Source organism: Thalassophryne amazonica, chromosome 10 (genome assembly GCF_902500255.1).
Source record: "Thalassophryne amazonica chromosome 10, fThaAma1.1, whole genome shotgun sequence".
Taxonomy (NCBI): Eukaryota; Metazoa; Chordata; class Actinopteri; order Batrachoidiformes; family Batrachoididae; genus Thalassophryne; species Thalassophryne amazonica.
In genome coordinates this window covers 36315525-36459703 of record NC_047112.1, presented here as the reverse complement: position 1 = coordinate 36459703, position 144179 = coordinate 36315525, and the positions used below count along the sequence as shown (strand labels likewise).

General features: G+C 42.6%; 4 protein-coding genes and 1 pseudogene across 4 annotated transcripts in view; 3 read left to right on the top strand and 2 right to left on the bottom strand.

Annotated features, from left to right (window-relative positions):
• Window positions 1–6257, top strand: part of odf3l2b (outer dense fiber of sperm tails 3-like 2b) — a 7690-nt gene extending 1433 nt beyond the window's left edge. The window contains exons 2-4 of the mRNA XM_034179149.1: window positions 4976–5083; window positions 5367–5480; window positions 5731–6257. Coding sequence (XP_034035040.1) covers window positions 4976–5083; window positions 5367–5480; window positions 5731–6257 — 749 coding nt within the window. The remainder of the gene's footprint in view (window positions 1–4975; window positions 5084–5366; window positions 5481–5730) is intronic.
• A 238-nt stretch (window positions 6258–6495) lies between these two features.
• Window positions 6496–13141, bottom strand: cks2 (CDC28 protein kinase regulatory subunit 2). Its single transcript, XM_034180820.1, has 3 exons — window positions 12986–13141; window positions 10591–10718; window positions 6496–6738 (listed from the first exon to the last, which is right to left on the bottom strand). The coding sequence occupies exons 1-3, from the start codon at window positions 13042–13044 to the stop codon at window positions 6695–6697; spliced, it is 231 nt and encodes a 76-aa protein (XP_034036711.1). The 5' UTR covers window positions 13045–13141; the 3' UTR covers window positions 6496–6694.
• Window positions 13142–25127: 11986 nt separating this feature from the next.
• On the top strand, window positions 25128–70132 carry shc2 (SHC (Src homology 2 domain containing) transforming protein 2). Its single transcript, XM_034179798.1, has 13 exons — window positions 25128–26171; window positions 43139–43209; window positions 46726–46786; window positions 46965–47084; window positions 48758–48811; window positions 48964–49015; window positions 52990–53116; window positions 53659–53839; window positions 59241–59334; window positions 63016–63195; window positions 64788–65143; window positions 65491–65642; window positions 69358–70132. The coding sequence occupies exons 1-12, from the start codon at window positions 25410–25412 to the stop codon at window positions 65617–65619; spliced, it is 2187 nt and encodes a 728-aa protein (XP_034035689.1). The 5' UTR covers window positions 25128–25409; the 3' UTR covers window positions 65620–65642; window positions 69358–70132.
• A 4451-nt stretch (window positions 70133–74583) lies between these two features.
• On the bottom strand, window positions 74584–125488 carry ankrd24 (ankyrin repeat domain 24). The gene is made up of 22 exons (XM_034179797.1): window positions 125413–125488; window positions 125192–125263; window positions 113247–113377; window positions 110627–110715; window positions 110455–110519; window positions 110275–110332; window positions 109219–109289; window positions 108956–109062; window positions 107617–107789; window positions 103408–103430; window positions 103090–103182; window positions 97108–97227; window positions 96758–96887; window positions 96370–96542; window positions 92321–92484; window positions 84164–84954; window positions 83703–84019; window positions 81591–81824; window positions 79245–79421; window positions 78990–79145; window positions 78779–78844; window positions 74584–75383 (listed from the first exon to the last, which is right to left on the bottom strand). The coding sequence occupies exons 2-22, from the start codon at window positions 125231–125233 to the stop codon at window positions 75315–75317; spliced, it is 3249 nt and encodes a 1082-aa protein (XP_034035688.1). The 5' UTR covers window positions 125234–125263; window positions 125413–125488; the 3' UTR covers window positions 74584–75314.
• An 18538-nt stretch (window positions 125489–144026) lies between these two features.
• Window positions 144027–144179, top strand: part of LOC117518086 — a 6301-nt pseudogene continuing 6148 nt past the window's right edge.

Genomic DNA, 144179 nt, shown 5'->3' with positions numbered 1-144179 from the left:
GCTATGAACCTGAGAGCTGTGTTGTCTGGAGCCTTTGTGCTCTTGGTAGGGTCTCCCGTGGCAAATTGGTCTCAGGCGAGAGGCCAGGCTAAGAATGGTTCACAAGACACAATGACAAAACGAGGCAGAGGAAATGTGACCCGGGCCGGAGGAAGCCTGGGGCCCCCATCTGGAGCCAGGCCTGGATGTAGGGCCCATCAGCGAGCGTCTGTTGGCTGTGCTTGCCACGGAGCCCAGTTGGGCACAGCCCGAAAAGGCAACATGGACCTTCCATCTCCACCCTATGGGCTCACCACTTGCAGGGGGAACCGCTGGTGTCAGGTGTGCTGTCCCATGGGTGGCGGTGAAGGTCGAGGGCCTCGGCGGACCAGACCCGGGTGGCAGGAGCTAGCTCTGGGGGTGTGAAACGTCACCTCGCTATGGAGGAAGGAGCCGGAGCTTGTGTGGGAGGTGGAGCGATACCAGTTAGATGTGGTGGGCCTCACCTCCACGCACAGCCTCAGTTCTGGAACCACCCTCCTTGATAGGGGTTGTTTTTTTTTTGTTTGTTTTGTTTTTGCAAATTTATTAAAATAAATTAAGAAATCACATGCACATAAATATTCGCACCCTTTGCTCAACACTTTGTTGATGCACCTTTGGCAGCAATTGCAGTCTCAAGTCTTCTTGAATATGATGCCACAAGCTTGGGGCACCTATCTTTGGGCAGTTTTGTCCATTCCTTTTTGCAGCACCTCTCAAGCTCCATCAGGTTGGATGAGGAGCATCAGTGCACAGCTATTTTCATATCTTTCCAGATATGTTCAATCAGATTCAGGTCTGGGCTCTGGCTGGGCCACTCAAGGACATTCACAGAGCTGTCCTGAAGCTACTGCTTTGATATCTTGGCTGTGTGCTTAGGGTCATTGTCCTGCTGAAAGATGAACCGTTGCCCCAGTCTGAGGTCAAGAGTGCTCTGGAGCAAGTTTTCATCCAGAATGTCTCTGCCATCTCTAGGAAGAGTCCAGGGGCCTCATGTCCAAAGCGTGCGTACACACTAAAACATGGTGTACATCTGTCTCCACGCCAACATTCAGATGTATCAAAAGTGAAATGACCGTGGAAATGTGCGGTGAGTTACGCAAAAATACTGACTGGCGTACACACATTTCTACAGCTATTGTTCCACTGTGGGCTTCCTGGAAACAGGGACATTCCAGCATGAGCTGGCCGATCACTCAGGAGTGTGCCAGTCAACCTTGAGCCGAACCATGCCAGCTTTGTGGAACACAATCAACTGAATGTCATCCAGGTACAGTAGTGTTCAGAATAATAGTAGTGCTATGTGACTAAAAAGATTAATCCAGGTTTTGAGTATATTTCTTATTGTTACATGGGAAACAAGGTACCAGGAGATTCAGTAGATTCTCACTGCGGCCACATATGGGCATTCAAATATGTTTATTATTATTATTAATGTGTTTTTTTTTTATTATTTTTGCTTGATGGTGAGAGCTGCAGAACTTAACAGGCTTTGTGTGTTCTGTATTTGTCAATAAATGTGTGTGTAAGTTATAAATGTCACACTGTCAGTGGAGGTGCTCCTCACCTTTTTGACATCAGAGTGTGTGTTCTGTTCTGCATGTTGGCCTCACACACACTCCGTAGCTGCCACATTTTCCAGTTTCATGATTAATCCGTTTAACAGCGTACCGAATAAACTGTCTCTGCGTGTCTCCACGTAATTTCCAGTCACCTGTAGTGTAATTTATTTTCTGTGTTCATGTTGTCTGATGTGACGGTGTGGGGAATCCCTGCTCAAAGGACCGATTAACATGAAATTGCATATTTAAATAGGGCGTGGCCAGGAAGGAGTTTGGTTCCATGTTCAGTGGGATGTACAAATGGAATGTGCGTTGATCCATGCCTATGCACACTTTGATACATCTGAATATGTTTGTGCTTATGCCAGTTCCTGGGTTTTGGCGTAAGCCATTTTCAACCCAGTCTCACGGATTGTCAGGATTCAGCAGCACAAAATATACAATAACCTATTGGTTCATCTTATTGTCACAAAAAGTGCAAACTTTTCGCCATGGGGGCACAAATTCATTGTATTTCATTCCGTGATGGCGGCACGTAATTAAAAGTGCAGTGGGGAGTCAGGGTGGTAATGGTTAGGGTTGGGGGTAGGAGTAGGGTTAGTAATAGTGAGTTAAAAAAAAACCCCTATCACAAAAATTTTAATCATTTTGTGACGAGAGGGCAAAAAACAAACAAATAAACAAACAAACAAAAAAACCTGTGAGACTGGGCTGGCCATTTTTTAGTAGGAAATTCACGCAAGTCTGTGTATATGAGGCCAATCTGAACTTCTTTCATTTGCGGATTATGGAGGCCATTGTACTTATTGGGACCTTCAAAGCAGCAGAAATGTTTCTGTACCCTTCCCCAGATTTGTGCCTCAAGACAATCCTGTCTCGGAGGTCTACAGACAATTCCTTTGACTTCGTGCTTGGTTTGTACTCTGACATGCACTGTCAACTGTGGGACCTTATATGTAGACAGGTGTGTGCCTTTCCATATCATGTCCAATCAACTGAATTTACCGCAGGTGGACTCCAGTTAAGCTGCAGAAACATCTCAAGGATGATCAGTGGACACATGATGAACCTGAGCTCAATTTCGAGCTTCATGAGAAAGGCGCTTGAATCCTTATGTACATGTGATTTCTTATTTTTTTATTTTTAATACTTTTGCAAAAATCTAAAATTAAGAAAAACTTTTTCACATTGTCATTATGGGGTATTGTGTGTAGAACTTTGAGGGAAAAAAATAATTTAATCCATTTTTGAATAGGACTGTAACATAAAAAAATGTAGAAAAAGTGAAGTGCTGTGAATCCATTCCAGATGCATTGTAATTCACTATGTAAAAAAGGGAACTTGACCAAACTAAGGTGTTTTGTCAGTCAACAGACATGCCAGGAGTCATTCTATTGTTTTTTTTAAACCAACCATTACCTCTGAACACTCGTATACAGAAAAACTTTGTCCATGTGGTGATTTGATATTTTTTGCAGCCTACAGCACCATCTTACCTACAGCAAACCCTACTTATAGGAGGTCATGGCAACACACTTGTCAACACAAAAATGGCTCCATACAAATGCACTAATATCAATCGATTTAAATCTGTGGATTGCTGCAGATTTAATTATATATGTTAAATTATTTCCAAAAAATTAATTGGATTCTTTGATTAGGGGATGTGATAGTCTAGTGGTTAAGCGTTGGGCTTGAGACCAGAGGATCCTTGGTTCAAATCCCAGCCTGACCAGAAAATCACTAAGCGCCCTTGGGCAAGGTCCTTATTCCCCAAGTTGCTTCCAGTGTGTAGTTGGCGCCTTGTATGGCATCAGCCTGACATCGGGGTGAATGTGAGGCATTGATGTGTAAAGAGCTTTGAGCATCTGATGCAGATGGAAAAATGCTATATAAATACAGTCCATTTACCATTTTGATTTATATATGTGTAAACTCTTGAACACATAATTTAAATTGCTGCGATCTTCCTATTTTTGGGGTCGGATGGCTAATATGTGAGATGAGTGTGTGATTTCGTCTTTCCTGGTCAGCTTCTATTCTATCTCACCAAATTAAAAAGCAGCATATAATGAGGATGATCTGATTAGTACATAGTGAACTTTGACGCACCAAATCAGCAAAAAAAAGTAACTTTGTTTTGCCTCTGTATTATATCTCAGACATGTCTGCCACCTGCTGGATGGATTGTGGAAAATCACAAACAGCTGTCGAAGTTATAGTTTGGTTGCCACCAAGTCATCATGGTTTAACTTGTTGCTCGTTGGTGCACACCACCCACTGGTTCCCAACTAATGTCAGTGTCAGCTAACAGTTTAACCGAGAGGTCAAACTTGATGCTCACTACATGAGCAAATAGGGATGAAATAAAACCACAATTAAAGAACAGAATGTGTGGCTGGGGACTGTGCCAAATCTTTTCATCTGCACTGAAAATGATTGAATCACTGTTGTGGAGCATTTTGAAGCCTCTTTTTAGAGTTTTTTGGAGTCTGTATCAAAAAGAAGACATGCTCAACACTGCCACCTGCTTTACAGTTCACAAATCTGCAGCCACATCAAATTTTCATTTTAAAAAGGTGGTCAGTGCAGGATCTTTACGTACGTAGTCTATAGCACATGATACTTGTATGTATGTAAGGATAGTCAAATATAGGCCTGGTTTTGAAAAGAGATGTGTTCCTTGTGCTGATTATAGTCAGTGACCCACTCATTTATATTTTGGCTCTCTGAGCCCTACACTGTCAACAGTACAGGGACTGGTTTTTCTAAACTTCCAAATGTTTACTTCCCCCACCCTGCCCTCAATGGTTGTTTTATGAGATCATAAAGCTGTGTAATCTCCACTACTCCACATTTTTTTTTTTTTTTGTGATTATCTGCCTGCAATAAGTCCTTGTGTAACATGATGAGAAACCAAAAAGTCAAAATTTTAACTGTTTTGCAGTTTGATCACCTGGTGAATTCAGAATAAAGATTTTTTTTTTTTCCCCATAAAATCATTACATGATGTTAGAGAATTATACTTGGCACCTTTGGCCACAGTAGCTAAAGTGGACATTGGCCATGATTATTACCCCCCACCCCCCCAAAATCCAGCCATATAAAGTGTAAACAGGGACATAGTCAAACTCAGTCTAAAACAACTATTTGCTATTATCTCCAAAACCCCTTGGGCCAAAACTAACCAAACCTTTCACTCCAGAAGTCCAGCAGAGAAACAATAACCATAGCAACGGTGAGCTGATTAGCACGTGAATGCAGAACCATATTTTGACTATTACTTGCACTAGAATTTCATTCTGTGTTCCAGATTTATGGCTGATTTTTCGCTTGGTGGAGCTCTTTCCTCTGATTTGTTCCTTTGTAAGTGTTCTGTCCTCTGTATCTAGGGCCTGGACCAGGGCGCTACGGACTTCCTCCCACGATTGGATTTATTGGCCACGATTTCACCAAGCCAACAAGTCCTGCCTACTCTTTCCATGGTGCAACAAAAAACAGTGAGCCCCCCCTTTTTTTTTTTTTGGTCTGTGATGGTTTACGGTCACCATGCTGGTGCTTCCTCCACCATGATGGTACCAGTAGTCCATCCCTGTGTACTGAATCATTTATCTGACATGTGGGTATGTTCTTGACATCAAGTCTCTGCTGGATCATACTCACATGGTCATATTATACTGGAAACCTTTTGGATTTGTATGTAACCATATGGCACACATATATAAAAACTTCAGTCACTGAAACTTTTATTTTCATTGAAACTGAGGATTATGTTACCTGCAGTATATGCTGTTGACTCCAGTCCAGGACCTCAGTACAGTGTTGACGCAAAAATCACACGATTTGGAAAGGAAGGAACACCCGCATACTCAATATTTGGTAAAATCAAAGAACGCAGTAAGTATGACCAAATAAAATTTTGCAGATTTGTAAATTAATAGTTTTACTGATGTTGCATTCAAAAAATTAATCTGTTTAACATTAAGTGATGTGTTTGAGCAAAAGAGCAAGACAACCTGCATGTCAAATGATTATTTTTACCCCAGTAGCCTGTTTGTATTCATGTAGAAAACAAGTTTTTGACTCTGCAACTGAAAATCTAAACCAGTGTATTTGTTATATGGTGCTAGTCTGTTCTTTTCACTAGAGGGAGTATTCAACACACCTGGACCAGGCACGTACAGTCCAGAGAAAACCCCACCCTGTAGCCTCCAGTCCAGGGCCCCGTCCTACACAATGGGCTCTCGCACCAACTACCGGCCTGTTGACGCTGTACCCCCACCAAACATGTACACTCTCCCTCCACTCCTGGGCTCTAAAGTCCCAAACAAGACATCCAGTGCGAGTTACACAATTTCAGGAGTTCGCAGCAGGGGACAAGCTCAAGATATTTCCAAGACTCCAGGCCCATGTGGGTACAACAGTACAGACCCAAATGTGTATTTAACCAAACAACCAGCCTTCTCCATGCTGGGTCGCCATTCCTTAGACAGGGATAACAAGGGACCCGGTCCTGCAACTTACCACCCTGAGAAAGTGACTGTCCACAAGAGCAGGACCCCGGCCTTCTCCATGGGAATCAGACACTCGGAATACATTGCTCCACTAATTGTGGATGTTGCTGATTGCACACCAACTACTCGCACAAGCAATTACAGAAGCACAATTTCTTAATTGGGAAATAAGCACAATGTGAAAAACTTAATTTTTATTTTCTTCTTTACAGCAACAAAGAACAGAACTCACTGTCAAGTATAATACAGAGTACAAATAACTATGTACATTAAATACAAAGTTGAAAGAAGAATCACTTGTCAGGAAAATGTGCTTGAGAACAATAAATTCAAATCTTGCCAAATAAACCACTCAAAATGACACCAAGCAACATTTAAGTGTATTTAAGGTTGTTTACAAGCTTAATATTTTCAGCAGATGTAACAATAGCTGTTGGACTCATTACTTAGAAATAACAGAATCACACAAAAAGATGTTTTAATTTACAGTTTTCTACACTACATGTTAAGAGAAAGTAGACAGGCACATTAGAAATGTATGAACAACAGCAACATCATCAGCACGGAGGATCACAGGTATTTTTCAGATGTTCCCATTTAATTCTTTGGGAGGGGTCTTCTGAAAAGCAGAATGTGTGGCTCTGGAGAGTGAAGCACAAAAAAAGCGCCAGCTTTTAGTACAACTTATGGAATTTTAGTCATCAGATATCTATCCAGCCATCTATTTTCTCATCCTGCTTATGACTGCTGGAGCTTAATGTAACAATTATGGGCATTCAAAACTGTTACATAGTTTGACTCCAAATCATTATCCAGTATGAAAGAAATGTCATCCACAGTCAGTGTGCATTCTGCTTTGCTGTCTTTTACATTATAAATGTTCTAAAACAAGATACAAAACCCCAGAAATCCCATGTGAAAACTGACAGTTGATCGTTTTTAAAACCTGAATTTTAGCTTTTCTTAAATCATATGAAAATTGTTAAAGAATGATGCTTTTCCTTCTCCCAGGCTGGCGGTTTAGATTGTCTCATTTTGAGAACTGATCTTGGAGCTGCCAGCAGCTTATTTTTCACAAGTCGTAAGGTAAGATGAGCTCAGATGAAGCCCACCCAGGAAAAGAAAAAGCTCCAGCTCCTTGAGTCTGGTTTCAAATCTGGTTTCTCCCCTCTGTGATAACTGCAAGAGGGTGAATTGTTATTTTTTAACTTAGTTAAAGATGTTTAAAGCATAAATTTATGCATAATTAAAGATATGTGTTGCTGTGAGTGACAGCTGCTGAGCCATGCGCCTCCAACTCAGTCAGAGGGGCCACTAACTGTCATGGAGGACTGTGCATGTCATTTTGTGCATTTTATTACAAACAGATGGAACAGAAATGGCTTGCTGTGTGGTGAAATGTCACAACATCTAAGATGTCCTCACTGCAGTATTTGCAGCAACTGAAATTCTCATTTTATTTCATGTTGGATGCTAAGGGAATTAGCATTCTTAGCAGATATCAGTAGCTTCATCCATTAGATCCTACTAATGTACGATGCCGATTAAGAAAATAAGCAGCTCATAACTTTTAAAGCCCACACCAATGTAAACACATGAGAACCACCATGCAGTCCCAAAAAATGTTTCAATAAATACCCAAAGTGATATTAACCTATTAGCTTCACCGGTTCATACTTGAAGATTAGGTTATGTTCAGGCTTCTTTAGTCTAGGCCTGTCATGATGATAAATGTTGCGATATTACTGCTGACATAAGACCATTTATGCCACTGTTGTAGCATAATAATGCATGTCTATCATTTGAAATGCTGATTTTTCAGCTATGTTGAACGGCACGCAAGACACCTCGAGATCATCTATCTATTCACTCACTAGATGGAGGACAGTGGCAATCCACTCATTCACTGGCTGTTGCCAGAGCGCCACCATCTTGGTTAGCATCTGACAACCAGGCATAAATATAAATCAATGGGGGCATGATCAATGTTTAAGAGAGTTTCACCATAAATCTGCATTTTCCGTGCTATTACATTTATTCACACTCAATCCCATATTTGCACAGCCACTATTTGTCAAAAACAAATAGAGGATCAAACTATTTATATAATTGAATGAATTTTAGCCCCAGTCCAGATAGAAAATACCAAACACACTATGTCTGCCACAACACGAGATACTAGTCTAATTAATTTCATCATGAAGTTAAACATGGGAAATAATCAGGTGTGAAAGTAAGAGCTTCACACACTCACATATTAAAGACTGCTCTTAACCCACCTGCGGCGCCGCTTTTACGCGGCGCTTCTCCACAAAAATATCAAATAAAATAAATAAAATGAAACAGCCACCCCAACCAGGGTGAAAGTTGAAAGAAATCTGAAAATACTACACAGGAATATGGAGTATATCAGAGAAATTAATCTCCTTAGTGGAATATACATCAAAGCGACTGTCATGTGACCCACCAAATTGAAAGAAAAAGTATTTCTATTCTATGATTTTGCTCTTACAGAATATCTCAGGATGGAAAATCTGATGTGAAGAAAAAACCTGAGGCTAATTAAAAAGGGAATGAAAGTGAGACTTCTAATTTAATCACTAAATGAATGGTGAGATTCATCACAACAAAGCATCCAGGCAGTAAAACCTGAAAACATGTCTAGAAATGCTGTGTAGATTCTTCTAAGTGGTGAAACTGCATACAGCTCACAGCTTATGGGCAGCACGGTGGATTAGTGGTTAGCACTGTTGGCTCACAGCAAGAAGGGCATGGGATCGATTCCCACCTGTGGCCTTTCTGTGTGGAGTTTGCATGTTCTCCCCGTGTGTGCGTGGGTTTCCTCTGGGTGCTCCAGTTTCCTCCCACATTTAAAGACAAAAGAGATCTTGATCCCAATTGCACTAACCTGGTTAAATAAAGGTTGCATTAAATATAAATTAGTTTTCACTGCAGAGAACCTTCTTACTGAATTTACCCATACTTATAACATTTTGTATATGCAAAATTCTTGGATAACTGATTAATTGATGAGCCAATATATTAATTTAAATGATGATCATACACTCAACAAAAACATAAACGTAACACTTTTGGTTTTGCTCCCATTTTGTATGAGATGAACTCAAAGATCTAAAACTTTTTCCACATATACAATATCACCATTTCTCTCAAATATTGTTCACAAACCAGTCTAAATCTGTGATAGTGAGCACTTCTTTGCTGAGATAATCCATCCCACCTCACAGGTGTGCCATATCAAGATGCTGATTAGACACCATGATTAGTGCACAGGTGTGCCTTAGACTGCCCACAATAAAAGGCCACTCTGAAAGGTGCAGTTTTATCACACAGCACAATGCCACAGACGTCGCAAGATTTGAAGGAGCGTGCAATTGGCATGCTGACAGCAGAGCTGTTGCTCGTGTATTGAATGTTCATTCCTCTACCAAGCCATCTCCAAAGTCGTTTCAGAGAATTTGGCGGTACATCCAACCAGCCTCACAACCGCAGAGCACATGTAACCACACCAGCCCAGGACCTCCACATCCAGCATGTTCACCTCCAAGATCGTCTGAGACCAGCCACTCGGACAGCTGCTGGAACAATCGGTTTGCATAACCAAAGAATTTCTGCACAAACTGTCAGAAACTGTCTCAGGGAAGCTCATCTGCATGCTCGTCGTCCTCATCGGGGTCTCGACCTGACTCCAGTTCGTCGTCGTAACCGATTTGAGTGGGCAAATGCTCACATTCGCTGCCGTTTGGCACGTTGGAAAGGTGTTCTCTTCACGGATGATGCGAAGGAGATGTGTTGCACTGCATGAGGCAAATGGTGGTCACACCAGATACTGACTGGTATCCCCCCCAATAAAACAAAACTGCACCTTTCAGAGTGGCCTTTTATTGTGGCCAGTCTAAGGCACACCTGTGCACTAATCATGGTGTCTAATCAGCATCTTGGTATGGCACACCTGTGAGGTGGGATGGATTATCTCAGCAAAGGAGAAGTGCTCACTATCACAGATTTAGAGTGGTTTGTGCACAGTATTTGAGGGAAATGGTGATATTGTGTATGTGGAAAAAGTTTTAGATCTATGAGTTAATCTCATACAAAATGAGAGCAAAACCAAAAGTGTTGCGTTTATATTTTTGTTGAGTATATAATGGCATTAATTTGATATATGGATCAGTTTCAATAAACTGAGGCTTGTTGATGTTTTTCTGATCCATACATTTTATCAAGTCAGGTAACTTCCACATCACATACAAATCCAAGTCAACCTCCTCAACTGGTTTAGTAGATATAAACAGTTGTCATCAATGCATAACAGAAAAAAAATGGTTATCTGGTTATCACAAATCTAATATAAGCTGCACAAAATGACAGGGTAATTAGCATCACCTTATATTGTCTCACAGCTGTGGACATTTATAACTTTCAGCACCCACTGATGACATGTGCTGGTTGTTATGAGGTCCATAATGGCTCACCTGGTTTATGAATCATGTAGTGAATCCAGCCCTGGCTCTGCTGCACACCAAGTCCTCGCCATTCATCTTCTGACATCAGGTGGGAGGATGGTACCAGTTTGGACAGCTGCTTTGGAAGCACTACATGCCTGTGGAAAGATGAAAAAAAAAAAGCTCCCATAGGTCCAAACCTGTGTGCAGTTTTTTTTTTTTTTTTTAATGTACTAAGATGTAGCACAGTGAAGACCGGCCATCTTCAAACTAAAGGAATGAATGTTTTCCTGACTTCTAAATGTTAATTAAAAACATCTGCCAAATGCATAAATGTAATCATTTGTTCTGTTTGAATTGTGACATTTAACACCCTACGCATGTGCAACTCTAGTGCCAGGATAATGTACCATATCTGTTCCATGCAGTGTGCAAATCATAAATAGTCCAGAAATAGACAGATCAAACTATAATACATGCACTAATGCTCAACACTTCTGGAAGTGCGCAACATGTGGTCCAGAAGCACAATATTCAAATTTCCAAATGTTTTAGTAATTTTAGAACAATTACACCTAATTTTAATCTATTTAAAGTGTAGGTGACGCAAGAAAAAAAAAAAAAAAAACACACTAAAAATGATGAAATGTTGATATTTTAAAAAAATCCTGAACAATAAAAGTCAATAAGTGCGCAGGTGAAGGATAAGCAACATCTGTCTGAAGCTTGCGCTCTATTTCAACCCTCAGCCGCAACCATAGCCTACTGTTGCTACATCATAACCAGAATAGGAACTGCTGATTCAAGTCCAAATCGACTATAAACACAGTAGAGGTTGAGCTGTTTCCATGATTTTTTTTTTAATTATTTTTTTATAGTCCAGTCTAAAGGTTTTTCTGAAGCAGCTGTGGAGGACACAACCTTATGGTTTTGAACCTTTAGACCACAATGAAGGAGATGAAATGGAGGAAAACCTTCAGTCTGACAACAGTGCTATATTTATTGGCAGAGTTCAGAACACAGAATGATGATTATAAAATACATAAATGCAGGTGATTTTGGCATGCAACAGATGATAAATTTTTCCCAGCTCTGTGGTCATAATCGACTGATTATAAAAAAAAAAGTTTTACTGTCCTTCACATCAGAAAAATGTGACGAGGAAGTGTGGATTTTTCTCTTTTCACAGGAGTTTGGTGCCAGGTTACAGTACCAGCTGTAATCCGTTATTGCAACTGATGGATCAGTCTTTGCTTTGAACGAGCCACTTTGTGCTGCAAGTTAAGACTCCCACAGTTCCTCATCTGCTCATAATGTCTCACGTGCTGAAATTATGCCATGATCCACAGAATAATAAAACAAACAAAAAAATCTGAAAATACTCAGTTTTGCCTCCGTGTGGAGTGGAGAAGCCGCGAACACCGTGCAAGTGCGCACTCAATATAAGTGTTTCCACGTGCCAATCAAAAGGATTCTGCCGGCGAGAATAACCGTTCTCACACCAAAAACACAGTGCAGCTCCGACCCGAACCACTCAGTGGAAACAGGGCTGTCAGTAGCCTGTAAAAATGCATAAATTAATCCATAGATTAATGGGCTATTAAAACAATGGTTCTTGTTCTCATATAACTTCCTCCTTCTCCAATGTTGTGACTGGGTCAGAAGTTCCTGGTTTTTAGTGGCATGCAGTTTAAACGCTGAATCACTTCAGTAAACGCGCACCAGAAAAGGATAAATTTCAAACTGTTTAATTTTAGTCTCCAAATATTCAATAAAACATGGAATAACGTGTCACCTACACTTTAAGATCAAGCAATTTGCAAGGTTGCTCAGCAGCTGAGAGTTTTTGAGCCTTGTTCCAAAACCAGACATGTTCAGTGCCTGTCCAGTGTCCATAAATTGCAGATTCAGGAGTGTTAAAAAACCCTCCGGAAAAACCAATAAATAAATAAAAAAAAAAGAGACAAAAATCCAGTTTGTCCCAGTTCACGTACTGGACAAAACACATTCAGGTTCAGATCTACAGAAACATTCCATTCAATTTACAAAACATAAAACTAAGAAATTTGTAAATTTGACATGCTGTAACTATACGTTGTTTTTTATTAATAAATTACTTGAAATGATTAAACTTGATCATCATCAATTGTTGCTTTTCAACTTATTAAACAATTACGTCTAAGTGCAGCAGCTGTCAGACCAAACTGTGTTGCGTTTTATGACTTTAATGTATTAATACTTAGAGGCTCAGTGTTGTTCAAAAACAGACTTGCGGAAGAAAAAAAATAGTTAAGGTACATGACTATATACAAGAAAAACAGGTTGCGATATGAACTGTTAGCTAGAAAACGGTTATCAGCAGAGTATGACGTCTCGTCGACTAGCATAACAAAGTAAACGTTACTTCAAGCAAAAACACCTGTACCTGTACTCGAAGTCGTCATCGTTGTACTTGTCAGAGTAGTAAATCTGTTTTTTCGACATTTTCGCTGCAACGTTGGTAGCAATCAGCAGGCTGTTTTATGTCTGGTAGATAATTAGCACCGACTGCAGCAACACGCAATGAATGAATCTGCCGCTGTTTTCAGGAACAATTCAAACCTCAACGGTTGCTCCACGCCGATTGGTCTAAACAGTTCCACGCGCACAAAACAGGAGACCGCCCCTCTTAGGAGATCGTCTGTGTTTGACAGATGAATCACTCTACCAGTGACACACGTGACGTGGGTCCGACAGCCACTTTTCAAAGGCATTAATCTGAGTCAAGTGGCTGAATTAGATGTTTTGAATAAAAAGACTCGAGACATATGTATTACAATGCGTAGTATGATTATGGTCAATGTGTGACACCCTGCTCAGCGTTTTAGCTTGCCATAAGCTAAGCGAGTGACGCTCGTGAGTGTGAATGTGTCATTCTTTAAGAACAGACTTTTTCTTTGTGAGGTAAACTAGGGGCTGCCCCCTAGCGGTTGAATACAAGTGTGCACAAGTGTATCGATTAGTTCCATCAAATGAATGAATGAATGAATGAATAATAATTCATTATTATATAATTATATAAAAATAATAATTATTATTGTTATTATTATTAGTATTGTTGCTGTTATAATACTACTAATACAAATACTACTACTAAATATTCTTATATATATATATATATATATATATATATATGTATATATATATATATAAAACACGGCTAACACGGTTTTACAAAGGAATAGTTTGGACCATGTATCATCCTTACTTATCACGTTAGTAGTAACATATGTCACATGTCATAGAATCCAATAGACGTAGACCTTGTTTGACCTTTACTTTGGAGACCAAGCGTTCAACACTGTCAGCACTATTTCATTTATTAATCCTATTAGCTCAACCAATAATTTGCATCACTTTTTACCAAAATTGGAGCAACTTTAACTTTTGACCCCTGTACAAAATGACACTGACCTTTGTCACCATTCTTGCTGTTTTATCCTGTAATTTCATAAAATTCAGTCACAGATAGTCCAAACTATACCTTTTTGGAATCTTTATGATCAGGCAAATAATGTGGAATAGTTTTCAATATGATTGGAGCATCTTTTAATTTTGACCTCTATGTAATTCTTCAATTGACCCCTACCTGACCACCGATTGAAAAGTCAAGTGGCCAATTGATTTTTTTTCAAAAGAGGTGCGTCTAAGGAGTATTTCTGCCGATTCTGATGCTTTTATCACCATTTGCACGATTGTTTCACTTATCTGCCGCACTAACTGGAAAAGCACTGGAATTCCTTCCCCAGGTTGTTCTTTGGAGTGCAGTTGGCCATCTTGCATGGCAGCACGCTGACATTAATGTATGAATGGGTGAACGCAGCGAGGCATTAAGTGCCTTGAGTATCTGCCTCAGATGGAAAAGTCCATTTACTTTTCCACTGACTAGTGGAACAGAATTTCCTTCATGAAATTTTGGTGTTTGCTATAAAAGGCCAAATGGACTGTGAAATGTGTGCTTACACCTAAAATGTGGAGTTTTCTGAGTATTTTTTGAATATGCTGTGAATGAACATTTACATTTCAACCAACCAATTTGGGGTGCAGTTTGTGTGCTGTAACTGTTGTTCTTATATGTAATCACTGCTGTCACGGCTCAGGCTGCTAATGAGCACTGGTGCATTCACAGCAGGATTTGTTCCATGTGTACATGCAAAGTACCAAAGTGAGGAGGTAAATGTGTTAAACACTCACTCAGAGAAGCACATTATGTTTGAGTGTTTGATATATTGCATCATCATCACATAGAATTTATGAAATGTCAAAATGTGACACACACATAATGATGATTGATTTTGATTATACACAATATATTTTGCAGAGCAAGATAAACTCTGCCAGAACTACATTTGGTCCCACTCCAAACAGAGTTAAACTGTATCACAGTGTTAAATCAACTCTATTATGCTGTGAATATCTCTTATTGCAGCTGAAAAACTTGAGTTGACAAGATGATGGAGCTGATTTGACACTATAATAGAGTTTATTAAACTCTTGTTGGTGTGGGATCCATTGTAGTCCCTGTAGAGGGAATTTTACTCTGCAAAATTTGATGTGTACTATAGTCAATGTTTCATATTTTACAGATACATCTATAAAAAAAAATAAAACAAGACTATCGTTCATTTTGATTTTGATTATAACTGGCAGCTAAAAAAAAGAAGGAAAAGGATGTTAAAATATTAGAATATTTTAATTTCAAGTTTGAGTAACTCACTGTTAATGCAGTATAAATACCATAAATCTCACACTAGCTCAGTGCACACAACCATAATCATGGGGAAGCTTGCTTACTTGACAGTTGTCCAGAAGACACTCAGACACCCTCCATGGAGGTTAAGCCACAGAAGGTCATTGCTGGTAGGGCTGGCTGTTCACAGAGTGCTGTTCAAAGCATGTGCATGGAAAGTTGACTGGAAGGGAAAAGTGGTCAGAAAACATGCACCACAGCCTTGAGAAGATTGTCAACCAAAGCCGATTCAAGAACTTGGGGGAGCTTTACAAGGGGTGGACTCAAGCTGGAGTCAGTGCATGCAGAGCCACCATGCACAGATGTGCCCAGGAAATGGGCGACAAGTGTTGTATTCTTACTGCCAATTCTAATATTGTGAGATATGCATTTTTTTTCTTCTTCTTTTTCTTCTTTCAGCTGCTTCCATTAGGGGTCACCACAGTAGATCAATCGTTTCCATCTTACCCTGTCCTCTGTAACTTCCTCTGCCACACCAACCACCTGCATGTCCTCCCTCACCACATCCATAAACCTCCTCTTTGGCCTTCCTCTTCTCGTCCTGCCTGGTGGCTCCATACTCAGCATCTTTCTCCCTATATACCCTGGGTCCCTCCTCTGCACATGTCCAAACCTTCTCAATCTCGCCTCCCTGACTTTGTCTCCAAACCAACCCACCTGTGCTGTCCCTCTGCTATGTTCATTCCTAATTTTGTCCATCTCGTCACTCCCAATCTCAACATCTCCAGCTCTGCCTCCTGTCTTTTTGTCAGTGCCAACATCTTTAAGCCGTACAACATAGCTGGTCTCACTACTGTTTTGTAAACTTTCCCCTTCACTCTTGCAGATATTCTTCCATCACAAATCACTCCTGCCACCTTTCTCCACCCACTCCACCCTGCCTGCACTCTCTTCTTCACTTCTCTACCACACTCCCCTTTACTTTGGACAGATGACCCCAAATATTTAAACTCATCTACTTTCACTACTTCTACTCCTTGTAACTCCACTGTCCCGCTGGGATCCCTCTGATTCACACTCGTACTCAGTCTTGCGCCTACTGACTTTCATTCCCCTGCTCTCCAGAGCATACCTTTCCAGGCTAGACTCAACCTGCTCTCTACTCTCATTACAGATCACAATGTCATGTGCAAACATCATAGTCCATGGAGACTCCATCAACCTGTCCATCACCATTGCGAACAAGAAAGGACTCAGGGCTGATCCTTGGTGTAATCCCACCTCCACCTTGAATGAGTCTGTCATTCCTACTGTGCGTCTCACCGCTGTCACACTGTCCTTGTACCTGTCTGGCACTACCCTCATATACTTCTCTGCCACTCCAGACTTCCTCATACAAATCCACAACTCTTTGCTTGGCATCCTGTCATAAGCTTTCTCTAAATCCACAAACATGCAATGTAACTCCTTCTAGCCTTCTCTATGCTTCTCCATCAATACTCTCAGAGCAAACATTGCATCTGTAGTGCTCTTTCTCGGCATGAAAACATATTGCTGCTCACACATCTTCACCTGTTTTCTAAGACTAGTTTCTACTCCTCTTTACCATAACATCATGCTGTGGCTGATCAACTTTATGCCTCTGACGTTACTACAGCTCTGCACAGCACCTTTGTTCTTAAAATTAGGAGTCAGCACACTTCAGCTCCACTCCTCAGACATTCACTTTCCAAGATTTTATTCAACAATTTGGTTAGAAACTCCACTGCTATCTCTCCTAGACATATCCAATGCACTGGAATGTCATCTGGACCAACTGCCTTTCTATTCTTCATCCTCTTCATAGCTGCTCTCACTTCATCCTTACTAATCTCTTGCATTTCCTGATTTACTCTCTCCACATCATCCAGCCTTTTCTCTCTCTCATTTTCTTCATTCATCAGCTCCTCAAAATATTTCCTGCACCTTCTCAACACACTCTCCTCACTTGTCAGCACATTACCCTCTGCATCTTTTAGCACCCTAACCTGCTGCACATCCTTTCCAGCTCTGTCCCTCTGTCTGGCCAAGTCCTTTTCTTATTCCTTACTATTCAACTTCTTGTACAGCCTGCTATATGCATTTTCCTTAGCTTTTGCCACTTCTCTTTTTTGCCTTGCACCATATCTCCTTGTACTCCTGTCTACTTTCTTCATCTCTCTGACTATCCCAGTTCTTTTTCGCCAACCTCTTTCTCCTGATGCTTTCCTGGACATCATTGGTCCACTACCTTATCTTGCTTCCACTGTCCAGATATCACACCCAGTACTTTCCTAGCTGTCTCCCTCTCCACATCTGCAGTACTTTTCCAGTTGTCCAAAATTGCTTCCCCTCCTTTCAGTGCCTCTCTCACCTGCTCACTGAATTGCACACAACAGTCTTCCTCCTTCAGCTTCCACCCTCTGATCCTTTGTTGAGCTCTCACTCTCTTCTTCTTCTTCTTCTTCTTCACCTTCTTCTTCACCTCGAAAGTAATCCTTACAGTATCCAATTTCTTTTAGCTTACATTTCCTACAAAGAATGTAGTCCACCTGTATGCACCTTCACGCTTATGTCACCCTGTGTATCTCCCTTTTCTTAAAGTAGATATTCACCACAGCCATTTCCATCCTTTTTGCAAAATCAACTACCATCTGCCCTTCCACATTCCCGCCCTTGATTGCATATCTACCCATTGCTTCCTCATCACCTCTGTTCTCTTCACCAGCATCCCTATCGATGTACGCTTCTATCACCACTCTTTCATGCTTGGGCAACACTCTCCACCACCTCATCTAACTCATTCCAGAAATCATCTTTCTCCTTTGTCTCACAACCTAAAATATGTGGGGCGTATGCATTGATGATATTCATCATTACCCCTTCAATTTCCAACTTCACACTCATCACCCTGTCAGACACTTGCTTAACCTCCGACACACTCTTAACATACTCTTCCTTTTAAAATGACTCCAACACAATTTCTCTTTCTATCCACACCATGATACAACAACTTCAACCCACTGCCTATGCTCCTGGCCTTACGTCCCTTCCCCTTTGTTTCTTGCACACACAATGTGTCTACCTTTTTCTTCTCCATCACATTAGCCAGCTCTCTCCCTGTACCAGTCACACTGCCAACATTCAAAGTCCCAACTCTCACTTCCACCCTTCTAGTTTTTCTCTTTTCCCACTCTCTGTGGACACATTCTCCTTCTCTTCTTCTTTTTCACCCAGCAGTAGCCCAATTTCCACCCGCACCCTGTTGGGCAATGGTACCACTGGTGGTCATTGTTAACCTGGGACTTGACTGATCCGGGAAGGGAAATTTGATTTGTACTCTGCATCTTTATTTCCTGATCCAACCCTACTCATTTATCTGGGCTTGGGACCAGCACTCAGAGTGCACTGATTGAGATTTGAAACATTAAGGTTAATGCCCCTGTAGGCCATAATTGTCCAGTTTAAAATAGGAAAAAAATTCTTGAAACATTTCAGTTTTTAAAGTCCAGAATACAGTATATAAAATTTTAATTTTTGGAAATGTATGAAGTTTTTCATGATAATTAATTTTTTTGAGATGCACCTGTACATGCTGTTTTGTATTCTTCCAAATAAAAAAAAAAACAAAGAAAAAAATAAAAGAAAAATGCAGCAAGGAAGGCCAGTTATTTGTGTATTTGTCAGTATCCATCGATTACATGTGGTTTATGAGTAACTGTTCTGCACTGCTGCGAACAAACAAGAAGCAATTGGTTGCACTAAGGTGGTGTGGCAGAGCTCATGCACTCCTGATGGTTGGACCACAGTGTAACACGGATTGCCTTTTACAAACATTTAAAAAAAATTTGTTTGCATCCATAGATTTAATTCTTATTGTTTTTTTTTTTTGTTTTTTTTTCTTGGAGTCTGAGATATCGGTAAGTTCACTTTTGGAATACCGTGCACATCTTGTTTTAGTACTTTGCATTTTTAAGGTGATTGTTTTTTTTACAAACTTTGCCTTCAACATCCATCCACTTAGGTTCATAAGTATTTGGACAATAACACAATTTTTGTAATTTTACCTCTGTACACCACCACAATGGAGCTCAAATTATACAATCAAGATGTAGTGTATAAAATATAAAATTAATTTGTATACATTTGTCAGAGCCAATAGGTTCAGTTCAACAATGACTCTGAGTCCTTTGACAATGAATGCTGCACGAATGGACAGTCATGCAACTCGAGCTGGATTTGCATTCCTCGTACAGCATTTGTGTGGCACTGTGTTGTGTGTTGGGGGGGTGTGGCTGGACATTTTGGTGTTCTTTTCTTTTCTTTGCTCTCCAGGTGGCATGAAAACTGATTTGTCTGTGGAGAAGGTGCTGGCTGAAGAGTCCTTCACCCTCATCAACATCATGTGCAGCACCTGTGAATGGTGCTCACGTGCAGCCTTAAAGACTTTCAGCTGAAGCAGATAATTGGATGGCGTTCTGCATTTAAGTCATGTGTGATTCAAGCAGAATTACCGGGAACTCGACCTTGTGATGTTCGTTTGTGAGACGCTGAGGACCGCGCCTGGGTTTGACACATCGAGCCTGTGAAGCAGGAAGGGTGAGGGACACATGCTGTCAGCACACATCAGAGGTGATTAATTGTTTGACTACTTGTTGATAGTAACTTGGTATTTTGTTACGCAGTATATTTGAATTGTGATGAGAATTGTGCAGCTTGCTTCTCACTGCTGTGGCGTGCGGACAAGTGATCCTCCACCTGTTGTGAGAAGCTGCTCATTTGCATAAAGCTTAAAATACAGACCTGAATGTGTTGCTGATAGTGTGTGTCTTTTAAAGGATATTAGTTGTAACTGCTGACTTACCTCACCTCTTCTATCCTTCGCAGAGAGTCGGTTTGTCGTGTCCACCTGGGGGGTGTTTGGCGGTAATAGTGAGTCCAGAAGCGCCGGGCTTCGATCCTTTTGGGCGCTGGAGAGCGTGCCAGCCTTCACTGCACCAGAATGACGCTGTTTAGTTTTTACACTTTATTATGCACCAGAGGGTGAAACAATAAATTGTTTTTGTTATTGGAACCGCTTTCTGGTTATTTTAGCGCTGGGTTCCGTCAGACGCAGGTTCGCTCCTCAACCCGCGTCGACACATAACAGCACTGAACAAAATGTGCCATATTCACACAGCCTGCATGAATGTAGAGAACGTGCACCGCTGTTGTGCTCCTTTCCAACTGAGGAATATTCGAATGGCGGTTGAAGAGCAGATTCGTGCTGCATTCGTACTGGCATCCAAATGGTATTTGAATTGCATATGAAATGGAAACCCACCAGCATTCAGAGCAGTCTGATTCCATTGGCACTTCCCAATTGTACCCCTAATGAGCCAGAACCCTCCCCTGTGCATCCTGTTGGGGATGCGCAAAGGAAATATTATAATGTACAAAGTCTGTGGCATGCAATCATTATGTGCACATAATGTGCACTAGACAATCACAGGCGTTGTTGTTGCATGTGCTGACGCGCAGTGCGGCTGTCTGGGCAGGGTCTAACAGCCATATTAACATGATATTACAGATACATCCTCTGACACATGAGGTGGACTGACAATGGATCTGTGATATCATGCACATTATGGGAGCAAGTGGCGCACCACGCAGACCCTTTGACTCGTTGTGGGGCAGGGCGCCATGCGGCTGCACGTAATGTGACAACTAAGATGATGATCATGATACACATATATAACTCATGAGAGGGCATGACCATGTATCTGTAACAACCCGGTCAGGTGAGCTGCGCAGCAAGTCAGTGCGTCTCAGCTGACCCAGCTGTCACTGTGATGCTAAGCATCACGTACAGTGTTTGTGACATAAAACAAGTTTAAAAGACAAGAAAATAAAAGATGACAGGTTGAATCTGCACCCCCGTTGAGGAAGAGGAGAGTGTGGAGGGTGAACAGGGGGCCATCTGTGCTCTGGACTCTAAAAGCGCACAGACAAATACACACAGATCAGCTGCCGGTGGAGTGGAGCACACGATTGGTGTTAACACACACTGAAGGGGAAAACCTGAATGTCTACATTACGAACACATCTTAATTGTTTCAGTTCAATTCCATTGTTGCTGTGTATAGAGGCGAAATTGTAAAAAATGTGTCACTGTCCAAGTACTTGGATACGTTTCTTCAAACTGTTTATAAGTGCAAACAAAAATGCACTTTGTTGATTGAATTTATTGGACTGACCACAGTGAACACGAACATAATGAGTTTGTTCTCGGTGGCTAGGTGACATTATTTAGGCCCTCATTTCGTACAACAGCTGACTGACAATCAGTGTGCACATTGTTCACATCCTTGTGAATCTGCAGATTTTCATTCCTTTTGAAGACGTTTGTCATGCAACACCATTTAAGGTGAAGTCTTTTGCTTTCCAAACAACCTAAAGTACTTTTTAATACCCTTCATTCGTTCAGCCTGCTTGATGCGACTTTGTGGTGCTGCCAATTTAGGTGAGGTGAAAAGAGGTGCAGTGCAAATCTCCACTTTGTGCTCCTCATTGCTAATGCACGCTTTGGGAAATCATTGTGTGAGATGGGAAAATGTAAAGAGTAAAAGCAGGACAAAAAAAGAGAGCAAAAGTGGTCTGAATGAGGATGAGGGTGTGCGTTAGGAGCTAAAAAGGAGCGTGCTCAGATTGGCTGATTGCTCCCCGGGGAGGCAACTGAGAGGAAAGTTGGAAGGAGAATGCAGGCAGATGGGATGAATGTTTTTGAGTGTTTTATGAGCATGGCTGCATTGTTTTCCTTTGATTTTCTTTCTGCTCCCTGAACAAAAATACGTGCCCACAGGGACTCACGCATTACACACTTTAACTAATTGAATGAGAACCTTGTCATTCACAAATAGGTGAGTTATGTAAATAATTTTATCATTGAGAAACGCTATTTAGTCTTTCTCTGCATGGTTGTACACAATTAATAGATCAATAAAACACAAAAGGTAAAGGTCAAAAGTATCAGTATAAATTTGGGCTCCACTATGAGGGAAATTACCTGAACCCTAACTCTCAGGACCCACAACCCAGTGTTTCCACAATCCTTCAGTGTTTGTTAACTTCTATGCATAACAGAAATATATATTAGAGTAGAGGTATGAGGATAGAGATATGAAGCAGATGTTCCTGATTGGTTGACCTTCTCCTGTGACCAAGTATAGCACTAATGGAGTCAATCAGTCAGTCACTGGGTCTGTAAAACTACTGCATATTTAGCGTGAAATTTAGTGTTCTGATTAATACGGTGCATCCAGAAAGTATTCACAGCGCTTCATGTTTTCCACACTTTGTTACAGCTTTCTTCCAAAATGGATGAAATTAATTTCCTCATAATTATACACACAATACCCCATAATGACAATGTGAAAAAGTTTTTTTTTAGATTTTTTTTTCAAATTTATTAAAAATAATAAGCTCAAAATTGAGCTCAGGTGCATCCTGCTTCCACTGATCATCCTTGAGATGTTTCTACAGCTCAGTTGGAGACCACATGGGGTAAATTCAGTTGATTGGAGATGATTTAGAAAGGCACACACCTGTCTTACATATGGTCCCACAGTTGACAGTGCATGTCAGAGCACAAACCAAACATGAAGTCAAAGGAATTGTCTATAGACCTCTGAGACAGGATTGTGAAGGCACAAATCTGGGGAAGGGTACAGAAACATTTCTGCTGCTTTGAAGGTCTCAGTGAGCACAGTGGCCTCCACCTTCCATAAATAGAAGAAGTTTGGATCCATCAGGACTCTTCCTACAGAGAAGGCTGCCCGTCTAAACTGAGTTATCGGGGAGATGGGTCTTAGACAAGGAGGTAACCAAGAACCAGATGGTCACTCTGTCAGAACTCCAGCATTCCTCTGTGGAGAGAGGACAACCTTCCAGATTAGGACATCCATCTCTGCAGCAATCCACCAATCAGGCCGGTACGGTAGAGTGGCCAGATGGAAGCGACTCCTGAGTAAAAGGCACATGGTAGTCTGCCTGGATTTTGCCAAAAGGCACCTGAAGGACTCAGACCATTAGAAACAAAATTCTCTGGTCTGATGAGACAAAGATTGAACTCTGGCATGAATGCCAGGCATCATGTTTGGAGGAAACCAGGTACCATCCCGACAGTGAACTATGGTGGTGGCAGCATCATGCTGTGGGATGTTTTTCAGTGGCAGGAACTGGGAGACTAGTCAGGATGAGGGAAAGATGAATGAAGCAATTTACAGAGACATCCTGGATGAAAACCTGCTCCAGAGCGCTCTTGACCTTAGACTGGAGTGACGGGGTTGTTTCCTGTGCCTCCGGTGTGGGGGATGCATCAGGGTTCCACCTGGGCTGTTCTCCTGGTGGTTCATCGGGCTGCTCACTGGATGCTCACTAAAAAGACAACAGACTGTTGTTGTCACTGCTTGTTTATGCGTGGTATGTTGTATTGTTGGGGTTCTGGCTCTTTGGTATCTCACATTTTTCATCACCTCAGTTATTTTTGTCACCACTTGTCTTTTGTTCTTGTCTATCTCCATGTTGTTTTGGTGGTCAGCCCTTCCTGATAGCTTTAAATAAAATGTTATAGGCTGATCGGGAAGGACAGGTGAAGGTCACACATGCACACCACATTCACTCACGTACTACATACTATCTCTCTTGCAAGAACAAATTACATATATGTGTATATATGTATATAAATAGCTCTGCCAGTTTGGCATATACCGCTCTTGACCTCAGACTGGGGCCACGGTTCATCTTTCAGCAGGACAATGACCCAAAGCACACAGCCAAGATATCAAAGGAGTGGCTTCAGGACAACTCTGTGAATGTCCTTGAGTGGCCCAACCAGAGCCCAGACCTGAATCCGAATGAACATCTCTGGAGAGAACTGAAAATGGTTGTGCACCGACGCTCACCATCCAACCTGATGGAGCTTGAGAGGTGCTGCAAAGAGGAATGGGCAAAACCGCCCAAAGATAGGTGCACCAAGCTTGTGGTATCATATTCAAGAAGACTTGAGGCTGTAATTGCTGCCAAAGGTGCATCAACAAAGTATGGAGCAAAGAGCATGAATACATATGTACGTCATTTCAGATTTTTAATAAATTTGCAAAAAAAAAACCAAAAAACCTTTTTTCACATTGTCATTATGGGGTGCTGTGAGTAGAATTTTGAGGGAACAAATTAATTTACTCCATTTTGGAATAAGGCTGTAACATAACAAACTGTCAAAAAAGTGAAGCGCTGTGAATACTTTGCGGATGCACTGTAATATTGCAAGGATCTGCAGTGATCCTGCAGACGAACACACCAACAGCTGTGCAGGTATGCTGTCGCTGCTTACAGGTGGATTCTGGGTTGGAGCTGGTTAAACCCAAAGCATTTGAACAGCAGCAGTGGAGAGAGTGAAGGTGCGGCACACAATGAAGCAGCCACAGTCCTGGCAGAAGAACAGAGCAAGCAGACACAGTTTAATAACCTGACAAACTGCAGGCGTGTGAATACACTGTTATTTATGATAATGTGGCTGCAAATATACGAAACAATACACAGAGAGGAACCGCATGCAGGGTAACCAAGTTAATTACATGTTGGCATGCATGCTGAGTTAATGGCCCTGTTACTGTATGTCACCAGAATGCAAAAGTGCAGTCAAAGTTTGATGATTACCAGATAGGGATCGATGGTTCTGCAGCGTGTGTGCGAGCGGGGAGTTTTAGGCAGATGTGTTTCAGCTAATGCTCTGAGAGCAGCTGGGCAGGGTCGGGCTAATAGATCCAATGACATCATCCAGAGGGAGTGAGAGAGGGAGACAGGGAGCACACGAGTGCGCTTGCCTGAGGCAGAGAACGGGAGCTCAGACAGAGAGGAGTGCGTCATGAGAGTGGGGCAGCATGTGTGCCTCTGTGTGAATGGGAGAAGACCACACATCTTTCGTTTGACTTTGATGAGGATATAAGGACACCATCCAGAAGATTTCCTCTTTAGTTTCTCCCCCCTTCCCCTTCCCCCTTTCCCCTCATCTTCTGGCAGTTATCCCCCCTCTCAGCTCCTGCTTCAGGCGGCTCTACCGGGCATGCTACTTAAGCCAAAGTATGGCCGCTTTCGCAACGAGTCTGTGACCTCTTCCGACGACCTGATGCAGAGCTTAGCGATGAGCGGCAAAGTTGTGGCCACGCCGATGGCCCCTTCATCTACTCCAAGTCTTCCTTTGCCTCCGTTGCCTCCTCTGGATCCAAGTTCCAGGTCCTCCTCCTCTACAGTTGGGGCTACAGCCCTGGCTGACTCCCCTTGCATGGAAGGGGAACAAGATGCCACCACGACCTTCTGCATGCTCATCCCTAAGATGCCCCAGTGGAAGTTCTCAAACTCCCTGCTCAGCCGGAGTCCGTCCAACTCCAGCTCCAGCTCCAAGGACTCTGGAAAGGCAGCAGCAGCTGCTTCCCAGGCATCCCCTTCACCAACATCATCATCATCACACAGGCCCAATGGTGCAGCCTCAGCTAGTGGTCCCGTGGCAAGTCTGGCCGCAGTTCTTAACTCCTGTGACCCTGTGTGTGTCACCCCATGTTCCCTACAGGCCATCCGAGGACAGAGGGTGGTATCAGTGGTGGGTTCTGCCAGTCCAGGGGGGCAAGGATTTGGGCCCACAGAGGTCATTGCAAGCCCGGGAGGTTTCAGCAGCTCCAGGTCAGGAATGAGCCGCAGGACACGGGTGGAAGGAATGTGGCTCGGAGGAGAGGACAATCAGAAAGGCAGCTTCATCCACAAACCCTCTCAGGGCTGGCTGCACCTTGACAAGAAGATCGCAGGACCGGGAGCCTCTTATATAGTCAGGGTAAGTGAGTGAAGACCTTCTAATCAACCTAAAAAGACAACTTTTTAGTTTCTCAGCAAAGAGCTGTAGGTGTCACAGCCTGCTCAGAGAATCAGGATATTGATGACCCCATTTAAAGGTCTCTTTAGGTGACTGAGGAACAACAGCACACTGTGTGCCAGGGAGTTTGTTATGCTGCTCATGTGGTGAGGGCTGAGGAATACATAATTTAATCCAGATAGGTGTGTTGGCTTGGCTCGTTGGGAGATTGCGTCAGGAATGAGGCGTCAGGGTGCAAAGAAATAAAGCATTAAATTATGTGCACAAACTGTTGTACAGACTATTTTTCTAGCACAGGACGTGTATGCACGATATACTGTAACATTTAGTGTCGTGCATGTAAACAGTGCTGATTGTGCGCGTGCGGCGTCGGCTTGTGGGAGTGGCGTTCTTTGTGTGGTTTCGGGATTGTTTACATTCATGTGGAGACTGGGATCAGAAGATTTTATCTATAAATTCGGATTTATAGTCCTACTGAATCAGCTTTTTATTAAGGTGAACTTTATTGCAAATGTTGGCAAATATTACAGAAAATTGTGTTTTTAAAAATACAAAACAAAATCAAGCATCATTCACATTAATTTTGGGATAATACTTAATAAAAACAAGCAATTTTGTGGTCTGAAGAGGCGTTTCTGTGTGTTTGAGTGATTATTGTTGACAAAGGTTTATCACAACAACCAGATTGCTTGACGTCAATCTTCCCTGCTCACCTCCTCCCCTTGTGTACTGCTGTTTCCTCTCCTCCTTCTCTATCCTCATAGTAATGACACGGCTGTTGATTAGTGCAGTCTGGAGCCCGGGCGGGTTTTCTAATGGCATTATACAGGCACCATTCATTCCTATATTCAATTACACTTAATCACATTCATTTGCATCATGTGATGTGGAAGAGGAGGTTTGGAGCAGCACGGTGCAGCCGGGTTAGGACCTACGGGGTCTGATTAAAATCTGGCTCCGCTATGTATCTGTCATCATCAGCATATGTTTTAAACATCTTATTCTAGTACACTGCATGGTGTGAGGTCATGCTTGAAATGTAAGGCACAGCTACTGTGCACAACTGTTTGTATGTGCACGGCGACAGTATGTGCAGGGAGGCATAGGTACCGCATGCGTTAGTGTCAATGTGACAGTAGATTTCTGCTGAGCTGTGCTGTTTTTAACCAGCAGCTACCACAGCCACAGCGGCGGCTCCAGAGGTTATTCCCCATTTTTTGGGTGGGGGGGGGGGTGGGGGGGGGGTGGTTATTTAGCATTCTAATCCAATTACATTTGTTCCACAAATCTGTTTGGTTAACCCTCTGGCGCCGACGCCGTCATATACGACAGCCAAAACCAAGCTTTATTAAATTATAAATAACTTTTGAATGATTTGAGATGAAAAGTTACTCTTTTTTTGCTGAAAAGTTAACTCCGCAGACTTTCGAGCTAGCCATCGGCCATCTTTGTACTCCTTATAGAAGCTGTGTGATGACGTGCGCAATATGAGTGTCCAATCGGAATTAGTTCACTGTCACATGGTTTTCCAAAATCCAATTGTAGGGCAGATTTACCTCACATGAAAAGCCAAAGATCATTTTCAGGAGTGATGTGTTACTAGTTGGCCCGTTTGAATAGCCTCTTGGGTGCTCCAATGAGTACGTACTATTAGTACATACTCAGTGCGCCCTGCGCCATTACGCACAGTGAAAGTGAAAGCAGATGGAACAGATGGAGAGCCTCTGATGACAATCTCACGTACTCAAACAAAGAGTGTGTAACTATCAGGATTGCTCCACCAGTTTGCATGTGAATGTTACTGGATAACTCTGTTGCTTTCTCTGTGTAAAGCACTGTTTACCATATCAATGGACAACAAAACGCATAGACCATTTTGTATATATTGTTCAAAATGTGCATGTGTGTTTATTGTTTGAACCTTTTTGTTGTACAGTCTTTCACACAAGACCTCAAATTACCTTTATAAAGTGTCAAAACAGTTGTTTATTATAGTTTGCTGTGTGTTTTGAATAAGTGTGTGGAAAATTATTTTTTGTTTTATTTCTTCCTTGCCTATTTTTGATTGTAAACCTTTATTACACTTATAAAACACAACAAAAACATATATATTCTGAAAGCACAGGTTGTCCTGAAAAAAGAGACATAAAACTTGATTGTGGGATGCAGGGAGAGCTGTTAACAGCAATAATAAAACATTTATGCCAGGCGAGTGAACTGTCCAAAAAATGCCCTCGGACCCCAGAGGGTTAATTGTGTGAGATTTCAGACCATAAAATATTGCTTTGATGGTGGCAAAATATTTAATCAGTTTCACATTTGATGTATTACTCCGCGCCCTGACCGTGTTGCTACTCAGGTGTCAATGGCGCTGTCAGCTGAGAGCGAGAGAAACTGGCGAAGCAACAACGATGCCGAAATGCGTGGATTTAAGCTACCATACGAAAGTATTGATGTGGATTCTGATCCAGAATTACTCAATGGAGCTGACGAGATGGAGAAATCTGTGGGTCTGCTCACAGAATTTTCAGTTTGGCATGACGATGCTGTTGCTACGGTAAGCTTTGACGAGCCGAACACACCCTTTCACAACAACTCGGAAAGTGGCCAGGTGGAGAGGCATCTTGTCCAGGTTGATTTACTTACAGAAAAATAAAACGGGGAAATGATGGAATTGGATTAAAATGGGAATAACCCCCTTGTGTCTAATGATTTGCGGCCTTTAATATAATACAAATATCCGTTTTAAAACTCAGTTTGTGACCATAAAGTCCAGCATTAATTTCCGCAAATCATCAGACACAACAGGGTTATTCCATAAGTGGAGCCACATAATTTGTAGTAAATATGCATATACACATTTTAAAATAAATTTCAAGTGCATAAAACATATTAGTTCACACATACAATGTGAAATAATTAACAATAGTTGTTTTCAAATCATAACAATTAGCCTTTTGACATGACACAAATGCAAATGAAGGAAATTAAGGGAAATGCACAGGCAGAACAACAGAAAAAATTGCACAGCTAACGTCAAATGGCTGTCAGGATAGAAACTGTCCACCTGTAGGTGGGGCTATTCTTCACTATTTCTCAGTGTTAGGGCCCTGTCACACCTTGATGATGTATGCAGCAATATGCAAACATATAAAAAATGAACTGAATACACTGGATACGCTGAATAAGTTATGCAGCTGTCACAACATGATGAGCGGTTCAGGTCAGTACTGCACGGTATGATATGGGTCAGAACAGATAAGTCTGGCTTAGTTTCCGTTTCCACGACCTCTCCCAACTACTTGGAGGCAAAACAGAGTAATTTAACATTTTATATTAGTTTATTTTTAGTTATGGGATTTATTTTCATTGCATGCAGACTGCTGAAAGAATTGACTGATGCCTGTGTTAAACGACGTTGACGTGAATGAATGAGACGCTGTGACTCATTCAATTTTTAAAATTAGTTAGTTTTCTTGTTGTGGCACAAAGTGCCAGTGTTCTCTGGTTCAGGCTGAGAAACGCAACAGGAGCAGACAAACAGAGGGAGTTGCTTTAAACTGCTACGTTTCTTCAGACACAACAAGGAACTAAAGTATTTTCAGATGTCGTTTTCCAAAATCCAGACGCTTTATGTGGCTAAGTTTTCATCAGGCTTTGATGATGAATCAGACTAAAATAAACAGGTAAGATTAAGACTTTATATTTACTCAGTGTGTGAATGGTTTTAATATTTGAAACAGTCTGAACTGTTAGCATGGCTGCAGCTTCAGCCAATCAAAGGACAGCATCAAAGGACAGCATCAATTGATGTATTTTGACTTATGAATAACTTGCAAGAAACATGTGTCAACAAATGCATAACGTACCTACAATGTATGGCCCGCATATGTGGGACGTATGAGACATACGCTGGCATACATCAAAAATATTGTGCATGCCCAAAATTTTGCGATGAACTCGCTGTATTACAATGCGTGCTTCAACGTGCTGTTAACTTATACAAAACTTATCCATAACTTATTAGACATACGCCAGCGTCGACATACACTGGCTAAATCGTCAAGGTGTGACAGGGATGTTACTGTCATTCTCCTGTTTGTCAATTTCAGCAGTCTGTCAAGGAAATACTGTCATTTTAATAATACTAGTGTAAATAAAACTTCTAGTGTTATATGGCTGATATTACTTCACTTCACTGATCCCAGTGCAGTGCGTAAATTATGCCTCAGAGGGGCTTTAGAAACAGGGGGCGCTATAGGACCAGCTCATTCAGGTAACATGATCTCACATGGCAAGAATCAATTTTCTGGTGGGGTTGCAATGATGCTCCTGAAGTTCTTGCCCCCCCCGGAGCCTATGCCAGCATTCATAGGTGTGTGAGGCCGGTACACTCCGTGCAGGATTCCAGTCTGTCACAGGGCCACAGACAAAGAGGCAAATATGCTCACTTATGGGGACTTTAGAGTCAACAATTTACCTAACCTGCATGTCTTTGGAAGTGGAAGTGAGTCGGAGCACCTGGAGGGAACCCACGTGAACATGAGGAGTTGATGCAAACTCCACACAGACAGAAAGGCCCAGGTGGGAAGTGACCCCAGGACCTTTTTGCTGTGAGGCAACAGTGCTAACGCCTACTCCACTGTGCCGCTTTTAAATTATGAATGAATGAATGAATGAATATATAACAAAAAACTTACACTGAAGAAAGAAAATGGATTACAATGCATCCGTGTGCCTGAAAGGGTATAGGCAGAAGCAAAGCTTATTAACACCTACCCCTTTAACCACAAATAAAATTATCTAGTCCAAAAGGAGTGGGGGGAAGTAAAAAAAAAAAACATCTATTCCCACTTCCATTTTCAACCACTTCAAACTCTTCAGCTTAAAGGACACAATCTGAATGCTACCAAACAAATTTACATTTACAAATTTACATTACTGGCAACACAAAAAACTCATCCTTCTTCAGCAGATGCATATCTTGAAAATATCATTTCTTTATATTGATTTTTAAACTGATTGATATTTGGACATCGTTTGAGTTCATCCGTCAGGTTATTCCACATTCTAGGACCACACATGGAGATACAGAAACCTTTCCAGGTCGTCCGAGCAATTTTAAAATGATACAAGCCCGGTACGTTATATTTTCCCTCTCTCTCTCTCTCAGTAAAAAAATCATGAATTCTAAAGGGCACTTGTTTATTTTTCACTTTGTACATTAATTGAACAGTCTTGAACAAAATCATATCATGAAATTTTAATATTTGAGATTTAATGAGCAATGGGTTGGCGTGGTCTCGATAACCTGTATTATGAATTGTTCTTAATGCTCTTTTTTGAAGAATGAATAATGGCTGCACTGTAGTTTTATAATTGTTGCCCCAAACGTCAGCACAGTAAGTCAGGTAGGGTGCAACCAATGAACAATACAAAGCATGTAGTGCTCTTGAAAATTATGGTATTTTGAAAATGAAAATTATGCTATTTTTCATTTATGTGACCCACTTTAATCTAGTTCAATATATACAGAAATGCTAGATCTTAGTCTCATGTTTTAAGCAAAATAGTGGTTAAAAGTGTGGGTGGGCCACAGGAGGTTTTCAGATTTCAAAGTGGACTGTAGCATTTGAGAATGGCTGGTGTATAACTTTCTGTCATTGTCTACAGAAAGCAACATACAGTATTATTTTCCTTGCATTCACTTTGGCTTCATCATCACAGCCGGTCAGGTGCTTGCGTGTGTGTGTGTGTGTGTGTGTGGCCTGCTTCTGTCATCTCTCACAGCTAGGATGCTGCAGCACCCATAAAAAGAAGCATCTGCCAAACTTTACAACCTGTTGTGATGGAAATGAAGAAGCAGGCTTCATAAAATCTGCAATCTGTGATTTACGGCTGCAAGTCGTGCAGTTTGCACAAGTCTGCAAGTGGCCTATTTAGTGAGGAAATTGTACCTTGCTAAAATGTAGTGAGCGCTGCACAAAACAACTATAGAAGGAAATTTAATGCCTTTAATGTATATTTTACTACGAGCCATCAATAGATTGATGCAAACATGGCAGGTCGTGTAGCAAACACTACAGAATAAATGCATCATCTTCTTGTTTTCTGCACAACTGCTGGAGTAATGAGCCAAAACAACAGACGCATTCCTCATAGAAAACAGACATGATGTAGTATAATAATAATGATACCAATAATGTTCTTGACTTTCTGAGAAATGGTTTCTGGAATGTCAGTCTCATGGTCATAACTGTGTGTTTTAGCCAAAATGATAAGAGTGGAGTGCAAAGAGGACATGCTGTGGTGCATCAGCGCATGAGTGTAGCATTGGCAGGAGATGGAAAGGAAAAAAGAGAAAATTTTCCTGATGGAAGACTTCCCCTGATTTCTAATCTAGTTAGAATGTTCATTAAGCTCTTTGCATCTTTGTGTGTGTGTGTGCGTGCATGTGTTGGGGAGTGGGAGGAGGGATGTTGTATCATCTCTCTGTTGTTGGTGTAAAAAAGCAAACATCATTCCGTGAAAATATGCAATATGTGACAGAGTTTGAGCCAAAGTGCTGGAGGATAGACAGAAAGTAAACCTTAATACAACAAGTTTACACACACCATTTTGCACCAGTTTACATTTTTTCAGTATAAACTTATGTTGAAATAATAGTTAAAAAATTGTTTATTTCAGTTTTGATTTACAATATTTTCAGACTTTCGAGACTTTCGTTCGATTACTGCAACAGTCTTCAGATTCACAAGGAACATTCTTGGGACATAGACCTTGGACAAGTTCAAAGATGGCTAACCTTGACATATTTTAATCGATTTACATGTTTTCCGCAAATCTGATTGGTTAATTGTGGGAGATTTCAGACTGTACAATATCAGGTATACGGTCGCAAAATATTTGACTGTTTCACATTTCATGTATTACAACCCCAATTTCAATGAAATTGGGACGTTGTGTGAAATGTAAATAAAAACAGAATACAATGATTTGCAAATCCTCTTCAACCTATATTCAAATGAATACACCAAGACAAGATATTTAATGTTCAAACTGATAAACGTTGTTGTTTTTGTGCAAATATTTGCTCATTTTGAAATGGATGCCTGCAACACATTTCAAAAAAGCTGGGACACTGGTATGTTTACCACTGTGTTACATCAGACCTTGGAATTCTTTCCCATTCTTGCTTGATGTATGACTTCAGTTGTTCAACAGTCTGGGGTCTCCGTTGTCGTATTTTGTGCTTCATAATGCACCACACATTTTCAATGGGTGACAGGTCTGGACTGCAGGCAGGCCAGTCTAGTATCCACATTCTTTTACTACGAAGCCACGCTGTTGTAACACGTGCAGAATATGGCTTGGCATTGTCTTGCTGAAATAAGCAGAGGCGTCCCTGAAAAAGACGTTGCTTGGATGGCAGCATGTGTTGCTCCAGAACCCGGATGTACCTTTCAGCATCGAAGGTGCCATCACAAATGTGTAAGTTGCCCATGCCATGGGCACTAATGGTAGAGTTTTAACTTGCACTTGTAGATGTAGCGATGAACTGTGTTAACTGACAATGGTTTTCTGAAGTGTTCCTAAGCCCACGCGGTAAGATCCTTTACACAATGATGTCTGTTTTTAATGCAGTGCCGCCTGAGTGATTGAAGGTCACGGGCATTCAATGTTGGTTTTCAGCCTTGCTGTTTACATGTAGAAAGTTCTCCAGATTCTCTGAATCTTCTGATTATATTATGGACTGTAGATGATGGAATCCCTAAATTCCTTGCAATTGAACATTGAGAAACATTGTTCTTAAACTGTTGAACTATTTTTTCACACAGTTGTTCACAAAGTGGTGATCCTCACCCCATCTTTGCTTGTGAACAGCTGAGCCTTTTGGGGATGCTCCTTTTATACCCAACCATGATACTCACCTGTTTCCAGTTAGGTGTTCTTTGAGCATTCATCAACTTTCCCAGTCTTTTGTTGCCCTGTCCCAACTTTTTTGAAATGTGTTGCAGGCATCTATTTCAAAATGAGCAAATATTTGCACAAAAACAATAAAGTTTAGTAGTTTGAACATTAAAGATCTTGTTTTTTGTGGTGTATTCAATTGAATATAGGTTAAAGAGGATTTGCAAATCATTGTATTCTGATTTTTACATTTTACACAACGTCCCAACTTAATTGGAATTGGGGTTGTAGTTAAAACTTCTGAATGACTAACTAGCAGAATTTAGGGTTAATTATGGAACCTTTGGCTACATTTCATGACTTACCTCTAGAACTAGTGCCTTATTGCTTTTACAATTTTTGGGGGGTATCCTAGATTTAAGCTTTCGTATATGGAGCAAAATTGCGGCTCTCCACAATTCAAGTTCTTCCTCGAAAAGATTTATGGCACCACATGCAACACTGAAATCTGTTATTTAAATCGTATCTCGAAGCCTGTTCCTATGACCTTCTTTTTATGAGCAGTTATATATCACACAGCCCCTAAATTGTGCATAATGCCAGCTGATAGATTCCGAATAAACGTTAGGGGAAAGAGTTTAGATGAGGACAGATGACAGAGCACTTAAAAAAAATAAATAAATAATGAAATGCTGTGTTTACTAAATGTAATTATGTCATCCAGCCCAACAAAACTTGATTGTTTAAATAGGACATGCAATCTGCAGTTAATTGTAACAATTTGTTACAATTTGATTTTTCCATTTAAACAAGAAAATTTTGTCCAACCGGTTGACCGAACTGGATTAAGTAAATATAGCATTTCTTTTCTCAGAGTGAAAGCCCACAGATAAATAAAATTGACAGATATTAAGAAAAGTACCTTTACATTTACATTACAGATTTATTGCCAAGAGCAGATATGCGTATTTGTTTTTGTTGTCGGAATTTCCCTATGACATCACTGGTGATTTCCCTAACATTTCTTCCTCTCTACACAGGGAGCAGTTGGAGCTATATTTAAAAACAGTATAATTTACAAAACAAGGTGTAGACTGAAACACTTTGTGGTCTTTCATTATTACATATGATTATTTAAATTAAGATACAATTTTCTGTCACATTGTGATGACGATAGTCCAAAATGATAAGAAGCTAGGCTCATACAGACTTTACATGATGCCCAAATTAACACCTGGAATTAATAAACCCAGAACCTCAGGATTGCAACTATGGAATGCAAAAAAAACAAAAACAAAAACAAAAGGCTGGGTAGGAATGTCTAACGGAAATCATTAGTCGACTAGTCGATAACTAATGATAAGATTAACTTAACCCTTAAATTTCAAAGGGTATCGTCTTGATTTTGCCACACCTTCGAAATTTTTTTCTTTTTAGATACTTTGATTATAACACATATGTGATGCAAATCAAAATGTTAAGAACAAGCTCAGCTTTCTGAATGTGAGATATGTGTTTGTCCAGAATGCTGTGTAAAGATATGATGTTGACCAGGACACAGAAGTGTGTCATTAGGGCGGGTTAATAAGGTCAAATCTAAACAGCAAAACTCAAAATTGACTTCAATTAAAAAACAAACAAAAGCCTGCAGATCAACAAGTAGAAAACATGATATTAACAAAGTGCACTGTTGTTGCTGTCCTTTCAGCTGCTCCCATTTGTTTGGGGTCCCCACAGCGGATACAGCCAGATCCCCATTGGTATTTGGCACAAATTTGACACCATATGCCCTTCCTAATGTAACTCCAGTTTCACATGGAGAAAGACACACAACTCTTGGTGTTCCAAAGAAGTCTCCCATCCAAGCACTAATCAGGCCCCACAGTGCTTAGTTTCTGAGTTTTGATGGGATCAGACTCAGACAGAGCAGACTGGCTGCAGTATTAACAAAGTGTATTACATGTAAAAAAAAAAAAAAATATATATATATATTTGTGGTACTACTAGATGCAAGATAGCCATTCAAAGCCCTTAAGTGAAGAGAGTGCTGGGTGCTGGTGGATGCTGGTTTGTGTTGGTTTCTGCCCAATCTCCGTCCTTGATGAAACAATGTCTACCCTATCTCTGTTTTTGAGAGCTGTGCAGGAAAATCTGAATTACCCGACTAGTTTACAAGCAAAAACAAATCGACTAGGCCTTTGTCTTGGTGATTAACTGGAAACTTTTTTCAACCATATTAGTGTCAGTTTTAGATTAATGACCTTCTCCTTGGTCATCAACCTTTTAGGTCATGGCAGTGGAATTACTCTCTTAAATGAGGATGATATCACATTTCTACCCAATGCCTCCAACTTCTTCCATTCATCCATCCATTTTCTAAAGGCACTTATTCTAATTAAGGGTCACATGGGGCTGGAGCCAATCCCAATGGTCACTTGGTAAGAGGCAGGGTACATCCTGGACAGGTCGCCAGTCTATCACAGGGCCGACACACATAGACAGACAAACTCATTGTCACTTCCACACACACCTATGGGCAATTTAGAGTCACCAGTTGACCAAACCTGCATGTCTTTGGAAGAAGGAGGATGCAACTCCTTCATTATTTCTTTATTTGAAATCCTGAGATTCTGATGGAGCTTTTGGACAAAAGTGTGTATATACCTGGGCGTTAATTTGGACGTCCTTTCTCAGTGAGTTAAAGTCTGTATTGTAACAAGATTCTTGCAATTTGTGCAATACGGTACATTGAACAGTTTCAAGATGGCTCCCAAGAAGGAACCAAAATATGGCCCCAGATGCATCACTTTAATCCTTTAGATTTTTGTCCCCTGCTCTTAAACTGCACGTTCTGAACACCCTTTTAAGTTATAAAAGGGTGTTCAGAACGTGCAGTGCCACCTCATTACAGTGTGCTTGACACAGATTCATGCAAATTCATTTTGTGTGATTCAGTTGTTGTTGTTCATTCACCACAGTGGATACAGCCAAATCTGCATTGGTAATCGGCACAAGTTTTACACCGGATGCCCTTTCTGATGCAACTCCAGTTTTACCTGGAGTTGCATCAGGAAGGGCATCTGGGGAGGTGATGGTCTAGTGGTTAAGGTGTTGGGCTTGAGTCCAGAAGATCATGGGTTCAAATCCCCGCCTGACTGGAAAATCACTAAGGGCCCTTGGACAAGACCAGCCACTCAGACAGCTGCTGAAACAATCGGTTTGCATAACCAAAGAATGTCTGCACAAACTGTCAGAAACTGTCTCAGGGAAGCTCATCTGCATGCTCGTCGTCCTCATCGGGGTCTCGACCTGACTCCAGTTCATCGTCGTAACCGACTTGAGTGGGCAAATGCTCACATTCGCTGGCGTTTGGCACGTTGGAGAGGTGTTCTCTTCACAGATGATGCGAAGGAGATGTGTTGCACTGCATGAGGCAAATGGTGATCACACCAGATACTGACTGGTATCCCCCCCCAATAAAACAAAACTGCACCTTTCAGAGTGGCCTTTTATTGTGGGCAGTCTAAGGCACACCTGTGCACTAATCATGGTGTCTAATCAGCATCTTGGTATGGCACACCTGTGAGGTGGGATGGATTATCTCAGCAAAGGAGAAGTGCTCACTATCACAGATTTCGACTGGTTTGTGAACAATATTTGAGGGAAATGGTGATATTGTGTATGTGGAAAAAGTTTGAGATCTTTGAGTTCATCTCATACAAAATGGGAGCAAAACCAAAAGTGTTGCGTTTATATTTTTGTTGAGTATATCTTCATGTTAACATTGAAATAACCACAGGTTTTGATCTTGGCCTGCGACTTTGATGTTTAACTGAATTTTTTTCAAAATTAAATCTCTTTCAAAAATTCAAAAATCACTAAGCTTGGTCCAAATCGAGTCAAAGCTCTCTCTCTCTCTCTCTCTTTCTCTCTCTCTCCTCTCTCTCTTTCTCTCTCTCTCTCTCTCTCTCTCACACATACACACATGACCAAAATGGAAACGACACACAACTCTTGGTGTTCCAAAGAGGTCTCCCATCCAAGCTATCACTGCACACAGGCATTACAGGGCACTGCAGGTGGGCCCTTAAAATACAGCAACAGGCACTCCTAAATATGCTAATTAGGCCCTCGAGAATCGTCTCTAATTACTTAAATCCATCTCTGCAATCTTTCATGCTCTTTAAAGAGGCAGTTAACTGTAAATCTTTGATTCACTGAAGATCTGGCAGTTAATAAATATTAAAATAAAAAAATACTTAAATTTTTAATTGGTTTAACACATATATTGATTACCAATGTTAAATGTGTGGAGTGCGAATGTTTTTTTAATGACCACAACAGTATATGTGCATCTGTGTCATAAATCCTTTTTTAGCAGCGATGGTCACTAGGTGCCGCATCATATCCCAGAACACACTGGGTGAGGGGCGTGGTCCAACCCTTAATAGAATCCTAACGTGCAGTAAGAACCTGCCTTTTATTGGAAGCAGGCTTTTATTACCCTTTCAGAAATGTATGTTATCATATTTAATTCAGAAGCTTCTGTGTTTCGTGCCTTGTTCCCGTTTAATTTGCATACCGCTGACACCTTCATGACTGACCTCCGTTGTCTTGATGAATTCCACATAATGTGTCATTCGGCAGTATTTTTATTGACAACAGAGTCATGTCACAGTCACCGCTCTGGATCCAAACATGTCTACTGATAGTGAAGCGGTGAGGGAGCCATATTGTTTTTAACCTGAACAGCAAGTGCTGATTGGCTGTGAGCTCCTACGATGCAAAGTGGCTCTGGATGAGAAAATGACTTTGAGCATTGATAAAGCAAGACTCCACCACCAATATGATTTAAAACAAAGCAACTTGAATACTTATTGCTTTTGTTGAAAGTTTTTTTTCCCCACAATCACTTCATCGCCGTTTCTGCAGCACCCTCTGGTGGTCATAATGACAAGCCAGGAATGAAAGAAAACTTAAACAATAATAATAATAATAATAATAATAATAATAATAATAATAATAATTTATTATTAAATTATTATTATATATAAATGAATATTTCTAGCTAGGATGTATTCTACCTTTTAAATGGGCATGCACTCCAATGAGTAGGTGTATCCATAATTATTATTTTTTTAAAGAAACATAATTAGTAGGCTGATCTTGTTCAGTCCTCTGTGAGCACAGGCTGTAAAATCACATATAAAATACTGCTATTGTTGCAAATTACCAGGTTTACTCAAATGTTGGTTAATCAGTTTTCAAGAAAGTCTGTGAAATTGTTGGATCTGGCCTGGAATAGATACGGTGCTCTTTCTCCTTTTGGCAGAGGTGTGCACCTGAATGAGTGCATGTGTAATTCAGCAGTGATGGATAATGATAATAATATGTAAACTGTTGAGCAGTAGCAGTTGTTACTTGCTACAGGTTTTTGCATCATACCATACAGTTGTGTAAGTGATCCTCACATGCATTTCTTGCACACACGTGCACATGGACACAGGGCCTCTGAGGGGCCTAGAGTGTTATAGTTTATCCATTATTTTGAGCTCTTAGTGCTGATAATCTGGTCAAACCGCCATTAGCACCCCAACCTGACATCCATTAGAAAGCCACTGCTGGCTGCTGGGCCCCGGGGGTTTAAAACCAAATGATCAACCAGATGATAGTGTGTTCCTATTACCCCCCCCCCCCCCAAAAAAAAAGATTATGGACACGTCATATTTGATAATGTTTACTGTTTGCTGTTTAATACAAATATTAAGAAGCTGCTTGAATTAAAGGTGTTTGTGTTTTTTTTTAAAGTGATACAGTGAAACAATGGACTTTGCTCTGTGCAAATGTAATATCGAGGAAACTACAAGTATCAGATCAGGATCTAGTATCTGCAGATACTCAGTGTTAAATGACTTGTTGGCAAAAAATCTGGTTGGGACACCCCTCTCAAAAATATTAATGCAAAAGTTAATATATATAAATATTAATGCAAATATTATTAATATTACTACTACTACTAATAGTAATAATTTATTAATATTCATTAAATTATCATTGGTGTTAATGCAAAGTTTTACAATGTGTATTTGTTGAATTTCTCGTTAAAACATTTGGGTGTCTAAATCCATTCCTCTCATCCATGTCATGACACCTGGATAACAGATAAAGTAGGGGATTGTCTGTTGGGTTGAAATATAGTGAGGACTTTGTCTTCCCCTTGGCCTCTGTGGTAACCATGAATGCCCAACAGGAACCCTGAAAACATGGCGGCTAATGGTGCTTTGATGAAACAAGGAGTCCTCATTGGTGGACCAGGCAGAAGAGGTGGTGGCTTGTCACCCAACAACTGTGAAGGCAGATGAAGGCTGCAGCAGGTCCTCAGTCCCCGATCATCTGGGATTTCCCAGCAATCGGACCAGGCTATGGATCTGTCAAGGACCGTGTGTTTGTCAGTGTGCAGTGACATTTCCACATTAAACAAACCCATGCACAGGTGTCTCTAGATTGATCCTGGATGTAGATATCCCGTCCGGTCAAGAGGTGATCTTCCTTGCCACCCAGGAAGTGACATGAAGAGTTAAAATATCTAGTATACTTAATATACTATATTAAAAACTGTCTTGATATAATAATAATAATAATAATAATAATAATAATAATAATAATAATAATAATAATAATAATAATAATAATAACAAGAGCAATCAGAAATTTCTGACATGCACCAATCCAGCTCCGGATCACCTCCGAAATTCAGTGGAGTCTTTGATACCCTAATATCTATCTGTTGTGAAAATTTGGTGAGAATCCATAAAGTAGTTTTGAAGTAATCCTTCAAAGCCTATATTAAAGGAAATGTTTATCCAGAGTCTGGTTCCGGATCACCTCCAAAATTTAATGGGGTCTTCTATGGCCTAAGATGTATTTGTGTTGAAAATTTTGTCAAAATCAGTGCAGTAGTTTTGATGTAATCCTGCTAACAGACAGACAAATAAATACATGCTGATGATTTTATTATGTCCTTGGCAGACGATGCAATGAGCCTCCAAAGAAGCAATAATAAAAGTAATAATAGCCAGTGGATATCAGACATTGTAGTGGACGGGCGGTTTGTTGTTTTCAGGGCAGAAAGATCCCAGTTCACTTAAAAAAGAAAATAGATGAACCAAGTTACTTTATTTGTTTCAGTTGATAACACCTAAATGAATTACGTTCTTTGTTTCAGTTGATAACACCTAAATGAATTAAGTTCTTTGAAATTACGTAAATAAATTAGATTGAATCTAATGAGTTCAATTTAATCTAACTTGTTAATTAATTTCAAAGACCTTAATTCATTTAGGTCTTACCAGTTGGAACAATTCAATTAAGTTGGTTCTTTTTTCAGTGTTGAAGCCCACTCCTACTGATTACTTCATGTAATGTGAAGTAGCATCATTTGCATCCTCCCACTTCCAAAGATGTGCAGGTTATGGGAACTGGTGACTCTAAATTGACTGTAGATAGGAGTGGGAGTGTGACTGCATTTGTCTGTTTATGTGTCGGCCCTGTGATGGACTGGCGACCTGTCCAGGATGTACCCTGCTTCTTGCCAAGTGACCACTGGGACAGGCTCCAGGCCTCAGTGACCCTTAATTGGAATAAGTGGCTTTAGGAAATTAATGAGCACTTTAATAATAATAATCACTGAACAAGGAGTGATCCATTCAGAAATACTGAAGGCTCTGGGTGTGGAGGGACTGTCTTGGATGAGATGTCTCCTCAACATTGCGTGGAGGTCTGGGACAGTGCCAAAGGAGTGTCAAACTAGGGTGGTGGTCCCCATATTTAAAAAAGGGGACCAGAAAGTTTGTACAACTACAGGGGCATCACACTACTCAGCCTCCTTCGTAAAGTCTACTCCAGGGTGCTGGACAGGAGGGTTCATCCAATCGTCGAACCTTGCATTGAAGAGGAACAATGCGGGTTCCGTCCTGGTCATGGAAGAACTGACCAGCTCTTCACTCTCACAAGGATCCTGGAGGGGGCCTAGGAGTATGCCCACCCAGTCTACATGTGTTTTGTGGACTTGGAGAAATCAGGTACACCGGGAGATGCTGTTGGTGAGGGTATTGCGCAAGTATGGGGTAAGGGGGTCCCTTCTCATGGACATCCAATCTGTGTACTCACAAAGTGAGAGCTGTGTTCAGGTCCTCGGCAGTAAGTTGGACTTGTTTCCAGTGGGGGTTGGCCTCTGCCAGGATTGCGCCTTTTCACCAATCCTGTTTGGGTGGCTCCTGAGGAAACCTCAACCAGATGACAGTGATTTTTTTTTTGGTGCAATCACCTGTAGGTCAAGGAAGAGTTAATTGTATTTTAGTGTAAATTTGGACCAGTTTAGCAATGATAGGAATCCTTTCACTCCCCTTTGTCTATCCCCCTTAGAGATAGGATGAGAAGCTCAGTCATTTGTGAGGAGCTCAGAGCAGAGTTGCTGCTCTTCGCGTTGAGGGGAGCCAGCTGAGGTGGTTTGGGCATCTGGTAAGGATGGCTCCTGGGCGCCTCCCTGGGGAGGTGTTCCAGGCATGTCCAGTTGAGAGAAGGCTTTGGGGAAGACCCAGGAGTAAGTGGAAAGATTATATCTCCACACTGGACTGGGAACGCCCCAGAATCCCCCAGTCAGAGGTGCTAAATGTGGGCCAGGAGAGGGAAGTTTGGGGTCCTCTACTGGAGCTGTTGTCCCCTCAACCCAATCTTGGATAACGGGCTGAAGATGAGTGATAAGTGACTTAACAAAGAAAATTATTGCAAGTTAAAATGGCTTGTTTTGAAATAATACATAAAAAAAAAGTTCTTGAGGGAAGCCACCAAGACACCTACATGACTCTGAATGAGTTCCATGATTCTTGGACCTGACTGTATGACTGTAATGTTGCTACTTTTGAATCATACCAATAATTATCATTAATATGCTTGATAAGTGTCCTCAACGCTTGTGATGCCAGCATGTTTTCTGTTTTGTTTCTGTGTCTGTGTAGTATATGGGCTGCATTGAAGTGCTGAAGTCAATGCGATCACTGGATTTCAACACACGTACACAGGTGACGAGGTAAGCTGGGTGGGTACCTGTAAATATCATCAAATATACCTTAAAGTCCTGCTCTCAAATACTGCATACTTTAATTCCAGCTCAAATAAGAAAAATACTTAAATGCTTAAGTAACCTGTTTTGGATGACAGTGGCACTGCTGTATACACTGCACACTGTCATGTTGTGTGCTACTTCACAAACACGTACCGTACATCTTTCAGTGATACAGCAGGTCATAATATTACTGTTATGGTATCTCATGTTTTTTTTGTGCATACATGTAATCTTAATGTTATGAAAACACGGTTCACTGCACGTGTCTCCCCTTCTGTCTCTCTGCCTCCTCTCTCACCTCTGCAATCGATTGGTGGTAATCGGAGCCCACCGTGCATCCAAGCCTTAAGTGCAGGGGGAGGGGGCAGCAGAGATGGAGTGATAGAGAGAGAGAAAGAGAGATAGAGATGTATTATTGATGATGGTCGTTAATGATAGTGGAAAGCTGCAGTGGGCCCGTGAAAGCACCCTGCTGGATAATGTTTTGCAGCTAAAACGTCTGCAGGAGGAGGAGGAGGAGGGAGAAGGCAGGTCAAAACAAAACAGTGAAGGCACAACATGTGCATTGTGTCAGCTGACCACATCAGGTTTAACAATGATAGGAATCCTTTCACTCCACCAGCTGTTTTACGCACAATGATTTACAACACAAGTGGAAGGCTTCCACCAAAGTATCTGTCTGATCATCGCCATGGATACAGATTTGGGATAACTCACATGTACTCATAAAGGTCATTAGATTAATGGAAAGTTATAGAGGGATGATTGATAAAGTAGTTGATCAATATATAGAAAATAGATTTAGAGTGCAGTGAGTGCCTTTAAGGGGATTGCTGAAGGGCCATAAACAGAAAAAATTTAAGATATATGATGTAAAATATTTATGACTAATTAAATTATTTAATTTTTAGAGGATGTAAAAAAGGATTTTAGTGTCAAATTAACTGCAGCGGTTCTCTGGACATCACATACTGCAGCATGAAGTTTTATTCAAACAGAGATTAAACTTTACGTTTGTGTTAAGGGACTTGTTGCAAATTGCAGATACTGGGTCTGCTTTAAATATTTAACGAATAGGCCAACATTGCTACATGGTGGTGACCTGGCACTGGTCAAAGGTTTTGTGTTGATGTTGATCACAGAACTGATGTAATGGCAACAACATGCATCAAAGAAATTCAGCAGGATGTAAAATTCCTTCTAGAACTTTTTTTTTTAGCATGAAAAGTTCATAAAAAGACACAGTATGAAAGGCCAATGGCGCGATTCATCATTCTGTGTGAATTTTGAGTATTATTGTAAAACTTTATGGTTGCTAGTTTGGTATTTGTCAAACATCTGTTTAAATACCTCAGACAGTTTACAGAGAGGGTGGAGGTCATGTGATCATTGCTATCTGTCTGCCTGTCTGTCCACTTATAGGCAGGAAAGATTGAATCCTAGAGGACAGATTTAAACACAAATTTTTGTGGTGCGATCACCTATAGGTCAGGGAAGAGTTAGTTATATTTTAGTGTAAATCTGGACTGGTTTAATACATTTATCATTTTGAGACAAAGTTTCCTTTGATCTCATTCTTTCATTGTGACATCACAAAGACCCAATGGGAGAAAAAGCCAGAAGTCTGAGTGATCTGTCAGTCAGTAGAATTAAAAAAATGGTTGGATATTGTTAAGCTGGACTATAATATACACTCTGAATATCCCTCTAGTGTACTTATCCATTCATTATACATTTCCACCCTTTGTTTGCTTTTATCCATACTTTAATACTTACACTATTATTTATTTGTTGACTTTTTTTCAGTTTTTAAAAGTATTAACATTTTTAAAGGATAAGAAAATGATTTAAAAGACACAAACATGCATTTGCACCTTTTAAATATTAGCTAGTATTAAGTACACCTGACTGATAACTACAGTATAGGGTGATAAAGAGGCTTAGAAATCAACAACCGCCTCCTCCTCGTTTATCAGCATGACTCACTTGGAACATTGTCGTGTTTTTCAAAAAACCCTGAGAAGACCTTTACTCGAGATGGGGCCCAGGACGCTGCTTTTTAAATATTTACAAGCCACTTGATAGGGCAGTTGTGGAGCTGCAGCTCCTGTTCTGACTGCCAGGGGACGTGGCCATCACAGGGGATGTGAAACACCCATTAGGCAGCAGATCCCAGGGGTCCCAACAGCATCACAGCAAAGGTATGACATATCGCCATAAAGAATCAAAGTATTAATGTAACAAATGCAATCCAAGATTTCTGACATCCACCAAGGGTTGACCAAGACTCAAAATTAAAGATATGTGATTCAAATCGTGACCCAGACTTTACCTGGATCAGGATTCCACAACACAATGCAATAATTGCGTACTGATCCAGAATGGTCCGACTGATTAAGATGCTTCAAACTGATATTTAATTCACAAGCTGAAACAAAATAGTGTCTTCCTGATCTTGGTTTTAAATCGTGACGTCGTATCTGTGAAGTAGTTTTGATGTAATCCTTAGAAGTCTACAAAGTGAAATCCTGATCCAGAATCTGGATCCAGAACACCTCCAAAATTTAATGGAATCTTCCAAGGCCTAACACCAATGTGTGGTGAACATCTGTTAAGTAGTTTTGATCTAATCCTCAAACTCTGACAAAGTGAAGCATACAAATTGAAATCCTGATCCAGAATCCGCATCCGGATCACCTTCAAAATTCAGTGGAGTCTTCCATGGCCTAATATCCATCTGTAGATTTGGTGAGAATCCGTGAAGTTCTTTTGACGGAATCCTTAAAAGCCTATAAAGTGAAACTTGATCCAGATCTGGATCACCTCCAAAATTTAATGGAGTCTTCCATGGCCTAATGTCTATCTGTGGTGAAATTTGGTGACAATTTTTAACGTAATCCTTCAAAGTGTATATAAAGTGAAATCTTGATCCAGAATCTAGATCCGATTCCGGGTCACCTCCCGAATTTAATGGTGTCTTCCATGGCCATATAGCTGTCTGTGGTAAAAATTTAGTCAAAATCTGTGCAGTAGTTTTGAGGTAATCCTGCTAACAGACAGACAGACAAATGAATAAACGTCAATGATTTTAATACGTCCATGGCGGACGTAATAATGAGCCTTCAAAGAAGCAATAAACTGATAACACTGACATTTCCATCCCATCCCTGTGGTTTTCAACATGGAGGCAGAAATAAGTTTGAGATTCATGTTTTTTTCTTCTGGTTTCCCTTACCAAAAAGTAGTATATGCAAGTATGTTTCAAGTATACTTCTAGTTTACTTTTTATATACTTATCAGTACTATTTTTTGGTAAGGGTTGTTTTTAATGAAGTCCATCACCATCAGTTTGTTTCAATGGATTATTTGTACATGCGAGTTCACAGTCAGTTTGAATTCAGATGTCTCCACATCAGTAATGCATGTTGTAGTCAAAACATTTTATTCTGACCTCTGACCTTTCTTCATCTCTGTAATTAGAGAAGCCATCAACAGGCTGTGTGAAGCTGTGCCAGGCGGAAAGGGGGCTTGGAGAAAAAAGGTTAGCCACAAAGTTGTATTTATGCTGTTAAAGAATTAGCAAACACGCAGCAGCAGAAATGGAAAAAAAAAATAATGCATGTTATGCACGAACTATATTAGACAACCAGCAAAATGCACAAGAGCAGCAGCTTGTGTGACATAGTTGATGATTTCCATTGTATTTTTTTGTCACACAGGCTCTGAACAAAGCGCTCCAGTCCATTATGGGGAAGAGTAACCTACGCTTCGCTGGAATGAGTATTGCAGTCAATATTTCCATAGACGGCCTTGGTCTGCTCATTCCTACGACACGACAGGTTCAGCCACAGCATCACTGCATGTGATCAACCAATAGCATTTTGTCACAATGCAAATAGGAAAAAACAAATTCAAAGTTCTTTAAAAAAAGGGGCTAATTTATTTCTACACTCAAAGATCAGCTGGTATCTCTTTGCATTATTAAAAGCAAATCTACAACATGAGTCCTCAACAAATGAATAATTGCTTACGTTTTTAATTAGCAGCAGGTGAAATAATCTCAAAAAGTAAGACTGGGTTTTAATGAAGTACATGGCCCATTGTTGCTTTAAATACTATTTAGAGGCATGTTGCTTTAAATAATACTAGGTAATAGTGCCCCTGTGTATGATGAGAATAAGGACTATGACAATCTGACCTTTGACCCCAATATCTGGCTGACCTTGCAAGGGAAGTTCTGTAATCCACCTCAGTGTGTGCCACCTTTAGTTGTAATGAGTTTGAAAATCATATTCCTTGATATTTGCCAAAATTAATTGTTTAAGGGCTATTTCAAGGTCCACCTTCATAGTCATACCAAGTTTGGTAGTACTCAACAACAGGACCTGGAGGTAGACCAACAAACAGAACAGCAGACATGAACTTGGTCCCATTGATTAGCTTTTGGTAAATTTGACCTTGCTGGGCAATTCCAGGGCCCACCTCCATATACGAGGTCTGTTAGAAAAGTATTGGACCTTTTTATTTTTTGCAAAAACCTGATGGATTTGAATCACGTGTGCTTGCATGAGCAAACCTTGAACCTTCATGCGCATGTGTGAATTTTTTCACGCCTGTCGATTGCATCATTTCCTGGTAAGCAGCCTTTGTGTGAGGACATGTGTTGTGCGCGCGGCGGATTTTCATTGCAAGGAAAAAGACGGAGCGCCTGGAGTAGCGCCGCATCAAATTTTACCAGATGAAAGCCGTCTGAATCATCCGAATGGTTTCCACCTGGCTGTCGCCCAGTTTCTGGCAAAATTTGATGCGGCGCTGCTCCAGTTGCTCCGTCTTTTTCCTTGCAATGAAAATCCGCCAAGCGCACAGCACATGTCCTCACACAAAGGCTGCTTACCAGAAAATGATGCAATCGACAGGCGTGGAAAAAGTTCACGCATGCGCACGAAGGTTCAAGGTTTGCTCATGCAAGCACACGTGATTCAAATCCATCAGGTTTTTGCAAAAAATAAAAAGGTCCGATACTTTTCTAACAGACCTCGTATGTACCAGGTGTGCTACAAACCAGAGTGAGCCAATGGTCAACATTTCTGTTTTTCAATTACCTTGACTGAAATTGTTAACATTTGCCAAATCTGACCTGGTGATTGACCTTTGATAAATTTGATCTCACATGGGCAACTGCAGAAACCAACTACACATATATTCCAAGTTTGTTGAAGATGGGAGTGAAAAACAAATATTTTAACCTTTGGCCTCATTTCTCTTAGCTTTGCCACAACAATCCCTTTAAGGGCAATACAGGGGTTGATTGTCATCCACATATCAAGTTAGATGGAAATCAACCAAAGGCCCTTGGAGAAGTAAGGGGACAAATAGATCAACAAAAGTTACACAAATCACAGTATGATCTGCTGGAAAGTGTTTTACATAATCACTATATATATATATATATATATATATATATAGATATATATATATAAGCTGTGACAAGAATTTCTCTTGTTGTTTTTAGGTGATTGCACACCATCCTATGCAGTCCATCTCATTTGCCTCTGGTGGAGACACAGTGAGTACGATTCATTTCCTTTTGAGTTGTTCTTTATGGTACAACTGATTGGACCACATTGCACTAGATTCAGATCTCATGACCAAAGGTTCAGTGAGGACGTTAATTGCGTTTCACATCTGTAATTTAATTTTTCCTTGTGTCTCCTACAGGACACGCCTGATTATGTCGCGTATGTGGCCAAAGATCCAGTGAATCAGAGAGGTAAAACTTCTCACACACAGACACACACACATATTTATGGATTATGTGTGTAGCTTATGTTTGTCAGGGTGCTACTGTTTGTTTTCCTGCCATGGACTTCCAAAATCCTTGTGTGAAGTCGAACACAGGTTTATCCTGATGTTTATATGGGACAATATTCAGATACGCCTTACATGTGCAGGTTCAGGACACCTGTACACTGTGTGAATTGAATACATAATTAAAATAAATAAAAGTAAACACTCATGGAAAAATGCAAGCTTTCATTTTACTGCTTTATCTCTGAGAGTTTTGGTGGCTGCTTTCCACTCTATGTTGTGCACTGAACTGTCAACTTGCCATAAAACCTTCCTTAGATCAAAGTGCCATGTTCAAAGTTTTATTAAAAAAGTTTATAAAAGTATGTATGTATAAACATTTGCCCTAGTTCAAAGTTAAGATCATACAGGTTTTCAGTGACTTCCTGGACCCCATTTATCTTGGCAGTGACATTCATGTTTCTGGGTTCTCTGAAATTGAGACCGAGATACGTCTGGGAAGAGCTTCTGGAGTCATGAGGTCTCTGGAGAGAGGTGTTTGGCAACACTGATACTCTATCTCAGTAGTAGGACAAACCTCCAAAATTTTTGGGTTCTGGTGCTTAGGCTAGTATCTCACTGACACACCACTGGTGGAGAATAGGTTGAGATGCAACATCGCATGAAAAACAGGCGAAAAGGTGATAACTTTCTCATGTGGAATCTCACTGAATTAGTCCTTCTGACACGTGCCACACACTTGAAAATCGAGCGGCAGTCTTTGCAGGTGCAAGGATTTGTGCATGAATACCTCACGGTGCTCACACAGATGTTCAGCGCCTCGGGTGAGGTGACCACACGTTTGTGCACACAGTGCTCAGGATGGATGAGGACTAATACGTAGTTATTTTGTGAAAGAGGCTGTGAAATTTCCCCTGACTTTAGGCACAAAAAGTACTGTAAATAATAAATAAATAAACAAATAGTTGAATAAATAAATAAAAAACAGAAGAAAAGTGTGAACAACCACTAACGGACTTACAGAAAGATGTCTACTGAGCTGCGTCTCTCAAGTTCCACTGACGTCCACAGAGCGAATTAAAATAAAACAATAAATCTGGATCCCCTTGTCCATATTCTCCACACAAGTGAAATCTGCTGTCCCGCCAGCAGCATTAGACTGTGGTCATCAGAAAAATAAATAAAAAGACCGGGCACGACGTGTAACACATGCCTGTACAGCTGGACTGTGTGTTCACAACTGGGCCACGCATAAAACTGAGTTCCATTAGATGGCACGGCTCTGCTCTGGCAGGACAGGACACACGGGCACTGTAATCCTTTGGAAGTGAAGCCAGAGTGCTGACATCGTCCGTCCAGCATGGCGTGCACAGTGGGTGTGTGCCAACCAGGAGCATTAAATTTAAATTCACTTCTGTCCTCTGAATAATTAATAAAAAAATAAATGAAAAAATAATAAATCCGGTTTCTCCAGGTCATCCATGGCCGATCAGGACATATCCAGCCCACGTGTGCACATCGCGTGTGTGCTGAGCAGGAGCATTAAACTTAAATCTACTTGTGTCCTCAGAAAAATAAATATCTAAATAAATAAACACATTGAATCCAGTCCGTGCAGCTCGTCTATGGCTGGATGGGGCACATCCATGCTCACGCATATGGACATCAGGTGCATGCCGGACAGCTGCAGAGCGGGGTGGTTGGAGGTTGCTGGAGTTTTCTGTCGCTTCCGGAAATGCTGTTCCTCTCCAATCATATACAGTAAAAAGGATAGTGTGTATCAACCCCTCACAAGTTGTTTTACGTGTTGTGCATGTTCTGAGTCACAGAGACGACATGGTGAGGGGTACGAGGTGCCGCCTGACGATTTGGCGGGGGAGTTCATTGCGGTGATTTTATTGGTTTGTTCAAAAATCAAGCAATGCGTGGGTGCCGCTCCGTGTCTGAGGTGAGGGGATGGTGAACGGCTGCGAACCTCACACCAAACTACACAAATTTCCTCGTGGATGCCGTGACATACTACCTTACTGTATTGTTCTGAGATTTGGACATGAACCAGTAACCTAAGGCAACAACTGGATGTCTTTTGTACCAGGTCTGTTTGAAGGAATTTTATGTTCCTGTTGGGATGACTTTGTGTCAAACTAAATGTTAGGGAGACTCAGATAAAGATTATCACTTGCCTTATGCATGAACATCTGCTGTGACATTTTAGCCATATGGCGTATTTGTCTGGATATGATCCAGCACACAGTGTTGAGGATCCTGGTAGCTGGAATAGGCTAAGATGACACACACGTATGACCTAGCTGTGGCAGATTGATGGTTATTTCTAAGAGGTTGTTGATGTCTGTCTGGGTGGCATTTGATCATTAGTGATTGATCTCTGCTCCCCTCCACAGCATGTCTTTTTCCTGGTTCTCTCCCTCAGCCCCAACCAGTCCCAGCAGAAGACTGCCCCTCCCTGAGCCTGGTTCTGCTGGAGGTTTCTTCCTGTTAAAAGGGAGTTTTTCCTTCCCACTGTCGCCAAGTGCTTGCTCACAGGGGGTCATTTTGACCGTTGGGGTTTTTCCGTAATTATTGTATGGCTTTGCCTTGCAATATAAAGCGCCTTGGGGCACCTGTTTGTGATTTGGCGCTATATAAATAAAACTGATTTGATTTGATACTAGAAGATATTCCTCAATCTGACGTGACCTGTTAATAAAAGGACCAGATGATGTGACTTGCTCACTTACTCTTGTTTATCGGGGTCTAAAGATTCATTCCAATATTGAGTGGAAGCTTCAAATCCTGACCTCCAAGTCTGAAAAATAAAGTCAGGATTCCATCTGGAGCAGGTTCCTTCCAAGCAAAGTGCATGGAATGGCATGACAATCAATTTGGTATCATACACAATAAATGGAAGAAAGCAGGGGTGGTGGCCAAGTGGTTAGTGTGCGTGGTTTCAGTATGGAAGGTTCCCTGTTCAAACCCCACCCCTGCCACATTTCTCCATGTAATGTTGTGTCAGGAAGGGAATCCGGTGTAAAACCTGTGCCAAATCAACATGCAGATCCACGTTGGATCTGCTGTGGTGACCTTGAGTGTAAATAAAGGAGCAGCCGAAGGGACCTACTTACAATAAACAGTAAAAACTGGTAGCTCTTTAACTAATTTATATATGGAGCTGTCTAACTAACTAACAAACTAGCGTGACTACAAGGTATCTGTGTTCTCTGACTTCACTGGCTTAAAAATGAAGGTGTGATAAATAATGTAAATCGACTTCTAGATCCCGAGTCTCGCCAATAACCGAACACGGGCCATACTAAAATACGAAATGGATGAAATGGAGCGAAATGGGGCCAAATGGGGACTGATAATCACGAAATGGGGGTAAAATGTAACAAAATGGACCAGAGTGAACCAAACTGACTCCAAATATGTACTTTTATTTAATGTTTGGCGCTTTTTTTTTTCGTGAGATGCGCTCAGTACGTGCAGTTGGGGCAGGTGCGCCATATGGCATTCAAGAGATGAAACTTCAGTCAATGGGGCAGTCTGCTCCATTTCATAACATTTACCACCATTTCGTTATCAGTCCCCATTTCGCTCCATTTCGCTTAAAAAATTAAAGTACTTAATTGATTCATATTTGGAGTCAGTCTGCTCCATTTCGCCCTAACCCTGTTTCGTTATTATCACTACCCATTTCGCTCCATTTCGCTTAAAAATAATTAAACTACTTAATTGAATCATATTTAATCATATGTGGAGTCAATCTGGGTCAGTCTGCTCCATTTTGTTACATTTTACCCCCATTTCGTGATTATCAGGCTCCATTTCGTATTTTAGTATAGCCGACCCAACACAGTATAGGCCCTTGCTGAGTGCCGTTAATGTGCTAGATGGAAAATATGGCTTCATTCCTCTGTGCTCTTGTGTGTCCCTCAGCATGTCATATTCTGGAGTGCTCAGACGGCTTAGCCCAGAGTGTCATCAGTACCATCGGCCAAGCCTTCGAGCTGCAGTTCAAACAGTACTTACACAGCCCTCCCAAAACCTTGACCTCTACGGAAAGGTACCGATCCTGCCACAGTGACCTTCGTGCATTATTTTCTAAATGTGCATCTACATACAAGAATTTCATCCAGTTGTGGCACTCTTTCTGTGTTAAACAGAGATGTGATAGGTTATCCTCACAGATCTTCTCACCCTGTCCTCAAACCTTTGGTGTCAGTGCACATGCACAATGAAATTTAGACTGTGTTGTTTTTTTTGTTTTTTTTATTATTCTGGTTTCAAATGAACGTCTTCCTGCTGCCAGCTGGAGCTGCTCTGTTCTATATAAATCTGATGCAGTTTTATATAGAACAGATAGATCATTTTCGGATGTGGGAGTGTCACCCGATCACACTGAATCCACTTGAGAACCCAAATCTCAGATTCTCATCGATATCGTTTTAATCACTGTTAAAAGTCAGATTGATATTCATGAATATTGTCATTGCAGGAGCTGGAGGAGTATATTGATGTGGCAAAGCGCAGCACCAGACATGACTTGAGTCATACTCGACCACATCTTAGGTATTTATATTTTTCTGGTTTTATGTCCATCCTCAGAAGTGTCAGGACGGAGGAGCCGCTGTGGGGTGAGGAGGAGGATTTCTCTGAGCATGATTACTACAACAGCATACCAGGGAAGGAACCTCCTGTCGGTGGGGTTGTGGACTCCCGGCTCAGGCCCGGTGCCGCCCTCCTGGGCCATAGCCACACCCAGACGCAGAGCAAAACAGCGTCACAGGTCAGCGGTGTGAGAGAAAATAAAAGTACACTCTGCACCACACTTACTGGGACTCAAGCATTAGTATTACAATGTGGCAGTTTTTCAGTCTTCTATCAATTCCAGATGTAGGTGGTTATCTGGGAATTATATATTATTAGTGTACACAGTAAAAAAAAAAAAATCTGTTGTTTTTATGGAAAAATTCTGGCAGCTGTGGTTACCAGGGGAATTCTGTTAAAATTACAGGGAATATGTAAAAGGTTTTATGTAAAATATGTCAATTTTACAGTTTAATCCTGTAATTTGCAACAACAAAAAACATTTTAAAACTGTAATTTTAATGGTCCTTTCCTGTTTCATTAGCATGGCCATGCTGTTGTTAAATTTTTTTTCTGTAATATTTACATTTACACTAGGTTCCTCCAGCTCCTCCCTTGTTTTCACTCAGGGTCGCTACAGCGAATCCAAGGTGTGTCTGCATGTTGATTTGGCACAAGTTTTATGCTGGATGCCCATCCTGACGCAACGTCACATTACATGGAGAAATGTGGCAGGGGTGGGGTTTCTGCACTGAAACCAAATGCACTAACCACTTGGCCACAACCTCTACTATCTATCATTATCTTATTGATTAATAGTTATTATTATTATAATAATTAATTCTTTATTTTTGTAATGTAATAATTACAATGCAAATATATAGAACAGATAAACTACGAGGTCTATTAGAAAAGTATCCCACCTTATTTTAAAAAAAAAAAACATATGGATTTGAATCACATGTGCTTGCGTGAGCCAACCTTGAACCTTCATGCGCATGCGTGATTTTTTTCACGCCTGTCGGTTGCGTCATTCGCCTGTGAGCAGGCTTTGAGTGAGGAGTGGTCCACCCCCTCTACGGATTTTCATTGTCAGGGAAATGGCTGAGAGACTGCTGCTTTGCTTAATCAAATTTTTTTTAGAAACTGTGAGGCACATCCATGTGGACACCATTCGAGAAATTCAGGTGGTTTTTGGTGAAAATTTTATGGGCTTCAAAGACATTAAGGGATGTTACTGTCGCTTTAAGGATGGCCCACAGCAGCTGTGGGGCGCTCCGCGCTCCAGCTGCCATCGACAGGCTGAACGACCATTTCATTTCTAAACGGATCGCTCTGTGGATCCGTGACGATTGTGTGCACTTTCTCTGGTTATCACAAGAGCTGAACATCACCCATTTTCCTTCAGATTTCACTTTTAACAAGAGATTTTGTCGTGGAAAGCCGAGCGGACGCTTCGCGCGTCATGATGGATTCGCTGCTGGACCGACACAAAACCACCTCAGTTTTGGTCTCACAGGATGGCTTTGAGATGGCGTTCAGACAGCTGTCAGTGGTTTTTCAGTCGAGTGATTATCCAAGAAATTGTGGACGAGCCTGGACATGCCAGAACATGTTCTGTGACACTTCATCACGGTGTTGCTTTGCGCGTCGGGGACATGTCCACCTCTCCACAATTTCTCTGATACTCAACTGGTAAGTACTGAAAGGCATGTCCCAGCTTGTCCTTCTGGCACTCTGAAACAGAGGTGTTCTTTGTCTCGCCTGTCGTCGTGACGCGCGAAGCGTCCGCTCCTTTCCATGACAAAAACTCCTCGTAACAGTGGAATGTGCCGTTCATTTCCAAACTGGATGCTGTGTTTTATCTGGGACGTCGTCTGGACTAGCACAGGAATTGTGAAAAGACGTGGACATCAGCACTTTTTCGGCAAATTGAGACAGACGTGCGGAGGAATTCCGCATGGTGCCGTGACGCGCAAAGCAACGCCATGATGAAGCGTCACAGAACATGTTCTGGCATTTCCAGGCTCATCCACAATTTCTTGGATAATCACTCGACTGAAAAACCGCCGACAGCTGTCTGAACGCCATCTCAAAGCCGTCCTGTGAGACCAAAACGGAGGTGGTTTTGTGTCGGTCCAGCAGCGAATCCATCATGACGCGCGAAGCATCCACTCGGCTTTCCACAACAAAATCTCTTGTTAAAAGTGAAATCTGCAGGAAAATGGGTGATGTCCAGCTCTTGTGATAACCAGAGAAAGTGCACACGATGGTCATGGATCCACAGAGCGATCCGTTTAGAAATGAAATGGCCGTTCAGCCTGTCGATGGCAGCTGGAGCGCGGAGCACCCCACAGCTGCTGTGGGCCGTCCTTAAAGCGACAGTAACATCCCTTAATGTCTTTGAAGCCCATAAAATTTTCACCAAAAACCACCTGAATTTCTCGAATGGTGTCCACATGGATGTGCCTCACAGTTTCTAAAAAAAATTTGATCAAGCAAAGCAGCAGTCTCTCAGCCATTTCCCTGACAATGAAAATCTGCCGAGGAGGGTGGACCACTCCTCACTCAAAGCCTGCTCACAGGCGAATGACGCAACCGACAGGCGTGAAAAAAATCACGCATGCGCATGAAGGTTCAAGGTTGGCTCACGCAAGCACACGTGATTCAAATCCATATGGGTTTTTTTTTAAAATAAGGTCGGATACTTTTCTAATAGACCTCGTATTAAGTGTCTATTAAGAAGATAATTTAAATAATTAATATAATAATAATTTAAATATCTTCAAAATGTAGTTTAAACAGACACATCACCTCTTTTTTTCAAACTCTTAATTTATAGTATTTTAATGTATTTGTGAAAATTATTGTCTGTAAAGTCGAAAACAATTGTAAAATTCAAATTAACAGAAAAAAAACATTTTAACAGTGTCATGTTGTAATTTTAACTGTATTGTACAGTTTTGGGTATTACAATTTTTCTGTGTTTAAACTACAGTCATTTGTAAATTCTACAATGGTACATGATTATTTTAACATATCGTCACCTTCCGTCACCTTTGAAACTCCAGCTTTTGCTGGCTTCTGTTATTCTTCTCTACAAGAGTCAAGACAGAAGTCAGACTACCAGAGCAAGAAATTTAGCTGACGAAGCTTCTGCGATTAGAAGGGAAATGTCCTCGTGTCTTGCAACCCAGTCCAGTCGAAGAGTCAAGCTTCTCTACTAATTTCACAGAATTTTTTTCACAGTGTAGGCTCATTTGTCACAATTTTCTTTTTTTTTCTTTTTTTTTTTTTTTAGTAAAAGCAAAAACTCACCTGATTCTGTTAGAATATGATTTAAACATAAAAAATAGGGTGCCATTTTTGTTTGCAATAACATGCAAATTAATTATTTCAAAATCACAAAATGTGATTTTCTGGTTTATTATTATTTTTTTATTCTGTTTTATTCTCTCGATTATTTGTAGGTGGGAAAACTTGCAAAATCGACAGTGGATAAAGTACTTTTTTGCCTCACTGCATATTAACCAACATGACAGAGTCTTCATCTAACAAGAAGTCAAAGACTGTAGATTTTGGACTTTATTTGTCAGATGAGCAGCAAACAAACAGATTATACAAACTACTAGCGTGTTGCCTATGGGGATCCACAGGCTCTACATGGGGTAGTGTTTATAACATAGGTAGCTGACATTTTTCAAGGGTGGTAATAAATTATGCAGTTTCTATAATGAGTTGGAATGGTGTGTGAGTCCAGAATGTTTTTACAACCTTAGACCTCGACAGTTTTTTGAAGAACTCACTCCTTTTATATCCTGTTAATTACGTAACGTAATTACGTAATTTGATGATTCCATTGGTTTCCTTGTGTCAGAAAAACTATTCGGTGTTTCAGCATTTCCCATAGTGCTCCTGGTGGCAACCTGTGCTTCCCAGAATGCACCACGATACCAGCAGAGTTCCTCTGTCTCACAGTGCATGTAAACAATGGCAAAGTGAGGATGTGGATGGTTTTAATTTAGAGAGTTCACAGGTGATTATGATTATACGCTCTCCCAAGTTGACAGGGTTATCTAGAGGTGTAGCACCTGTGATGGACTTCTGCTGTGCCCCAATGTTGTGTTATTGGCCATACTTCACGAGATGCGTTTACACTGCGAGTGCTGAGCTCCTGACACCGGAACTCTGCTGAAAATGACCTCTCGCGTGCGTCACGGACTGCCAGACAGCGCGAGATTCACAACTGTGAACACAGAATATTTGGATACTTTGTAATTATATCTTGTGTATTAGCAAAGATATTGCATTGGTGCTAAAGGGAGGCCATTTTGGGCGCCATCTTGGATTTCAGACCATTAGAATGTGAAGAAAAAAATGGCACCCTACTTTTTTTTAAAGCTTATGATATCCATCCATCCATCCATCCATCCATCCATCCATCCATCCATCCATCCATCCATCCATCCATCCATCCATCCATCCATCCATTTTCTTCCGCTTTATCCGGAGTCGGGTCGCGGGGGCAGCAGCTCAAGCAAAGCCGCCCAGACCTCCCGATCCACACACACCTCCCCCAGCTCCTCCGGGGGAACCCCAAGGTGTTCCCAAGCCAGCCGAGAGATGTAGTCCCTCCAGCGTGTCCTGGGTCTTCCCCGGGGCCTCCTCCCAATGGGACGTGCCCGGAACACTTCTCCAGCGAGGCGTCCAGGGGGCATCCAGAAAAGATGCCCAAGCTACCTCAACTGACTCCTTTCGATGTGGAGGAGCAGCGGCTCGACTCCGAGCTCCTCCCGAGTGACTGAGCTCCTCACCCTATCTCTAAGGGAGCGCCCAGCCACCCTGCGGAGGAAACTCATCTCAGCCGCTTGTACTCGCGATCTTGTTCTTTCGGTCATGAGCCGAAAGAACGAGATCTCCTGTGGGTTCACCACCTGCAGAGGGGCCATGGGGGTCGGGTGCAGAGAGGATTGGGTGGCGGTCGAGGGCGGGTGGCCCGGTGGCCCGGTCCATGCTCACAGCCCCTGGCTGTTGGGACGTGGAGCTTATGATATCTTCTTTCAGAATGAAGTGAGTTTTTGCTTTTACAAAAAAAAAAAAAACAAAACAAAAAAAAAAAAAACACAAAATTACAAATGATCCTGCACTATAGGTCTAATATATCATGAACATAATTAAACTTACATCTGGTCTTTATTAAAGAGTGTGTGACTACCATTTCCCCAAGAAGGAGATCCAGGCTCAGGATCTCCTCCAACGTCTCCTTCATAAACCGGAGCCTAATACACTTTCCTTCTCCGTGTTGTTTACACGTCTTTCACTGTATGAAAACAATAAGAAGCTACATAACTGTCTTTATGATGCGTCTGCACCATAATTGCCAAAGACAGTTGTGATTACATAAAGAGCCTTAGTGCTCCCTTGCACGCTGTGTGAGATAAATCATGTCCTTCAGCCTGCAGCCTGTTTGAAACGCAATGCCCTGCTCTGTAGCTAATGTTTCAACTGGCGTGCTGCTAAACAGCATTATGCTGGGACAATAGATGAAAGGGAGAGATGCAAATGAATTGAGGACATGTGATTGTGTTGTGTATTTGCAGACGGGCTCACCAGCTCGAAGGGAGCAGACGTCTTATCATCCTGGTCAACTGTGCTATGAGCTTCACTGGGACACTGAGGTCAACAACTGCTCAGGTGAGACCCCCTGTGGCAGCATGTGGCTACAGCATAGGGGGAAATGTCGGGGAGGCTTTTTGTTCGAGGGACTGCTCTGACATGAATGTGCTTTTCGTGAAGCTTATTGAAAATCTTGGGCCTATGCTGGAAAAAATGTCATTAAATGGCTGTGTGTGTGTGTGTGTGTGTGTGTGTGTGTGTGTGTGTGTGTGTGTGTGTGTGGATATTTTGTTAAATGTGCTCAAAGTCCCACAGTTCTACATCAAAATAAAGTACAGTTGTATTCAAAATAATAGCAGCGTGTTGAAAAAAGTGATAATTGCTGTTATTTTCATACACGCAAATGCATTGAGAACACATTCTATTCCAAATTAAAGCACGAATAAAAATGTGTTGAATTTGTTATTACTTTACATAAAGAGAAGAAAACGTAATATTAGTCTGTTCAAAAAATAGCAGTTTGCATTTTTCTTTACAAACTCACAAATATTCAAACTTCACAAACATTTACTGTATAAACTGAAAAATGCTTGAAGATTTATCTTCCCTGTAAATCCATCCATCCATTTTCTTCCGCTTTATCCGGAGTCGGGTCGCGGGGGCAGCAGCTCAAGCAAAGCCGCCCAGACCTCCCGATCCACACACACCTCCCCCAGCTCTTCCGGGGGAACCCCAAGGCGTTCCCAAGCCAGCTGAGAGACGTAGTCCCTCCAGCGTGTCCTGGGTCTTCCCCAGGACACGCTTGTACTCGTGATCTCGTTCTGACCATAGGTGAGGATCAGAATGTAGATCAATCGGTAAATCGAGAGCTTTGCCCCCCTACTCAGCTCTCTCTTCACCACGACGGTCCGATACAGCGACCGCATCACTGCAGACACTGCACCGATCCGTCTATCGATCTCACGCTCCATCCGTCCCTCACTCGTGAACAAGACCCCGACATACTTAAACTCCTCCACTTGAGGCAAGGACACTCCACCGACCTGAAGAGGGCAAAGCACCTTTTTCCGGTTGAAAACCATGGCCTCGGATTTGGAGGTGCTGATTTTCATCCCGGACGCTTCACACTCGGCTGCAAACCACCCCAGTGCATACTGAAGTTCCTGATTTGATGAAGCCAACAGAACCACATACTCCGCAAACAGCAGAGACGAGATTCTGTGGTTCCCAAACCAGACCCCCTCTACACCTTGGCTGCGCCTAGAAATTCTGTCCATAAAAATAATGAACAGAACCGATGACAAAGGGCAGCCCTGGCGGAGGCCAACGTGCACTGGAAACAGGTTTGACTTACTGCAATGCGAACCAAGCTCCTGCTGCGGTCGTACAGGGACCGGATAGCCCTTAGCAAAGGACCCCGGACCCCGTACTCCCGGAGCACTCCCCACAGGGTGCCCCAAGGGACACGGTCGAACGCCTTCTCCAGATCCACAAAACACATGTGGACTGGTTGGGCGAATGCCCATGAACCTTCGAGCACCCGATGGAGCGTGTAGAGCTGGTCCAGTGTGCCGCGACCAGGACAAAAACCACACTGGTCCTCCTGAATCCGAGGTTTGACCATCGGTCGAATTCTCCTCTCCAGTACTCTGGAATAGACCTTGCCGGGGAGGAGGAGGAGTGTGATCCCCGTATAGTAGGAACACACCCCGTATAGAGGGACCACCACCCCGGTCTGCCAATCCAGAGGCACTGTCCCCGATCGCCACGCGATGTTGCAGAGGCGTGTCAGCCAAGACAGTCCCACAACATCCAGAGACTTAAGGTACTCAGGACGGATTTCATCCACCCCAGGAGCCTTGCCACCGAGGAGCTTTCTAACCACCTCGGTGACTTCAGCCTGGGTAATGGATGAGTCCGCCTCTGAGTCCCCAGTCTCTGCTTCCTCTTCGGAAGACGTGACGATGGGATTGAGGAGATCCTCGAAGTACTCCTTCCACCGCCCGACAACATCCCCAGTCAGGGTCAACAGCTCCCCACCCGCACCGTAAACAGTGCTGGTGGAGAGCTGCTTCCGCCTCCTGAGGCGTCGGATGGTTTGCCAGAATCTCTTCGAGGCCGACTGATAGTCCTCCTCCATAGCCTCCCCGAACTCCTCCCAGACCCGAGTTTTTGCCTCTGCGACTGCACGGGCTGCGGCACGCTTGGCCTGCCGGTACCTGTCAGCTGCCTCTGGGGTCCCACCTACCAACAAAGATAAATAGGACTCCTTCTTCAGCTTGATGGCATCCCTTACTTCTGGTGTCCACCACCGGGTTCGGGGATTGCCGCCGAACCCTGTAAATCACTGAACTAATATTTAGTTGTATAACCACTGTTTCTGAGAACTGCTTCACATCTGTGTTTCATGGAGTTGACCAACTTTTGACACCTGTGAGCAGGTATTCCAGCTCAGGACCATTGGACTACATTCCACAGTTTCTCTGTATTTCTTGGTTTTTCCTCAGAAACAGCATTTTTGATGTCACTCCACAAGTTTTCTGTTGGATTCAGCTCCTGGGGATTGGGTTGGCCACTCCATAACATTAATCTTGTTGGTCTGAAACCAAGATGCTACTCACTTGCTGGTGTGTGTTGAGGGTCGGTGTCTTGTTGAAACACCCATTTCAAGGGACTTTCCTCTTCAGCATAAGGCTACATGACCTCTTCAAGCATTTTGATGTATTCAAACTGATCCATGATCTGTGGTATGTGATAAATAGGCCTGACACCATCCCCATATCATGATGTTTGCTCCACCAGGCTTCACTGTCTTTGTAGTGTACTGTGTACTGTGGAATTTAGTTTTTGAGGGTCATCTGGCAATCTGTCTCTGTCCAATTAAGGGCCAGAGGGGGACTGGAGCCTATCCCAGCAGTCATAGGGTGTGAGGCAGGCTACACCCCACAGGGCCACAGAGAGACAAACACATTCACACCTACGGTGAATTTAAAGCTACTAATTCACCTAACGTCCATGTTTATAGATGTGGGAGGAAGCCAGAGCACCCGGAGGGAATCCATGCAAACACGGAGACAACATGCAAACTCCACACAGAAAGGGCCCAGGTGGGAAGCGATCCCACAACCTTCTTGCTGTGAGGCAACAGTGCCAACCAGTAAGCCACTGTGCTGCTGGGGCATTTTTAATCGATACAGAATTTAAAATGATTGATGAAAAGGTTTATATGTCTCTTTTAAATTTCAGCATAAGCATGAAACTGATACTTTCAGGCCTGATCTGGAATAGAAACCAGTCAAATTTTGGGCTCGTTGGGATAAAGTTGGAAAGCAATCCATCACTTCTTCAGAGATGGAACTGAATTTCACAAAACAGGGAAAATAGTTTGGCCAACAACAACGATTAGGGAGTTGGGCCAGGGGGCGGGGCGGATCCAGGATTTTTAAAAATGTATTTATTGTGCTGCTCTTACTGGATTTTGCCAACAATCCTCCCTTAGATAGCTTTGCCATGACGTTCCATTAACTGTGCGGTGGCTGATCACAGATGTAGCTTTTAAATTTAGTTTGAGCCTCAGCATAGCTTTAAAATGTGGAACAGCTGAAATATTCATACCTCATGGTACCAGTCCGGTCAGCACTCTCAGTGGAATTTATTACCTGGATTATCATCAAATATTTCCTTTTCACAGTCATCTCGATACAAGGAGTCTTGCGTTACACATGCATCCAGAAATCACCCGTTCACTATGTTTCGCAGGTATGACGTCAGACGGCTACCTGTGTGCTGACGGACAGGTTCAGAGCAGCAGAGACTACGAGGAGCATCAGTACGTCAACACTCAGAGTCTGGACAATCTGGATTCACTGGTGCTGGGGACTGATGGACACAGAGGGGCCCGGGCCCCTGACAGTCCCAAGAAAGACCTCTTTGACATGAGTAGGTGATGACATGCGTCATACCAAAACCTGATCACAGATATAGTGCTGTGGTAAACATTTAATAAGCCTGAAACCTTTAAAGGAAATTAATGTAATGTTTATAAAAAATATTCAATAAAATAAGTTTTACACTCTGTCTGTAGAAAAACATCATTTCTTTTAGGTGGACAATATTTATTTCAAGAACTATTAGGGTGAGTTTTTGCAGTCATGTTGTTCATGATTGGTGGTCGGTGTGATATACGTATACTGAGTGGTACATCTACAAAAAAAAAAAAAAAAAATTGAGGTTTTCATCTGAATTAATTTGTTTCTTTAATTCAAAAAAGTAACTTTTTTGGAATAGGAATATGTTGATCAAAATTAAATGTTGCTTTAAACATTTGCACTGTAGCATAAATCCACAAATTTCCTTGAAAAATAAGAGTATTTATTTTATTTGCAATAACATAACACTCTAAATTAGTTCTGACAAGCTTGAATCTTACCACCCTTGGTGCACAAATACTGAAAATCTGCAATAAAATAAATTAAACAAAAACCAAACAAACAAAAGCACACCAAACAACAAAAACAAAAGCAAGCAAAAAAAACAAACAAACAAACAAACAAAAAACAACATAATAGCAATCTTTCCCCTCAGTACCGGGGAAAGAATATCTTTCCATCCATTTACTGCATGCAGCTGCCAGCTAGTTAAATTCACTGGTGAGTAACTGAATTTTAACAAAAGTTAAAATTGTTTGGGTTTTTTTTTTTTTTTGCTTGATCCTGTTGAGAAAATTGTCCATATCACACTATGGAGTTTTAATTTAACAACAATGTGACTATATTGCATCAGAAACACTATTTTACATCGTAGAATCACTTTCTGGTTTTGTGTTTGTGGAAGAAAAGAGTAATTTTACAGAGAAATATTTGAGAAATTAATCTTAAATCTGACTTATGGTGAATTCCACATATAGTTAACAAATTACAGTGATTAAACTACACTGTAAAAAATTCCCTTGCTCTTACGGAAAAATTCTGGCAGCTGTGGTTACAGGATAATTTTGTAATTAAAAAATTACAGAGAATATGGTTTCACATAAAACATGTAAATTTTATAGTGTAAACCTGTTGTAATTTTATTGTCTATTTAGAACATAAAATATCTGCAAAACAGTCACCTTGTGTTTAATTACCCTCAAAATGTAGTTTAAACAGACACATCACCTCTTTTTTCAAACCTTAAATATCAGTATTTTACTGTATTTGTGAAAATTCTCATCTGTAAAAATCTCACTGTATTGGACAGTTTTTGGTATTATGGTTTTCTGTGTTTAGCTACAGTCATTTGTAAAATATACAATGGAATATGATTATTTTAACATATTTGTACTGTTAAATTTACACTTCAGTTTGGTTTCGCATTTAACAGATTTTTTTTTTTTACAGTGTATTGCCATAATTTTCTTGAGTGTTGCTACATTTTTTTGCATCATTCTGCATGATAGAAATTTGACAACATAAATCAAAATTGATGTCAAGTAGGTGTGAACATTATTGTTAGACATATTGTTGCATTGACTGTGTGGCGATGTCCCACAGGGCCCTTTGAGGATGCTCTGAAACTCCACGAGGCCAGTGGAGGAGCTGTTGGGTCCAGCCCATCTGCTGCAGCTGGAGGTTGTGGTGCTCAGGCCAGAGGGGGAGGAGTCCGAGTCGTGGAGGACCAGTGGCCCAGCCCCCCACGCCGTAGAGCCCCTGTAGCTCCTAATGAGGAGCAGCTCCGTCGGGAGACCTGGTACCACAGCCGCATGAGCCGACGTGACGCAGAGAAACTGCTGGTTAGAGATGGAGATTTCCTGGTCCGGGAGAGCACGACCAACCCTGGACAGTATGTACTAACTGGCATGCACTGCGGCCTTCCCAAGCACCTGCTGCTCGTGGACCCTGAAGGCGTGGTGAGTCAGGCAGCAAGTCCAAATGCATTCAGCTCACATGGTAGCAAAATATCAAAGGTCAGAATAGTAATAATCAACAAGCAGAAGATATTTTTTTTATAATAATGCAGATGTCATGTGTGTGTAGCTGCATGCAAATGTACGGTGAATTAAAAGAAAAGCAATAAAAACTTTAAAAAGATGGGTTTTTTTTGGCATGCAGTCAATGGAATTTCTCATTGAGGATTCATTATTAATTTACTATCTGAAAATTAAAGCTGGTGCCCATCAGACAACGTTTATGAAGCATTTCTATATTTATGTGATGCACACAAATCACTTCCACCCTCATCTTGTTTTTCTTAAAGGTTCGAACCAAAGACATGTTATTTGAGAGCATAAGCCATCTGATCTCATACCATCTGAAGAACGAGCTGCCTATTGTCGCAGCAGAGAGCGAACTTCACCTTAAGCAGGTTGTCAGGAGGAAACAGTGAGCCGCTGAGGTCTGTGGGGAACGGTAAGCGTGCAGATTATTAATAAGTTAGCATACTTTGCATGAAAAAAGGATGGCTTCAAGGAAAAACAGCCGGTTGCTCATTTGGAGGTGTCATTCCCAGTCAGGGCTGAAACCACAGAAGGCCATTGCTTGAACCCACTGATCCATTACCCCTACCTCTAAGCCATTACCTCCTAATTCTGTGGTATGATAACCTTAAGCAAAAGTATCATGGTGTCATGTTATTGTAATTGCAGTTGTAAAATGTGTTAATTTGAAATGCCTGGGAAAACAAAACAAACACAAATGAACTTTTCCCATTGAACACAACTTTATTTTTAAACAACATACTATAGAATATTTAGAACATTAGTAAATGTGTTCAAATGAAATAAATAAATAAAAATATAGCAGTTAATTAAACTTTTACTTGATCTAGAGTTATTCTGTATATGTTATCAATCATGGCTATAATATTAATTGTTGGAGAAGTAAAAAAAAAAAAAAAAGAATTAATATTATAATTGTGGTACAAATTGTTTGACCAGTAGATGTCAGGACTACGGTATGCTGCTTGGGCAACACCAAACAGAGCAGCAAGAAGAAGATATTGGTATGACACATCAAGTCATGAACCTTTTAGGAAACCTTGGTGTCACAGCTTTGACACCAAGTGACACTTAAATGAGACACAGTTCAGTTTTGTCATATACGTGTAACTTTTTTTTTCCTTTGGCCAGCTTTCATTTTTATTACCAACCATAAAGCTGCGGCTGGTTGTTCCTGACTCTGTATCCTTCCCAGGTGCTACGAAGCCCTGATTAATGGCACAGTCTGCCTTGGTAACAAGGTTATTTATTTCACCAGTAATAGACTTGCTAACTCTGGTTACCATGAATTCGGCAGAGGAATGGGTGGTGCTCCTCACAAGCACATTTTGGCATGGTTGTCTGTGATTTTTGGGACCCCAAAAAATTCCCGTACAGCTGTCTTCATCTTTTTCGATTGGGGAGGGGGGCAGTTTGTGGGTTCATTCACCTACTACGCTGTACTTGACCTCAGGTAGCCCTGCACTTTCTGTCTTGATGAGTCATAACAAAACAACTCATATTATATGATGGACAATTTTAGTGGTTTCAAAAGCATGACCTGTTTTTTTTCTACATCATGTGTCATCTACGAGGTCTGCGATAAAAGTAACGGACCTTATTATTTTTTTCAAAAACCATATGGATTTGAATCACGTGTGATTACATCAGACATGCTTGAACCCTCGTGGGCATGCGAGAGTTTTTTCACGCCTGTCAGTTACGTCATTTGCCTGTGGGCAGTCTTTGAGTGAGGAGTGGCCCACCCTCTCGTCGTTTTTTCGTTGTTTAGGAATGGCTCAGCTTTGTTTGATCAAAATTTGTTCAAAAACTGTAAGGCACAACTGAGTGGACACCATTCGATAAATTCAGCTGGTTTTCGGTAAAAATTTTAACGGCTGATGAGAGATTTTGGTCTGTAGTGTCGCCGTAAGGACGGCCCACGGCGCCTGATGGCGACCTGCGCTTCGAGGCAGCAGCGTCTCACCGTTTCAAGTTGAAAACTTCCACATTTCAGGCTCTGTTGACCCAGTAAGTCGTCAGAGAACAGAGAATTTTCAGAAGAAGTCAGCATGAGGAGTTTATTTGGACATTCCATTGTTAATGGACATTTTGTAATGAAAGAACGTGCGGGCAGAGTCGCATGTCGGGCCGGACCTGACCGCGGGGGGTCGCGACAGGAAAAACACCTCCGTTGGAAACCTTAATGGGCAAGTTGGAACATGCCCAAGCTGTTAAACAATTTCTCAGTTACTCACTTTTTGAAAGCCATGAAAAGCCGCCTGAATTTTACAAATGGTTTTCAACACGGAAGTGTTTTTCCTGTCGCGGCGCACACAGATTTGCCGAGTCGTCACGGAAACGACTCAGCGAATTTGCGCGCACGTCTTTCATTACAAAATGTCCTTAAACAGTGGAATGTCCGCATAAAGTCCTCATGCCGGCCTCTTCTGAATCTTCTCTGTTCTCTCACGACGTCCTGGGTGAATTAAGCCTTAAATTAGGATGTTTTCAGGTCGAAACAGGCCGACGACGATGCCTGGAAGCGCTGCGCGACGTCCAGCTCCGTGGGAAGTCCTTACACCGACAGAAACACCCCATAATCTCTCATCAGCCGTTAAACTTTTCACCGAAAACCATCTTAATTTCTCGAATAGTGTCCACTCGGATATTCCTCACAGGTCCAGAAAAAAGGTTGATAAAGCAACGCGCGCCGTCCACAGCGGCTATTCAGACAAAGAGATTCCGACAGGCGGGGTGGAGCACTCCTCACTCAAGGCCTGCCCACAGGCGAATGACATCACCGACACGTGTGAAAAAACTCACGCATGCGCACGAGGGTTCAAGCATGTCTGACATAAAAACATATGAATCAAATCCATTTATTTTTTGAAAAAAATAAAAAGGACCGCTTTTTTCATCACAGACCTCGTATATAGTGTGCTTGCTTCCAAAGCAGAAGATTCCAAAGGTAGAAGACCACATGTGCCAATTCTCCATGTAGCGTTCTGTCAGGATTGGAATCTGGTGTAAAATGTGTCAAATCAACATGCAGCTCCATCTCCATATCTGATCTGCTGTGGTGATCCTGAGGGAGCCATTAATTATTTGTTAATTACAGGCATAAACAGACCTGTTGGGCTCTATGATACACAAGTTGATCACTATATTAATTTAGTATTTGAGCACAAATGATGTACGACACCGATATGTAATACATGCAAACAGCCACTCTGTCAGTCGGTAAGCTTGCTCACAGATCTGTAGTTTAATCTAACCTAACTGTTTAGATGCCCTTGACCTTTGGCCGATCTGGTCTGGAAATTCATCATCTGAAGACACTCACCCAAAGAATATACAGACCAAATTTGGTAAAAATCTGCTCACCCATTTCTGAGATATTTTGTACACAGTCACACACAAGCTATTACATTCCCCTGTGCTACCCTGCCATGCATTGCAAATAATTTTTAGATGTTGACATTTAAGGGTGATTCTTAAACTACAGGCACTTATGTCCTTTGATCATATTGTATGAAAAACAGAAAAAAGGCGAAATTTCACACTTTTATAGTTATCTTTACAATGAAAGTGTGTTAAGAAATTTGTTCTAGTAGTCTATGATGACTTTTTCACCTTTTTTCAGCATCATTATATGCAAATATTGCTGTTTTGTGCTTGTCCCACACCCAGACTTTTGATCTTCAATGATAAAAATGAATGGTAAAGAAATGTTTTTTCTAATGTTTTAAAATATCTCTGAATAAAATATCAGTAAAATAATCAAAACATAATTGGGGTATTCAATGTCATACAACTGTTGTGATTTTTTTAAACAAAATGTAGTTGTCCCACACTATTGCCGTAATTTCCACCACAACACTGTAATGTCCCTTTAAACAGTTTGTATGAAAGATTGTTTGGGTAGTTTCTATGGAGATAAACAGTGACATCAGAGCACATGTATATAGCGCCAAATCACAACAAACAGTTGCCCCAAGGTGCTTTATATTGTAAGGCAATGGTGTGGTGGAAATTACATTTACAAGGCCAATAGTGCCCGTAGTTAAAGAATCACCCATAAGTTTTTAAACACAATATATGCGTACATTGATTTCATATCTTTTTTTTTTTTTGCCAAATTTCAGAGCTGGATTCCTGAGGTGAATTCTCCTGTCTCCACGCAAATCACAGAAAGTAAAACTTTAAAACATATATAAGATGTTTATCTGGGACAAAGAATCCTACTGACACCTTCTTTCCATGGCTCTGTCTCACAAGGAGAGTGTGGTGTCAGACAGTTTGGACCTTCTCTGCCTCTTCTGCCTACCAGATAATCTCATCCTCATTTGTTAAAACTCCTCAGCATGCAGCTGTTAAGCTATAAAACCCACCAGACTCTATAGATTGACTGATGTCAGAAATTCAAGACACGACTGTTTGGAAAACATTTAATGCACAAAAACATCCTCCAATGCCTGTAACAGGGATGTGCTTCCAAACTACCACCACTCACCTGAGCAGTGACCCCCGGACCTGTGACGATCAATGAACAAATGATGGACAACACCAGAACAAAATGCTATCTGGTGAAGATAAAAGCAGGAACTCTGATTATGAATGGGGGAACTGTCCATAGAGACATGAGCAGAAACATCAAACTCACTGGGATTTGAGACTGTTGCCACCTGTTCACAGGTCTGCAATACCCGACTGAGATGGCACAACGGCTACACACTGAACAGATTCCCCTTTGATTTGATTTGAAATCATGCTTCATGGGGTTTTTATGCACATAACTTGTGGAGTTTCACTTTCTTTTCTTGGCAATACCTTAAAGTAGAAAGACCAGTGTTCACCTTTACCAAAAATATCAGTAGTTTGTGTTGTGTTTCATTAAAGCGGAACTCTGGGATTTTTCAATGTGGGCCCTGTTTTCATTTTGATTCAAGACCACCCCTGCCCATTCTCCATGTTATATTGGAGGTGTATCAGCAAGAGCATCCGGTGTATAGCGTGTGCCAAAAACCAACATCTAACTCCTTACTAGATCTGCTGTGGCAATCTCAAGGCAGAAGCCGAAACAACTTACTGTATAATACCTATAACCAGAGATGATGCTGGATTCTATGGAGAAAAATGGTTGCCGCTCTCGTAAACATGCATGTATACCTCCTTAGGGATCCTTGCCATACTACCAAAAATTTCTAATGATATTTTTGTCTCTTCAGTGGTGTCAAGAAGCATTTTGACGTTCTTGGCTTGCTTCATAGACTTACACTGTGTGCCAATTTAGCCTGTGGCAGTGTTAGCGTTCTGACTCGATACTAGGGATAGACCAATCAGCTAATTATTGACCTGGCCGATAATCACCGATGCCCGGCCGATAATTGGTCTATCCCTACAGAGCACCCAGAGGGATTATTGGCCGATTACAATCATCTACCCAACCGATTATCGGTCTATCCATACAGAGCACCCAGAGGGATTATTGGCCGATATCAATCATCTACCCAACCGATTATTGGTCTATCCCTACAGAGCACCCAGAGGGCTTATCAGTCGAAGCAGGTTATCAGCCCAGCCGATTATCGGTCTATCCCTGTAGACTTGATATTGAACAGATTATCATCTTTTTCATCTTTGCGAAAGGTTGAGCCCCAAAACATCCATAAATAGGGTGCAGGATGAAAAATCCCAGAGTTTCTCTTTAAGGAGTGGTTTGAGTAGAGGTTGTATGTTCTTTGTACTCCTGTGAAATTGTACTCAAAATACTACATCAGAACTACTCTGCATTCAAACATATAGTACTTCCATGCCTGTGTTTCCTCAGCCCTTAACGTCAGTGCCTTAACAACTACAGACAGGCATTTATGTCTGAGAAGACAAGAAACAAAGTGTATATATAATGTGCATTTACGCTCTTTGCAAAAGACTAGTTTTCTTGCCATGCCAATGAACGACAGAACAAACTTCAGGTTGATGATACTTGTCAACAGTAATGTAAGCTGCTCTGGTTTTAAGTAGAATAATGTTTAATATTGCCTTATTGTGTCATGACTGTCATTATTTGTGCATCCTGCACAACAGTCGTCATGTTGTTTAAATCCTTCATTTAATCTTTTGTCTGAGAAACAAGCCTTTGCGCACCACAATGCTAGCTGTCTTGACAGATTGGGGATATGTACAGTGGCCAATAGGGACCAAAACACTTCCAAATTAAGATAACACTAGCAAATGCTGAAAACACCAGTACAAAAAACATGCATTCATTCAACAACAAGTAACTGCATCTGAAAAACAGCACTTGTACCAATATAATTTGATAGTGTGGCTGCTGCAATTCCACACAATGCACCCAAAAAATTCCAAGACACAACAAGGGTATGAGCAACACAAAAAGAGGGTTTTGCTCAAAGGACATAATGACTTCTACATGGGCGCAATTTAGTGGGGGATAGGGGGGACATGTCCCCCACCTTTTCAACCAGGGGGGACAGAATATGGTATGTCCCCCCCACCTTCTGACATATATGTGTGTACTTGAAACATGCTATGTCAGTCTTATGTGCAAACCATGTCAGAATAGTATCTTTGTTTCTGCAAGTTTGTATTTTTAGCAGCATTGACTTGTTTACAACACCCGTTTCTTGTTTGTCACATTCTGAATTTTCTGGGACTGCATTTGCCCAGATTTGAAACCAAAAATAGTTGCCTCTAGGGACTAGTGTCTACACATAAGTATCAATGGACCATATGCTAATTTACTAAATTCTGAAAGTTAGAAAAGGAAATCAGAAGAGCTATCTGGGTCCTCAGAAAGCCCAATTATTGCTGATCTCCAAAATCAGTCTATGCAAGCAAAATTATGTTCAGTATGAGTGTTGTCATTAGTGCCACTTCGAAAATTAAATTCATAAGTAATTTATCCTAAAGTTATGATCTGTTGTTTTTTCAAACTTATGCAAAAACAAATCTTGAGAAAAAAATACAGTATGCGATAGTTAATAATTATTAAGAGTCTGATCTTTCATATTTATGAATACATTTTACCACATTGCAGTTGTTTTTTTAATGAAAACTCAACCTATCATTCTTTTTGAGTTATACACATGTGGTGATACCTTATTTACACCAGGATGTTAATAAAATCAATCCTGGCTATTCTCAGAATAAAGTACTTTTAGCCACAGTTTCAAATTGCATAAGTCAAATGGTGTCCACTTTATGGTCTTCTCAAAACATTAAAATTACTGTTCTGGATGCTCAAAATGCATCTGAGCTTATCTAGATACCGTTGGCTTCTGGGGGCTGAAAGCGGCCCCAGGCCCTCGGCCAATGGGCTTTGGCCCTGCGGACCTCGCACTTAGTCCCCCCCAGTTTCTAGTTCTAAATTGCGCCCTTGGACTTCTACTGTTCAATGCACTGCAAATAAAATTATAAAACACATAAATATAGCGATCTTAAGAGGATAATCATCAATAAAGTAATTACTACGGGGGCTGGGAAGTGCAAAAACACTTTTACAAATGGCAGAACACTTTTACAAGAAGTCCCGAAACAAATTTATCAATGGCTGATTTTGAAGGAGAATGTACCAAATGCCAACTGTGATGGAAGGGGAATGTACCAAATGCCAACTGTGATGGAAGGGGAATGTACCAAATGACTGATTCTGACAGAAAGGGAATGTACCAAATGCCCAACGTGGCGGAAGGGGAATGTACCAAATGACTGATTCTGACAGAAAGGGAATGTACCAAATGCCCAACGTGGCGGAAGGGGAATGTACCAAATGACAGATTCTGACAGAAAGGGAACGTACCAAATGCCCAACGTGACGGAAGGGGAATGTACCAAATGACAGATTCTGACAGAAAGGGAACGTACCAAATGCCAAACGTGATGGAAAGGGAATGTCTGTCATTTGGTACATTCACCTTCTGTCAGAATCTGTCATTTGTAAGTTTGTTTTGGGACTTGTACATGTGTTGTGCATTTTGTAATTTGGATTTGCGCATCCCAGCCACCGTAAATTACTCAGCTTTGCCGACCAGGTAGAGAAAAAAAGCAGAGCTCTGCAAAGCTCTTTTTGTCTTGTTAGTACTTGTGTTGTGTTGTAGACGGTGTTGCCAAAGTTACTTTTTTGGTTACTTTATGCAGTTACTTTATTAGTAGCTGCTGACAATTTGAAACTAATAAGTAATGTAACTAATAAGGTAACTAGTAATCTAACTTGGTTACCCTTAACACTGAGTAATCAGAAAAGTAACTAATCACAAAAGTAACTATTAGTTACATTTCTGAGTACTCAATCTTGAAAATAACCAAGTTAGATTACGCCTTACTTTACTAGTTATATTCAGCAGCTGCTAATGACGTAACTCTATCAAGTAACTGTAAAAAGTAAATAATAAAGTAACTTTTCAAAGTAACTGTGGCAACACTGGTTGCCGAACTTTGCAGGTTGTCTTTGTTTTTGGGTGTGTTACATGAATTTGCAGTAAACTTCTGTGCCGCATGTTATATTAGTTTGTGGTCTCTGATAGCGTGTTCTTCAATTTGCAAGATTTTTTTTGTTGTTTTTCTTTTTTTGATGGAACAACCTGCTGCTGAATTAATGCAAGGTCTTTTGTTTGTTTATTTTGTATTTGTAAGCGTTTCTGCATTTGTTAATGTGGTCTTAATTCGGAAGTGTTGTGGCCTCTATTGGCCGCTGGAGATTTGAACTTCAAATTAAATCCTTTATTGGTCCTGACTCAGGAAATACATCACTTTATTGATTTTGCTATTTCTCATCTGTCTCTGCACGTCAGCGACTTGTTGTGTTGTTGTGGTCTGTGGCTGCACTGAGTGGAACGCTACCATCTCCTTTTGGTCAAATTCAGCTCTTTTAATTTGTACTTTCAGTGAGTCCTCCTGGTTTGGATTAGTGTGATATATTAGTAACATATCTGTCGTCAGGTCTGCTGCTCTAAACCTCAACTATTATCAACACACAGACACAGTGCTGCGGTTACTGTTTTGGTAAAAACTGATCACGCAGATTTATTCAGATGTCCTCTTGCTTTCTCAGGAATATCTTTTGTTCCTTCTTTGATTAATCTTTGCTGCTTTTTGTCAATAAATCTCAATCAAATGAGGGTGCACGTCTGTTGGTATTTCTAATTTGTGCATTTTTTTATGTGGCAGCAAATGCAGCTGTCCAACATTCTGCGGGCACATGCTCCAGCCAAATTAAGACTTCAGATGTCTATGACCTAAAAATAGATGAGAAGGATTGCGTGGAAGCTGCAGCTCTGAAAACCTTATTGTGTGTTCAACCAGTTCAAGAACTGATTTATAAAGTACAGGATGAACAGTACAACAATTTGTTTGATTTCTTTTTATTATAACAATATTATATAAAACTGGTAGGACCGTCACACCACTCATGCACCACATTCTATCCTCTAATTTACCACATTGTGTTCATGTTCACTTCCTGCTCCTCACAGACTGGCATTACTTTTAAAGGCACTCTGCAGATCTCCTATGTTAATACTTTGATATTAGCCGAACTGAACGGCCACATTCTCACTCCCGTGGTTATGCATCCCAGAAGAACGGCGTCTGTAACCGTGACTATCCAGCTTGTGGAGCTCACGGTTGTCATTTGATTTCGGTTTGATGATGTTACGGGGTGGGTTTGTACCATATCATATGTGCTCTACACAAATGCAAAGAATTACCAAAGTACTGTAAATCAAAGGTCGTGATGAGTAAAAATATGTTTTGGACACTGAAAATTAAGCCATATTTAAAAGAACACCACGGCAAAATGACAATAATTTCAATACACCACAGCCACCCTCGTGGACACTTTTTCAAAGTAAGGACAAGGTCCTAATACATGACTTTCCAGGATGCACATCCATTAAAGTGACAACGGGGCTTAATCTGTTTTGAGGGTTGCATTGTACACATGCAGCTCTGGTTTCCTACGGATCCCTCATACTTGGCCTTGTTAAATCTGGACTCAGTGACACTGAATGTGCTGGAGCTACATGCTGACCTGTACGTGGACCAGAGGTGCAGATATTCAGAGTGACAGAGGCAATAAGGCTCAGTGTTCTTGCTTTGTCATTCTCAGGATCTGGAGTAACAGAGTCTGCACCTCTTCATCCATACGTCCCTGGTGGGGAACACAATGAAACAAAAGAGCCATTGCAGCACAAAAACTCAAGCATGTTTTGCCACCAGTGTGTGGGAGCAAAACAGTTTAAACAGGTCATCAGCAAAACCCTCACATCTGATCTCAAACAGGAAGAGGACAAGTGACTGGAAAAGCCCACAAGGAATCCATGTCAACCTTTGTGAAACATAGAAAGTACATTTGCTGACTTTGCACTGGCTTAATAATATCATATCGAGGAGGGAGATCATCCTATATGGTTTGAACCAGATTAGATTAGATAGAACTTTATTGATCCCTTGGGAAGACTCCCTAAGGGAAATTGAGGTTCTAGCAGCATTGTATAGCAGCACACAGAGTATCAAAAGTGAAAAAAAGAAATACAGTTTGGAAATACGTGGTCTATTAGAAAAGAAACCGACCTTTTTATTTTTTTCAAAAACTATATGGATTTGAATCATGTGCGATTACATCAGACAAGCTTGAACCCTCGTGGGCATGCGTGAGTTTTTTCACGCCTGTCGGTTGCGTCATTCGCCTGTGGGCAGGCTTTGTGTGAGGAGTGGTCCACCCCTCCCGTCTATTTTTTCATTGCTTAGGAATGGCTCAGAGACTGCCGCTTTGCTTGATCAAAATTTTTTCAGAAACTGTAAGGCACATCCGAGTGGACACCATTTGAGAAATTCAGCTGGTTTCCGGTGAAAATATTAAGGGCTGATGAGAGATTATGGAGTGTTACTGTCGCTTTAAGAACAACCCACGGAGCCGGACGGCGCGCCGCGCTCCGAGCCGCCGTCGTCAGCCTGTTTCGAGCTGAAAACTTCCAAATTTAAGCCTCTGTTGACCCAGGACGTCATGAGAGAACAGAGAAGTTTCAGAAGAGGTTGGGATCAGCAGTTTATCTGGACATTCCACTGTTAAAGTAGATTTTGTAATGAAAGATGTGCGGACGGATTGGCGCGTTGGCAGGCAGCCGCTCATGGCCCGGCGCCACAGAGAAACACCTCTGTGTTGATAACCATTCGTAAAATTCAGGCGGCTTTCGATGGTTTTCAGTCGAGCGAGTATCCGAGAAACTGTTTAACAGCTGGGCATGTTCAAACTTGTCCCGTAACGCTTTCAACGGAGGTGTTTCTCTGTGGCGCCGGGCCATGAGCGGCTGCCTGCCGACGCGCAAATCCGTCTGCACATCTTTCATTACAAAATCTCCTTTAACAGTGGAATGTCCGGATAAACTGCTGATCCCGACCTCTTCTGAAACTTCTCTGTTCTCTCACGACGTCCTGGGTCAACAGAGGCTTAAATTTGACCGTGGCTCGGAGCGCGGCGCACCCTCCGGCTCCGTGGGTTGTCCTTAAAGCGACAGTAACACTCCATAATCTCTCATCAGCCCTTAAAATTTTCACCAAAAACCAGCCGAATTTCTCGAATGGTGTCCACTCGGATGTGCCTTACAGTTTCTGAAAAAATTTTGATCAAGCAAAGCGGCAGTCTCTGACCCATTCCTAAACAATGAAAAAATAGACGGGAGGGGTGGACCACTCCTCACTCAAAGCCTGCCCACAGGCGAATGACGCAACTGACAGGTGTGAAAAAACTCTCGCATGCCCACGAGGGTTCAAGCTTGTCTGATGTAATCGCACGTGATTCAAATCCATATAGTTTTTGAAAAAAATAATAAGGTCGGATACTTTTCTAATAGACCTCGTATAAATATAAATACATTATAAATACCAGACATACAGATCAATACTGGTTTACTGCCTACTACTGTTCCTCTCATTCCCAACCTCTGTCTTCTTGTTGCTCCTCCTCCCCCTGAGTGAGGAGTTGTACAGTCTGATGGCTTGAGGGACAAAGGACTTTTTCAGTCTGTTGGTCCTGCACTTGGGAAGGAGTAGTCTGTGGCTGAAGAGGCTCCTCTGGTTGCTGATGGTGGTGTGCAGAGGATGACTGGCATCATCACGATAAGTACACACCTGGTTCCAGACTTCTCAAGGTCTGCACAGCAGAGAAGTGGGGAGATCAATCTTCAGCTCTGACATGGCTGCTTAATATGATTATCAAACAGGTCTCCCAACAACAACCACGAGTGACAATTCACCACAGGTAAGGATAAAGCAAAAATGTTATAATCAGTTCTGGATCTGACTGTTAGTGTCTGTCCTACAGTGGATCTGGATATTGCATGATTCACCTAAGTTAAGCAAATCCACAAAACCTGTAGACAGGTTGCATGTAGGGTTCTGGTTTGAGGAGGTGCACAGATCTGCAGAAGCAATGCTACTATGAATATGTACTTTTACAACACCAAAATTGGCATTTTGTTATTTTGTGCCAGGGCAGAGTGGTTATGATAACATGTAAAACAGAGCGTTATGGTAGGAAAATGGCCAAATGCACCTCTTCAAACCATAACTGTTTCCACTGCAGGGGTACCCAAGTTAGTCCTCGAGATCTACCTTCCTGACACTCTTAGTTGTCTCCCTGCTCCAACACACCTGAATCTAATGAAAGACTCGTTAGCATGCTTTTAATGAGCCTTTCATTGGATTCAGGTGTGTTGGAGCAGGGAGACAACTAAGAGTGTCAGGAAGGTAGATCTCGAGGACTAACTTGGACACCCCTGTTCTAGAGCAAAGTCACTCCTAATAAACTGGCACCTGTGGAGAGCTTATGAGGTCACTGGACAGATGTGTTTGGTGATTCTGTTAATCATTCCAGGAGAACAAAGGCTGAAGTCTTTATGGTCTTGATGCTTCTTGACTTCATGCACCGTTGTGATACTTGGATGCTAACCAGTGGCCAAACACAACGATTAGATGTCTTTGGTGCTTGGTCTCCTTGGGGGATTCTTGGGTACTGCTGCAATGACTTTATTTCCATCAAGCAGTTACTTAGTAAGACTAAGAAGAGCGTTATCAGCTTGCATTGTGGGGGAGCACCAACAATGATATTTTGGCCATCTCGCACATTTCTCTGAACATGACCCAGCATACAGATTCCCCAGTGTTGAGGCCTCCGGCATCTGGAGAAGGCTAAGAGACACCCATATTTCTTCTGGGTGTAGCATTTAGATGGTTAATTGCAAAAAGCTGAGGACAGACCAGTTGTCTGCCTGTATGGTTGCCATCCAGGACCTGTGGTGGGTCTGTGGTGTGGCCAGTGTGGCAATGTGCAAACACCAGTACATGATCCCAGACTTGACTTTCCTGGGCTATATAATCCAAAATGCCAGGAATGGGTTGAAACATGGAGTCCAATCATTACTCACAGAACATAAGAGTAGATGGCTGTTGTGCTTTAACAATAGAAACAAACCAGATAAAGTATTAATTTATGTGCATATGTATTTGTAACATAATCCCAGTTCAATGCACACGTGTTCAACTGACCTGTACAGCTGCTAGTAAATGGGAGCGGTACACTGTTACCACCTGTTTGTGCTTCCTCTCCCAATCCTGCAAAAAGTTCATATGACATGTTGCAATATTAAGATCACTTTCATATGGACCAAGATATTCACACTCAGACACATTCATCTGATTACTGTTATACTTTTCCATTGGGGTCACTCAACCCAAGTTTCAAACAAACTCTTGTTACCTGAAGCTGCTGGGTGAGTATAGCAACCCTGTTCTGCAAGGCCACTTGCTGTCCCGGGTTATGAGGAGTGGAGGATGAGGTGGTGATACCAAGAGGAGGTGAGAGAGCACCCAGGGCCTCCTTTAGCCGGAATACCTCCTTTGATAACTCGGTTATCTGTTTAAGAGCAGGACACGTCATCGAACACTTGAAGTTCCAGTCTTTCTTACTGGTGCCACAAAAGTTACATGAAGAAAAAAAATCACAATTGCTGACCTTACAGTCCTTCTCTTTGACCAATCCCTTGGATTTCTGGATGTCATTGTGAAGTTCCTGGATGTGGCTGGACTGAGCTTGTAATTCGGTGAGCTGCTGCTGCACTGTGGCCAGCTGGGACTCTGCAACCTGCCGCTCACTCTTGTTAAAGAGAGCCTCCCTCTGCACCTGGAACACCTAAACCAGTAAAACCACCTGTGGTAGCCTGTCACTACAACACCACTATCTTTGTCCGAGGGCCAGGTAGGTTGGTCACTACCTCCCAGGGTTGCAAATCCTGACAGGTAATGGCATTTTGGTCACTAGTAGGGACTTTAAAAAAGTATGATCTTCCCAGAGTGGTAAGCTGTGGCCAGGCAGGGGCCAACTGACTTTTAAAAATGCTCCATTGATATTGAGGAGTATACCACATTATTTTTGGTCTGATCATAGGGATCCCAAAATGGTGTAATTTGGACAAAAGTTAAAGTTGCTCTGATTATTGTAAAAAAAAAAAAAAGTAATATAAATTATTGCAGGTGCTCATAGCATTAATAATGGAATAGTTTTGAATAGTTGAATGCTTGGTCTCTGAAATAATGGTGAAAAACAAGGTTGATGTCCTTTGGATTCAAGATATGACATATGGCATATGTTGTAACCTCATAAGATTATAACTAAGCATGACAAACGGTGTAAACTATCAACTACCAAAACTGTAGCAACACTAAAGTTTGACCTCTACAAACAGAATCTGACCTTTCTGACTGTTTTTGTTGTTTTTAGCCCGTAAATCCATAACATTCAGTCACAGATAATCAAAATATACCTTTTTGGAATCTTTCATAGACAAATAATGTGGTATTTGTTTCCATATGATTACAGAATTTTTTAAAATGTTTAAAAGACATCCTGGCCACACAAAGCACTGTCAAGAGCATGCCAGAGAAACAGGATGTGATATAACCCGATCAGAAGTTTGGGAAAGAAAAAACAGTTTTCCTTGTCTACATGTAAACACTGAAATGGAGTTTCTGAAAATCTTTGCCTTGGAAGGAGTTTTGCAAAAGCTACACTTTTAGTGACCTAAAATGCAGTTTGTTCATGGGTGAAAGGGCCAAAACGCAAAAAAAAAATCTACGTTTTCCATGTACGTGTAGATGGGGCCTGAGTCACCTCCGTAATGGATCGTACATGGAGAAACACACCACGTGTCCAATATGTCACAGGTGATGTTCCCTCAAAATACAAGTGATACTCATCTCAGTCTACCTAAAGTGAGAAACCGCTCATTTGATACACAGGATTGGTTACTTAAGTCACTGATATTAAAGGTTTTTTTTTGAAGGACAACTGAAACTAAAACAACTTTCTATTATAAAACCTACAAAAATACATTTATTAGGAATCATCACTCACGCACTCATTTTCAACAGTTTACTCTGATTAAGGGATTAAGGGTCATGGTGGGATGGGGTGGGGTGGGGTTTGGGGGGGGTGGAGCCTATCCCAGCAGTCATAGGGCGTGACATGGGGTACATCCTGTACAGGACGCCAGTCTGTCGCAGGGCCACATACAGACAAACAAACGTAGATCTACGGACAATTTAAAGGTTCCAATCCTACTAACCTGTGTGTCTTTGGATGTGGGAGGGAGCCAGAGCACCCAGAGAGAACCTGTAAACTCCCTACAGAAATGCCACAGGTGGGCATCGATCCCATGACCTTCTTGCTGTGAGGCAACAGTGCTAACAACTAAGTCACTGTGCTGCCCTTATTAGGAATCACACATGGGATATTTTATCTAGTACAGACAGCTCTTGAAAAAATATTGCTTTATTTGCTGACATTATACTATTTTTGGACTCTCCATGGTTGGTTCAACTGTTATTTCAAATGTTATTTCAGATGATTCTCTATCACACTAAATTGAAGAGGTGCAATACTCCTAAATTTTAATCTCTGTGCGTATCAACAACAAATTCTTACATTTGGATATGGACCTCATTTTTGTGATGACATATTTCCTCATTTAGCAGAGCTCAATTTACCCACTACAGACAGAATCTCATTATAGATTACGAACAACAATATGGCCTCATAAAGGATAAATGACGAGTGGAGTGCCAGCAGGAGCCCAGAGTGCACCTACAATACGACGTCAGTGCATCAGTGAGAACACATAGCGAGGCATCAATGACAAAGAGGCACATAATGAATAGAGAACGTAATAAAAGCATAAATAATGCAGAGGCAGGAAAGAGGGCTTCGTGCAAGACAGCTGTCTTTGTTCCATGAATCTAAAACCACAACTGAATAGGAAATCAGACACATGGCACATACATTTGTCATCCCAGGCCCTCGTACCTCTGTGCAGGTCTTTTCATGTTTGCGGGTGAGATCGTTGAAGCGAGCTGTGATGGCGTTGATCTCAGCCTGCATCGACAGCCGCAGGGCCTCATGGTCCTCCTTAGAGATCAGACCCTGTTCTGCGGCCTTCTGGGACTTCAGCTCTCTCAGCTCCTGCTCCTTCTCACTCAGCGCCTCCTGAGCTGCTGCTGCACTTTTCTCACTGGCCTGCAGGGAGCGCTGCAGCTCTGCCTGAGAGGAGGAAGTACAGCGATGACCTGGTCAGTTATGTTTTCACTCCAGATACATTTCTGAAAAGGACCACAATGAATTTGTAGGAAAAACTTAAATTTGTTGAATAGGTGTTTTTAATGGTTTGATATTTGTATTCTCACGCATATATAATGTAGCAACTTAAATGCACACTTATTCTTTCTCTTGATTGTGCTGCATGCTTTATTCCCCAGGCAGAGCTTCCTTTTGCACCAATACATGTAACTACATTATTCCCTCATGAGTAATACAACTCCTCTCAAATACACATACAATATACCTAATGTTGCCAGTGTTTAGCATTTCTTACCAAAAGATATTTCACCCTCAGGAGATAAAGATTTTTTTTTTTTTTTTTTTTTTTTTGGACTATCTGGGCACCACGGTGCAGGGCTGGATTGGGACAAAAATTCAGCCCTGGACATTTTGGTCCAGACTGGCCAATCACTACAATCTGTCTGCAGATACTGTGCCAACTCGCCCCCTGTTGAAGTGCATAGAAACACACAAGGCTTTAATAACACTACTATACTGAACAATATCCCTTTATATTCTGGAGCCCTGAATAAAATAAATGATGACTACACAGTATGTTACTCAGTTGGTCCTAAGAAGGAGAAAGAATTTAAGATTCAAGAGTGATTTAATAAACACCCGCACTCAGGTTACGTGGTTCAGACTTAATAGAGAGGCATGTTTGAGTATCTTTCATCACACGTGGAGCCACTCATGCTCCACGCCTTTATGCATTAATTTGTTCTGACTTTCTGATTAGCTGAGAAATGTACATAATGCCAGACGTATCCTACGAGAAAGGTCAAGCGGGCCGGGAGAGTTACCATAAAAAAAAACCAACAACAACAACAAAAACGGGCAGCCATCAGCCAATTTATTGATCAGCCCACTGGAAAAAATACTGCTACTCTCGATGGCCAATCCAACCCGGGCATGGTGTCTTAGTGGTTAGCAGTGTTCCTTCACAGCAAGAAGGTCATGGGATCAATGACCTGTGGCCTTTCTGTGCGGAGTTTGCTTTCTTCGTGTTTGCGTGGGTTCTCCCACATCCACATTGTCCATAGGTGTGCATGTGGGTGTTTTTTAAACATTCTGCATTGATCTGCTGCAGCCATGTTGCTCTGAGTCTGAGTAAACCTGATCCCATCAGGTTCCTGAACTGAAGTAGAGCAGATCCTGGTTAGTACATAGCTGGTAGACTGTGAGTATGTTCGTCTATGTACAATGAGAGGTGGATCAAGAAGCCCATCTGGTGTAAAACCTGTGCCAAATCATGATGCAGATCTGCCATGGTGTCCCCAAGTGCCTGGGGTCAGCTGAAAGAAGAAATCCATGATTTATTTGTAAGTTTAGGGTTCTGTGCAGGGGAAAAGTGATTTATATTTGGGTTTAAATTTTTAGAAGTGATTTTAAAATATCATATTCCAGTGGAAAAATTCAGCCTTTGATTTGAACAATTAACACTAGGTAAGTTGTCAACACAGCTCACGTATTGTTCAAGAGCAGCTCAATCTGCATCAGAATTCACATCCTACAATATTCAATTGGCTCTGCCATACTGCCATTTGCCTGTTTCCTAAAATTTGGTTCCGATCTTTGCTGATGCATAATCAAACAATTAAAACGTACAGCACGGCTGCTTAGTGTTGCCCGTCGCACTGCATAAAATGAACCAGGCATGTGGATCACGGGGAAAAAACAATGTTTGCAGAGCTGTTACACTAAATGACATATTGTGACATTCTAAAATGGGGAAGTGAGCACGCCTGCAATCTGATTGTGCATGTTGATTTAGTGATAACTGACTTCATGATCATCACATGTGTGACTCCACCAGCTAACCTTGACCTTTTCATGTTCCTCTTTGGGAACTGCATCGTTCAGGGCCTGCAGTTTGGCCTCAAACCTGGCGGCCTGCTCTTCAGCCTGGCCACGAAGGCTCCTCTCCTCCTGGAGCTCCTCCAGCGTCTGGGCTAACTGCTCTGATACTGCAGACAGCGCCTCCTTATGTTTGGAGAGAGGCACGGCGTCTTTCAGCTGCATGGCGTCCTGAGCACGGCCCTCCCGCTCAGCACACAGACAGTCCAGCGCCTGGGCCGCTTCTTGTCGTGCGACCTCCAGTTCTTCCCGCACGGCTGCCAGGGTGCGTCTGGAGGGCTCTGATTGGACAGCAGCACGATGATTGACAGAAATGGACAGAGGAAAAGTCGGTCCACCCAACAGAAGACAAGTTGCAAATTATTTACAATAAAGAAACCAACTGTTTTTTAAAGTTTTTTTTAATTCAAAAAGGTTCCGCACACCTGATATGACCGATGGCTCTGAGCTCTCTGAGTGATCCTCCTCCTCGTCCTCTTCCTCTTCATCTCCATGCGGGGGAGGTCTGTGTCTCTCCAGTTCCAGGAGAGCATCATTGAGCCTTCGAGCCACCTCTGCCCTCTCCCTGGCCAGCTGCTCACACTGCAACCCCAAAGTCACCTGCACCTCCTCCATCTCGGACCGGGGCACACGCTTCTTCAACTCCCCCTCCAGCTCTACTACCCGCTCTTGGAGTCGACGGATCTGATCCCCCGCTCCATCTCCTCCTGGTCCTCTCTCTTTTGTTGCTGCCCTGCTTTCTGCCAGAGCCGTCTCCAGCTCCGTCACTTTCTCACTGAGGTGTTTCACTCTCTCCGCCTCTCCTCCTGTGTTGTCTTTTTCTCCTTCTTCTTTCATCAGGTCTTTGTGGGCCCGAGCAGCCTGGAGTTTGTCCACTTTCTCTGTCAGCTGTCTGATTGTGTCACTGTCCCGGCTGCTCTGACCCCGGCTTGTAGCTAGCTCCTCCTCCAGCGCCGTCACCCTCGTTCTCAGCTGCTGCGCCTCCTGGCTCAAACCCTCCACTGCAGCCCCAGTCCCGCCTTCTGGCGTACCACCTGTCAGGGCACTGCCCCCTTGCCCACATTCAACAGAAAGCACCCCAAGGCGTATATGTTCCTTCAGCTCTTCCAGCTCTGACTGGGAAGAGGCCAGCTGCTCCTTAAGCTCACGCAGCTTCTCCTTCAGAGCCTCCATGCCCTCTCCATCCACACTGTCTTCCTGAGACTTCCCGTCAGCGCTAGGGAAAAGACAATCTATCACTCCAACAGTAAATGATCACATCCTCCAAAATAAACCATGTAACTTGAACCTTGTTGTTGACTCATCTATTGACTATTTGCACATGGCAGTGCATCTGGAATTTGCTTTCAGTCCTGTTAGTTTTGATCCAATTTGGACAAAACTTGGCAGAATGACTGAGGTTCAGTCAAGGACAGAGATCTCATTTGGAAAAAAAAAAGGTAAAAAAAAAATCACAGGCCAAAGTCAACATTTTGGCCCTATGCTTACATTCAAGGGGTGTTTAGTGTGGGTACTCCAAAGAAGTGGGTAAAGATACACCTGTGTTTACGATTAAACACTAATAAAGTCATTTCACCTCTGCAGAAGACATCAAGGCCACTGTGACGAGGCAGCTGAGGGATATCAAGGACCTCAAGGAGGACGTTGCCGAATCCAGAAGTCAATCAATCAATCAATTTTTTTATATAGCGCCAAATCACAACAAACAGTTGCCCCAAGGCGCTTTATATTGTAAGGCAAGGCCATACAATAATTATGTAAAACCCCAACGGTCAAAACGACCCCCTGTGAGCAAGCACTTGGCTACAGTGGGAAGGAAAAACTCCCTTTTAACAGGAAGAAACCTCCAGCAGAACCAGGCTCAGGGAGGGGCAGTCTTCTGCTGGGACTGGTTGGGGCTGAGGGAGAGAACCAGGAAAAAGACATGCTGTGGAAGGGAGCAGAGATCGATCACTAATGATTAAATGCAGAGTGGTGCATACAGAGCAAAAAGAGAAACAAACAGTGCATCATGGGAACCCCCCAGCAGTCTACGTCTATAGCAGCATAACTAAGGGATGGTTCAGGGTCACCTGATCCAGCCCTAACTATAAGCTTTAGCAAAAAGGAAAGTTTTAAGCCTAATCTTAAAAGTAGAGAGGGTGTCTGTCTCCCTGATCTGAATTGGGAGCTGGTTCCACAGGAGAGGAGCCTGAAAGCTGAAGGCTCTGCCTCCCATTCTACTCTTACAAACCCTAGGAACTACAAGTAAGCCTGCAGTCTGAGAGCGAAGCGCTCTATTGGGGTGATATGGTACTACGAGGTCCCTAAGATAAGATGGGACCTGATTATTCAAAACCTTATAAGTAAGAAGAAGAATTTTAAATTCTATTCTAGAATTAACAGGAAGCCAATGAAGAGAGGCCAATATGGGTGAGATATGCTCTCTCCTTCTAGTCCCCGTCAGTACTCTAGCTGCAGCATTTTGAATTAACTGAAGGCTTTTTAGGGAACTTTTAGGACAACCTGATAATAATGAATTACAATAGTCCAGCCTAGAGGAAATAAATGCATGAATTAGTTTTTCAGCATCACTCTGAGACAAGACCTTTCTGATTTTAGAGATATTGCGTAAATGCAAAAAAGCAGTCCTACATATTTGTTTAATATGCGCTTTGAATGACATATCCTGATCAAAAATGACTCCAAGATTTCTCACAGTATTACTAGAGGTCAGGGTAATGCCATCCAGAGTAAGGATCTGGTTAGACACCATGTTTCTAAGATTTGTGGGGCCAAGTACAATAACTTCAGTTTTATCTGAGTTTAAAAGCAGGAAATTAGAGGTCATCCATGTCTTTATGTCTGTAAGACAATCCTGCAGTTTAGCTAATTGGTGTGTGTCCTCTGGCTTCATGGATAGATAAAGCTGGGTATCATCTGCGTAACAATGAAAATTTAAGCAATACCGTCTAATAATACTGCCTAAGGGAAGCATGTGTAAAGTGAATAAAATTGGTCCTAGCACAGAACCTTGTGGAACTCCATAATTAACTTTAGTCTGTGAAGAAGATTCCCCATTTACATGAACAAATTGTAATCTATTAGACAAATATGATTCAAACCACCGCAGCGCAGTGCCTTTAATACCTATGGCATGCTCTAATCTCTGTAATAAAATTTTATGGTCAACAGTATCAAAAGCAGCACTGAGGTCTAACAGAACAAGCACAGAGATGAGTCCACTGTCCGAGGCCATAAGAAGATCATTTGTAACCTTCACTAATGCTGTTTCTGTACTATGATGAATTCTAAAACCTGACTGAAACTCTTCAAATAGACCATTCCTCTGCAGATGATCAGTTAGCTGTTTTACAACTACCCTTTCAAGAATTTTTGAGAGAAAAGGAAGGTTGGAGATTGGCCTATAATTAGCTAAGATAGCTGGGTCAAGTGATGGCTTTTTAAGTAATGGTTTAATTACTGCCACCTTAAAAGCCTGTGGTACATAGCCAACTAACAAAGATAGATTGATCATATTTAAGATCGAAGCATTAAATAATGGTAGGGCTTCCTTGAGCAGCCTGGTAGGAATGGGGTCTAATAAACATGTTGATGGTTTGGATGAAGTAACTAATGAGAATAACTCAGACAGAACAATCGGAGAGAAAGAGTCTAACCAAATACCGGCATCACTGAAAGCAGCCAAAGATAACGATACGTCTTTGGGATGGTTATGAGTAATTTTTTCTCTAATAGTTAAAATTTTGTTAGCAAAGAAAGTCATGAAGTCATTACTAGTTAAAGTTAATGGAATACTCAGCTCAATAGAGCTCTGACTCTTTGTCAGCCTGGCTACAGTGCTGAAAAGAAACCTGGGGTTGTTCTTATTTTCTTCAATTAGTGATGAGTAGAAAGATGTCCTAGCTTTACGGAGGGCTTTTTTATAGAGCAACAGACTCTTTTTCCAGGCTAAGTGAAGATCTTCTAAATTAGTGAGACGCCATTTCCTCTCCAACTTACGGGTTATCTGCTTTAAGCTACGAGTTTGTGAGTTATACCACGGAGTCAGACACTTCTGATTTAAAGCTCTCTTTTTCAGAGGAGCTACAGCATCCAAAGTTGTCTTCAATGAGGATGTAAAACTATTGACGAGATACTCTATCTCCCTTACAGAGTTTAGGTAGCTACTCTGCACTGTGTTGGTATATGGCATTAGAGAACATAAAGAAGGAATCATATCCTTAAACCTAGTTACAGCGCTTTCTGAAAGACTTCTAGTGTAATGAAACTTATTCCCCACTGCTGGGTAGTCCATCAGAGTAAATGTAAATGTTATTAAGAAATGATCAGACAGAAGGGAGTTTTCAGGGAATACTGTTAAGTCTTCTATTTCCATACCATAAGTCAGAACAAGATCTAAGATATGATTAAAGTGGTGGGTGGACTCATTTACTTTTTGAGCAAAGCCAATAGAGTCTAATAATAGATTAAATGCAGTGTTGAGGCTGTCATTCTCAGCATCTGTGTGGATGTTAAAATCGCCCACTATAATTATCTTATCTGAGCTAAGCACTAAGTCAGACAAAAGGTCTGAAAATTCACAGAGAAACTCACAGTAACGACCAGGTGGACGATAGATAATAACAAATAAAACTGGTTTTTGGGACTTCCAATTTGGATGGACAAGACTAAGAGACAAGCTTTCAAATGAATTAAAGCTCTGTCTGGGTTTTGGATTAATTAATAAGCTGGAATGGAAGATTGCTGCTAATCCTCCACCCCGGCCCGTGCTACGAGCATTCTGACAGTTAGTGTGACTCGGGGGTGTTGACTCATTTAAACTAACATATTCATCCTGCTGTAACCAGGTTTCTGTTAGGCAGAATAAATCAATATGTTGATCAATTATTATATCATTTACCAACAAGGACTTAGAAGAGAGAGACCTAATGTTTAATAGACCACATTTAACTGTTTTAGTCTGTGGTGCAGTTGAAGGTGCTATATTATTTTTTCTTTTTGAATTTTTATGCTTAAATAGATTTTTGCTGGTTATTGGTAGTCTGGGAGCAGGCACCGTCTCTACGGGGATGGGGTAATGAGGGGATGGCAGGGGGAGAGAAGCTGCAGAGAGGTGTGTAAGACTACAACTCTGCTTCCTGGTCCCAACCCTGGATAGTCACGGTTTGGAGGATTTAAGAAAATTGGCCAGATTTCTAGAAATGAGAGCTGCTCCATCCAAAGTGGGATGGATGCCGTCTCTCCTAACAAGACCAGGTTTTCCCCAGAAGCTTTGCCAATTATCTATGAAGCCCACCTCATTTTTTGGACACCACTCAGACAGCCAGCAATTCAAGGAGAACATGCGGCTAAACATGTCACTCCCGGTCCGATTGGGGAGGGGCCCAGAGAAAACTACAGAGTCCGACATTGTTTTTGCAAAGTTACACACCGATTTAATGTTAATTTTAGTGACCTCCGATTGGCGTAACCGGGTGTCATTACTGCCGACGTGAATTACAATCTTACCAAATTTACGCTTAGCCTTAGCCAGCAGTTTCAAATTTCCTTCAATGTCGCCTGCTCTGGCCCCCGGAAGACAATTGACTATGGTTGCTGGTGTCGCTAACTTCACATTTCTCAAAACAGAGTCGCCAATAACCAGAGTTTGATCCTCGGCGGGTGTGTCGTCGAGTGGGGAAAAACGGTTAGAGATGTGAACGGGTTGGCGGTGTACACGGGGCTTCTGTTTAGGGCTACGCTTCCTCCTCACAGTCACCCAGTCAGCCTGCTTTCCCGGCTGCTCGGGATCTGCCAGGGGGGAACTAACGGCGGCTAAGCTACCTTGGTCCGCACCGACTACAGGGGCCTGTGTATTAACTCTGGTGATGCGGGGGGAAGGGCGCTTTGAAGGGGAGAGTAAGTTTGTTTGTAGAGTTTGTAATAAATATTTTATGAGAAAAATCTTGTTTCTTTTTTTGCCACACCTTCCATTGGTCACATGTCCTTCAACCTCAGCTGACCTTAAAAAGGTCAAACTCAAGGCCATAACAGATTGGATTTAATCTTGGGCACTGAACAGATGGACATTTGTCAGACTTCAATGAGATCCTCAAGGAAGCCACAAGCCTGTTGTCAAAATTCCCAAACTGTGCACCTCTATAGACCTGACAGTTCAGCAGAGTTCTCCGGCGTTTAGTGACAAGAACATGCTCAGTATCCTTGCTAATACTGCCTGTATTAGAAGAGCTTGTCCAGTGGTGTGGCTGTAGTTGTTGAAAACAGATTCAGGCCAGCGCAAGCTCTCAGACCTGACCTGACCTGAGTTTGACATGTCTATAGATTAAACATGGTGTAAGGGTTGTGTGTTCATCAGCAACAAACTGCTTTCAGTTTGGGATCAAATCTAACAAATGCTGAGTCCACACAGAACCATATATTATGGTCTCACTAACTCAAAGTGTGTCCTCCTGGGTTCTCCTTGGGGTCTCCTCCCTATTGGATGGAAGATGGAACAGAAGACGCACAAAATGCTATTTCCCAGCTGGCTTGGGAATGACTTGGGAAGAGTTGTAGGGCTTAGCTGAGGATAGGGAAATGTGGGATGAGCTGCTTTGTCTACTGCCACCACGAGCTGGACACTAGATATTTAGTAAACCATGAGTGAGCAGAGAAGAGAAGCAAATTCAAGCAGTCAGACTTTAACATTTTTTTTCATTGATTAATATTTACTCTTATATTTGAGGATTTTATTTTTCTGCCATACTTGTATATAGCAAATCTTTGACAATGCAAATATACAGTGAGGCAATTAAGTATTTGATCCACTGTCAATTTTGCAAGTTTTCCCACCTACAAAGAATGGAGAGGTCTGTAATTTTTATCGTAGGTACACTTCAACTGTAAGAAACAATATATATATATATATATATATATATATATATATATATATATATATATATATATATATATATATATATATATATATAACAGAAAATCACACTGTAGGATTTTTTAAAATAATTAATTTGCATTTTATGGCATGAAATACGTATTTGATCACCTACCAACCAGCAAGAATTCTGTCTCTCACAGACCTGTTAGTTTTAATTTTAGAAGTCCTCTTATTCTGCACTCTTTACCTGTATTAATTGCACCTGTCTGAACTTGTTACCTGTATAAAAGACACCACACTCAATCATTCACACTCCAACCTGTCCACCATAGCCAAGACCAAAGAGCTGTCTAAGGACACCAGGGACAAAACTGTAGCCCTGCACAAGGCTGGGATGGACTACAGGACAATAATGGAAGAAAATGGAAGAAACACAAGACGACTGTCAATCTCCCTCGCATGCAACACCCTCCCATGCAAGATCTCACCTCATGGGGTAAGGATGATTCTGAGAAAGGTCAGAACTACAAGGGAAGTCCTACTCAATGACCTGAAGAGAGCTGGGACCACAGTCACAAAGATTACATTAGAAAGACAACGCCATCTTGGTTAAAATCCTGCAGAGCAGCAAGATCCACCTGCTCAAGCCAACACATGTCCAGACCCATTGCCAGTGACCATCTGGATGATCCAGAGGAGGCATGTGGTCAGATGGGACCAAAATAGAGCTTTTTGGTATCAACTCCAGTCACTGTGTTTGGAGGATGAGAACAACCCCAAGAACACCATCCCAACCGTGAAGCATAGGGGTGGAAACATCATTTTGGGGGGTGATTTTCTGCAAAGGAGACAGGACGACTGCACTGTGTTGAAGGGAGGATGGATGGGGTTATGTGTCGCAAGATTTTAGCAAACAACCTCCTTCCCTCAGTAAAAGCACTGAAGATGGGTCGTGACTGGATCTTCCAGCATGACAATGACCTGAAACACACAGCCAGGGCAACTAAGGAGTGGCTCCTTAAAAAGCATTTCAAGCTCCTGGAGTGGCCTGGCCAGTCTCCAGACCTGAACTCAATAGAAAATATTTGGAGAGAGCTGAAACTCCAAACCTGAAAGATCTAGAGAAGATCTGTATGGAGGAGTGGACCAAAATCTCTGCTGCAGTGTGCAAACATGGTTAAGAACTACAGAAAATATCTGACCTCTGTAACAGCAAACAAAGGTTTCTGTACCAAATATTAAGTTCTGTTTTTCTATTGCATCAAATTCTTATTTCTACTACTTACTGATTTCTTTCTTTTTACGATAAAAATTACAGACATCTCCATTTTTTGTAGCTGGGAAAACTTGCAAAATCGACAGTGGATCAAATACTTATTTGCCTCAGTGTATGCATTGATCTTGTTTGTATGTTCTTATTTTGACTGTCGGGTCTCATCACAGTGGTAAGAGAAACCAAATACAGACACCGTTTATCACACACACTCTGCCTCTGCACCAGGATGCTGCAGATTCAGAAAAAGTTTTGCACCTTTAAAAATCACACTGATGGAGTCATCAGCCAGATTCAGATGAGGTTGACAATTTATTTGCTCAGATTCATTACAGCAGCGTTTCAGTGGATCAAAACAGTGATGGCTGTTTATATATATATATATAAAGTACTTGAATAACTGAATAAACACACGACTACACATGATCTTACCTCTCCTCGGCTACACTGGCGGCCTCATCTGAAGCCTGGGCCTGAGAGAAGCGTTCCTGAAGGACGACAAACTCTTTTCTCAGAGTCTCATACTGAGTTAAGGGGACAACGTCTGTGGTGGAGCTTTGCATGTCTGTATCATCCTTCTCATACATCTCCAGCATCTATGCATCACAGAGAGTGAAAACACCTTTCAAAGATCTGCAATGAGCTGTCTGTGAAAACTAGAATAATACAATAACTATATGGGTGTTAATTATCTTCAATGCATAGTCTACTAGTTAAGTACTAGTTGTGATCAGAAGTTTACATACACCAATTGACATGAATGCCATGAACACAGTAGAGCTTTCAGTCATTTCTTTGAATTGAGCTTTTCTCCAGGGCAGAATACACAACATACTCTACATGTTTAATTTTAAAAAAATAAAATGAATTTGGTGCACAAGTTGTGATTTATTTTTGGTTTTCTGACATCCAAATTATATGGTGCACCTGGAAAGTAATCACAGTGCTTCACTTTTCCACATTTTGTTATGTTACAGCCTTATTCCAAAATGAATGAAATTAATTTTTTCTAAAACCTCTACACACAATATCCCCATAATGACAATGTGAAAAAAGCTTTTTGAGATTTTTGCTAATTTATTAAAAAGTGTTGTGAAAGTGTAGGAACACGGACCCACAACAGGGGGCGTTAAATGAACGGGCAATGGATAAGCCAAACAGTAACAATTTAATGTTGTAAAGTGCACAACGGAATACAGTCAAATACAGTTCTTGGTACTACAAACAATTATATGTTGAGTGACGTGTGGGAAGGCTTGAGGATAGGAGACGTCTGTCCAGAAGCGAGCCGGATCCCACACAGCCCTCACCACCAACGGATCTGAAGAACACCGGAGCCGCCAAGTCCTGGATCCCCAGGTGGCCACGGTCTCCAGCTGTCAGACCTGGTACTGCTGGCAGAGAACAGAAACAGAGTTGATGAGTGTGAGTTCGCACACTCAGTAATGTGTGTGCGAGTGTTCTTTTGGGAGGGAGCACCTCCACCTCCAATCACACACTCGTGCAGCTCCTGTCTAACCACTTATCTGGTTGGACTGTGAAGCGAAGCCATTGCTGGTCACACCTAACACCAATCCCTCAGATAAGGCAAACCACAGGAAAACGGCTGCAAAGAAGTTCAGACAATAAGTCAGGGTTCAGACACAGCAGAGAATATTACCTCTTATGGTAGCTGATTTCTCGGCGAGGAGGTGGAGTTGCAGTCCGGCCTTTATGGTGATGGTGATGAGTTGTATGAGTGACAGCTGGTGCTGATGATGAGTGACAGCTGTCACTCCCAGTGGCTCCGGCGCCCTCTCGTGCTTGAAGCCCGCACTCCAAGCAGGGCGCCATCTGGTGGTGGTGGGCCAGCAGTACCTCCTCTTCAGCGGCCCACACAACAAAAAGAAGAGCAATCTGAGGTTTCTGACGTCTGCTGATCCGGATCACCTCCAAATTTCAGTGGAGTCTTCCATACCCTAATATCTATCTGTGGTACAAATTTGGTGAGATGAAAATCCGTGAAGTAGTTTTGACGTAATCCTTCAAAGCCTAAAGTGAAATCTTGAACTGGATCACCTCCAAAATTCAGTGGAGTCTTCCATGCTCGAATATAGTGCAAATTTGGTGAGAATTCCATAAGTAGGTTTGTTTTTTTTGTTTTTTCTTTTAATACGTAATCCTTCAATCCGTTATAAATTGAAATCTTGATCCACAATCCAGATCCAGTGTTGCCGGCCTAATGGAACCCCCTAAAAATTGGTCCCCCCGCCTTCACTGCGCATGCATTATTTCAGAGCGTCGGCAACGATTCATAGATTATTGCATTGTTTATGCTTAAAACTGCACTCCAGTCATCTACCTCAGCGACAGATATCTGAAGCTTTTGTACAACAATCATTTCCACATAAATTCAGCATTATTTCATAATAAAAGACAGGGGACAGATCAGAGTCTGAATGAGTCTGACTCTCTACACCCAAAGCGATCAAAGGGAATAATGTAGTTATTAACCATCAGATGACAAAGTAAAACCTCTTAAATCATTCTAAAGTCAGTTTTAAGCAGAAACAAGGCGATAATCGGTGAATTGCTGCTGATGCTCTGAAATTGCGCATTTTTAGGGGGGACCGTTCGGTCGGCGACACCAGATCACCTCCAAAATTTAATGGTCTTCCACGGCCTAATATCTACCTGTGGTGAAAATTTCGTTAAAATCCATGCTGTGGTTTTGACGTAATTCGGCTAAGGGCCCCTGCACACATTGTGCAAAGTTTGGACAAAGTGCACACTTAGTGCGCATGATGCAGGAATCGTGTGCAAACCGTGTGATGTTGTCCTTGTCGCCAACGCCTTGTACACCTGTTGCTACAACTATTTGTGCACACAAGCACTTGAAAGACAAAGTGTATGCTGTGCGAACCCATCGCACCCTCTCGCAGCAGGTGCCGGTCAAATTCCAGGTGACACGCACGAACATCTAACACTGCTCGCATCCCCACAATTGTGACTTTGCAAACACACTCGCTCCACTCACGGGAAGAGTGGGTTCTGATAGAAGCAGCTGTGGCGATCTGTCATTCTGGACATTCCAGCTACACAACACCTACTGTGTTTGGACAGTCATGGACTAACAACTGCTCACTGTGAGGCAGTGGGCGATCTAACCGTCATGTCACGCACCTGAGCTCTGTTCCACATGATGCAGTGTCTGTGCTGTGGCGTGCCATCCACAAGACACGAGTGTCGGGCAGAACACACGTGCGGCCGACTGGACACACCCGACCAGTAGATGTGGACATGATCAGAGCACACTGCTTCTCATTCATGTCATTTCATGACTGTACATCTGTGATCATGGGTCATCACCAGAAGAACACACGGATCATATTTGTACTGCTCGCTTGATAAATGTGGTGTTTTTATATGGTGTGGGATTTAAATTTTTTTTTAATAATAATTCCATGTCCTTCCTGATATGAGGCAGCTTCCCGCAGCTTTCAAAGAACAGCTCAGTGGTAAAGTCTCTGACTGGGGATCAGAGGTTTTGAAAGGTGCGAGTTCGCGTCCCAGGTGGTGTTTTTTTTTTTTTTTTTTTTTTTATTGCACATAAGCAGCGCAATGTGGTCACACAGGTACTGGTTGGTTTTAATTTTTTCTGAATTCCACATAAGCGGCGCGATGTGGTTCCACACGTACTAGCTGGTTTTTATTTTTTCCACATAAGCGGCGCCATGTAGTGCACCTGGCACTGTTCCTGCTGCGTGCACGAACTCTCGCACTGGGTTCGTGCATGCCTGCCCATCGGCGCAATGTTTCATGCACTATTTTCGTTTTGTGCTGTTTCACCATTTTTGTCCAAACGCCGTCCAAACTTTGTACAATGTGTGAGGGGGCCCTAACAGTCAGACAGAGAAATAAATAAACATCAATGATTTTATTTCATCCTTGGCTGACCTAAGAAACGTAAAAAATCACATATTCACAGTTTTTGCCATGAAGCTCAAAATTGAGCTCGGGTGCATCCTTTTTCCACTGATCATCCTGGAGATGTTTCTACAGCTTAATTGGAGTCCAAATTCAGTTGATTGGACATAATGTGGAAAGACACACACCTGACTACAAATAAGGTCCCACAGTTGACAGTGCATGTCAGAGCACAAACCAAGCCTGAAGTCAAAGGAAATGTCTGTAGACCTCTGAGACAGGATTGTCTCGAGGCACAAATCTGGGGAAGGGAACAGAAACATTTCTGCTGCTTTGAAGGTCCCAATGAGCACAGTGGCCTCCATCATCCGTGAATTACCACAAAGATGAACTTGTCATGAACACTCAGCTACTTTTCAATCAGAATCTCCATCTTCTGACTGACCAATTTACACACTTTAAGCCTTTAAAGTATGTTTAAGTGTGTAAAAGACAGATAATGTGTTAGCAGGGTGCAGTGTGCTCTTTTGAATGCATGCTTGCACATTGTAAATTCTTCTTACATATGACCTTACTTGCACTTTGAGAATGAGTTCAGAGTTTTGCGAGGAAAGTTCTTCTATTTGCTGGTGCAGCTTGGCCACATAGTCTGAATGTGCAGGGGTGGGGTCTGCTGAGTTTTCACCCCCTTGAGAAATTGCCTCATCTTGGCCAACGGAGGCTCTGGACTGCCTGGAGAGCAGCTTCGCTGAAGAAGTGGTTAAAGAGAAACCGCAACAATAATCAATCAGTACAATTGCTAATATGATAGCCCATAGGAAACTTGACTATTTTTATGGCAAAAATAAAACAAACCCTCAACCTCAGTGTCATGAGTCGTGTCTTTAGCCACACATATCTGTGGTGCTCTCTGTGTTCCCTGTAGTTCAACAATACTTGTGTGCTGATGAACGTAACACATACCTGGGAAGTCCAACATTTCATCCATATCATCAGAGTCGCTGGTGCCGATGCCGTGACCTCCCTTCAGCTCTACGAGCAGTTTGTCCCTCTCCGCCTCTGCTAGCTTTAGACGCTCCTTTAGTTTGGACAACTAGAGCGTACACACAAATACACAGGATTTCTCAACTCCTCTGCTGCCATTAAAGCGGTAGCTACAATACTGCAAAAGATACAACCACCAATCATTAAAACATTTACCTTTACTAATGTACAAGCATAATGAGAGATGATTTAAAGTTGAATGCACCTGAAGTGATGGTGTTACAGTGGTGTCAATGAGAAGAAAGTCTGTAGTGCCCTCAGTGCAGTACCTCCTCCAAGCCAGAGCGGGCGCTCTGTTGCTGCTGCTCTAAGCCTTTTATCTTCTGCAATAAACGTCCTCTTTCAAGGCGCAGGCGACGAATCTCCTCAAACACCTCTTCATCCTCTCCCTTACAAACACAATAACACAAATACAGTGACGGCTAATCATGCATACAGCTAACGCTGCGCTGCTTGTTAAATTAAGGATTTATAGCAAAAATAAAACTCAAACAAACAAAAATAAATAAATAGTAAAAGGAAACACCCAAACCTACAATCAGGGCTCTCAAGTTTGATCAAATGGTTGTCGTGAGATTACACCGGTTAGCGGTGGAGCCACTTAAAATTTGGCAGCAGTGGCCCCCCTTAGCAAAAAGAAGTTTATTGAAGTATACTATGAGTATACTTTTTTTTTAACTAAAATTGAGGAAGTATACTTGAAGGTGACTTATTATAAACTATATTTTATATACTTAAGAATAGTATAGTGAAGTATACTTGGCTTATACTGAAAAGTATAAACAAAAGTCTAAGGCTAAGTACATTAATACTAATACTAAAACTTATACTTTAGTATACTTTTTACATCTTTCTGCCACAAAGTACTAACACTTATTATACACTTGGAGCAAGATATACTAAGTCAAGCCATTGACTCAAGTAACTGAAAAGAAGTCATAAAAGTACATTTTTTTTTCTATGTAGTTATTTATTTTTGGTTCCAAAATTCACACTTTTCTTTACCTTTTTTGACAAGGAAGGACTTTAGTTCCCAGTTGAAGACGCTATGTTTACATTTTTACAAATAAGGACTTGATCTTGGAGAGACCATTATTTTTACATGCACTTTTTCCTTTAATTTTCTTCACAAAGGAAGGACTTGATTTCATAGGTCTTTGTTTTTGAAATGTTTGAAAATATATCAAACTTGTTTTCAACATTCTGTCTTGTGATTTTTTTAAATGCATCACACTCTTGTGTACATACAGTATGAGTAAACTTTAAGAATACTTGAAGGAGTATATTTTCAGTATATAAACAGTAAGCTACAAGTAATATGCCAAGCAAAATTAAAGTATAAAAAGTAAAATAGTGAAATAACCAATGTGTATAACAGTATACTTTAAGTATACAATAATAAACTAAAAATAGGGACTCAAAGTATACAACTAGTACAATGGCAGTATATCGATAAGTGCACTTGTGGTATACTTTAAGCATAGGAGAGGGATATATCAAGTACTTTGATAAGTGTACGTGTGGTATACTTTAAGCATACAAGAGAGATATACCAAGTACATTGATAGTATATTGATAAGTGTACTTGTATACTTTAAAGTGTACTTTTGCAAACTTAAAACGAACTTTAAAATATACCTTTATAAACTTGAAATGTTCCAATTTAGTCCAAAAAAGTATTAAATTTGTGTACTAGTATACTAATAGTACACAGTCTGTAGTATACTTGCTATACTTATAATTATACTGAAGCATACTTAATAAAATGAACTTTAAGTATACTACTTTTTGCTAAGGGCCCTCATCCAATTCTCATTTTTTTTTTGACCTATTGTTCATAATTGACCACAACAAATAGAAATTAATTAATGTCAATCATTCATGATTAGTGATAGCCTTTATCTGTTATATTTTCTGGGGGAAAAAAATCAATGTTTTCCTCATGTCTGCAGATATAACACTTTGTGTTTCTCTAATTTATGACTAAACATCTAATCATGGCCCTGACTAGCTATATTTGTGATGTTGGTGATGCTGATGTTGGATCAAGGCTGACCCTGGAATTGCCCTTAAATTGTCCAATTTGATAAATGTCATGGGCTCAGGGCTCGAGGAAATTGAATTTCAACCAAATCTGGACAAAATGTGGCACATGGAACACACATGTAGGTGGATTCCACAACTCCAAAGATCAAATGTCTGAGTTCCACAAGGTCATGGTTTGTGTTGTTTACCAAGAAATTCTATCCTATACACTTAAAAAAATGGTCACTTAAAAATAAATAAAGTAAAAAAAAACCTTGGTAACAACACGCAGAAATTCTAAGTAACTTTAACTGGGTATATTGTCTTGTTTGTAAATGTTACTCGCTTATCATTCGTCAGCTTGTTATGTCGTGATTTGCTCATCTTAGAACAGAATCTCCAAATTATTGGCTGCAACACTCCAGTTTTGCTAAGACAGGTTTACACTTGTCTTTTTCAAGTGTTGTTTTTTTTTTGTTTGTTTGTTTTGCCTCTGTATCACTGTGGCTCAGTTGGTAGAACTAATCATCCCTTGATTAAAGGTTGGTGGTTCAATTCCCACTTCTGTGTCCAAATTTTCTTAAAAAAGGAGGAGAGAAGCTTAAAGTGGATTGGATGCATCCCTGTACGGTGGTTTCTATTGCAAGTTGAGGGGGCACTTTAAAAACTTATTTTTACTTATTTACTTTACTTAAACTTATTTACGAGGTCTGTCAATAAAGTATAGGTCCTTTTTATTTTTTCAAAAACTATATGGATTTCATTCATATGTTTTTACGTCAGACATGCTTGAACCCTCGTGCGCATGCGTGAGTTTTTCCACGCCTGTCGGTGACGTCATTCGCCTGTGAGCGCTCCTTGTGGGAGGAGTCATCCAGCCCCTCGTCGGAATTCCTTTGTCTGAGAAGTTGCTGAGAGACTGGCGCTTTGTTTGATCAAAATTTTTTCTAAACCTGTGAGACACATCGAAGTGGACACGGTTTGAAAAATTAAGCTGGTTTTCAGTGAAAATTTTAATGGCTGATGAGAGATTTTGAGGTGATTCTGTCGCTTTAAGGACTTTTCACGGTGCGAGACGTCGCGCAGCGCTCTCAGGCGGCGTCATCAGCCTGTTTCAAGCTGAAAACCTCCACATTTCAGGCTCTATTGATCCAGGACGTCGTGAGAGAACAGAGAAGTTTCAGAAGAAGTCGGTTTCAGCATTTTATCCGGATATTCCACTGTTAAAGGAGATTTTTTTAATGAAAGACGTGCGGACGGATCCGCGCGTCGGGACGCAGCCGCCGCGACGCTCTGCCACAGGAAAAACACCTCTGTTGAAAGCCTTAAGGACAAGTTGGAACATGTCCTGCCTGTTAAACAATTTCTCATATACTCACTCCACTGAAAGTCATCAAAAGCCGCCTGGATTTTACAAATGGTTATCAACACGGAGGTGTTTTTCCTGTGCCGCCGCACCGCGCCGGCTGCGTCCCGACGCGCGGATCCGTCCGCACGGATCCGTCCACACGTCTTTCATTAAAAAAATCTCCTTTAACAGTGGAATATCCGGATAAAATGCTGAAACCGACTTCTTCTGAAACTTCTCTGTTCTCTCACGACGTCCTGGATCAATAGAGCCTGAAATGTGGAGGTTTTCAGCTTGAACAGGCTGACGACGCCGCCTGAGAGTGCTGCGCGACGTCTCGCACCGTGAAAAGTCCTTAAAGCGACAGAATCACCTCAAAATCTCTCATCAGCCGTTAAAATTTTCACTGAAAACCAGCTTAATTTTTCGAACCGTGTCCACTTCGATGTGTCTCACAGGTTTAGAAAAAATTTTGATCAAACAACGCGCCAGTCTCTCAGCAACTTCTCAGACAAAGGAATTCCGACGAGGGGCTGGACGACTCCTCCCACAAGGAGTGCTCACAGGCAAATGACGTCACCGACAGGTGTGGAAAAACTCACGCATGCGCACGAGGGTTCAAGCATGTCTGACGTAAAAACATATGAATGAAATCCATATAGTTTTTGAAAAAATAAAAAGGACCGTTACTTTATTGACAGCCCTCGTATGTCAATATAATAAAAATATATATTTTTTAAATGTTTAATGTCAAATATCCCCAAAGTCCCACTACTGTTTTCAAAGACATCCATCAACTATAAACATTATTTAGACCTCACACAGCTTCTTTCAGACCTCTGTGGCATATGCAACAGAAATGCCCCAAATGCTCTAATTTTACCTTATATTATTAAAATACCCCCCAACACACACACACACACACACGTGCACACAGTCACTCAATGGCCCATGATTACCGCTCTATTTAAAAAAAATCATAAACAAAACCCAATCTGATATGAAAAGTAAAAATTGCTCTGTTACACAGAAACACCACCTTAAAACAACTCCTCACTCGGGGGGAGGAGGAGTAACAGGAAGACATGGGACAAGAAGGAGAGGAACAGTAGCAGCCAGTAAGACAGTAGCGAGCAGTATTTCTGTATTTTATTTATACTTGTATTTACATTTTGCAAATTATTTTTTACTCCTACTTTTGATATTCTGTGTGCTTCTTACCCTGTATGCTGTTGGAAACTCAATTTCCCCGAGGGAGTCTTCCCAAGGGATTAATAAAGTTCTATCTAATCTAAAAGGTAGGCTAAAAAAAAACCATGAAGTGCAGCAATGAATCATGTTCACTGTGGTATGTGATGCGTCATTTTTGCAGTTACACAGCTTGGCTTTGCATGTCTGAGCACCACTTATTTTTTTCTCTGTGTTCCTCTTAATTTGAGATTTCAGTGAGTACCCTGGGCCTGAAAAAAATTCCCAGTGAAACACTGAAATTAAATTCAGTGGTCCCATTAGTTAGTGTGGGGCATTATTGTGTTACTCTACAAAATGTGACATAAATGTGCAGGGACACACATACACAGGAAACGAGTGGCCATTTGAATGATTTCAAGGACAAAATGCAGCTTTAAAATGACTTAAGTATTAACAATAATAAATGAACCAAAACCTATAGTTTAAGAAGTCAGAGGTCAACTGAGAATTTTTGACTCATTTCATTTAAACCTTCTTTGATAAAGATTTCAAACATAAACAACTGAATGGAGTTCAGATCCACTGGGTCCATACTGATGAAATGGAACTGTTAATTTTATGAGCTGCTAAATGTTGATAAGAAAGAATTTTATTACAATTTGGAAGAGTAAACTACTATTAGAACCATGTGATGATCCAGTGCTACTCCTACAATATTACAGGCCTGGCCAGCCGCCAGGCAAACAAGAACCTTCACCAGGCCAGAAATATTTTGTTAATATTGCACATGAAAATAATGGTGAAATATCCAGATGCCAATAACCATTTCAACACATCTGCAGCACTTTATTCTGGTATTCTCTCACACAAACAATATTCTTGGGAGTAACTGTTGTTATGTCCACCAAGGACCTAATAAAATCATCAGCATTTATTTATTTGTCTGTCTGATTGTTAGCAGGATTACGTCAAAACTACTGCACGGATTTTGATGAAATTTTCACCACAGATAGATATTAGGCCATGGAAGACTCCATTAAATTTTGGAGATGATATGGATTCTGGATCAAGATTTCACTTTATATAGGCTTTGAAGGATTACATCAAAACTACTTCATGGATTCTCACCAAATTTGCACCATAGATGCATGCATTCAACAGAGTCTTCCATGCATAAGGGCATGGAAGACTCCACTGAATTTTGGAGGTGATCCGGCTCCAGATTGGCAGGCATCAGAAATCTGACTGCTCTTGTTTTTATCGTGATTTGACAGTGTGGTAAACTGCTTCTTCTTCTTTTTGATCTTATTTTATCTTATAGGAGGTCATCTAACAGTACAATGTTAAAAACCAGTGGTAGTAAGTACCATCAGGCTTGAAAAAAATTATAGGGAAAACATTGATTGTTGGATTATTGGATATTTTTTCCAAGCACAGTCACGAGTCCGATGCCCTCATTTATCAACCATTTGTTCATACAGACATGTGCTTAATCTGTACATATGGACATTTCTATGCAACGTGTGGAATTTATCACCTTGTACTTCGATTTAGGAATGTATACTATGGGATTCCACTGTGGACAATAATCCTTCAACAACCAAACAATTAAAAATAAAGCATAAACATCCATAGGCTAACCATGCCACGTTAAAACAGTTTCAATCTAAGGTATTTCTTTCAGTACCTGGAGAGGAGAGTGGGGCGGTGGAGGGGCTTTCCGTTTGCGAGGAGTAGTTCCTCCCTGCACTGATGAGGTGCCTGAGGGGGCTAATGAGGTCTGCAGCAGAGAGCATCACATACAAGCAGAGATCAGACTCCAATTAAAACGAAAACGGAGAAACCTAAGACGTAAGAACTGACAACAAAAATGAATGGAAGCCAATGAAAACAAAGTTACACACAAAAAACAGTGAGCTCATACTGGAAAACACGCACAACAACAACGTGGACCATGATCTCACTGATGGACTGACAGATGCAAAATAAAGCTAAGTGTGGTTACCTCCTCACCAGTGTCCTCAGAAACTACGTAAGCAGAGGGAAAGAAGCACACAGCAAGACAATTTAGCTTCTGCACAGTCTCACACATGTTCACTCTCACTCAATCACATGGAAAAACAAAGAATCCAGATGACTGCAGAGCCTCACCACTGCCACCGCCAGTGAACTACCTCCACCCATGAAATTTGTTTGTTTCAACAGCCTGGAGCCCACAATTTTTCATATATCATGATGAAATTTTTACTGAAGATCCATATTCTGACAGGCAAGAAGTGATTCAATTTTCAAGGTCATAGGGCAAAGGTCAAAAGTCAGGAAAAATCTTGGAAAATTTAAAATATCCCTGTCTTTAACATTTAATGAATTTTCAAACATTCATAACTCTGTCAAAAAAGATCAAATGTCTTGCACATTTGACAGCGTTATGTAGGATGGTATCCTTTATCGACTGACAAAGTTTGATCTGGATCTGATCCAAATTACAGATTTTGTGGCCATTTAAATTTAACATTGAAATCCCCATTTAATGTATATTTTATATTATATCTTAATTAAACATGCCCCAATCACTCTCATATTTGAACATGAGGTGCAGACTGACACTCACTATCACCTGACAAAGTCTGAACCAGATCTGATCCAGGTTGTGGATTTTGTGGACATTTGAATTTAAAATTGAAAAGCACATTTGGTGTATATTTTGCATTATATCTCAATCAAAAGTGCCTCAATCACTCTCATTTGTGACAATGAGGTGCAAACTGTCACTCTAAATGAACAGACTAAGTTTGATAGGCATCTGAGCCGTATTGTGGATTTAGCAGGTATTTGATATTAACATTGAAAAGCCTTTTGATCTATATTTTGTATAATATTTTAGCTTATGAAAAGTCCCTTCTTACACGACTGTGACCTTGAAAATCTTTTCCAAGGTAAAAATTTGTGGAATTGGTTTGTGCTGTACGAGCACGGTGCTCTAGTTTTCAACTTTATTTGGCGTCACCATATGATGTTTTTAATGTCAACGGTTTCATATGTATTTTTTACATAGACCGGAAGTCTATGTAGAAAACCAAATTTCATTGTCTCATCTAGTTCTGAGATATGGTCATAAACAGAGAACTGCAGAATTTTACAAACTAGGCTCTATTTCTTTAAGATGTTCTGGGGTCATCATTTCAAAACAAAATTAAATGGTGCATTATTGATTCAGAACACAAAAGCCATTGTGGTCTAAATGCCGATGTTGCAGACTGAAACCCTCCCACTAAAAATAAGTCTCCCCTGCCTTCACTGTGCATGCGTCATTTTGGAGCATCAGCAGGGATTTAACGATTATCGCCTCCTTTCTGCTTAAAACGGCCTAGTTTCTGCTTGAAACTGACTTTAGAATGATTTAAGAGGTTTTACTTTGTCATCTGATGGTTAATCATCATATTATTTCCTTTGATCACTTTGGGTGTAGAGAGTCAGACTCAGAGAGTCAGACTCAGATGTGCTGCTGTGGCGCTCTGATCGGTTCCCTGTCTTTTATGATGAAATAATGCTGAATTTATGTAGAAATGATTGTTGTACAAAAGCTTCAGATATCTGTTGCTGAGATAGATGATGACTGGAGTGCAGTTTTAAGCAGAAACAAGGTGATAATAGGTGAATTGCTGCTGAAATGACGTATGCGCAGTGAAGGCAGGGGGAACTGATTTTTATGGGGGACCATTCGGTCGGCGACATCGGATCTTCTCCAAATCAGCTAGGAGAATAAGGTAAGCAGCTAACTGTATAATTGGTCATTAACAAAAAGTTTATTTACATTTAGTGAGGTAAATGTGCTCATGTTTACCTCCACAGGGACCCTTTGTGTACTACCAGATACTTGTCATGACATTTATCCCTGTTCAGTGTCAACAAGAAGTGGCTTACTCTGAGTGTTTCTGATTTTGTAGGGCATATTCTACCCATATTTCAGAAAAGTACACAATCAGTGATACTCTAAGGTTAGGGTGGACATGAAGGGCTGAGAAATTCAAGGTTTTGTTAAATGGTAAACAAAAAATTATGTTGCATTCTGCTGGTGGAAGGCAGGAACCGCTGTTCTCCATGTGCACAGCTATCTGTGTGCATTTATTCACCAGTTTGTTTAAATAATGTGGATGGAAGAATAATTGAACATCTGAAACAGGAAAAGTTGTTGGTTTTCTTAAACTGCCAGCACGTAAACATGCTCAGTTATGCGGCAGACTTTGTGCAAAATGAAGCACAACTTGCAAGTCCCTGATTTAATTTCACTTTGCACTTACAGCCATTAACACACGCAAAATCCTCATTTATACACTGCTGTCTGTCACATTACCACCAAGTATCAACTTATTCGTAAATCACTCACAAAACTCTCCCCACCCCAATGTACAATAGTTTGGATTACCCACGCAATTTAGCACTCGTTATCTGGGATCTTAGTAAATTAGACCCTAAGACTTAACAGTTGAGTGCTTTCTAATGAATAATGCAGCAAAAAGCTTTCCAAGAATCAGTGTTATTTTTTAGCTTTCTCTAAACAAGGCATAAAACTAATTTTCTCCCCATCTGAACAGCGGTAATTTCATTTAAACAGAACGGAGAGCTCAGTGGAGTTAAATAGCAGCGCTTTGCCTGCATATGTAACTTTTAATTTATTGAGTTCCATCCTGGAGACGAACTGGTGAAAATTCCCTACCTACAAATGTTGACAAAAATAAACAACACCACAAATATACATCGTATTTGTTTGTTTCTTCTGATTTCTTTCATAGAACGATGTTCAAAAAGGTGAAAACATAGAGCAGAAACAACAATATCACTAGGGCCATATTTGATATTAAATAATAAGGCACCCTGTGTTCCTCATCTGGCCCCCATGATGCCAGTTTGACATCACTACAATAAAATCGAATGGGGCCAGGCGTTACATGCACACACATTCACACCAGAGACTTTCATTCATCTTCTTTTGCAAAGCTGCCACACATCTGTTTTTCATCTGCCAACAGTGTCTTTGGAGATAAAAGCAGCAGAAATCTTTCTTAAACCCCATGTTCAAATCATTCCCAGCTGTCCTTCTGATTCACTTCCTTCTATTACAGTCATTTCTTGTGGGAGCAGGGAAACCGAAGGACCCAGCGCCGTGCAGCCGTAAACTGAAACATTGCATTGTTTCTGACGGTCTGTGTGATGTTGATGTCAGACGCAGGCTTCATGTCTGGCAGCTGCTTGGGTTAAAAAAGACTACATGCTCAAATTTGTGATTTATATTGTTTAAAAATCGCAATGTGTCATATGGAATTTCACTGTGACTACACTCAAGCATAACCAGGAATGCTGAAACTGCTCATGATTATAAAGTAAAACAAGGGGCCCTATCTTTCATTTGTCATTCTCAGGGATGTACGGTGCATCTGGAAAGTATTCACAGCGCTTCACTTTTTTCACATTTTATGTTACAGCCACATTCCGAAATAGATGAAATTCATTTTTTCCCTCAAAATTCTGCACACAATACCCCACGAAATTTTTTTTTTTTGAAATTTTTGCAAATTTATTAAAAAAAACAACAACTAAGAAATCACATGTACATAAGTATTTACAGCCTTTGTCATGAGGCTCAAAATTGAGACAGTAGTGAGACCTGTATGGCTTTGAGAAAGTTGCACTAACAAAAAGACAAGAGGCTGAGCTGAAAATGTTTGGGAGTGATGAGGATGGACAGGATTCAGAATGAACATATCAGAGGGACAGCTCACGTGGAAAGGTTTGGAGACAAAGTGAGAGGTGAAACTGAGATGGTTTGGACATGTGCAGAGGAGGAATCCAGGGTATATAGGGAGAAGGATGCTGAGGATGGAGCCACAAGGCAGGAGGAGAAGAGGGAGGCCAAAGAGGAGATTTATGGATGTGGTGAGGGAGGACATGCAGGTGGCTGGTGTGACATTAGAAGATACACAGGACAGGGTGAGATGTAAACGATTGATCTGCTGTGGTGACCCCTAACCGGAGCAGCTGAAAGGAGAAGAAGAAGAAGACAGATCATCGTGATAAGGCACAAGTCAAGAATAGTGAGAGTGTAATGTGGCAGAATACTTCTTGCTACTATATGCAAACTGTATCATGCCTTCCTGAGGGTGTGACCATCACTGGACTCATATCTCTAATTGAGAAACATCTCCAAGCTTCTTACCAGGAGGTGCTCCATCCTGCAACAGCTGTATAATACGTCGGTTACCCGTGGTAACACTGTAATCAGTGGCACTGTGTCCAAGGGCATCAGCTAGCTGTGTGTTTGCCCCGCCTCTTAACAGAGCCACCACTGTGTCCACACTGTCATTTTCACAGGCCACCATCAAGGCAGACCTAGAACAGGATTCCACATGAGAAATCAAACATTAAGAGGTAAACACAGCAACTCATGCAACTCATGAGTTGCATGAGTTGTAACTCATAAGTTGCATTGGTTGTAACCATGCAAAACATGACTGAAAGTTTCTTAAACACAGTTACATGACAACTAGTGTGTTGCCCGTGGGGATCCACGGGCTCTAGATTGGGTAGTATTTATAAAATAGGGTAACACTTTACTTGAAGGTACCGTCATAATAGTGACATGGCACTGTCATAGTTGTTACATGACACAGTCATGAATATGTCAAAAACATTATGTCAGTGTCATAAATGTTTATGACTACTGTCATTGAGTGTCATTCAGTTTTTGGAATGACAAGTTGACAAGTTGGTATACAACTGAAGACCAAAACGGCCAAAGACAAGTTCTGGTTATGTTGCTTTGATTAATATCAAGTTGTCATATTCAAGACAACCCAAAAAAATAACTTGTCATTACAAAAACCGACACTTAATGACAGCAGTCATAAACATTTATGGCATTGACATAAGGTTTATGACACGTTCACGACTGTGTCATGTGACAGTTATGACAGTGTTATGTCGCTATTATGACGATTCCTTCAAGTGTTACCTAAAATAGGTAGCTGACATTTTTCAAGGGTGGTAATAAATTATGCAAAGTTTCTATAATGAACTGGAATGATGTGCGAGACCAAAATATTTTTAGAACCTTAGACTTCAACAGTTTTTAGAAGAACTCAACCCATTTATTTCCTGTTAATTAAGTAAATTTATGATTATGTGTTCGGCAACCTATCAGCACCATGGACAGCGGAAATTAAGACGCTCTTAAACTTGTGCACGATTTAAATAATTTAACAAATATATCTATATATATACTTTTTAAAAATAAGATTGTCATTTCTGAGAGACCATTGTCATGAACCACAGACTTGGTGGATTTCCCTTTTCCTCATATTTGCGACCCAATATGTGTATTTCTTAAAGCTGTGTATCGAGATCTGGTCCTTGCTACCTGTTTCTTATTAATGTTGCCTATAAACATTTCATAATATAATATTTCTGGAATTCAACAGCATGTCTTTGCACATGTTACATGACAAAGCTTGAATCTGGAAAGTGACACAAATGCAGAATAAGATATAATGATCTACCGCCCGTTGTTGTCCTGTATATTTGCATTGGCACCTCGACCCAACAGAAAGACACACAGCTCTGCTCTACTCATCTGGGCTGCTAGGATCAGCGGGCTGGCTCCATCCTAAGATAGAGATGCAGACAGTCACTCAACCACCACATTAACACAGCTCTTCCTAATGGTTGTGCACAGTCTGGATATTACTGATTATTCATTTGTGCAAACTAACAGAAAACCAGTATGTCACCCTAAAATTCTCAGTGAAACCGAATGACTTACACCATCCTGGACATCCAGGTTTGCTTTAAAGTCCCACAGAGTCTCTGTGCATGACAAGCACCCACTGACTGCTGCAAGAAATAATCAGAATGAAAGGCATCATGCCTACACAGCACTTTCTACATATCACAATATCAACGTACTACAATTAAATATACATCTGTCTGTCATGGCGTTTTACTGACTATATATGACTTCTGGATTACTCTACTTTGAAGAAACTCATACCAGTCACACACACACTCATCTTCAACCACTTATCCAACATCGTGGTTACAGGGAGGGTGGAGCCTATCCCAGCAGTCATAGGGGTGAAGCAGGGTACACCCTGGACAGGATGACAGTCTGTTGTAGGGCCACATATAGACAAACAAACACATTCACAACCGCATGCACACTTATGGACAACTTTCTAATTCACTTAACCTGCATGTCTTCATGGAAGCCGGAGCACCCGGAGGGAACCCATTCAAACAGGGGGAGAACATGCAAACTCCACACAGAAAGGCCACAGGGAGGAATCGAACACATGACCTTCTCACTGCGAGGCAACAGTGCTAACCACCAAGCCTCAGTGCTGCCTAATTCATACCAATCAATCACAAATATGTTGCTGATAAATATTAAATATTGATAAATATTGACTTTAGATCATCCATCTAGGCTTCTTGCTTGATGAGATATAAAAAAAAATTTTTTGGACCACGTTTTCCTTGACCTTGAACTTTGATCAAAGTACTTCAAAATCTAATCGCCTCTACAGTCGATATCTATCCAAGTAGTATTCCTACTGAGTTTGATCCATCTTGGCTTCTTTGTTGTTGAGATATGCAAAAAAAGTTTATTTTATTTTATTTATGTTTTGCCTATTTCCAAACTACTCCAAAATCTAATCATCAATCTAGGCTTCTTGGTTGTTGAGACGTACACAAAAAAGCACCGCAGTTACTGTGAAGTGTGTATGAATGTTTCAGCCCCTTTGTGTTATGTTAAAGCTTCAGTGTTAGTGTGTCCCATTAAATAATTTGTTATATATTTGTGGAACTGAACTCTTACCTGCATGATGCATTGGTGTTCTGCCAATGTTGTCTGTGCAATCTACAGCTAATCGCTCCTGTTACAGAAAATCAAAAACCGATGGAGTCGAACATTTAAAAAAAATCCAGTTTGCCACATGCTTCATATTCCCAATAAGGTAAGGGTTAACCTATATATATTTTTTTTTACATATTTTACCTGTAAGAGTCTCTTTAAACACTCTGATTGGCCATTTTTAGCAGCAATGTGAAGAGCTGTAAGACCTGCAGTCCGTACACACAAGCACACACAGAAGAAACGCAGAGGTGAAGAACAAGTTGGTATGATTAACAGAATATGAAGTCTAATGGTTTGTTTTTAAAATTCATACCAGAGCCATCAGTAACACTGAGGTCCGCTCCGTGTGAGATGATAATCTCTAGACAGTCCGGCCGACCTCGCGATGCACAGACGTGAAGCCTGCCAATAGAAAACATCACAACTTATGCAAGCTATAGTAAGTTCCTTTGGCTGTTGTTACCTGAGGCCTTCCGTATGTTTGTCCATCTGTCTGTCCGTCCGTCCGTCTGTCCTTCCGTCCGGCCATTTGTCTGTCTGTCTGTGCTCAGCATAGTTCCAGTCCTATTACTGCCAGAGGGTTCAGATTTACAGGGAACATTCTTGGGACACAGACCTTGGGCAAGTTCAAAGATGGCTAACCTTGACTTATTTTAAGAGGTTAAAAAGTCACATTCTGTTTCAGTCCATTCAGTTTTTGTTTCTAAGTGTCGGGGGTGACAGCCAATTAGAGTAGAGTTGCACCGTGATGTCAGTGGCTGGTCTTTCCAAAACCACTTAATTTTGTGTTTTTATATGCATGTTTAAAAGGTAGCAAGAAATAAGCATTTCAAAAACTGAAAATTGTGTTTTTGGAACCCAATAACACCTCTGCTTATTTAGAAGATATCTCACGAACATTAGCATGGTGACATCACAGGCTGGTAGATAGCTGCAAAACTCTATTTTGTTTGTGTGTAAATATATCCTGTGTCATATATTATGTAAAAGCTAGTGTAGCGGGATGAAGGTCCCGGGTCCTGATTGAAAAGACGTTCCCGCTAGCTTGGCTAACAGGGAATTTCCTTTTGGCTGACGTGGTAGAGGAATGGTCTTTAGTGCGAGCCATTCGGGTTCGATCCCACCGCCGTCCCGGACACAAAGGTCCTGCGGTCACAATCTGGCGTCACGAACAGGATGTGGGTAGTCACAGAACATGCTTAAATGCACCTGTGACTTTGGGACCAAGTCAAAAATGGTGGGGAGATATGTAGCGGGATGAAGTTCCTGGGTCCTGATTGAAAAGACGTTCCCGCTAGCTTGGCAAACAGGGAATTCCCTTTTGGCTGACCTGGTAGAGGAATGGTCTTTAGTGTGAGCCATCTGGGTTCAATCCCACCGCCGTCCCGGACACAAAGGTCCTGCGGTCACACTAGCAAGAAATAAACACCTCTAAAACAGAAAATGCTGACTTTGTAACCTGATAACACCTCTGCAGTCATTTTCAACACATTTTGCACATGTACTGCACAATTTTCAGAAATTAAATTAGAGACGATTTTGGATAATAAAATAAACACTCATAGCAGCTTTGACTGTTTTCTTGCATTATGTCGTTCTTTTACATTGAGAGTTAAATATGTTGGTTGCATACCAGTAGGTGGCGGTATTAAAGAGAGAGTAAGGGTGTCCCTGTAGCCAAAAATTAGAAGTGCAGGTACTGGGTACCAGTGAGTAGGGGAACCTGGGGCACAATGGATCAGAAATGTTTTGTGGCAGCATAAACACATTATGCATAGGTTTAGGTCATTCTATTGTGGATTTAATACAGCTAAGTTATTGTTTATAAGGCTGTGTTATTTATATCTCCCCAAGTGTAATTTACAGGTGTTTAGAATCAATTTTAGAATTTTTGATTCACTGTGCCCCGGACACTAATTCACTGGCCACAGTCAATCAACTTAGAATATAATGACAAAACACATGATTATACAGATTTCTTCAAAATTATTAAAGATATGCTGATGCATATACAAACTATAATCCAGCAAACTAGCTATGTAATGTGTGAGTGTCTTATATAGTGACATAAGTCCTTTAGAAACTATTATAAATACAACTGTCATAATTTCTGTTCAAACATGAAAGCAGTTGCTTATATACACAAATTATAAAAATAATTAATGGAAAAAATAAATGTATAAGCTTCAACAAGTAATATTTGTCATTCACTTGATAATGGGGCTTAGTAAATCACTTTCTAGACTGATTCACTGTGCCCCGATTCACTGTGCCCAGGGTGCGTGTGACACACGAGTCATGTTATCAAATAGCTGATAGTCTGGAGAAGACATAACACATGCTCATCAGTTGGACGGGGTAGTCTTCTAACTAATAGTTTTTGGGCCACCTTTCCTCTGTTGTGAGAAATAAATACAAAGACACTGACATCCACAAAATTTACTTTTGATAGGAAAACAATGACTTCATTTGCCACTTAGATTTACTCTTAATGTATCCAAAAACAAAACACTAATTTATAAGGGGGATGTCTTTATGTATAAAAATATGGCATAGCTGCTGCCAACATATACAAGTATATGTAGTTTTGAAGATATAGCTACTGATTCACTGTGCCCCGGTTTCCCCTACTGGCCAAATTCAAGCACATTCTATATAACAACAACAACCACAAAAGGATTTTAAAGCATGTGATAAAACATACAATAAACACAATCTATAATGAAACTAGAATTTAAAATAAATTCCTTTCTATTTGTCTGTCATATGCTGCTTCACCAGAGCATATAGGCTTTGCATTATGAAAAGTTGAAATAACATTATTTTTTTGTAAAAAACATCAAAAAGAATTAGAAAACATAGACCTGATGTAAATTTGTAAGCGAATACAATTATTTTTAAAATTCCAATTAAGTCTGAGATAGTTCACTTACGCTGACTTTCCCTCAGCATCCAGTTTGGTGGGACAGATACCCTTTTTGACGATGAGGGCAGAGACTTTATCGGCTTCGTTCTGCTCCACAGCCTGCAGGAGTCTTTCGTCACTCTTGTTCCAGTCCTGACTCTAAGGGGGATCAAACCGGAGACCAGGTCAGCACCCTGAGCTGCCCCGGTGGAAAACGATACCACACAAACCCACAACAGAAGTCAAGACATTTAGAATACAAGCAATAAATGTCAGTTTCAGTACAACAAAATATATTAGCGAATTAGAGGAATGGCCGTATTTTTCAAAAAAGAAACAAATTGAATACAAAATGTTTCTGTTATACTTGATTAAAGAGACAAGGCACCTACTGGCAGTGGCAGCAGGCTGAAACAAGGACAGAACCGCTTCATCAGGCTAAAAACAGGCTGCTAAGGATCCATACCACAAGCAGGGCATCACGCACTCAACTACAAAGTGCTAAACGCACACGGTACCCAGCGTGCATGGTCATGCCCGCTCAGTCACACTGACATCAGCTGGTGCACAAAACGGAGACAAGCCAAAGTTAAACCCCACAGGAGCCAAAGATATCACAGCAAAGATTTATTCTACACTCAACATCACAAATTCCTCTCATTAAACACGACATCGTCATTCCCATGAACTGCAAAAGAGAAACCATCACACCTCCCTGTGCAGCCCTCCGGCATCATCCTGTCCCGGCAGCTATAGCAGAGACAATTGCCACCTCCTCGTTTTCTCGTCCGTGCCCTCCTTTTTGTCGCTAACCTAAAACTGTCTGTGTTCCCGCCTCCTCTTCATTAGTTGGTTCCAGGCCCTGCACACTCCTGGCACAGGCACGGATCTGTTTCTCTGCAGTTACAGAGCGCAGCCTGCCTGACGTGAAGACTCAGCAAAAAAAAAAAAAACGAAGCCAGGAGTTCTGTGCTACTCTCTGCCTAGACCCTCAATTTCAGGGAAGAGCGGTGACGATGATGATGCACACTTACGTTACAGACAGCAAGACCACGTGCACATACTGTACAGGCTAAATTTCTTTATTTGAGTCTGATAGGCTTTAATAGCTGATAGAACCTTTCTAGCCTCGTTCAAAGGGGATCAGCCTCAAGTCCACATCGTAGAGTGAGCGGGCTGCTGAAATTAGTGGCTTAGAAGTCAAAAGACTGCAGGTTAATACTGGAAACAGGCTTTGGTCAAACTTACTGAACAAAAACATTCTGTGCCTTTTGTATGTGCCAATGTCCTGTATCTGTAGAGCAGGTAGCTCAGCGGGATGAAGTTGGGATACCAATGCGAAGAGCTGGGTTTGATTCCTACTTCCACTTAATCTGCATTCTCAAAGGCCACTTAGTTGTAAACGTGTACTAGCCTTGGTTATGAAAGGAACCTGTGATGGACTAGCATCCCACACAGGGTAAGTCATAGACCCTAACTGGGGAGTTGATGGTCAAGTGTTTAAAGTGGCAATCTTGCGGCCAGTAGATCCTCAGTTTAAATCCCTGTCAGACCACAAAATTACTAAGGGCCCTTGGGCAAGGTCCTTAATCCCCCAATTGCTCCAAGTGCACACTTACACACCTTGTATGGCATCATGATGATATAGGAGTGTGAATGGGTGAATGTGATGCATCACTGTAAAGTGCTCTGAGTGTCTGACTCAAAGTAAAAAGGGCTATATAAATGCAGTTCATTTACTATTTAATCCACTTTATCCTATGGAATCGGGAGAGAAGCACAAATGTGCAACTTATATAAACTGTATCTGTCCTTGAAAAAGGTAAAACCTTACAAAATAATAATGTAACAATTTTGGGAATGATACAAGGCCTGCAAATAACAGTTGTTTTGATTGCCAAGCAATTTTTATTTGAATGACTCAACTCAGTCAACCAGTGGAATATGCCAGAAGTTAAGCAATCAAACTGTTTGTTCCTGTTTTGTGTGCATTTATACGAGGGCTGTCAATAAAGTAACGGTCCTTTTTATTTTTTCAAAAACTATATGGATTTCATTCATATGTTTTTACGTCAGACATGCTTGAACCCTCGTGCGCATGCGTGAGTTTTTCCACATCTGTCGGTGACGTCATTCGCCTGTGAGCACTCCTTGTGGGAGGAGTCATCCAGCCCCTCGTTGGAATTCCTTTGTCTGAGAAGTTGCTGAGAGACTGGCGCTTTGTTTGATCAAAATTTTTTCTAAACCTGTGAGACACATCGAAGTGGACACGGTTCGAAAAATTAAGCTGGTTTTCGGTGAAAATTTTAACGGCTGATGAGAGATTTTGAGGTGATACTGTCACTTTAAGGACTTCCCACGGTGCGAGACGTCGCGCAGCGCTCTCAGGCGCCGTCGTCAGCCTGTTTCAAGCTGAAAACCTCCACATTTCAGGCTCTATTGATCCAGGACGTCGTGAGAGAACAGAGAAGTTTCAGAAGAAGTTGGTTTCAGCATTTTATCCGGATATTCCACTGTTAAAGGAGATTTTTTTAATGAAAGACGTGCGGACGGATTGCAGCGTCAGCTCGCAGCCGCCGCGATGCTCCGCCACAGGAAAAACACCTCTGTTGGAAGCCTTAAGGACAAGTTGGAACAAGCTGTTAAACAATTTCTCATATACTCACTCCACTGAAAGCCATCAAAAGCCGCCTGGATTTTACAAATGGTTATCAACACAGAGGTGTTTTTCCTGTGCCGCCGCACCGCGCCGGCTGCGTCCCGACGCGCGGACCCGTCCACACGTCTTTCATTAAAAAAATCTCCTTTAACAGTGGAATATCCGGATAAAATGCTGAAACCGACTTCTTCTGAAACTTCTCTGTTCTCTCACGACGTCCTGGATCAATAGAGCCTGAAATGTGGAGGTTTTCAGCTTGAAACAGGCTGACGACGGCGCCTGAGAGTGCTGCACGACGTCTCGCACCGTGGGAAGTCCTTAAAGCGACAGTATCACCTCAAAATCTCTCATCAGCCGTTAAAATTTTCACCGAAAACCAGCTTAATTTTTCGAACCGTGTCCACTTCGATGTGTCTCACAGGTTTAGAAAAAATTTTGATCAAACAAAGCGCCAGTCTCTCAGCAACTTCTCAGACAAAGGAATTCCGACGAGGGGCTGGACGACTCCTCCCACAAGGAGTGCTCACAGGCGAATGACGTCACCGACAGGCGTGGAAAAACTCACGCATGCGCACGAGGGTTCAAGCATGTCTGACATAAAAACATATGAATGAAATCCATATAGTTTTTGAAAAAATAAAAGGACCTATACTTTATGGACAGACCTCGTAAGATAACTTAATTTATCCCAAAGGAAATGATTTTGCCAGAGAACTGAAACAGAAAACAGAGAACAATGTTTTTGTTGTTGTTGTTTTTTTAAATAGTAAGTAAAGCAAATTTATATGAAATGACTGGAAGGCATTTGCACAAGATGTTCAATAATATTGCACATAACTCTGAGTAACTGAATAACTCTGTTCCTTATGTATTCATCTTCCAGAAGGGGGAGGAATTATACAGTCTGATTGCCACAGGTAGGAACAACCTCCTGTGGTGTTGTGTGATGTAACTCATGGTCTCAGTCTATGGCTGAAGGCGCTCTGACAGGATGTCAGTGTGGCAAGCAGGTGTTGTCCCTGATGCTGAGCAGTTTCCTCAGCATCCTCCTCTCTGACACCTCCACCACAGACTCCAGCTCAACCCCCAGGACAGAGCCAGCTCTCCTGATGAGCTTGTTGAGTCTGTTTTTGCCAGCTGCCTTCAGCCTGCTGCCTCAGCACACTACAATGTAGAAGATGATGCTGGAGACCACTGAGTGAAAAACATCTGCAACATATTTCTGCAGGCATGTGAGCCTCCCAAGGAAATACAGTCAGCTCTGACCTTTCTTATATACAGCATCAGTGTATAAGCATCTTATGCACAGCATCTGTGTATAACCCTAACCCAAATTTATCTTGCAACTAGAAGCACTCAGAGAGTGCAAACCTCCGCCAAGGCTATGGGGTCACTGACGCCATAACATCTACACGCCGTGGAATCACTGAACCTAAAAAAGTCTAACAATGACGTTTGCTCAGTAGTAAAAAAAAGTTTCATCTGCTGTGACTGGATAGCATGTATCCTTAGCGCTTGGCATCACAGTTTATTGCAACTTGCACCTTTCCCAGAAGCTATTGTCATCTGAGCACTGATATTGATATTGCATGTGCTTATAGACAAAAACAAATAAGAGACAAAATTCAATTTATTATTCAACTAAACTGCAAATATATGAATTTTTTAACATTTATGAAACACTTCTCTAAACAAGGCCATAGGGTCACTGACCCTAAAGAGATTCCCTCCTTGGCACAGTGATCTATTTCTTTTTGTCTCTTTCTCTAAAATTGTATATAATAATCATTAGATTATTAATATATAAACAAAAATAAATTTAAGAAATATTACAATTTGAAAACAAATGCACCCGAACGTGATGACAGCTGCAACTGCTTAATGCTAACTTTTAACATTGAAAATGCCAAAGACATGCTAATGCATTAGCATCGGGATCCGGATCGTGATCCGGATCACCACTAAAATTTAATCACTTGTTCCTCTTGTCATTTCCAACCACTCCACAAAATTTCATCAAAATCCGTTCAAAAGGTTTTCAGTTATCCTGCTGACAAACAGACAGACAAACAAACGCGACTGAAAACATAACCTCTTTGGCAGAGGTAATTAAAATCTGTGGCAACACGATATATATATATATATATATATATATATATATATATATATATATATATATATATATATATATATATATATATACTGTGAAAAATGTCTGTTCATGTAATGCAGTGTTGCATCAGGAAGGACATGTTGTGTGGGCCGCTGAAGAGGAGGTACTGCTGGCCCACCACCACCAGAGGGCGCCCTGCCTGGAGTGTGGGCTCCAGGCACCAGAGGGCGCCGCCGCCTCACGTGAGCAGCTACGGTGACAGCTGTCACCCATCACCTGAGACAGCTGACGGCAATCATCTGTGGGGTATATCAGCAGGACGGCACCTCCACCTCATTGCCGAGATATCGTTTCTACCTACGAGGTAACGTATCAAAGCTGACGGAGTGTATCCTTTTGGATTAGTGTATAGCTTGTGGATTACTGTTCCAACGAGAGGTGGAGGTAACTTCCCTGCTGTTCGGAGTCTTGGGTGCAAACGCGCCCCCATCTAACTGTTCTTTGTTCCTCGCCAGCAGTACCAGGTCCGACACGCGGAGGCAGTGGCCACCTGGGAGTTCGGGACTTGGCGGCTCCAGTATTTCCGGGGTCCTGTGGCGGAGGAAGCCGTGTGGTTCGGGTCTTACCTTGGAGAGGTGTCTCCTATCTTCGAGCCTGCCCACACGACACTTTTGTGAATTGACTGTTGTCCATTTCGTGATTGGTTGTATTCGTTGTGCACGTTCACAACAGTAAAGCCTTGTTATTTGACTTTCTCCATTGTCCGTTCATTTGCGCCCCCTGTTGTGGGTCTGTGTACTGACACTTTCCCAACAGGATATCTCGGCCAACGTCATGGATCCCGAGGGGCGTCAACCGGCTGTTGAACGGCCAATGGAAGAACAGGACGCGCAGGCGTCCGCGGGAGGGGTAATTGGTGAGTTGCAGCGGATCCTCACCGCTTTCACGACTCGGTTGGATTTCCGGGCGCCGCTGCCTTCTGCTTCTCTCCCTCCCGTAGATCCTGTGCGTAACGTTGACGTTCCACTGGTTGTTCAACGACCTCTCCCTCCTTCCCCGGAAGCATACATAAGCCCTCCAGAGCCGTACGGAGGCTGTGTGGAGACGTGCGCGGATTTTCTGATGCAGTGTTCGCTCGTCTTCGCACAGCGTCCCGTTATGTACGCGACCGATGCTAGTAAAGTAGCTTATGTCATAAACCTGCTTCGCGGTGAGGCACGCGCTTGGGCTACAGCGCTCTGGGAGCAGAATTCACGGCTCCTTCTGACATACGATGGGTTTGTGAGGGGGCTCAGAACCGTGTTCGATCACCCTAATAGGGGCGAGACCGCTTCAACCGTGCTACTGTCAATGAGACAGGGGCGCCGGAGCGCAGCTGTTTATGCAGTCGACTTCCGCATCGCGGCTGTGAGATCCGGCTGGAATAACGCTGCCCTCCGCGCCGCCTTTGTAAACGGACTGTCTTTGGTTCTCAAGGAGCACCTGGTGGCTAAGGACGAACCGCGGGATTTAGACGGGCTTATCGATCTTGTCATACGGTTGGACAACCGGTTAGAAGAACGTCGGCGGGAACGAGACGAAGGGCGTGGCCGGGCACGCGCCGTCCCTCTCCCTTCCGGTTCCGACCGCGCTCCGCCTTCCCCACGCTCCACGGCCCCTGCGCTCCGTGGGGCCACAGCTCCCCCTACTGACGAAGCTATGGACACGAGTAGGGCAACATTTAGGGCACCAGCTGCACAGAGGAGACGGGCCCATGGAGCTTGTTTTGTTTGTGGTGCACTAGAGCACCATGTGAGAGACTGCCCCGAGCGGTTACAACACCAACGCCCGCCCCTAGAGACTGGGCTAGGGGTGGGCCGAGACATTCACGTGGGACACACCCACATTGCTACATGACTCCCAGTCACGATCCTGTATGAGGATTTAACCCTGAAGGCCCCAGCACTGGTGGACACGGGCTCTGAGGGGAATCTGTTGGACTGCAGATGGGCCAGGGAGATAGGGCTCCCTCTGGTGGCGCTTACCTCGCCTGTGCAGGTTCGAGTGCTAGATGGCTCCCTGCTCCCTCCGATCACACATAAGACACCACCTGTAACGCTGGTGGTGTCAGGAAACCACCGGGAGGTGATCGAGTTTTTTGTGACTCAGGCCACTTCCCGTGTGGTTTTAGGCTTTCCCTGGATGTTGAAGCACAATCCCCGGATTGATTGGCCGTCCGGGGTAGTGGTTCAGTGGAGCGAGACCTGCCATCGGGTGTGTCTAGGTTCCTCGGTTCCTCCCGGCTCCCAAGCTAAGGAGGAGGTCAGAGTCCCGCCCAATCTGGGGACGGTGCCGGTGGAGTACCACGACCTTGTCGACGTGTTCAGCAAGGATCTGGCGCTCACACTCCCCCCCCCACCGTCCGTACGATTGTGCCATCGAGTGGGTTCCCGTCCAGTAGACTGTACAACCTCTCACGGCCTGAGCGCGAATCAATGGAGACCTACATCCGGGACTCGTTAGCTGCCGGGTTGATCCGAAATTCCACCTCCCCGATGGGCACAGGTTTCTTTTTCGTGGGTAAAAAAGATGGCGGACTTCGTCCATGCATCGATTATAGGGGGCTGAACGAAATCACTGTTCGCAACCGATACCCGTTACCCCTGTTGGATTCGGTGTTCACGCCCCTGCATGGAGCCAAGATTTTTACCAAGCTTGATCTTAGAAACGCGTATCATCTGGTGCGGATCCGGAAGGGAGACGAGTGGAAGACGGCATTCAACACCCCCTTAGGTCACTTTGAGTACCTGGTCATGCCGTTCGGCCTCACAAACGCCCCCGCGACGTTCCAAGCCTTGGTTAACGACGTATTGCGGGACTTCCTGCACCGGTTCGTCTTCGTATATCTAGACGATATACTCATCTTTTCTCCGGATCCTGAGACTCATGTCCGGCATGTACGTCAGGTCCTGCAGCGGTTATTGGAGAACCGGCTGTTTGTTAAGGGCGAGAAGTGTGAGTTTCACCGCACCTCTTTGTCCTTCCTGGGGTTCATCATCTCCCCCAACTCCGTCGCACCTGATCCGGCCAAGGTTGCTGCGGTGAGAGACTGGCCCCAACCCACAAGCCGTAGGCAGCTGCAATAGTTCCTCGGCTTTGCGAATTTCTACAGGAGGTTCATTAAAGGCTACAGTCAGGTTGTTAGCCCCCTGACAGCCCTGACCTCACCAAAAGTCCCCTTCACCTGGTCGGATCGTTGCGAGGCCGCGTTCAAGGAGTTGAAACGGCGCTTCTCGTCTGCACCCGTTCTGGTGCAGCCCGATCCTAGTCGCCAGTTAGTGGTTGAAGTGGACGCCTCGGACTCAGGGATAGGAGCTGTGCTGTCCCAGAGTGGGAAGACCGATAAGGTCCTTCATCCGTGTGCCTATTTTTCCCGCAGGTTGACCCCGGCTGAACGGAACTATGACGTCGGCAACCGAGAACTCCTTGCGGTGAAAGAGGCTCTTGAAGAGTGGAGACACCTGTTGGAGGGGACGTCCGTGCCATTCACGGTTTTCACTGACCACCGGAACCTGGAGTATATCAGGACCGCCAAGCGGCTGAATCCCAGGCAAGCCCGCTGGTCACTGTTCTTCGGCCGTTTTGACTTCCGCATCACCTACCGGCCCGGGACCAAGAACCAGAAATCGGATGCCTTGTCCCGGGTACACGAAGACGAGGTCAAAGCGGAGTTGTCGGATCCACCAGAACCTATCATCCCGGAGTCCACTATCGTGGCCACCCTCACCTGGGACGTAGAGAGAATCGTCCGGGAGGCCCTGGCACGAAGCCCGGACCCCGGGACTGGACCAAAGAACAGACTTTACGTCCCACCAGAGGCAAGAGCTGCAGTCCTGGACTTCTGTCACGGCTCTAAGCTCTCCTGTCATCCAGGGGTGTGAAGAACCGTGGCAGTTGTCCGGCAGCGCTTCTGGTGGGCGTCCCTGGAGGCCGACGTCCGGGACTATGTCCAGGCCTGTACCACCTGCGCCAGGGGCAAGGCCGACCATCGCAAGGCTCCGGGACTGCTACAGCCGCTGCCCGTGCCTCATCGCCCCTGGTCCCACATCGGCCTGGATTTTGTCACGGGCCTCCCGCCGTCCCAGGGAAACACCGTGATCCTCACTATAGTGGACCGATTCTCCAAGGCGGCCCACTTCGTGGCCCTCCCGAAGCTCCCAACGGCCCAGGAGACAGCGGACCTCCTGGTCCACCATGTCGTCCGCCTGCATGGGATACCATCAGACATCGTCTCCGATCGCGGTCCCCAGTTCTCCTCGCATGTCTGGAGGAGCTTTTGCCGGGAACTGGGGGCCACGGTCAGTCTCTTGTCCGGGTATCACCCCCAGACCAACGGGCAAGCAGAGCGGGCCAATCAAGAAATGGAGCAAACACTGCGTTGTGTGACAGCCGCGCACCCGGCGGCCTGGAGTACTCATCTGGCCTGGATCGAGTACGCCCACAACAGTCAAGTGTCATCAGCCACCGGCCTCTCCCCCTTTGAGGTGTGTTTGGGGTATCAGCCCCCATTGTTCCCGGTGGTTGAGGGAGAGGTCAGTGTGCCCTCGGTCCAGGCCCACCTGCGGAAGTGCTATCGGGTGTGGCGTGCCGCCCGTTCTGCTTTGTTGAAGGCCCGGATGAGGGCAAAGACCCATGCAGACCGGCGGCGGACCCCGGCCCCTACGTATCGCCCCGGGCAGGAAGTGTGGTTGTCCACGAAGGACATCCCGCTAAAGGTGGCCTCCCCAAAACTGCAGGACAGATACATAGGACCGTTTAAAATTCTCAAGGTCATCAATCCCGCCGCAGTGAGGCTTCGGCTTCCAGCCTCACTGCGGATCCATCCAGTATTTCATGTGTCAAAGCTCAAGCCCCATCACACCTCGCCCCTCTGTACACCTGGTCCGGCACCACCTCCTGCCCGGATCATCGATGGCGAGCCGGCTTGGACAGTGCGCCGGTTGTTGGACGTCCGACGGATGGGCCGGGGCTTTCAATATCTGGTGGACTGGGAGGGGTACGGTCCCGAAGAACGCTCCTGGGTGAAGAAGAGCTTCATCCTGGACCCGGCCCTCCTGGCCGACTTCTACCGTCGCCACCTGGACAAGCCCGGTCGGGCGCCAGGAGGCGCCCGTTGAGGGGGGGTCCTGTTGTGTGGGCCGCTGAAGAGGAGGTACTGCTGGCCCACCACCACCAGAGGGCGCCCTGCCTGGAGTGCGGGCTCCAGGCACCAGAGGGCGCCGCCGCCTCACGTGAGCAGCTACGGTGACAGCTGTCACCCATCACCTGAGACAGCTGACGGCAATCATCTGTGGGGTATATCAGCAGGACGGAACCTCCACCTCATTGCCGAGATATCGTTTCTACCTACGAGGTAACGTATCAAAGCTGACGGAGTGTATCCTTTTGGATTAGTGTATAGCTTGTGGATTACTGTTCCAACGAGAGGTGGAGGTAACTTCCCTGCTGTTCGGAGTCTTGGGTGCAAACGCGCCCCCATCTAACTGTTCTTTGTTCCTCGCCAGCAGTACCAGGTCCGACACGCGGAGGCAGTGGCCACCTGGGAGTTCGGGACTTGGCGGCTCTAGTATTTCCGGGGTCCTGTGGCGAAGGAAGCCGTGTGGTTCGGGTCTTACCTTGGAGAGGCGTCTCCTATCTTCGAGCCTGCCCACACGACACTTTTGTGAATTGACTGTTGTCCATTTCGTGATTGGTTGTATTCGTTGTGCACGTTCACAACAGTAAAGCCTTATTATTTGACTTTCTCCATTGTCCGTTCATTTGCGCCCCCTGTTGTGGGTCCGTGTACTGACACTTTCCCAACAGGACATACGGCATAAAACCTGTGCCAAAGCATCATAGGGGTGAATTGAAGAATTACACAGGGTTCAAAATTTTAAAATATTTCAATCATACTGAAAGGTATTCCATATTATTTGTATGATCATAAAGATTTAAAAAAGGTATAGTTGGGACTATGACTATATCTATGACTGAATTCTATTGAGTTATGAGGCAAAAAAAAAAAAAATGCTAAAAAGGGGAGAAAGGTCCATTTCAGTTTATACAGGTGACAAAAGTTTAAGTTGCTCCAATTTTGGTAAAAAGTGGTGCAAATTATTGGTTGACCTAATAGGATTAATAAATAGTTTTAATTGTGTCGAGTGCCTGGTCTAATGTCGGCGTCCATTGGATTATATGTTACCCTGTAACAATAACTAAGCATGACACATGATGCAAACTATTCCTTTTTGAAACCGTATTAACTCAGCCAATAATTTGTGTTTTTGTGTTTTTTTTCCAAAATTAGAGCAACTTTTTAACTTTTGACCCCTGTACAAACTGAAATTGACCTTTGTCACCATTCTTGCTGTTTTTACCCCATAACTCCAGAACATTCAGTCACAGATAGTACAGACTATACCTTTTTGGAATCTCTGTGATCAGATAAATAATGTGATATAGTTTTCAATATGATTGCAGCATCTTGTAATTTTGACCCCTACCTGGCTGCCTATTGAAAATTCAAGTGGACACCCTGCCTTTTCAAAAGGGCAATGTCTAAGGTGTATTTGTGCCAAATTTGGTGCTTGCATCACCATTTGAAAGATTCTTTCAGTTATCCACTACACTAGAAGGGAGACACTGAAAGATTTTACAAACAAGTTTTACAATTGAAAAGTGTTACAGCACTAAATATCTGGTCTGCTTGAGGTTTCTTCCTCAGAGGGAGTTTTTCCTTACCATTGTCACCTGTGTGTTTACTCTAGGGGTTATTAAGGTTAGACCTTACTTGTGTGAAGCACTTTGAGGCAACTTTGCTGTGATCGGGCGCTATATAAATGAAAATAAATTGAAATTAAATGAGACTAGGGCAAACAGTCGCACAGAGATGACAGCAGGGAAGCAGGAACTGAGTGTGCGCATGTGTGTGAATAATTGAAGGCTACCTGAGCTGTCTAGTTATAGTAACAGCGTGGAGACGACGCTCTGCTCTCCTGCTGCTGCTGCTGCTGCTGTGACACTGAAACCTGGAGTGCAAACCCTGGGACACATCTAAGTGCTGCGTCATGTCGAGCATGTGAAAACTGCAATATTGCATTTAAAAAAAAATACAACTGGCAATATCTCAAAATAAACCTGATGTCACAGCATCTCCTGCCCCGAAACTGACAGTTCTTACCTCATTCTTCTTAAACTTTGCTTTCAGGCTCTTCATATTCATCACTCAACCGCCTCTTCATCAACAGGTGCACTGCAAGGAGCATAAATGTGCAAGATCAGCCTGTGACCACCATGTAGGCATACCATAATAATAATAATAAGAATAAAAAGTATCAGTCTTATGGTGAGGAAAATCCGGAACATACATTTAGTTAAATCCACCTTAAACTGCTGGACTACCTGTGGAGGACGGCCGAGGTCCAGGTAGGTCTCCTCCTGTCCCATCAGCTGCTGGCAGCAGAATACTCTGCTGCTGTGTGCCGAACTGACGGAATGCACCCGCCCCTGTCAAAGCTCAGCCAATCAGCAACGCTCGGAATGCCGGATCACTGTGTGATTGGTTATAATGAATGACATCTGTGGTGGAGACCAACCGGGATGCTGTCAAACAATCCGTCTCTCTGTACCAGCCCCTGTTCAACAGGGAGGCCTTGGGAAAGTTCCATATTTTGGAGGCAGATTTTTGGTTAATTGTACATGCACAAACAAAACAAACAAACAAAAAAGCAGGATAGAATCTGAACACAAAATGCCAAAAATAACCTATCACACAGTGTTAAAGAAAGCGATACCTGACTTCTTGAATACTGTAGTGTTAATATATAACTTACAAATCTGTATGTTATATAATATTATTGTTTCCAAATGCGCTAAACCCATGTTAATACATTGTTGCATTTCCGCTGTGGGTTATGTGAGGTTAGAAGCGATGACGGTCAGCAAATTTGCACTGGCAAGTACATCTTGTAAAATAAATGGACTGCATTTATATAGCGCTTTTCTGTCTGCATCAGATGCTCAAAGCGCTTTACCATAATGCCTCACATTCACCCCGATGTGAGGGTGCTGCCATACAAGGTAGTCAATACTACACACCGGGAGCAACTAGGGGATTAAGGACCTTGCCCAAGGGCCCTTTGTGATTTTACAGTCAGGCTGGGAATTGAACAGAGGATCCTCTGGTCTCAAGCCCAACGCTTTAACCACTAGAACCCATCACCTCCCCACCTACGCTACACTATCTTGTTATCATGTGAAAAGACATCACAGCAGGCAGTGGTTTCGCCAACCCAAAGCCCTGTTTTTAAAGTCTTTCAAGTTTGACCCAGTTATCCACATGGCCTAAACATGACATGGCATTTTTGTGATTATGTACGTAAGCACACACATGGGAGGACCACTTCTTTATCATGAATGATGTCAGTGGATGTCGATAAAAATCTTACTGTAAACTGTATTTGGGGTCTCTTTCCTGAAGGAAATCTCGTGATGGTGAGAACCCCAGATCTGGTTTGGTTGACTTCACCTAAAACTGAATAAATTGTATCTTTACAACAGGTTTCATTAAACTGTCAGGTGAGGATTGGATTGGGATCATGTGCTGATGCAGCACAGTGCCTCATCCACCACACTATGGAACTGCCTTGTGTCCTAGGTGGAACCATGCAGGCAGACACACAGTCCAGTCCCACCTCTCAAAAACAGTAATCTACCTGATACATTTGAATGAAACAAATCCATATCACCTTTTGTTATTGCCTCAGTTCCCTTGGAACTGCGATGGTGATGGTACCAAAACAGAACCAGGTACCAAGTACTAGCTTTCAGGTTTGTCAAAATGGAAAACTGAAGAAAGGCAGGTAGAGTTGAGTCGAGCAGGTACCGTGCTGTGGAAAAGTGCAATGAGTAGCCAGCCATTCTTTTTGACACAGTTATTCCAGGGGTAGTGATCCTCCAAACAGTCTTAGTAAGTCACTGGTTAGTATCCAGATCTCTAATGCCTGGGCATGGTGCTCTCAGCTCACTTTAAGCCCTCTGTCCTCGGATCTGGCGAGCCAACTGAATGTCTTTGGCCGTGATGGTGACCCTCTTAGCATGGATGGTCCATGCTAACCCTAACTCTGGAAACACAGATCAGTCTTGAAATCCTGAGAAGTTTCCCTCACCAGGCCCTGGAAGGGCAACTTGCAGATCAGCAGCTCTGTGGATTTCTAGAAACGACAAATCTCTCTAAGCACCACAGTACGGGGCCTTGTCACACAGCCAGTGCCAAGAGGATTCTTACAGGTTGCCTTAGTGGCTAGTTGCTTCCTTGGAGCCTTACTACTGGTTGACTTACGGGTGGTTCTGCAAAGATATTAGCATCACCAAAGAACTCTGTCCAGCTGTGTCATTACTCCGTAAGCTCTTCCCAAGTGTCTCTTGATCTCACAGGTTGACGACCCAAAAACAAGAATGTCACTGCATGAGATCAGGTCATGTCTCTACAAGTTTAATCAACAAATACATCAACAAAAGCAACCTCTGCAGATTCCAGCTGGGAATCAAATATTGCCCACTTTGTGACTATCTATCCTAAATGTTTCCTCTTGAGTTCATACGTTTACTAAATATGAAGACTACATTTCCTTAACCCTCAAGTGACCGAGTGGGGTCATTAATGACCCCGGGCTTATATTTTTGTGCACCATTTTTCTAATTTTAATTGGAAAAATGTTTCCAACCATGAATTTGTCAATCTACTTATCTTGCATTTGTTTATAGAATTTTGCAAGGATTGGTGTTGCCGTGTGGTAAGTATAATCCAAACTTGAGCAGAAAGATCTATGAGATTCTCAACATTATAGTTTCAGATGGTATTGTAATTTGCCAACTTTTACTGTTTAGCAGGGGAACATGGCCAACAGACCTAGAATAGCAAGATTTACAGCTGCACAAGCACTGAGACTGATTCTTGACTCCCAGAGTGAGGATGAAAAGGATGATGGACAAATATATGTATTAGCAACCCAGTGTCGCGGGAGTTCATGGGACTGGGTTACGAAAAGTACATTAATCTATGTGTTCGTAACAAGGGTATGAAAACGGGGCGTTTTTCGTAATGGGGCACAAATTCATTTTTTGATGGGGACACAAAATGTGGGGTGAAGGGGAGATCTTGGGGGGGTCATCACTTTACATCATAGCTTCTGTTTCTATAATAAAACACCAGATTTATAGCTTAGCCTACCAACTATAATTTAATTTTACTATTAGTCTCCATAGTGATTACCTATACAACAATCTTCTCCTGTATTAATATTTAGGTTTTAATACCTACTCCTGTATATTATATAGTACTATATTTATTGTATATGTTGTTTATTACCCTTTATATTTAAATATAAGTTATATATATGATGTCTTATCTTTCTTATGTCTTATTATTTATTATTATATAAACCTTTTTTCTTGAGCCGCTTGGGTGGGTAGGGAAAGTTCCCATGGGATAAAAAAGCTTTTCAACCTACCATCCCTGGTTCTCAAGACCAGGCACGTAAATGGCTCTACTCTACTCTTTTCTACTCTTCTATTTTACGCTTCCTTTTTAGATATTTAGATATACCTTAGCATACTAGCATAGTTCCATCTTAGAAATGGAATATAATATATAATATATAATATATACCTTACTGAATTTTCATGGTTAACATTTGGGGAGGGTACACACTTGTGCTATGGTTATGGTTAGAGTTAGGAGAAGGGGAAGATTATAAATAGCAAAATAAAAAAAACTGTAATGACAAGCAGGTGCTTTTCGTGGCGGGGGCACGAAGAAAAAAAAAAACCATGACACCGGACTGATATTAGACAGTGAAATAAATATGAAGAACCCTAAAACAATCACTTATATAGAAGTCACTCACTCATCTTCAGCCGCTTATCCAGGATCAGATATAGCTCCAGCAGGGGACTCCAGACTTCCCTTTCCCGTGCTACATTGACCACCTCCTACTGGTGGATCCCAAGGTGTTCCCAGGCCAGTGTGGAGATATAATCTCTCCACCTAGTCCTGGGTCTTCCCCGGGGTCTCTTCCCAGGTGGACGTGCCTGGAATACCTCCCTAGGGAGGCGCCCAGGAGGCATCCTTACCAGATGCCGAACCACTTCAACTGGCTCCTTTCTACACGAAGGAGCAGCGGTTCTACTCCGAGCTCCTCATGGATTTATATAGAAGTATTCCAATAAAAGTCAATGGGGTCATAAAAAGCCCCACTCGGTCATATTAGCTCGATCGCTTGAGGGTTAAGAACAAGATGTATCAGTTTCATATCATAACAAGCGTGCGAACAAGTTTTTACAAAAACATTCCACTTTCCTTCTTGTTAAGCAACATTGCAGACATTGGGCCATGCCAGTCCACTCTTGTTATTTTTTTGTGCCCCCGTCACTAAAAGCGCCCCATTTTTTTGACGCATCTTTTTCATTTTGCTATTGAGAATCGTCCCCCTTCTCTTAACTCTAACCATAACCACAGTGTGTGTCCCATTCCCTAAACCTAACCATAACCCCCCTATACCCCACCTGTCACCCCACATTTTATGAGCCTGTCATGAAATGAAATCGTGCCTCTGTTCCGAGAAGCGCCCCATTTTCGTTCCCCAGTTACAAACCCATAGATGACTGTACTCTTCGTAATGCCATCACGACCTGCCGTGAGACCGGGTTGTTGACCCTGCTGGAAACACTATTTTATCATCATCAACAAAAGTTAAAATTACCCACTATGATTAATTTCTTACACTCAGGAGGGTCTTGCACACATGAAGTGGCAACATCAGAGTATTCTGAATGGAATAAGTGAATATCTCACTGGTGCAGTACACAGGACACATCAAATGGGGGCAGTAAATGCAAAGAAGATGAAAGGTTGAAACTCATTTATTCCTCTCAGGATCTGCATGGGGAGACAATATTTCTCCTTAATCCAATCAAAACACTCCTGATCATGCATGATTTACACGCATGACTGAATATAACCTTTGCTGATTATTTCAGATTTGTGTTGTGCATCTCCTCAGCAGGAGACTTCTGAAAGAACAGCTGGTTTGTATACTTTCATAACTGATGTTCAGATGGGAAAGAGCAACATCTGAAAGCATGAAGCTCAGAGAGAAAATGCAACAGCCATATTTAGCCCTTTATAATTAGGGAGTCTTTTTAATTTGTTGAAATATTCTGCTCTGTTTTTTGGTGAAAGATGCAGTCATTGTTGGCTCCTCTGTAATTATTTGTCTGCATGAGACATCTTTATTTTCCTCTCTCCTGTGGTCTTCACTTTACGTCTTGCTGAAATGTTGTTTTTCCACTTGTTTGCCCCCCCATGCCCTGCAATCACGTCTGTCATTATGCAGCTCTGACACTGATTTTCCATTTCATGCATGGTGTCATTTTTTTTTCTTCCATACATTTCTGGATTTCACCCTTACCAGGGTGAATGGAAAAAAAAAAACTTTAATGCATGTTCAGTATGTTAGTGCACTGAAGAACGGTCAGGGGATGTGTGATTGTGCAGAGGAAGAAGATTGTGAGACTGGAAGAAGGGAAAGGAAAAGAAGATTGTTGGTGTATTTCAAGATAAAAATGTGAAGGTGGGGAAGCCTGGCAGAGAACGGGCAAAAGATAGGATGGATCACGAGTACAAAATATATGAAGTACTGAAGGATTTCTTTTTAAAACATGTGACATAAAATTGAATCTGAAGCAGGCACTCAAAGTGCTTTATGATGATGCCTCACGTTCACACCACTGTCAGCATGTTGCCTTGCAAAGCGCTCATCTGCACACCAACAACTAATTAGAGAATAAGGACCTTGCACCACTGGACATTTTCATTTCTGATGGGGAATTAAACCTATGATCCTTCAGTCTTAAGCCCACCTCTCTAGTCTCTCCACCAGACCATCACCTCCACATGAGGTATTGCACAAGCATTGTGCAAAATATTTATCCTACAATATCAAAAATGATGCTTTGTTCCAAAAAAATTGAGCAATTTGCTGTTCCCACAAGCTGCAAACAACATGTCTTTCTGTCTCCAGAAGTTAAATAGTATGAGAAAATAAAAGCAAAATTTGAGGTTTTTCAACCCCTAACTTCTACATCGACAGAGATTTCCATTTCCTCTAGATGAGAACACTGTCTAATTTAATTGCCTTTTGGACAGGCTGAGATCATGATATGATTCTTTCTTTAAAGATCTGTTCAACCTAAAATGTGCTTTGCTTGTGGTTTGAACAACAGGAATATTCCCTGGAATTAGCAAGAAACCAAAGCATAATGGAATCAGACAGTGAGTCAGTGACTGAGTCAGTGGATCTGGAAAAATATCAGTAACTCTGTTACAATTAGTGCGTATTCAGCTTGGAAATCTTGGATTCTCATAGATACAGGTGAGGACCAGCTGACCTCCTTGTTTGGGTCATGCTAAATGGACTGCATTTATATTGTGCTTTCCGTCTAGTATATCAAAATCTCAAAGTGCTTTACAGTAATGCCTCACATTCACCACCCGATCAATGTCAGGGTGCTGCCATGCAAGGCGCTCGCTACACACCGGGAGCAACTTGGGCATTAAGGACCTTGCCCAAGGGCCCTTCGTGAATTTCTGTCCAGATGGGGGTTTGAACGGAGGGTCAAGCAATAACAGCAAATTGCAATATTTAAAGATGCCAACTTCATCAACAATGGTCTAGTGGTTAAGCAGTGCTGTTACACATAATTCAATACAGTGTTCATTATGGTACATGCAGGTTCATCTTTGGAAAAGGTGTGACTTGGCATTGATTCTTCATGGGAAGCTGTTTGTCTATTCCATAGAGCGACATAAGCATGACAGTGGACATCATCATTCACTGAAGCAGCGAATAAGGAGCAGCCTGGGCCGCCGTGTTGGGAGCAGGATTGAGTGACATTCCACAATGTAAACAAAGCAACATGCTTGCTGCTTACACCACAAAAGAAGCATAAATGTATGTGGAAGGAGATCCTGTCTATGAATTGTTGCTGTCACAAATGTGAATATGTATTTATGTTAATATGTATGTTTTTATTTTAAAATATATTGTTATTGGAGGTCAACGGCATAAAGTGGAGTTATTTTAGTATCTCTGGTAAAACGATCTCCTTGCTGAGATCATATTTGTTTGGTTGATCCCAGTGTGTTATTTTCAGCAATGCACCATAGGGATTTGCCACGGTTAAGGGTGGTGTCCCTCAGGCTTCAGTTCCCGGCCCATTGTTATTTTCCCTGTATATATCACCATTGGGGAAGATTGTTCATGGCTTGGGTTTGAATTTTCACTGCCATGCAGACAATTTGTAGTTGTATTTGCTAATGCAAGCTGGAGATCAGTCAAATATTGGTACTGTGAGCAAACTTGAGGACTGTTTGGTTACAGTCTAACTTTCTGCTTCTCAGCTCAAACAAGGCTGAAATGATTGTCACTAGGCTACCAAAACCAAGAAACTTGTTTGTTCAATTCACCATTTCATTTGGCGGAGCCGCATGGTGCAAAGCAACGCCGTGATGAAGCCTCACAGGACATGTTCTGGCATGTCCAGCTCATGCTCAATTTCTCGGATATTCACATGACTGAAAAGCAACTGGAAGCCGTCTGAAAGCCACCTGAAAGCCGTCCTGTGAGACCAGCATGGAGGTGGTTTTGTCCCGTGCCATGAGCGGCACGGTGGTGCATTCATCCGCTTCTTTTTCCATGAAAAAAACTCCTGTAACCGTGGAATGTGCCGAAAAAGTGCTGATGTCCACGCCTTCTGCCTTTTTGTGAAAGTCAGACGACGTCCCGGATCAACAAAGCCTTCACGTTGGAAATGATCTGGTTGTTTCAGCGGGGTTTGAGCCTGTCGATTGGCGCTCGGAGTGCGGCGCGCTCTCAGACGCTGTGGGCAGTCTTTAAACCGGCTGGAGCACTCCTTAATCTGTGTAATCCCCATAAAATCGTCCCTGAAAGCCATATTAATTTTCCGAATGGTGTCCACCTGGAGGTCTCTCACAGTTTCAGGAAAATACTGATGCAGCAAAGCTTCAAATCATTCCGCCATTTCCTTAACGACGACAGGGGTGGACCAGTGTTCACTCAAAGCCTGCTCACAGGCGAATGACGCAACCGACAGGCGTGAAAAAACTCACACATGCGCACGAAAGTTCAAGCTTGGCTGATGCAATCACACGTGATTCAAATCCATATGGTTTTTGAAAAAAATAAAAAGGTCCAATACTTTTCTAACAGACCTCGTATATATATATATATATATATATATATATATATATATATATATATATATATATATATATATATATATATGTGTGTGTGTGTGTGTTTCTTTAAGATCACTGCTTAACCACTACAGAAACATATAACCTATGTAACATATTCAGCGATGAGAAATTCCTTTTAGAGACAGTTTGGCGCCCATTTTTTGTAATTCTGGTACCATTCTTTGTGTCTGTAACCAGATCTTGATGAACCCTGGTGAAGACAGGCCTTGATGGCAATGATGACGATGGTGGTTGTGGGGGTAGATTCTAACACGATGACCTCATGCAGTCTCCCAGGAGTGGGAGACTGCATGAGGTCATGAGTGTAATAAAAAAAAAGGCTTTTAACAGACTCAGATGGCCTTTTCCACAGTGACAACACAATCTCATTTAGCAGCCTGGAAGAGCTAAAAACACAAACGGAATGAAATACAGAATGGACAAAATGTGTTTTTTTATACTTCCTGCCAACAAGAATTTGGAGGGGGTGGGAGGTGGGGGTATATTGGAATCACTATATATGTTCAGCTCCATCTGTTCGTGTCTCCATGAGTATTTTAAGCACAACTACTCAACCATTTGGTTGATTTTGCTGTTGCTTCAAGCAGTGGTATCACATCATAAGAAGACAAAGGGAAAACGTTCTATTCCAACATCTTCAAGGGGAGATAATTTATCAATGCGTCACATTATACTAAGCTTGTAAGCGCACCTCATCCTAAAATGTCTGGTAGATTTCCATCAAACTTCACACGATGGTAGATTATCATATGAAGATGTGTATGAAGGAAAATAATTCTGGTCCCATGTTTTCAACAGGAGAAAATTGGACTTTAGTGTTAAATCAGTGCATCACACCGTATGATGATTTGATTAGCAGAACTCCTTTATATCCACATGACTGATTTTAGTGAAACCCACTGGCAGCACATCATATGAAGATATGCATGAAGGAAGATAATTCTGGTCTTAGGACTTGTGTGTTTAATTAATGCATCATACTGCATGATATTGATTGTGTAAACAAAACTCCTCCTTGATGTTAGTAAAACTTTATACAGTGGTAGCGCACCATATGAAGATGTGCATGAATGATTGGACTTTTGTGCTCAGTTAATGCATTACATGATATTGACCTCATGAGCAGGGGTGCTGAAAAGGGGTCAATAAGGAAAAGGATTCTAGAGGCCCATGATTGCCACTGGCCCAGAGAGGCCCCTAATACAATTATAATACTGATTAATAAATATTATGGGGGTGGCCCAGTAAGATTTCTTTTCATGGGGCTCAAAATCCCTGGCGGCGCCCCTGCTCATGAGCAAAACTGCTCTTAAATCATCAATTCCTGTGAAACTTCACACAATGAACATTGTTCAGTATGTACAGAGGTGAATCTGGGGATAAGCACAGATACCAAAGGGCATCAGAGCCCTTCTTGATTAGGGAAGTTAGTTAGGCTGTTGCCTCACAGTGAGAGGGTCCCAGGTTTGAATCTGGAGTTTGTATTTTCTCCCTGTGTTGTCATAGGTTCTCTTGCTTCCATACACATTCAGGTTAGGTGAAATGGCAACTTTAAATTGACCGTGGTTGTGCTTACAAGTATGATTGTGTTTGACTGTAAAGAGATTGCCTTCATATTGCGCCTTCCCATCTGAGTCCGAAGCTCAAAGCACTTTACAATGATGCCTCACATTCACCCACTGATGTCAGGGTACTACCATGCAAAGCACTCATCTTTAGTGAGTGTCTGGCCTGGAAGGGGTTTAAACTGAGGATCCTCTGGTCTCAAACCAAGCCCTTAACCACTAGACCATCACCTTGCCCAACTGATCTGTCTATATACAACCCCAATTCCAATGAAGTTGGGACGTTGTGTAAAATGTAAATAAAAACAAAATACGATTTGCAAATCCTCTTCCACCTATATTCAACTGAATACACCACAAAGCCAAGATATTTAATGTTCAAACTGATTAACTTTATTGTTTTGTGCAAATATTTGCTCATTTTGAAATGGACGCCTGCAACACGTTTAAAAAAAGCTGGGACAGTGGTATGTTTACCACTGTGTTACATCACCTTTCCTTCTAAAAACACTCAATAAGTATTTTGGAACTGAGGACACTAATTCTGAGTCATGACTGGGTATAAAAGGAGCATCCCCAAAAGGCTCAGCCATTCACAAGCAAAGATGGGGCAAGGATCACCACTTTGTGAACAACTGTGTGAAAAAATAGTCCAACAGTTTAAGAACAATGTTTCTCAATGTTCAATTTCAAGGAATTTAGGGATTCCAACATCTACCGTCCGCAATATAATCAGAAGATTCTGAGAATCTGGAGAACTTTGTACATGTAAGCAGCAAGGCCGAAAACCAACATTGAATGCCCGTGACCTTCGATCCCTCAGGCGGCACTGCATTAAAAACCAACATCATTATGTATGCCTTGGGGCAACTGTTTGTTGTGATTTGGCGCTATATAAATAAAATTGATGATGATGATAAAGGATCTTACCGCATGGGATCAGGAACACTTCAGAAAACCATTGTCAGTTAACACAGTTCGTCACTACATCTACAAGCGCAAGTTAAAACTCTACTATGCAAAGCGAAAGCCATCAACAACATCCAGAAACGCCGCCGCCTTCTCTTGGCCTGAGCTCATTTGAAATGGACATACGCAAAGTGGAAAAGTGTGCTGTGGTCTGAGTCCACATTTCAGATTGTTTTTGGAAATCATGGACATTGTGTGTTCAGAACAAAAGAGGAAAAAGACCATCCAGATTATTACCAGTGCAAAGTTCAAAAGCTAGAATTCACTTCAAATTGCAGAAGCTTCCTCAGCTAAAATTCTTGCTCCAGCCTTAACCGGAGAGGGGGTCTGAGACACACTTTGTCCCCTGTTTACAATGGGGTACTCAGGTCTAAGCAGTTTCAGTCTTTTGTTCATGGGAATGAGTAATTCACATCGTCAGGAGAGCAGTCAGAAGAGGCGTCAGTCCCATCGTTAGGAGGGACAGCTACCCTGTCATTAGGAGGGTGCTAACTAGATCACAATAGGTGCTAATTAGAGAATTGTTTAGTCACTAGCCAATAGCATTCTGCCTCTCAGTAGGAGGGGTCTGGTTAGGTTTCAAACTCCAGCTTTTGTGGCTTCTGTTATTCTTCTCTACAAGAGTCAAGACAGAAGTCAGACTACCAGAGCAAGAATTTTAGCTGAGGAAGCTTCTGCAATTTGAAGCGAAACGTCCTCGCGTCAAGCAACCCAGTCCAGTCGAAGATTCAAGCTTCTCTACTATGGAAACCACCTGGACAACTGAGAGCCTTCACAGAAACAAATTCTGCACATTACAACAGCGTGGCTTCATAGTAAAAGAGTACGGGTGTTGGGAAAGGGTCGTAACACGAACCCGCAACAGGGGGCGCAAAAGAACGGACAATGGATAAGACAAAGAGTAACAATTTAATGTTGTGAATCGCACAACTAAATACAGATACAGATAGTGCCAATTGTACACAAGGTGATGTGCGGGCAGGCTCGAAGATAGGAGACCTCTGGCGATCTGAGAGCCGGGACCCACACAGCTTCCACCACCAACGGCCTGAAGAACACCGGAGCCGCCAAGTCCTGAGTCCCCAGGTGGTCACCGTCTTCTGTTGCAGACCCTGGTACTGCTGGCAGAAGATGACAAAACAGTTAAGGTGAGTGTGTATCCACACACCCAGTAATCCTTGGAACTAGTTCCTTCGGGAGGGAGAACCTCCACCTCCAATAAAGAACAAACGTGCAGCTCCTGTCAGTCGCTTCCTTAGGAGGAGTGAGAGGCGAGGACTTCGCTGACTCTCACTGTATACCACTCCAGCAGGGACTGAGACGCAGGAACACGGCTGCAAAGCAGAATAATAATGATAATAATATCGTTAGATACAGCAGAGAAGATTACCTTTGACGGTAGTAGATTTCTCGGCGAGGAGGTGGAGTAATGATCCGGCTTTTGTAGAGCTGCAGGTGATTGGTGACAGCTGGTGTAAATGAGTGACAGCTGTCACTCTCTGTCTCGGCGCCCTCTCATGCTTGAAGCCCGCACTCCAAGCAGGGCGCCGACTGGTGGTGGTGGGCCAGCAGTACCTCCTCTTCAGCGGCCCACACAACAGGACCCCCCCCTCAACGGGCGCCTCCTGGCGCCCGACCAGGCTTGTCCGGGTGTCGGCGGTAGAAATCGGCCAGGAGGGCCGGGTCCAGGATGAAGCTCCTCTTCACCCAGGAGCGTTCTTCGGGTCCGTACCCCTCCCAGTCCACCAGATATTGAAAACCCCGGCCCTTCCGACGGACGTCCAGGAGCCGACGAACAGTCCATGCCGGCTCCCCGTCGATGATACGGGTAGGAGGTGGTACGGGTCCAGGAGTGCAGAGTGGTGAGGCGTGGTATGGCTTTAACCTAGAGACATGAAAAACTGGGTGAATCCGCAGTGAAGCTGGGAGTTTCAGCTTCACTGCGGCCGGACTGAGGATCTTGAGTATAGAGAAGGGTCTGATGAACCGGTCTTTGAGCTTCTGTGATTCAACCTGCAGTGGGATGTCCTTGGTAGACAACCACACCTCCTGCCCAGGCTGGTATGCAGGGGCCGGGGAATGCCGGCGATCTGCATGGGCCTTAGCCCTCGTCCGGGCCTGCAACAGGGCAGAACGGGCGGTCCGTCACACCCGGCGGCACCTTCGCAGGTGGGCCTGGACCGAGGGGACCCCGACCTCTCCCTCCACAAGTGGAAACAAAGGGGGCTGATACCCCAAACACGCCTCGAAAGGGGAGAGGCCGGTAGCAGACGAGACCTGGCTGTTGTGGGCGTACTCGATCCAGGCCAGATGGTCACACCAAGCCGCCGGATGCGCGGAGGTTACGCAGCGGAGAGCCTGCTCCAACTCCTGGTTCGCCCGCTCTGCCTGGCCTTTCGTCTGTGGGTGATACCCGGACGAGAGACTCACGGTGGCCCCCAGTTCCTTACAAAAACTCCTCCAGACTTGCGAGGAGAACTGGGGACCACGATCCGAAACGATGTCTGCTGGTATCCCATGCAGACGCACGACGTGGTGGACCAGGAGGTCTGCTGTCTCCTGGGCCGTCGGGAGCTTCGGGAGGGCCACGAAGTGGGCCGCCTTGGAGAACCGGTCCACTATCGTGAGGATGACTGTGTTACCCTGGGACGGCAGGAGGCCCGTAACGAAGTCCAGGCCGATGTGAGACCAGGGGCGATGAGGCACAGGCAGGGGCTGGAGGAGGCCCCTGATCTTGTGATGATCCGCTTTGCCCCTGGCACAGGTGGTGCAGGCCTGGACATAGTCCCGGACGTCGGCTTCCAGTGACGCCCACCAGAAGCGCTGCTGGACTACTGCCACGGTCCTACGCACCCCGGGATGACAGGAGAGCTTGGATCCGTGGCAGAAGTCCAAGACGGCAGCCCTGGCCTCTGGTGGGACGTAAAGTCTGTTCTTTGGACTGTTCCCCGGGTCCGGGTTCCTGGTCAGGGCCTCCCGGACGGTCTTCTCCACGTCCCATGTGAGGGTGGCCACGACAGTGGACTCGGGAACGATGGTCTCGATGGGGTCTGACAACTCGGCCTTGGCTTCCTCTTCGTGCACCGGGGACAGTGCGTCGGATCGTTGGTTTTTAGTCCCGGGACGGTAGGTGATCCGGAAGTCAAAGCGTCCAAAGAACAGGGACCAGCGGGCTTGCCTGGGGTTCAGCCGCTTGGCGGTCCGGATGTACTCCAGGTTCCGATGGTCCGTGAAAACCGTGAAAGGCACCGTAGCTCCCTCCAACAGGTGTCTCCACTCTTCAAGAGCCTCCTTCACCGCGAGGAGTTCCCGATTGCCCACGTCATAGTTGCGTTCTGCGGGGGTCAACCTGCGGGAAAAGTAGGCACATGGATGGAGAACCTTGTTGGACTCCCCGCTCTGGGACAGAACGGCTCCTATCCCTGAGTCAGAGGCGTCCACCTCCACTATGAACTGGCGAGTAGGGTCAGGCTGCACCAGAACTGGTGCAGACGAAAACCGGCGTTTCAACTCCCTAAACACGGCTTCGCACCGATCCGACCAAGTGAAGGGGACTTTAGTGGAGGTCAGGGCAGTCAGGGGGCTAACAACCTGACTGTACCCTTTAATGAACCTCCGATAGAAATTTGCAAAGCCGAGGAACTGTTGCAGCTTCCTACGGCTTGTTGGTTGGGGCCAATCTCTCACCGCCGCAACCTTGGCCGGATCCGGGGCGACGGAGTTGGAGGAGATGATGAACCCCAGGAAGGACAAAGAAGTGCGGTGGAACTCACACTTCTCGCCCTTCACAAACAACCGGTTTTCTAGTAACCGCTGCAGGACCTGATGTACATGCTGGACATGAGACTCAGGGTCCGGAGAAAAGATGAGTATATCATCCAGATATACGAAGACAAACCGGTGCAGGAAGTCCCGCAAAACGTCATTAACCAATGCTTGGAACGTCGCAGGGGCGTTAGTGAGACCGAACGGCATGACCAGGTACTCAAAATGACCTAACGGGGTGTTAAATGCCGTCTTCCATTCGTCTCCCCTCTGGATCCGAACCAGGTGGTACGCATTCCTAAGATCAAGTTTGGTGAACATTTTGGCTCCATGCAGGGGCGTGAACACCGAATCTAACAGGGGCAACGGATATCGATTGCGCACCGTAATCTCGTTCAGCCCTCTGTAGTCAATGCATGGACGGAGTCCGCCGTCTTTTTTACCCACAAAAAAGAAACCCGCACCCATCGGGGAGGTGGAGTTCCGAATCAACCCGGCGGCTAAGGAGTCCCGGATGTAGGTCTCCATCGATTCGCGTTCCGGACGTGAGAGGTTGTACAATCTACTGGACGGGTACTCAGCGCCCGGAATCAAATCGATGGCACAATCGTACGGTCGGTGCGGGGGAAGAGTGAGTGCCAGATCTTTGCTGAAGACGTCAGAAAGATCGTGGTACACCTCGGGCACCACCGTCAGATTGGGGGGGACTGTGACCTCCTCTTTAGCTGTAATTCCGGGTGGAACCGAGGATCCAAGACACTCCCGGTGGCAGGTTCGCTCCACTGCGTCACCACCCCAGACGGCCAATCAATCCGGGGATTGTGCTTCACCATCCATGGAAATCCCAGAATCACTCGGGAGGTAGAAGGTGTTACATAAAACACAATCTCCTCCCTGTGATTCCCAGACACAACCAAGGTTACTGGCTGTGTCTGATGTGTAATCAACGGGAGTAGAGTGCCATCTAGTGCTCGTACATTCAATGGTGAAGGCAGGGCCACCAGAGGAAGCCCTACTTCCCTAGCCCATCTGCTATCCAGCAGATTCCCTTCTGACCCCGTGTCTACCAGTGCTGGGGCATGAAGGGTTAAATCTCCATACAGGACTGTTACTGGGATTCATGCTGATTTATGGGTTTTCTCTGTGTAAATATTATGACCCACCCTTAACCCAGTTCCTAAGGATGGGCGTTGGAGTTTGATCGTTTGGGGCAGTCTTTTAACATGTGTGGAGAGAGGGACGGCTTGAGCCCGACCACGCCCCCCGGCCTGCTCCCGACGGTGTTCACTCAACCGGTTGTCTAAGCGTATAACCAAACTGACAAGCCCATCGAAGTCTTGCGGTTCGTCCTTAGCCAATAAATGCTCCTTCAGTACTGGAGACAGTCCGCTTATGAAGGCGGCGCGGAGCGCAACATCATTCCAGCTGGACCTCGCAGCCGCAATGCGGAAGTCGACTGCATAATCAGCTGCGCTTCGGCGCCCCTGTCTCATTGACAGCAGCATGCTCGAGGCGGTCTCGCCTCTGTTGGGATGATCAAACACCTGTTTGAATTCCCGTACAAACCCAGCGTATGACGTCAGGAGCCACGAATTCTGTTCCCAAAGCGCCGTAGCCCAAGCGCGTGCCTCACCTCGAAGCAAATTAATCACATAAGCCACCCGGCTGGCATCTGATGCGTACATAACTGGACGCTGTGAAAAAACGAGCGAACACTGCATTAGGAAGTCTGCGCACGTTTCGACACAGCCTCCGTACGGTTCTGGAGGGCTTATGTAAGCTTCAGGGGACGGTGGGGGGGTTTGTTGAACGGCCAGTGGAACGTCTGTACGTGGCCCAGAGCCAGCAGGAGGAGTCACTGCAGCAGCGCTCGAGTCGCGCGCTTCCACTCTGGCGGTGAGAGCCTCCACCCTCCGATTGAGGACTGCATTTTGCTCGGTTACCACATTTAACTGAGCAGTGAAAGCGGTAAGGATTTGCTGCAGATCACTTACCACGCCTCCTGCTGACGCCTGCGCTCCTTGTTCTCCCATTGGCTGTTCAAGCTGTGGTTGACGCCCCTCGGGATCCATGACAAATGGCCGAGAAATCCTGTTGGGAAAGGGTCGTAACACGAACCCGCAACAGGGGGCGCAAAAGAACGGACAATGGATAAGACAAAGAGTAACAATTTAATGTTGTGAATCGCACAACTAAATACAGATACAGATAGTGCCAATTGTACACAAGGTGACGTGCGGGCAGGCTCGAAGATAGGAGACCTCTGGCGATCTGAGAGCCGAGACCCACACAGCTTCCACCACCAACGGCCTGAAGAACACCGGAGCCGCCAAGTCCTGAGTCCCCAGGTGGTCACCGTCTTCTGTTGCAGACCCTGGTACTGCTGGCAGAAGATGACAAAACAGTTAAGGTGAGTGTGTATCCACACACCCAGTAATCCTTGGAACTAGTTCCTTCGGGAGAGAGAACCTCCACCTCCAATAAAGAACAAACGTGCAGCTCCTGTCAGTCGCTTCCTTAGGAGGAGTGAGAGGCGAGGACGTCGCTGACTCTCACTGTATACCACTCCAGCAGGGACTGAGACGCAGGAACACGGCTGCAAAGCAGAATAATAATGATAATAATATCGTTAGATACAGCAGAGAAGATTACCTTTGACCGTAGTAGATTTCTCGGCGAGGAGGTGGAGTAATGATCCGGCTTTTGTAGAGCTGCAGGTGATTGGTGACAGCTGGTGTAAATGAGTGACAGCTGTCACTCTCTGTCTCGGCGCCCTCTCATGCTTGAAGCCCGCACTCCAAGCAGGGCGCCGACTGGTGGTGGTGGGCCAGCAGTACCTCCTCTTCAGCGGCCCACACAACAACGGGTACTAGACTGGCCTGCCTGCAGTCCAGACCTGTTGTCCATTGAAAATGTGTGGCGCATTATGAAGCGCAAAATATGACAACAGAGACCCCGGACTGTTGAACAACTGAAGTCGTGCATCAAGCAAGAATAGGAAAGAATTCCACCTACAAAGCTTCAACAGTTAGTGTCCTCAGTTCCCAAACACTTATTGAGTGTTGTTAGAAGGAAAGGTGACGTAACACAGTGGTAAACATACCACTGTCCCAGCTTTTTTTTTAAATGTGTTGCAGGCATCCATTTCAAAATGAGCAAATATTTGCACAAAAACAATAAAGTTTATCAGTTTGAACATTAAATATCTTGTCTTTGTGGTGTATTCAACTGAATATAGGTTGAAGAGGATTTGCAAATCATTCAATCAATCAATCAATTTTTTTATATAGCGCCAAATCACAACAAACAGTTGCCCCAAGGCGCTTTATATTGTAAGGCAAGGCCATACAATAATTATGTAAAACCCCGACGGTCAAAAACGACCCCCTGTGAGCAAGCACTTGGCTACAGTGGGAAGGAAAAAACTCCCTTTTAACAGGAAGAAAACCTCCAGCAGAACCAGGCTCAGGGAGGGGCAGTCTTCTGCTGGGACTGGTTGGGGCTGAGGGAGAGCACCAGGAAAAAGACATGCTGTGGAGGGGAGCAGAGATCATTGTATTCTGTTTTTATTTACATTTTACACCATGTCCCAACTTCATTGGAATTGGGGTTGTTGTACAGCAGCTCTGCAGGAGCATCCCCCAATTTAATTGTACCCCCCCCCCCCCCCCGACCCTACATTGGAGTATGCTGGTATAGAAATGGAATGAATGTATGTGAGAGTGTGAATGAGTTTGTCTGTGTGCATGCGTCAGCCCTGTGACAAACTGGCATTCTGACCAGGGTGTACTTTGAGGGTCACTTTGAGAGCTTGATCACAGACCTCTTATGTCCAGATTGTTTTTTTTTTTTAGGGGGGGGTCCATATTTTGTGCAATTTCATTTTTTGCTCTTTGGCTTTGTTACACATTTTGTTGCCCTGAGGACGACGGGTTCTTTGTATTCCACAAACCCCTTTAAGTTTTTATTCTTTTGGGGGCTACAGCTGCATAACTGTTTTCAAAAGCTTGAGTTAAGCTGTCAAAATGGGGAATTCTCAGGTGATGTCATCCAAATAAATAATGCAAAAGCGCATTCCTATGAGCTGATTTCTTTTTCTACTTTCAGTTCCTAGTGTGCCATTTAGTGATTTAATTTTTGTAGTGTAAATTTGTGGTGTTGCAGGCAGCAGCCCCCTGTGATGTGGAGATATTTGAGTGAATGAACGCTTGGATGGATGTGAAAGAGGAGCGGATGTTCCTCTGGGAGAGAAGCGCCTCCCCTTCCATCGCGCCGCTGCTCGCTGCTCTCACTGTTCACCGCAACTCTCACGGTTGCGCCGCTCTTTTTTCTCTGCCAGAAGATCTTCGATGTTTCACCTTTGGGTCGCTTTCGAGGAATAAAATAAAATAAAAACCTGATCAGTTTGCGAAGCTTTGTTACTTGGCAGTGTGGGGAGAAGAAACGACATGAGGAAACGCGGAGTAAAGCTTCCAAAGTGGCTGAAGGACTGAATAAGGTCGGTCAGTGTGGCATTTAAACCCGTTTAA

Excerpts from the sequence above, each read along its gene's own strand:
- cks2 (XM_034180820.1), bottom strand. The coding sequence starts at position 13,044 with ATGTCGAAAAAACAGATTTACTACTCTGACAAGTACAACGATGACGAC. Across the intron at positions 10,719-12,985 it reads GATGACGACTTCGAGTACAG|GCATGTAGTGCTTCCAAAGC; the intron begins GTACAGGTGTTT and ends ATCTTTCCACAG. Across the intron at positions 6,739-10,590 it reads CTACATGATTCATAAACCAG|AGCCACACATTCTGCTTTTC; the intron begins GTGAGCCATTAT and ends TTCACTCTCCAG.
- shc2 (XM_034179798.1), top strand. The coding sequence starts at position 25,410 with ATGCTACTTAAGCCAAAGTATGGCCGCTTTCGCAACGAGTCTGTGACC. Across the intron at positions 43,210-46,725 it reads ACACGTACACAGGTGACGAG|AGAAGCCATCAACAGGCTGT; the intron begins GTAAGCTGGGTG and ends CTCTGTAATTAG. Across the intron at positions 53,840-59,240 it reads AGAGCAAAACAGCGTCACAG|ACGGGCTCACCAGCTCGAAG; the intron begins GTCAGCGGTGTG and ends GTGTATTTGCAG.
- ankrd24 (XM_034179797.1), bottom strand. The coding sequence starts at position 125,233 with ATGAATATGAAGAGCCTGAAAGCAAAGTTTAAGAAGAATGAG. Across the intron at positions 84,955-92,320 it reads GCCAGTGTAGCCGAGGAGAG|CGCTGACGGGAAGTCTCAGG; the intron begins GTAAGATCATGT and ends TCTTTTCCCTAG. Across the intron at positions 84,020-84,163 it reads AGAGCCATCGGTCATATCAG|AGCCCTCCAGACGCACCCTG; the intron begins GTGTGCGGAACC and ends CTGTCCAATCAG.